This window comes from Gordionus sp. m RMFG-2023, chromosome 1 (genome assembly GCF_954871325.1).
Source record: "Gordionus sp. m RMFG-2023 chromosome 1, tfGorSpeb1-WG-v2, whole genome shotgun sequence".
Taxonomy (NCBI): domain Eukaryota; kingdom Metazoa; phylum Nematomorpha; class Gordioida; order Chordodea; family Parachordodidae; genus Gordionus; species Gordionus sp. m RMFG-2023.
The window spans coordinates 17,006,805-17,120,659 of NC_088775.1; the positions used below are offsets into that span (position 1 = coordinate 17,006,805).

Consider the following 113,855-nt stretch of genomic DNA (forward strand, 5'->3'; position numbering starts at 1 on the left):
TGATTTTCCAGCCAAATCAACTGAGAGCTCAGATTCTTTAATAATACATAATTTTTCTAATTATAAAAAATTAAGAGAACTAATAAATGATAATTTAGAATTATACCATTATCATTTGATGATTTTATTTTAGCTAACTCATTTGTTTTCCCTGAGTATGTTGGTTGTATTTCTAATTGCAAAGATTTAAATAAAAGATATTATAAAAGTGAATACTATTACCATCGTCATTTGAGGATTTTGTTATTTCTAAATCAAATTACATATATTTCCTAAATCAATTTAAATATACCTTTATTTAGTAATAATTTTCTTATATCCATGTGGGAATTAAATAAAAATTTTAAAAACTATCTAAATTTAGTTTAACAATTTAAATTTTATTTTTAAATTTAAAATATCTAATTAAACAATAAAGATATATTTACAATATATAGTTATTTAATATTTTATTAGTTCATAAAAATATATTATATTTTAATATCGTATATATTATATATTTTATTTCTAAATTGAAACAGTTTTTTAAATAAAATAAAAAAAAATTTTTTTTGAGGGGTGATGGGGGGGTTTCAACCCCAAAACCCCCCCATGTCTACGCCACTGCTTGTCTTACTTTGATGATGCCCTCTAATGGGAAGTTCTAAACTTACCATATATATTATAATAATCCACAAAAAACGTCAATCAAATTTAATCATTAGTGGTCTTTTAAAAAATATTTGTCCAATGATAATCATCATAGCAATTTTAAGCCAGTAATTCCCATGTGATTTATAATATGGCGTATATACTCATCTCAATATTCATATCATATTTGTCACTGCAGGTAAAATATTCTTTTTTCAACAAATTTTATTTAGAAAATATTTTTAAAATATTTGTTGCTGAACACCAAATTAAACACTTTATTTCAGTGTATCCAGAATAGGCAAGTTTAAATTCTTCAATTATTTTATTTTTGATGTGTAAACTTTCATTAGAGTCTATGACATTTGGGCTGAATCAAGGAGAGTTGGCTTCAAAGTTAAACTTTAATTATTTTATTTTTGATTAAATCACAAATACCAAGGTAAAAATCATATATTTTAGTTAAAAATATATTGCATTTTTTTTTCTTCTAATGATAATAAATTTCAGTATTGCAAACAAAGTAATTGCCTAAATACACTTAAATATTGTTTATTTTCATTTAAGGCAATAAAATTAAACTTTTTATGGGCTTAAATTTTGAAACTTATGATGGGCTTGGGTTTGAATTTTTTTATTAAATATGGAATGGGACTGCAAATTATTTTTACTGCTGACCTAGGCTGGAGGCTGATGAATAAATTAAGGCCAGGTCTTTATTTCAATAACTGAATTATTTCATTTCCCATCTAACTTTATTTGAACTTAAAGGAATGGGCAAACCATAGATATGCCTTATTTAAATCATTTGCAAAAAAATTTATGATAATTGCTGGATCCAAGAATTGGACACAAGGAAATAAAAAAAGCCATTGTGAATATGAAGGAAATATTAATCCATTTTTTTTAGCATAAATAACAAAGAAAAATCATGCCTCTTTTGCCTTAAATTTACATATATTTTAGGAATTTTCCCGTTATCAAAAATCTGATAGCCCGTTAAGAATGACGGGGAATCAGAAGTGTTTTCTTTAGTCAATGAAGGATGAATAATAAATTTTACCTTTATTTGATAATGAATGAATCAGAAATTTTCCTATCTTATTAGATGTGATTCAGAAATTTATATTTATTTAGATGAGGGGTTATTCTAAATTTTTCATTCATAGTAATTTTAATTTATGTGCACAATAAAACATCTTTTAAACTAAATTTTTATTCATTATTTGTAATTTATAATATAAAAAATATATTTCTGCTAGAACCTCATAAGATAAGGAAATTTCTGATTTATTCATCATCAAATAAAGGTAAAATTTATTATTCATCCATCATTGAATAAAGAAAAAAATTCTTATTCCCCGTCATTATTGACGGGCTTAAAAAATCTGTAAAAATTATATTTATGTGCTTAATCTATTTATTATAATTATCCTCAATACCCTTATGACAACAATTCTTTAATCTGCCATCTGAGGGTTTTTCCAAAAAAAAATCATTGAATAAAGAAGAAAATTCTAATGTCATTCTTGACGGGTTATCATCTAGTAGTACTATAATTTTGAATAATCGTTTCAAATATTCTCTTCTTTCAAGAATTGTTAAATTAGTTAGAGCTATAAAAATTTTTTTAATGGTCCCTTCTATCAAAGATTGTTTAAAATGGTTCCAGAGAATTATATTCTTTTCATGACCATTTGTTGCTCCGTGATTTGTTAAACATTCTTTTACCTTACGAAATTTTTGATAAACTTTATCAAAAAGGTATTCTTTTTGAGGTTGTGTGGGAAAATTACGACAAGGAAAACAAAAAATAGAGTTTCTAGTAACGCTATATTCAATCCAAGGAAAGAATTTGTACCACTGAGATTGAAAACCTTTTCTATCTTTCCCCAATCCAGTATATGGATATGCACCTAATATAGGTTGCATATGTCCAGTTGTTTTAGTACCCAGATCAAGCTTTTCTAAAAAAGTGACAAATATTAATATATAAATTAAAGTATTGTTACTTTTATGGAAATTATGGCAGATATTATATATTTGAAGATGGTAAAATGAAAAAAAATATTTGTATTGTGGTCACATTTAGATTGAGCCACCCGTATAGCTTCTATTATTTAGATTGAGCCACACATATAGCTTTTATTACACACGTTCTATTATTTTATAAATAAAATTCATCAAATGTAATTTGTTCCAATACAACTTCTTTATCCAATAATACCTTTATATGGATTATTGCTACCAACAATCTGGCTTGTTGCAGCATCCTTGTCATATTCCATGCTTATTTCAAATTTTATATTTAAAAAAATTAATACATTATGAGATTTCTATATATTGGATCTCACATATATCTTCAGATTATGCCACATGTATAGATTCTATTAGAATATCTTATATATAAATTAATTTACCTATTTTCTTTCCTTCTGTCCCTACCCTCTCATTCACAATTGAGCCTTCATTAATTAAAAAATCTAAATAAGATTAATTTTAAAATGTATTTCATCAAATGTATTTGTTCTAATAAATCTTCTTTATCCAATATATATGGATTATTGCTACCAACAATCTGGCTTGCTGTAGCATCCTTTTCAGATTCCATGCCTATATCAAATTTTATCTTTATATTTAAAAAATTCATATATTCCGATATATCTATGGACTGGATCTCACATACATCTTCATATTGAGATGACACACGTATAGGTTCTATTATTTTATATATTAATTAATTAACCTATTTTCTTTCTTTTAACTTTTTTGTTTTCAATATTAATATCTCTTAGAACTACAATTAATCGTCTTTCAATATCTAAAGCATAGTTTGAAATTAAAAAACTGTATTTTAAATACACTTTGCTCACCACCAACTTTATTAAATATCAAAATTGTCATTTTTGCAAGTATTTAGAGCAGTCATCTCAAAATCATTGCTACTTTTTTCTTCAGTTTTTCTTTTAAATTATTTTTATAGACACGTTTTTAAGAAGAGGCTAATTAAGTTTAAATGGTGATTTTGAATTCGGCTAATATAAATTTGTCGATTATCAATTAATAAATGATTATATATTATATATTATATTTATTGAATTAGGGTTTTAAAATAATTTAAATAATAAAAATCAATTAAACTTCATTTGTTAATGCTAAATTGAAATTTAGACATTAAGCCTGGTATTGATATTCCATTTTTAACACAGAATTTGATTGCAAGCTGACATAGGGAATATATAATCTATATGTATTAATCTAATCTAATAATTAAAATAGTATTATTTAATAAAAATTTAGATAGTCTTAAATAATAAAATTAAATCTATATATTACTATTTATAATTATAAATAAATCGTCCAGGAGGCAATCAAAAAAAATTTAATTTTAGTTCAAGGGGATATTAAGGAGCCATTAAAAATAAAAATTTCTGCTTCAGTGGGCTATTCAATAAAAAACAAAGTATATAAAATATTAAATTGGAACTAAGTATTATTAAAGATTGTCTTTACAAGAACAACAAAATCATAATTCTATCAAGTACCAGAAAAAACGTGCTGCAAACATTACATGCAGGACATTTGGGAACAGGAAAAATCAAATCCTTAGCCAAAGATTATATGTGGTAATTCGGTCTGAATAACGACATAGAGGTGGAAGTAAAAAGTTGTGACGATTATAATACATTTTCTGACAATCCTAAGAATATATAAAAACCATGGGTTGCACCTAAACCATTTGTGGATACATATAGATTATGCGGGTCTGTTTTTCACAAAAAATTGGTTGATAATAGTCGATGCCTATATTAAATTTTCAATTACTGTTCCTGTCAAAAACATTACAACAGAAATCATATTAAAAGAGATTTTTAAAACCATCTCGCTTGGAATACCAAAATCTATAGTCACTGATAATGGTACTAACTTCATAAGTAATCTCCTCGAGAAATTTTGCAAGGATTATGGCATAAAACATATACTGACTTTCGTATACCACCAGCAGTCTAATGGCCAGGTGAAACGTATAGTGAGAACATTCAAGATGCATATGAAGAGGAACTAAAAGAATGTTCTTAATTTTTAGAGGAAAAGGAAGATAAAACTAACATAATACTATCACAAGATAGAACTATGAATATAAGATATTTTATTTGATATTAAATACAAGGAGATAATAAATGTGATAAAGGCATGATCACGCATGATATGATGTTTCAAGTTAAGATAGATAAAGGTATCGTAAGGAGACACTTAGATCAAATAAGAAAAAGAATATGTAATGATAAGATATCGTATAAGTTGACTCGGACCAATGATACCTATACTAAGATTTGTTTTAAGGGAAGAATAATTGGTACAGATTATTGTAAATAAAAACATATTAACACCAATTTCCAGACCTATAAGAACATAACAAAAACCTGTTTACTTAAAAGATTAATTATGTAACTTAACTTAATATAAAACGCTGAATTAGTATAATTAATTAAACGCTAAAACAAAATACTAAATTAAAATAAACCGCTAAAAATTTGTATAATAATCTTATTGATTTATCACTCCAACATATTCGATATTTATTCGACTCAATTAAATTCTATTTCTTATATTATTCCGATAATTCATTTATTCTAATATCCAATTCGATCAATTCTTATTATTCCTAATTATTCATAACTGATTAATGATGATAACAATTTTGAAAATTGGTACAACCGAATATGACAAGCAAGTTAAACAACTTACGATATGGATAACAAGCTAACTGTAGTAATGTTTGGCGAATTTGTATTTGTTTTTTTGTTATTATATTCAAATTGTTTTTTTTGTTTAGGAAGATTAATCGTTTTGTAAAGAAAAATAAAAAGTACAGACGATTTAAATGAGAAGTTAATTTTTTTATTTTCAATATTCATTATATTTTTTTAAACAGACGATTGATAAGTTAATTTAATTGTTTTATTTTCAACATTCATTATATTTTTTTAATCAGACGATTTTGTTAATATGAAGAATAGCATTTGAAAAATTTGGATAATAATTCTATAAAAAAAAAATTGATAGTTTTTTCTCTTTTTAATTGTAAAACTAAATTAAACTTTTTATTTTTCGCTTATAATTTCTTAATTTTTAATCTTTTTCTTTTTTTATGATTCTTTTTATTTTTTGTTACCTTTTACTTTTATGTTAATTTATAATTTATTAATTTATAATTAATAGAATTTAATAAAGGAATTAGAATTTATATTATGTATTTTCTTTCTATCTTATTTCTAGACTCTAATACTCAAATTAACACATTAACAATTTGGACAAACCAACGTACTAACTCAAAAACGATTTGGACAAACCAACATATAAGCTCAATAACGATTTGGACAAACCAACATACAAACTTAAAAACGATTTGGACAAACCAACGTATAAGATCAAATACTATATAGATAACTCAATAATAAAGAGTATGACTTATGCAACAAATAGAACAGAGAAAACGATAAACAACTTGGACAACAAGCTCTCAACGATAGCTTACATTATATTATGCGGAAGAAAGCCCTTTATAAGAGGGAGAATGTTATATAATAGGAAAATTCATATTTAAATTGTATTTATAAATTTAATCTTATTTTATACGATTTGAACATTCAATTCAATTTAATTTTTATTATTTCTTACTTATTTTTATTTTATATTTTTGATATAACCTTCGTATATTTAACGGAGCTATTCAAATCTCATGAGATATATTTTATTATATATACTTTAAAAATAATATATTTTTGTGTGTATATTTTTGATCTTTGTAAATACATTTAGTCTAAATAAATAAGATAATTTTTTTAACACCATGCCTGACTAACAAATTTAAATCCGCTCATATCCAGCGGTGCCATTCAAAAAAGGAAAATCGTTATTTTTCAAATTTTTTTTCTTGTCAATTTTTCTTAAATTTTCATTTATTTTTATTATTCCTTCTTATTTTATTCTAACTTTTAGCGATTTTACTTTATTTTGCTTGCTATATCTTTTCTCAATTTATTTTTCTTCTCATTTAAAAATAATTTATAAATTTTCTGTTATTTTTTTTCATCTCTCTGCTTCATTTTTTTAAACAATTCATTACTTTTTTTTTCATCATACATAACAATATTTTGACTTATTGTAATCTTTTACATACATTTCTAACCTTTTCAATCTTAAGTCATTTTTAATCATTATGTTTTTGATCTTTTTTCAATTTGTTTTTTTTCTCATTTTTGATAATTCTTTTTAGGAATTTTTTTTTTCCGATCATGGGTTACTTTATTTGAAATTGCCTGCCAAAAATTTAGCGAAAATTTAATATAATTCCTAAAAAAAATTATCAAAAATGAGAAAAAAAAACAAATTGAGAAAAGATTAAAAAAATAAAGATAAGGTTAGAAATATATGTTAAAGAAGAAAAAATCATAAAAAGTCAAAATAAGGTTATATATGATGAAAAAAAAAGAATTGTTAAAAAATGGTGCATAAGTGAAGAAAAATAATGGAAAATATATAAATTATTTTAATAAGACAAAAGAATTTTCAAAAATGGAAGAAAAATAAATTGAGAAATGATATATTAAGAAAAATAAAGTAAAGAAATCGCTAATTAGAAATAAAATAAGAATGAATGATAAAAATTTAAGAAAAATTAACAATAAAAAAAATTTAATACAATTTTCCTTTTTTGATTGACACTTTTCCTTTTTTGATTGAACCTTTTCCTTTTTTGTTTGTCACTTTTACTTTTTTGGTCGGACTTTTCCCTGAACCTTTGGGACTTTTCCTTTTTTGAATGAGAAACCTTGTATCTATAAATTTTATTGATTTAGAATACATCTGAATTCAATTCTTTAAGAATACATCTGACATTTTTTTATAAAACAAAATACATTTCAGCATGAATCTCACATACACTCAATTGTAAACTTTAATTCAGTAAAATTAAATTTAACACCCATGCCAAAAAGAAGCCTGTATGGGCATTTTTCACTAACCTTTACTGCCCATATGCGTTTAAACATAGAGATAGTTTCTATGTGCCTACAGGTAACTGCATCCTGCCCAAAAATTGGTGGAAGATTCTTCTCATTCTAAATTAACCCCATATATCTCTTTTTACTCAGTTTGGGTGTGAGAAGTATCAAGCCCAGCTGTTATTTTCAAAAACACAAAAGGGCAAAGTGTTTAAAGAATGAATATTGATAATCAGATTTCATACCTTATTTAACACATCTTGTACAAATTATATTTTATTAAGATGAATTTTATTTCTTATTTTAAACTATCATTCAAATTATTATTTTATAAAATATGTAAATGCTTTAAATTTCATATCAAATTTTCGTTAAAATTGTAGTTGCAAATTAAAGTTATAATTTAATATAATATAATATAAATTTAAAAATTAAAAAAGATTATGATTTTAAATGAATATAAAATTATTATAAATATTTTTAATAATTTTATGTTTTATATAAAATTGGTAGCGCGCTACTTCTACTTTCTAAATTAGTAGCGCTACTTCTACTTTCTAAATTAGTAGCGAGCTACCGTTATCGCTATTAAAAAAATATAGCGCGCTTTAGTCGCGAGATACCAGATAAATCCTAACAGTCGAAAAAATTTGATAAGCCTTGAGCATGAGTATATTTTACCAAGATTTAGGTATGTCTTAAGTTTAAACCTCAATCAAGGCTAAGATTGTCGCTTAAAAATTGGGTTGCCTTTTTAGAGTTGACTCAAAACCTGTTTAAAGTGGAACTATTTATCACCACTTGGGTGGAACCTACTCTATACTTTAAATACACAAATTTCAATAAATATATTGTTAAATTAAACTTTTTGCTTCCCTATCTTATATGTGGCTATAAAATATATGAAAAGATTTTTTGACTATAAAATAATTTTTATTCAAATTTAACACTTTAAAATAATTTTTTGGCTAGGGCATAACCCCCTATTAAAATTTGGAAAGGAATTGAAATTAAAAAAATTGGGGGGGGGGGATAAGCCTCCTGCTGATATTATTATTGCATAACAAGTTAGATATATTTTTATTATTTATGCTTCGTATTTACATATAATTTAAATCTATATCGGATTTGTGTTATTTATACTTTGCTGCGTATATTTTTAATGGAAAAATATTTAGGCTCTGTGTACATTATGGGAATTCATTATTATTAAGTATATGTATCTTTAATATGGGTTTTTTGTAACCCGTATCTGTCCACTCGTTTTACAATTAACTAGTATTTGAGAATTAATTTACAATTGATATTAATTTTACATTGAGAAGGTCATTGTAAAAAAATATTACACTCATATTAGATATAATTATAGAGTGGCAATTTTTATAATCGTTTTTTTTTGCAAATTTTGTGAGAAAATGATGAAACCTAAATCCTTATCATTATTGGTTACTTTTTCATAAGACTGGATTTTAAAAACCGGGAAGAGCATTTGGAACGGCCTTGGCCAGATGAAAACAAAATCCTAATCAGGTCGAATCTAAAAAATATCGCCATTGAAGACCTTAAAACAGCATATCACATTAATTGTTATAATTGCAAATATTTTTAATAAAATATCATTTAATATATGCCTTTTAATTAAATTTTCAAAGCGAATAATCTTTCTATCGGAGTAGAATAGAATTATATTTAAAAAAATTAAGATTATTTATCATATCATATGTCATTATTAAAATTTCATAGAATTTTCAAAACTAAAATAATGGTCTTTTTCAACATAAGAGAATGGAATATTTGCCTCGTCCATTATCTCATTATTTTGAGTTAAGAGGGCTTCATTTAAAAGCACATGTTGCACATATTTTTTCTCATTACATGCTACCCATCAATTTTAAAATAAGGCCCTAAAACCTTTCAATTAAAATTGTAAAATGGCATGAGTATGTGGACGTTGTTAGTTTTAGATTGTCTACTAAGAATAACTTATAAACTTAATAGCATTTTTAAAAAACTCAGCAAAAGTGGAAGCATATTCTTCTAGTTCAATATCATTATCTTCTTCAAAAATATTTATATCTTTTTCACTTTCATAAATACTTATTTTAAAATAAAAAATGGGAATAAACGGATAAGTTAATTTTTTTCGCTAAATCGGACAAATTTAATATTTAAATAAATTGTTGATTTAACTTTTAAAAAGTATTTGTACTCGTCTAATATTGTAATTAAAACAAAATACTTTTTATTTTTTTAGTAATTAAAAAATAAATACTTTCGAAATAATTTAAATAAATACTAAATACAAGAATTCGCATTGTAACAAACCTGCTTGGACATATCGTCGTCTGAGAATTAGGTTATTCTTTATCCACTATTTGTCAAAAATGAGTTCTTTTTACATAAATTAATTTTTTATGATTATACAAAAATTTTTTAAATATATATAAAATAAGTTAAATTATAGCCAGTATAGGGTTATATAAACAATAGAAACTTAATTTTTTTTATTGCTTTCCTTGTAAAATTTCAAAAAGTGGAGATGGAATAATCTAATTCTCAGGTGACGATATATATAACATTAATGACTAAATTCGCGACTAATTTAGTCGAGCTAGGAGGCATTAAAAAAAAGAATTAGTTTATTTATTTTATAATATACAATTTTAAGATCTTTAAAAAAGCATTTATACAAGGAAATAATTGAAGTTATAAAAACTAAAAAGTTATAATCACTGATGTTGCCAACAATTATACATTCAAGGGAAGAATAAATTAGGAATAATACACTATACATGCGTTATAGTAAAAGAGTTTCGATTTCATTCATGGGTATTCAAATCATCGATAAGTCATAAAGGAATCTTTGACCGGTGCCGAAGCAATATTTTGGTTCCCAAAAGTGGGTTGTTGCATTTGTGGGCTACCGAACCCGGATATTGCTCCAAAGCCAAAAGTATTGGTAGAGAGTGGAGACTGAGAAGAAGAAAAGAAAAAGCTTTGGGCGCCGACGTTGAAACCAGAGTCAGAAGGACCGGAAGCGAGCTGTGCTAGGGCTGCAAAGCCTGTACCAACCTCATTTGAATTTGAGCTAAAGTCAGGAGATCCAAAGATGGTCGAAGGTGTAGATGATCCGAATATGTGCTGCGGAGGCGAAACGGAGCCAAAGGCGTAAGAAGATAAGGAAGGTTTAAAACTAGTAAATGTTCCAAGACTAGATTCGCTGCTTGGGCCATTGAAAGCATCTGGATTTAACACCGACCCAATAGGGCTCAGAGAATTAAGACCGGATCCAAAAGTGGCTCCACCACCGAATATAGGCGCTGACTGATTAAACAGGTTAGAAAACATGGGAGGTTGAGTTTTAGTGACTGCTAAAGTTAGAGTAGCACTATTAGTTAAGTAATTAGTCGTCACACTTAAAAAAGAGGCGGGGAAAAGTGATGGACGGGAAAACCCTGGAGCGGCACCGAAAATAGAATTAATGGTATCATTAAAAGTGAATGGGTTGGCAGCTGAGAGCTCAGTTAAACCCAAAGTGGGTAATTTGGGCTGTTCATCCTTTGCCGTCGTAATAGGAGTGCAGCTCATATCTAGAGGCGACTGGCTAGATTCGGTGGAGGACTTGTGAGGAGGATGGCTTAATGTCAGTGGTAATTCGGTTTCTTGCATATGAAACAAATATTTTGATTGATCATCTGAATTATTGCTTATATTTTCGGTGTTAAGAGACAAATTAAATAGTAATCTTGGTTCGCATTTGGAGGTATTTTCGATTTTTTTAGTAGTATTTGTAATTGCAGTCGTTTGTGAATTTGTAAATGTGAAAGGTTGGGTTAGAGAGGAAAGAGTAGGAATGATGAGCTCGTTTGAACCTTTCACCTTAAGACTTTCATCAATGGTGTTAGTTAATTTTGGGGGGAATACTAGTTCCTTGGTCGCAGATATTATAGAAGATAAATTAGATTGGTCCTCAATATTAAATAAATTAGAGACATCATGAGATTGTTGGATGAGTGGAGCTGTATCAGGGCTAAATTTTTTAAGTGTAAATTTTTCCAATGGAGCAATATAAGACTCGGAAGGGGATGGGGCTATAGATGCACATTTGACAACTAAAATTTCCTCTTGTGGTTTAAAAAACAGAGATGGATCACTTAATGCAGGTTGCAAAAAAGAAGAGACTGATAATTTATTGTCGTTAAGTATCTTGTCTCCACTTTTGACTAATTCACTATTTTTTCCTTGTTCTTCTTTAAGGATCATTGATTGTATATTTGATATAGTGGAACCAGCCATTACCTTGGCCCATTGAGTCCCATATTTACTATTTTCCTTTTTGGCCTTCTTTAATGACCTAAATACAACCTGTGATTTGTAGGAATTTGAGGATTTTATGTCTGCTGATTCAGTAAAAACACGCCCTAAAATTTTGTCCATACAGCTAAGACCTAATGGCTGGAGATGCTGGGTGAAATGAGGTTTAGCAGATGGTCGTACAGATTTAATCTGAAATAAAAATGGGGAAGTTGAGATCAACTGTTCCAAAATTTCCAACGCTAAAGAGGCATTTCGTATAAGTCTGTCGTGGTTTAAGAGGCATTTATAAGTTGCAGATTGCTGAGATATTTTGAGGCGACACATAAGTTCGTTATTTTCAAAATCAGTCTCTCTGAGTTTCATTGTTATTTTGTTACGTATTTGTACAGCTTTGTCCAGTATAGCAGCATATCGTTGTTCTAAATTTGAAATGTAGGACTTTGCCAAATTTATGCATTGGCAATCAGATTTAGTGTAAAAAACATTAGCAGTATCAGACTGGTTTTTAACTTTCTCAGCTTTAGCTACCGTCTCAAAAACTTTCCCTAACTCCTCTAGTTGGGCAAGCAAGTCTAGCAGTCTACATCTGCCATATTCATCAATATGTTGATTAAATTTCTTTATCTCAAAATTGAATTCCATCAATATGTGCCTCCATTCAGCTTCCCAGACATTATTGTTTCCTAAATATTCTTTCATTCCTAGTGTTGAAAATCTTATAATAGTGCCATCTACATTGTTTAATTTGTTTGAGGATATAGACTCTAATTTTTCTTTCAAGGTGTTAAGCTGATCATGTAATTGGCATTTTTCTATTTGTAGTTCTGCAGGTGATGAAGAATCATTATGGTGATAAATAGCAGACTTAAAATTATTAATGGCATGGTCATGAGGCTGATCTGTCAATGGTTGAATTATGTTTTTAGATTTGTGAGATATCAAATCAAATGTTGTATCATGTAAAGTCTCAGAAGGTGGGGACAAAGATAAAGAAAACAATTCCTCATTAAGATTGCTTTTGATATCCGGTTTATCTTGATTACCATGAGAAGGTTCAGAAATATTTTTTAGCATGATATCTTGTGGAGTAGATTGCTTTATATTATAATTATCTAGCAACTTACCATCTTCAAAAAAAATATCTTTCCTGAAGTCTAATGTTGTCAAGTCTTGTAAAGATTTGTGGTCATCTAGCTTGGGTATGTTGTTTTTTAGGATTTCCTGAGGAATATTGATACTAGTTAATCCTTCCCATATGGCTACAATACTAAAAGGGACTAAGTAGCCAGCGTCAGTCATTACAAAAAGGATAGGACCAGGAGGGTAACTAATAGAATGAGGAAACAAAATATCACAATGGATGGTGAGGGCTAAAGCAATACCTGTGGCATATACATCCACATTATGGGAACCACCAATGTCACACACAGGCAGGACAGCATTGAAGATATCTTCCACTTCTAATAAAGTTAGTCCTTCACATTGTACATCTTTGATAAAGGTCAATATTGTGTTATCAGTGTTAGAAACAGCTAATATCATGTCATTCCATGATGGAATTCTTATAAACCATAATAATCTTTGAAATTTGATGTTAGTTTCAGATTTTGTGTCAAAAAATGGATCTTGATACAATTTTATTTGATCTTGGGAAAGATTGTTTTTACTGATTTGAATATTGGCAAAAATATATTCTTTATTATCACTTGTTGATTCTTTTTGGTAGCAAGATAATATATTGTATGTTGAGAGCCATAATAATTTGATAGCGGAAAGGTTTGGAGAAGGTGATGTTATGAATCTAATAACTTGAAAATTTAGTCCACAATTTTCTTTAACCAATTTCATTTGAAGGATAGATCCATCCTTAGACCCAACAATAAACTGTTTACCTTTAGGACTCCAGCAAATAGATGTGCAATTATTAGAATTGTTGCAAGTAAAATTTTCTACTATATGGTTAGACTTATTTTCAAATACTATAATATTATTGTATATCAAATTCCCATCTGATGTCACAAATATCAAATAAAATGGATCTACAGGATTCCATAAGAGGTCTAATAAATAAATATTATTACCTTGAATGTCAAATTTTTTAATGGCTTTAATGATCTGGTATACAGTATTATTTTGGTTAAGGAATTTGCAACATATTTCTTTGAGATCATAATAAAGTATGTGCAAATTAATAGAAGTTTGAATTTTTCGGATAACACTAATAGCCAAAATTGTATTATTGCTATTGATCGTTATGTGAACAGCTTCAGTAGTAGATTCTGGAATAATATCAAAACTTAGATCAATAAGAATGTGCAATGAATTCGAAATTTTTAATTCTTCTTTGGGAATACCAGGTTGCATGAGGACTAAATCATTTGTCTCATAAACTATTAATTCATTCAAATTTATTATAAATGTGCAACCATATGTATCGGAGATTGCTAATGATTGAATTATATTGAATTGTGAGACATTTGGTTTAACGATCTTTGATATAGGGAGGTGCTTAAATTTAAGATTTTCTGTATATTCTGACGGATAACTATCCATATTTTATTATATTATTATGATAAACATTTTGTAATATGATAAGACATCAATCAAATTAACGCTAATAATTTTTTAAAATATTAATGTAAAAGCTTTAGAGAGAGATCTACAAAACCTACAGGCTGGTATCGGCTCAATCATATTTTTTTCGTAAATGATCTTCCGTAAAGTACTAAAAGTCAGGCCCCGTTCGTCAAATTAAAATTTTAGGGAAAAAAAGGCCGAGAAAGTTAATGTAAAATCAAATAAGTATTAACTAAAATATTGAATGAAAAGTAAATTGGCATTAATAAATCCATTATATCTCATTTTAACCCTTATACATATTTTTTAAAGCACCATAAGTGTGAATTGTTATATAATAGTTAAAAATCTTGATATTTCTAAAATTATGAATAGTCAAATTGGATACGCCTATGACTCAAAAAAACTTGTTTTTATAATCGTAGTATCAGTGGTGTCACTAAGAAGGGGTGCGCAGGGGCTCGAGCCCCCGGAAAATTTTGAATAGCCCCTGTTTTTTTTAATGGCTCCTTAATATCCCTTTGAACTAAGAATAAATGTTTTTGATTGCCCCCTAACCGATTTCTTTTATAATTTTATTAAGTAATATATAGATTTAATTTAATTTTTTAAAAATTAATAAAACTATCTCAATTTTTATTAAATGAAAACTTAGATTAGATTAATACATATAAAATAAATTATATTTTCACTATGTCTTCCAATCAAATTCTGTATTAAAAATAGAATTTCAATATGACTCACTAAATATTAATTTAGCAATAACAGTTGAAGCTTATTTAACTTATACTATTTAAATTATTATATAACCCTAATTAAATCTATATTATAATTTTCCGATGTCCTCACTACGTCATCGTGACGTCATGTCATCGCTACGTATTATTTTTTATATTTTTTATTTGTTGATTTTATTTATTTATTTTATACAAACAGATGAACCTACCAACAGTCTTAATTTATTTTTAAATAGATTATATTTTTTATTATTTTTAGCGATTATTACTTTTAGCGATTTATCACATTTGATTTTGCAAAAATAGATAGATATTTATAAATAATACTGCTTGGATGATGGTTCAACAAGTTAATCATTTTCCTTGAATTCCTGAAATAGGAGTGCCATTAATTTAAAAAAATTCTCTAAATAAGTGCACTTTAGGATTTTCATGTGAAACAGGCTGAAGGCTACAGATCATACAAGTATTTTGTAAATCTTCAGGCAACTAATCCTTATAACTTATTCACTTATATCTGTTTATTTTCTGAAGTTTAAATATTTAAATAAGAATATTAAATTAAGTTAATTATACTAAATGTTTTATCTACTTTATAAATTTAGAATAATAATCTTTAATTAGGTTAAAGTGTTGTGTAAATTTAATCAAGAAAGTGTTAATTAAAAAATAGGAAATTTGAATGCATGTTGATCTTATGTGGTTCAAAAACATCATGACCAATGTAAACTGGGTTACTCTTTAACTCTTACTTTCACCAAGTATCATTAAATATCACAAAATTTCAAGCAACTACTTGATATAAATTGCCTTATTCAATCAAATTCCCCTGTTTTGAAAATTTTAAATATTTGAATAAGTCTATTAAATTGTGTTAAACTCAGAGTTGTACATTTGCTCAAAATAAAAAGATCTTCAAAGATCTAGATCTTTGAAGATCGTAAAATTTGAAGATCTTTTATTTTTTAAAAATTTTGTGTAACGATCTTCAAAGATCTTCATGATATTTATTTTTTTACCCTTTTATTAAAAGCCCAGATGTTTTTCAATTTTATTAATATAATATTTCTTTTATGTTTTATACCTCTCCTCCTGCCTTGATGAAATTTGAAAAACATCTGGGCTTTTAATAAAGGGGTAAAAAAATAAATATCATGAAGATTTTTGAAGATCGTTCGTTACACAAAATTTTTAAAAAATAAAAGATCTTCAAATTTTACGATCTTCAAAGATCTTGCTCAAACAAAAATCTTCAAAGAAGATCTTTTGTACAACTCTGGTTAAACTAGACTGAATGTCTCATCTATCTCATAAATTAGATTATGAATTATTAAAATTAAGCCAAACTGTTGTGTAACTAAAATTTATAATGATACAATCTAGGATGCTGTATGGTTTAATTAACACAATGGATTCATTTTAATATAACGGCTACATAGACTTTTATACTACCTGAGGAGTTTAAATAATAAATGTTGCTTTGCTCAACCTTATCTTCCAATATAATCTCCGGAGGAAATGAATAACGAGTGCACTCTTATCTTAAAATAGTATATTCTAAACTTAATAAGGAAATACTTATCTAGGTTAAAATATTATGAAAAATTTTTATAAAATTATTATGAGTTGGACTGGGCTTGGAAAATATTTTTATAAATTATATTGGGCTGAGCTTGGGGAAAATTATGAGCTTGGACTTTTGATAATTTTTTTATTATTAACTATGGGTCAGACATTGGCCTAAAACAAGTTATTTTTCAGGCCTGGACTCGACCTGATCAAAAAACCAAGGCCCATGAAAATCTGATTTTTATTGTATCATTATGATTATTTAAATGTTTTATTTCAGTTCTCAGCTACCAAAATTATTATGATCTTTCATTCAGCTTGGATAAATTTTTCAAAATTATTGACTTTGTACTTTACCTGGGAATTATTTTTAATATTAAATATTATGTATAAATGATCAGTAAATTTGACATATTGGTATTATCAAGTAAAAGCTTTAAATTTATTCTTACTCAAACCATAGTATTTTGTCTTAGTTTTAATGGATTGAACCTGGCCTGAAGGGGGGAGGGGGTAAAAAGAATAAAATTGGATATAATTTCAAATAACAGGTAACATCTAGCATAAATATAAGAAGAAAATTCTCATTCCTCGTCATTTTTGACGGGCTATCTACCAGTGGCGTCACTAGGGGGGGGGGGGCGCAGAGGCTCAAGCCCCCTAAAAAATTTGAATAGCCCCCTGAAGCAAAAAAAAATTTTTTTTTAATGGTTCCTTAATATCCCCTTAAACTAAAAAGAACTTTTTTTGATTGTCCCCTGTTTATTATAATTCTATTAAGTAATATATAGATTTAATTTTATTATTTAAAAATTATTAAGACTATCTAAATTTTATTAAATTAGATTAATACATATAAATTATATTTTCACTATGTCAGCTTGCAATCAAATTCTTTGTTAAAAATAAAATATCAATACCATGCATAATGTTTAAATATCAATTTAGCATTAACAGTTGAAGTTTAATTGATTTTTATTAATTAAATTATTATATAACCCTAATTAAACAAATATAAAGGTTCCCGTTCTAAATCGCTAAAGTAATAATCGCTAAAAATTAAAATACCACTAAAAAAATAAAAATTAAAGACAACAAATAGTTATATAAAATACTTAATACAAATATAAATCTAAGGGTGAGAATATAATATATTTTAATATATATAATTGATAATAATATTATTAAACATGTGTTTTACAAATTTAATAATTGTTTTAAATAGCATTAAAAAATTTTATCAATAGTTAAAATACTTAATACAAATATATATCTTAAGGGAGAAATTATAATAAATTTTAGTATATAATTACAAATTATATTATTAACAAGGCGTTTTACAAAAATATTTTAAATGGCAATAAAAGATTTTATCAATAGTTATATTCAATACTTAATAACAAATATATATTTTAAGGGGGATATTATAATAAATTTTAATATATATATATAATAATATTAAGTATGCGTTTTATAAATTTTTAATTATTTTAAAAAGCATTAAAAAATTTTATCAATAGTTAAAATACTTAATACAAATATATATCTTAAGGGAGAAATTATAATAAATTTTAGTATATAATTACAAATTATATTATTAACAAGGCGTTTTACAAAAATATTTTAAATGGCAATAAAAGATTTTATCAATAGTTATATTCAATACTTAATAACAAATATATATTTTAAGGGGGATATTATAATAAATTTTAATATATATATATAATATTATTAAGTATGCGTTTTATAAATTTTTAATTATTTTAAAAAGCATTAAAAAATTTTATCAATAGTTAAAATACTTAATACGAATATATATCTTAAGGGAGAAATTATAATAAATTTTAGTATATAATTACAAATTATATTATTAACAAGGCGTTTTACAAAAATATTTTAAATGGCAATAAAAGATTTTATCAATAGTTATATTCAATACTTAATAACAAATATATATTTTAAGGGGGATATTATAATAAATTTTAATATATATATATAATATTATTAAGTATGCGTTCTTTTTATTATTATTTTTACCTATTTAATTTATTGATACTCTTTTCAAAGAATTTATAAAGGATAACTTAAATTAATCTATCTCTACTACCATCTATCGATATTTTGTGAATATAAAGAATTTATTTTTTAGATAATAAATTCAATTAAAACTCCCATTATTTACAATGAATTAATTATTATGGCATTATGAGCTTGCTGAAATATCTAAACCTTAAATTACATTTAAAAGGATAGTTTATTTGGAAAACAATGTGTATGATTGTTTGCAATATATAGATTTGGTCGATGAATTGTATTATAATAATTCCATAATAAAAGTATTAATTTTTACAGCAATAAATTTTGTCTTATTTCATCTCAAGATTTAATAGATAACCCCAAAATATTTTTATCCTACCCCCATTAAGGCAGCCTACCACCCACCCCTTCAAAAAATAGGATGCAAACTGTTCCTACCTCTCCCGCTCATGTAGACGCTGTATATAGATTTATGATAGATATCTACATCCAGTGAAAATCTTGTCATGTAAACAAAAAAAAAATAAAGTATCATTTCAAACACCAAGTATATTGGTCTTTTTTATCAATTTTATATTAAATTTTTTATTAACAATATATCTACAACTATTTTAAATTTAATAATATATATTTAATATGATTTTATTAAATCAGACACTTTATCAATAAAAAAAAATAAATTAGAAGTAATATCATATAATGCTGTTAAGTTTACAATTTTTTTATTAATTATCACATATTTTTTATTTTTCTCCGTAACTATTTCCCCGTTATTGATTTGTATAACTTTAAGTTCTGTCAGGCGTTGGTTATCTTTTAAAACGCGAATTAATGAATATATGTCCGGATGAGCATTTTTTGCCATTCGCTTGAGGGAATGGTGATATCCTTCAAGATGATTATTACTGCGAGGACCTTGAATCTTATACCTAACACCAAACAATGTATTAAATGTTAAAAATATTATAAACTTTTATATAAATTGTGAGGAATTAATAAAAATGAAATAATTACCTGGTCCAAATTTGATGGAAAGATTGCATCAGGATTTATCTAGGTAGTATCCATATATATTAAGAAACTTAATATTAACGGGTCATTGGCTGCTAGATCTACACAAGAATCACGGACCACTTGAATGTCCTCTCTCTTGCATAAAGGTAATACACTCATCCTTCGAACAATAGTGTATACAGCAGTCTCTTCTTTATACTGCTTGACTAAACCTAAATGCTGAACTTTACGCCAAATGGCCTGCGTAAAGTGGAAGAAGCAGCCTAAAAATAAATTATACAACTATATATAATTTAAACTTTACCCTTTACTAAAATATTGGGAAATACAAATTGTAGAGCAGATATCGCTCCTGCTTCATAGTCGGTTTGTGCCATTTCTGGTGAAAACTGGATACCATTCAATGTCCCATATTCCACGATTATTTGAAATAGCTCAATATAGGACTCCTTCCTTTTATCTGGAAGAAGTGCATATATGATAGGGATCATTGTTTGATTATACATGATATGTATAGTATATAATTGGCTAAAAAAACGTGGACATGTGTAAAAAGTCCCATCCATATAAATAAATTTTGTATAGGAAGATAAACTGACTAACATGACAGACCCAAATACAATAAGTTTGTTATTATTATTTTTTATTAAGAAGCTATCACCACTGAATGTTGTTATCAATTCAGTGGTCAATACAATTGTGTCATTGCTAATGGGAATATTTGGCCTGGTTTGTTTTAAAATACGGTTAATCGTATTTTTAACGGAAATAAAAGGTGGTAAGGCTCCTGGATAATTGATTATATCTGGATCTTCAGAGCATTGTTGGTTTAATGCCTTTAGATATATATTCATCCTTGTATCTAAAGGATTTTGTTGTACCGTTGCTTTTACTGTTTGCAAAGTTTTTAATTTGTGAAAAAGTATAGCATGATTTTGATGTTCATGCATTTTGGATATTGTGTATCCCTGAATATATTTACACGTCACTTTACAATCAGCTTTTAGACAACGGTAGTAAATTGTATTCCTGTATGTACCGTTATAACGGTAAAGAAAATTTTGAAAAAAGAGCAATGATTTGCCCTTTTGGCTATCGATAAATGTTGGTTCCTCTAAAATATAAGAAAATTTTTAGATGTTTATATAGAAATTTACCAAAAATATGTATATTTTCATTAAAATCTATTAGAGATTCTGCAAATCCATAATTATCCATATTTTCTAAAAAATAATTGCCTATATATATAGTGATATATATATTTTCATTAAGAATTATTACTTTCTATTTCTGAATTAAGAGGAGATGTATAGAAATCATTTGATATGTTGGGAGCATCTATATTTTATAGATTAAATTGATTTGTTATAAAAATGTTACTTTGAAAATCAGGAATATATGAGGAGATATATGAGCAAAGAGGGGATGTGTAAGCTGAATGACTTTGAGTATAACCTATTTTAAAATTTGTGTTTAGATAATGGTTATATAATATGTTGTAACTAAAATTATAATATTTATTTAAGATTATTTATAATTTTTAACTTGGATTTGAGAGGGTCAAGGATTCTCCATGAGATTGAGAAGATATTTGAGATACATCTATTTAATTTATAATTAATTAATATGATTTATAATTTTTAACTTGGATTTGAGAGGGTCAAGGATTCTCCATGAGATTGAGAAGATATTTGAGATACATCTATATGATTTTGAGTTTATTGTTTTATAATTATGTAATAAAATATTTTTACCTTGAAAATTTGATCTCAGTTGTTCTAAGATAATGTTTGATGATAAAGGTGAAACATCTAAAATATAATAATATATAATTACAATTAAGTTTTACTTTGAATTGGTTTACAAGTGTCTAAATGACATTTAGTTATACTAAAGTCACAATTAATGGTGAGTTTTGCTCTCCCACCACATCTTTTGCGACAATAGTAATATATTGCACTTTTACCAGATTTGTGCTGTAAATACTGATATCCCAAATATTCTATGTAGTCTTTATTTTTTATTGTTTTCTAAAAAAAAATTTAAATGTAAATAAAATTTTCATATCTATAAATTATACATACTTTAATATCTAATTTCCTAAGCTTAAGTAAATTAATTAAATAGATGTATCTCAAATATCTTCTCAATCTCATGGATAATCCTTGATCCTCTCAAATCCAAGTTAAAAATTATAAATCATATTAATTAACTATAAATTAAATAGATGTATCTCAAATATCTTCTCAATCTCATGGAGAATCCTTGACCCTCTCAAATCCAAGTTAAAAATTATAAATCATATTAATTAACTATAAATTAAATAGATGTATCTCAAATATCTTCTCAATCTCATGGAGAATCCTTGACCCTCTCAAATCCAAGTTAAAAATTATAAATCATATTAATTAACTATAAATTAAATAGATGTATCTCAAATATCTTCTCAATCTCATGGAGAATCCTTGACCCTCTCAAATCCAAGTTAAAAATTATAAATCATATTAATTAACTATAAATTAAATAGATGTATCTCAAATATCTTCTCAATCTCATGGAGAATCCTTGACCCTCTCAAATCCAAGTTAAAAATTATAAATCATATTAATTAACTATAAATATAATAGATGTATCTCAAATATCTTCTCAATCTCATGGAGAATCCTTGACCCTCTCAAATCCAAGTTAAAAATTATAAATCATATTAATTAATTATAAATTAAATAGATGTATCTCAAATATCTTCTCAATCTCATGGAGAATCCTTGACCCTCTCAAATCCAAGTTAAAAATTATAAATCATATTAATTAACTATAAATTAAATAGATGTATCTCAAATATCTTCTCAATCTCATGGAGAATCCTTGACCCTCTCAAATCCAAGTTAAAAATTATAAATCATATTAATTAACTATAAATTAAATAGATGTATCTCAAATATCTTCTCAATCTCATGGAGAATCCTTGACCCTCTCAAATCCAAGTTAAAAATTATAAATCATATTAATTAACTATAAATTAAATAGATGTATCTCAAATATCTTCTCAATCTCATGGAGAATCCTTGACCCTCTCAAATCCAAGTTAAAAATTATAAATCATATTAATTAACTATAAATTAAATAGATGTATCTCAAATATCTTCTCAATCTCATGGAGAATCCTTGACCCTCTCAAATCCAAGTTAAAAATTATAAATCATATTAATTAACTATAAATTAAATAGATGTATCTCAAATATCTTCTCAATCTCATGGAGAATCCTTGACCCTCTCAAATCCAAGTTAAAAATTATAAATCATATTAATTAATTATAAATTAAATAGATGTATCTCAAATATCTTCTCAATCTCATGGAGAATCCTTGACCCTCTCAAATCCAAGTTAAAAATTATAAATCATATTAATTAACTATAAATTAAATAGATGTATCTCAAATATCTTCTCAATCTCATGGAGAATCCTTGACCCTCTCAAATCCAAGTTAAAAATTATAAATCATATTAATTAATTATAAATTAAATAGATGTATCTCAAATATCTTCTCAATCTCATGGAGAATCCTTGACCCTCTCAAATCCAAGTTAAAAATTATAAATCATATTAATTAACTATAAATTAAATAGATGTATCTCAAATATCTTCTCAATCTCATGGAGAATCCTTGACCCTCTCAAATCCAAGTTAAAAATTATAAATCATATGAATTAACTATAAATTAAATAGATGTATCTCAAATATCTTCTTAATCTCATGGAGAATCCTTGACCCTCTCAAATCCAAGTTAAAAATTATAAATCATATTAAATAACTATAAATTAAATAGATGTATCTCAAATTAATATATAATTACAATTAAGTTTTACTTTGAATTGGTTTACAAGTAAAAAAATTTAAATGTAAATAAAATTTTCATATCTATAAATTATACATACTTTAATATCTAATTTCCGAAGCTTAAGTAAATTATTTATGTTTTCTGCTACGGTTTGAATCTTCATTTTTTAAATAAAACACTAGTAGCCATATTTGGGATTTTCACTGGTAACAAAATTTAAAATTTTCATATCTATAAATTATACATACTTTAATATCTAATTTCCTAAGCTTAAGTAAATTATTTATGTTTTCTGCTACGGTTTGAATCTTCATTTTTTAAATAAAACACTAGTAGCCATCTTTGGGATTTTCACTGGTAACAAAATTGGGAACATCCCATTTTTTAGCGATTTTTCGTTTAGCGATTTAGAACCGATCCCAATATAAAGATTTATTAATTGAAAATTAACAAATTTAATATTGTAAGCCGAGTTTAAAATCTGCGATTTAAAAATTTAAGCATTAAAGACTTTATGAAAAAAACTAAAGATAAAAGTAGCAATAATCTTGAGGACCAAAGAAGAGGATTCAATAATAAAGCTGGTGATGAACAAAGTATATTTTATACAGTTTTTTAGTTGAAAGACGATTAATTGTAGTTTTAAAAGATATAAATATTGAAAACAAAAATGTTAAAAGAAAGAAAATATATATATAAGTCTGTGTCCAAAATGTTTTGAAAAAATCCTTAAAATTTTCACAAATTAATAACAAAACACTTTGGACATTTAAGTTTTAAAAAATAAAAATTTATTAGTTAATTATCTATTTTAATGGAAGGTTTCTTTTTCACTTGATCATAATTGAAGTTATATGTTTTTCCTATTTCCTTCCAAATTTGCCTAATTTCTATAGAATTTCTATTTAAGTCATTTTTCACCAGAGTATTAAACAATATTGATTTCTTTAGTTTTCAAGTTAAGCAAAAATTGCTTTACAATATATTTTCACCTTTCAGGAGCAGGACACTAGAAATGGAAATTTTTTTAAATTTTTCTATTATAATCACATAAAGTGATGTCAAAATATTAGCTAAATAAAACATAGTAAATATTTTTTATATAAATAGTCAATATCTTAAAAAATCATACACTATTATTCTTTTTACATTAATAAAGATAATATTGGCTAAATTGTTTACTCAATCATTCTTTCATATTGATAATTATATTTTATTTGTTTATCCTAACTTAATAAAAAACTATATTTTAATAAAAATGCTAAATAAATTTAGAATAGTTTGCTTATTTATATATATTTTTGAAAAATGGACACTATAATATGGAATATTACTTTTTATATATTATATTTACAAAAATAAATACACTGAAAAGAAATACATTTTAAAATTAATCTTATTTAGATTCATTGAATAATGAAGAAAGTATTGTGAATGACATGATTGTAAATAATGTAAGTACAGAAGGAAAGAAAATAGGTAAAAAATTAATTTATATATAAGATATTTTATTTATAAAATAATAGAAGCACTATGTGTGGCTCAATCTGAAGATATATGTGAGATCCAATGTACAGATATCTCTGAATGTATTAATTTTTTAAATATAATTAAATTAAATATAAAATTTTATATAGACATAGAATCTGAAGAGGATACTACAACAAGCCAGATTATTGGTAGCAGTAAATATAAAGGTATATTGGATAAAGAAGTTTTATTGTAACAAATTACATTTGATGAAATACATTTTAAAATTAATCTTATTTAGATTTATTAAATAATGAAGAAAGTATTATGAATGACATGATTATAAATAATGTAGATACAGAAGGAAAGAAAATAAGTAAATTAATTTGTTTATAAGATATTTTATATTTATTTATAAAATAATAGAAGCTATACGTTTGGCCCAATCTAAAAATAACAACTATTCAAGTATTTTTTTCATTTTAACAATATTTTTCTTCAAATATATAATATTTGTCATAATTTTCATAAAAGCAATAATATTTTAATTTTTATATTAATATTTGTCACTTTTTTAGAAGAGCTTATACAAGTATTATTTTTATTTTAACAATGTTTTTCTTCAAATATATAATATTTGTCATAATTTTCTAAAACCAATAATATTTTAATTCATTTATTAATTTTTATCACTTTTTTCAGAAGAATTAGATCTGGGTACTAAAACAACTGGTCCTATGCAACCTATATTAGGTGCCTATCCATATATTGGAATGGGTAAAGATAAACGATGCTTTCAAACTCAGTGGTACAAATCCTTTCCCTGGATTGAATATAGGATAACCAGAAACTCTATTTTTTGTTTTCCTTGTAGTAATTTTCCCACTCAACCTCAAAAAGGATACCTTTTTAATCAAGGTTATCAAAAATTTCGTAAGGTAAAAGAATACTTAACAACTCACGGAGCAACAAATGGTCATGCAACGAATGTAATTCTCTGGAACCATTTTAAACAATCTTTGATAGAAGGCACCATTAAAGAAAAATTTATAGCTCTAACTAAATCAACAATACTTGAAAGAAGAGAATATTTGAAACGATTATTCAAAATTATAATACTATGTGGTAAGTTGGAACTTCCCCTTAGAGGTCATTATGAAAGTAAGACAAGCAATAATCAAGGAGATTATTGTGAAATATTAAACTGTTTGAAAGAGTATGATCCATTTTTAATAGCATATAAACCACCAGGCAATGCTCATTAATGCTCACCTCAATCACAAAATCAAATGCTATCTGTAGCTGGAAACTTGATCGTAAAGTACATAGCATCAGAAATAAGGGAGGCAGGCTATTTTGCTGTCATGGCTGATGACACTCGTGATGTTAGCTCATATGAGCAATTTAGTATATGTGTTAGATATGTTGATAAAACAAAAACACCAAAGGAATCTTTTATATCTTTTCATAAAGTTGAAGACTTAGATGCAGAGTCATTAACGAAGACATTAATAACAATCTTAAACAACAATTCCATAAATGCAATTTGCGTTGCTCAAGCATATGATGGTGCAAGTGTTATGAAAGGGCATCTTTCAAGAGTCCAGGAAAGATATCGCCAAAATCACAAAATGGCTATATATGTGCACTGCTATGCGCATAAACTCAACTACTGATCTCTGCCTGCAAATCAGTACCTCAATCTAGAAATTTTCTTAATGTATTAGAAGGTATTCATGCTTTTTTCTCAATATCTGTTATCCATCACAATAAATTTCTTGATTTGCAATTAAGATTAGGGTTAGAATCCAAAAATATTGATGCCTTGAGTTCTACACGTTGGGGATCCCATATTAGAACTATAGAGGCAGTAAAAATGACTTTCCCTGCAATTATTTCTTATCTAGAAAATATAGACCATGGCGATGTGGTGAAAGCAAAGGGAATTTTATATATTCTTTTACAATATGATACAATTATGTGTATGTTTATATTCCAAAAATTATTATCTATGTGTTCCAATATTTCTATTTTTTTGCAAAAATCAGATTCGGACATATCAACAGCATTGGCTCTTATTGAGTCTCTTATCAGTTCTTTGTCAAATTTAAGAAATAATTCGTATTTTTCTTCATTATTTACCGAAGTAAATAAATTTTGCAATTTATATAATATAAAACAAATAAAAGAGCAAATATACCTTCTACCATTTTGAATAATTATATTCAAATAGATGATATTGTTTCTTCTAATCATTCTGATCAAACAGAAACTTTTTATAAGTGTCATGTCTTTTATCCAATTTTGGATATTGTGATAAATGAATTAAAAAAGAGATTTTGTCAAGAAAACACAGATATTTTAATAGCTATAAATGCTTTACATCCCTCCTCCCCCCTTTTTTAAAATAATGATATCATTAAACCATTTATCTTACATTATAATCTTCCTGATCCAATGGAAGAATACATAATATTAAAGGCTTATATTTTAACCTATAATAAAAAACACGAATCTACGTGTAAATCAATAATAGATTTGATAAAAATCTTACCCATAGATATATTCCCTCGTATATTTAATTGCCTTAAAATTGCGTTAACTATACCTTTTAATTCCTGCTCATGTGAAAGATCGTTTTCAGCATTAAAACGGGTGAAAACATATCTTCGATCGACAATGAGTCAGGAACGATTAAATTCGTTGGCTCTATTGAGCATAGAAAAAAATATTATTAATACCATTCCTATAGATCATATTATAGATGAATATGCAATAATGACTAGCCGGCGTAGAGAACTTATTTAATAAATAATTTAACCTTATAATTTTTGAAACGCAATTTTAGGCGTTAGTATCTGCGAGTAAATATATCTTTAATATTTATTTTATAAATTTTTTTTTCATATCCAAAATTAGCTAAAAGACATGGTGCTTTTAAAAATTTCTTTTTGAGATAGGAAAAAATCAGAAAAAAACAGTAAATGCTTTCTTTTGATATGACCAAAGTTTCTGAAAAATTTAATTAAAAATATTTGATTACATTGACAATACAATAATATATAAGATCTTAATTGCTTTCATCATATCACTATGGTACTTATTTTCTTGCTCCCAAATTATTTATTTCTAATTTGGCACACTTAAATTGTAAATAACTCAAGGCTTCAATATATTTGCATAATTTCTTCCAAACATAATTTCTTCCAAGATTTTAGGTGTTTTTGCTTTATCAATATATCTAACATACTAGATTTTGATATAATTTAACATCGTGTATGTCATGGCTATGACTGCAAATTAACCAGAATCTATTATTTGTGTGGCTATGTAATTTAAGATTATTACTACAGCTGCTGAGAGCATATGATTGCATAATTAAGATGAGCAACAATGATCAACTGTCCAATAGTTTATATAGGATTAAAAATGGAAGATAATCTTTTAGAAATTTAATATCTCACAATGATTTTCTCGATTACTTATCTAGCTTCCATCATGTCATTTAAGAGGAAGCTCTAACCACCATATAGTTTTATGATTTAGATTGGTCGTTTATATTCTCTTCTTCAAGAATTGTTTATTTGGTTAGGCCTATAAATTTTTCCTTATTAGTCCATTCTATAAAACTTTGTCTAAAATGGTAAGAGAGAGTTATTACATGACCTTTTGTTAATGTTAGTTGCTTAGAATTATATTGCCTTATGGGGTTTTTAAAAACATTAACAATTGAGGCATATGTATGAATTAATTAATCGGTTTTATCACTTGTAATTCTTTAGACGCGAAATTTTTTATATCAGCAATTTAAAATACTTTATACTGTAGTAAATCGATTTTGTATTGAAAAATTTTTAGAAATGTATTGTTTTAATTATTTATATTCTAGTTTTAATTATTTATATTCTAGTCTTAATTATTTATATTCTAGTCTTAATGATATTTATATTCTAGTCTTAATGATCAATATTCTAGTCTTAATTATTTATATTCTAGTCTTAATTATTTATATTCTAGTTTATTTTGTACGTATAATATAATAAAAAACAAGATATGAAAATAAGAATAATCCTTCAAGAGTTTAGTAATTTTTAAAAATATATTAATATATAACCCGGCCGAAGGCATGGCAAAAGCGGGCCGAAGGCCCGCAAATTAGGGGGTATGGGGGCTAAGCCCCCATAAAATTTTTTTAGTTGAGCCCCCTGAGATTGTAAAGGCTAGCGACGCCCCTGTAATAGGGACCCCGCTAGTAGTATGGATCCTGATATCGTGGCTTCCACATGGGTCTTAGGAAGCCAAAGATGAAAATATAAACATGAAGTTTTAGGAAAGCTACGATAATAAGAGCTATTATCCCTGAACTTCAACCTCTTAAATTGTCAGATACCCTTAATTCTGATCATGATGATAAGGTTACGGTTCAGGGATAATAAAAGTAAATGCAATGGCGTTCTTGTGAGGATATCTAGAACGGAATAAAAACCCTAAAATTTTATTGATATGAGGAATTTGATGTATCACTATAGTTATATCCAAAAGAATTTTTATAATTATAAATTTAAATATTTCAGATTCTAGAGATAAAGTAAAAATAAATACAATAATATAAATGTTAATAAATATTAACGTAAATAAAATATTTAAATAATCCAAGTTTATTTTAATGTTAGATAATTCATATTTGATAAAATTTCAAAGTTTCTTGACAGGGTTGTTACTAATAATTTTAAAACAGGTAAGTGGGATATAAACTCCAAAAATGGGGTAATTAAGAGGAGGGTTACTTACATTTTATAGCATCCTCATCCTTTCTATAAAAGGCCGTTAAAATACCTATAATTGATAGTATTTCTATAAATAAAAGTATTTTAATTACCAAAGGGAAATTATATAAAATTTAAATTATAAATCCGGAGAGTACCAGGATTATGTAAATGGTAAATTATTGTATAGAATAATATAGAAAGTCTTCTGTGGATATAAATTAACTATAAGATAATTGTTCATTAGACTATCTTTTAGGAAGTGAGTTTATACCTTAGGTAACAATTAAGTATTCTAAATGTAAAAGTACCTTTAAAAGTGTTGAAATCTTGAATCTTAGAATTTACTGGAATATTAGGCCTAGGACAATACATGTAAAATATTATTATAAAATCATTCTATAGTAATCCCAACAGTTAACACCAAAAGTATTAACAAGGAAAAATTGATCTCATTAAAAGATTTTATAAGGCGGAGCTAGACAATAATGGGAATTTCCAAATCAAAGATAATAAACAGAATTGTAATCAGGGCCGTAGCTACGAGGGGAGAGGGGGGGGGGCAGTCACCCCCAAAGAATCTTTGACCCCCAAAAATGGCCCCCATAATATTCTCCGGGCCCTCAATTAAAAAAAATTTTTTACTATATTATTTTTATATTTTTAAAACATGTCTAGTTTGTAAATTTCTTTTTATCCTGTTTTATTTTTACCCATTAATAAATCATCATTCATTCATATTTTATAATTTTCATATGTGTTTGTGTATGACATAATATAGGCCCTTAATCACGTTTAAATTGTATTTATTTCAATGATAACTATTTTTTTATTTATGGTTCAATCACAATAATTATTAGTTATTTAAAACAGAAGTGAATATTTTAGAATTATGAAGAAAATACTGAGATAACAACAATTTTAGTAAGCCAATAGATTAACCGTATTAAGGTTACGTTTAATCACAGGTGAACCAAAAGTAGGCTTTTACCCTCGACAAAGAATATCCATTGAAATTTTTCGATCCAACCATATCCATACCATGGGTCATTAAGCCCCACCGACCATAACTAAATATATTATTTTAATTTTTTTTTTAATTTCTCTTCTTTTATTTATATATTTTAATATAGAATATAGATATAGAATGTCAATTATAATTTTAATATTCTTTTAAATAATATTTTCATCATTGTTTGTTTTATTTTTATAACTGTGCATTGAAGTTTTTTAAAAATAAAAGTGATTATAATCTTTACTATCTTAAATTAATATTTGATTTGATATTATTTCTTAGCATACAGGAGCTACCTTTTCGTGGGATTGGTTCAACAAAAATTACGGATGCTGCAAAAGATGAAAACATAATTTATTCTTCTGGACTATATATATCAATGTTTCATACACCACCCAAAAAGCTCCTTTAAATAAAATTATGAAATACCCCAAAATGCCCAATATGCATCATCCCAGATTCAAAAAGAAATAATATCTATTATGAAAGATATAGTGCTTGAAATATCTCAGATAAATATAACTATCGGTGGCTTTTTTAAGGAATCTAGTCAGCTGTGCTCCGCCTTTTAGCCACCGTCAACATAGGTGGCTTAGTGTATTTTATTTGTTTAAGGCTGATGAGGCAAAAGATGCATCAGATTGAGAAAGCCTGAGCATAATTATTCGCTATATTTTTTCTGGAGAAATTCATGAAAATTTAATAGGAATTATTAATTTACAGTGTCTTTCTACTGAAAGAATTATTGATTGCATTTTAAAGCAACTTAACGAGTTTAATATTAATTTAGCGAGCGAATATAATAAGCCAGGTATATGATGGTGCAAGCGTCATGTTTGATCGAAATGAAGGAATGCAAACCCTACTTCAAAAAAATTAATAAATAAGTTTCTTTTATACATTGCTACAACCACATGTTGCATCTTGTGGTTCAAAATTGGTATAATATTGCTATCATTTCTAATTTTTTTAATTTATTTAATACATTGTAAAATTTTCTAGACATTTTAAAGTATCCTGTAAATATACAGATCATATCTTAAGAGACTTTTAGACCAGAGGTAGATTGGGCATTTAAAAACATCTCGCATCATTTATGAGAATTTTGATGCTATTGGTGAAGTATTATTTTACTTTTCAAATAGAACTCTTAATTCAGAGGTTTCCACTCATGATTCAGTAAAAGCCTCTGGTCTACTCAATGCGTCAATATAAATTAAGTTATATTAGCTTATAATTTATGAGATATAATAAAAATAGATCCACTAAATAAGTATCTACAGTCAATAGGTATTAATATAGTGGATGCTAAAAATTGTATTGATTCCACTATCAATATATTAAAAAATAAAAGAAGATATAATTCTTTTAATTTGATTAGAATTAAGGCTTAAAAACATTTAGCAAAATTTAATCTTACTCCACAGAAATCACGTAAAACGCCTTTAAATTTTCAAGATTTTTTTTAGTCGTTTGATTGTGAAAAAGACTCCAATTGGAGTTGTTTAAAAAGGAATTATTATAAAATTATTGATTAATTTGTGTTATCGTTTTTTAGTTAGATTTACACAAGATGACTATAAAATCTTCTATCATGTTTTAATACATTCTCCCTTTGACCCTGATTATTTTATATCGGATAAAATGGTCCGATTAGAATCATTATTAATCTTAAATATGGAAGCGTTACATTATGAAATGAAAATAGCTAAAGGATTCTTAGCTACAGAAGTTAAAGAAACACATAATTTTAAAAATATCTTAAATATTATGTATAAAAAAAATATCATCATTTAAAGAATTGTATAAATGCTATTCAGCAGCCATCATCATTAGGGTACCAACGACTTCTTGTGTGGCCTCTTTCTCTACATTAAAGAGAGTTCTATCAAACACTAAAGAGTCGATGAAAGATCAACGTAAGCAAAATTTACTACTGATGGCTTATGAAAAAAAAATAACACAAAATTTATTCTTTAATTTATTTATGTTAAAATTAAAAATAAAAATCGCCGTATTATATTATAGTATTATTTTGTATATTAATATTATAGTATTATTTTGTATTCATATTATATTAATAAATTTTTAATAAAAATAGCAAAAAATTTCTATGAATGCTTAATTGTTTTATTTTAAAAAAATAGTGACCCCTCAAGTAAGCAGCTGGCCCCCTAGCTAAAAATTCGTGGCTACGGCCCTGATTGTAATCTATATTATAATTTTCCAATGTCCTCACTACGTCATTGTGACGTCATGTGATCGCTACGTCATATCATCGCTATGTCATGTCATCGCTACGTCATGTCATCGCTACGTCATGTCATCGCTACGTATTTATATTGATTTTTTTTATTTGTTGATTTTATTTATTTATTTTATACAAACAGATTAATGGAATTTCGAGAATTGATGGTGTACACATACCTAACATGGATTGAGAGATTTGAAGAATCGTCTTTGAATTGATAAAAACAATATTCCCTCAACCTTGTAAATATGAATGAAACTTTTTATTTCACTTAATCCTTTCTTTATTTTTTAGATTACCTTATCAATTTTCATCTCATATTATCAATTACACATTAATGAAATCTTTACAAAATACTCAACTTGTATATTTATTTTGAGCATAAAATATTTAAATATTCTTATCCTAACCTATTTATAATCTCCAATCCTTATAAATAACTCTTTCTTTATTTTTTCCCCTCCCTTAATGAATTTATTTATCACTAAATTTTACTCATTCTTTTCTTTCTATCTCTATTATCTATTAACCACTATTTCTCAATCAATTCCTTTAATTTAATTTTTATTATTTTTATAATATAATAATTTATACCTTCTTTCCCCCCCCCCCACCTTTTTAATCTTATTTTTTAATTACCTTACAATTAATTAATCTTAATCTTAATAACATTACATTCATAATGTTATTTTTTAACTTTTAGAATATCATAATAGGCTTGATAAGTCTCCCAAAAAATTTTTTTGATGATATCTCTCCAACTACTAGAAATATGCATCTAATATTGACCCATCTACCGGTTTTACATTATTTTAATGTTTGTTTAATTTCAAGAATAGTTTATTTATATTTTTGCCTGATTTCTTTATTTGTCTAGGCTAACCCTAATCCCTCACATTGCTACAAAACATGATGAATCTATTATTAAAGATAAGCAAAGAAAATAATAAAGATTAAAAAAACGCCTTACCCGTTCTAGAGTTACTGGTAGACAAAATAATAAAGAACTACGCTTGAAATGAACTCATCTGGAGGTTTATTTTGTTTTTTTTTCATCTTATGTTTTAATTAAAATGAAAGTAACGTATATATATTTTTTTTTAACCTTTTTCCTCTTTTAAGTATTAATTATAAATCTTTTACCTCTTAACCTTTTAAATATTAATTATAGATCTTTTCTTCCTTTCTTCTTTAATTATTAATTAATGAATCTTTTCTTCTCAAATACATTATTCATAAATTTCCATAAAAATAATAAGTGATAGTATATACATAAATTTTTCTTTTTCCACAAAAATAAACAAAATACATGGCTAACAACAGGTTCGTAAATATATATATAAATTAATTATAATTCTTTAAAATATAATGAATTTTTATCATCAAATACAACAATATCTATGTTTATTTTATTTTCACCCAGTTCTCCAAATTATACTATCACCACTACCACAATCCCTATGCCTCTGCCTATTTTTTAACAAATATAAACATTTAATTCTGTACTATCATTCACTTCACTAGGAGTTAATACAAATATTACTTTATCCGATTCTCTGAGAAACTTTTATGAATATTTAGAGGAATGTTCAAACTTGAATGTACAGTACGGCCAATTTCATCAACTTTATTAATGGAAAAATATGAAGTAGTTCTATCGTGGCCTTTAAAACAATACTTACGACCGTTTTATGGTTGAGTTAACATTGTCGTTCATGATTCTATTTTAGAAGGGGATACCAATGCTGACATTGACAGAAATATCGCTTTGCGTGTTCAAACTTGAATGTACAGTACGGCCAATTTCATCAACTTTATTAATGGAAATATATGCAGTAGTTCTGTCGTGGCATTTATAACAATACATACGACCGTTTTATGGTTGAGATAACATTAACGTTCATGATTCTATTTTAGAGGGTGATACCAATGCTGACATTGACAGAAATATCGCTTTGCGTTCTTCTTTTAACAGTATCCCAAGGCATAGGCATATCATCTTTATCAGGACGTAATGTGTTTTGTACACTGCTTTGTTAATCCGTCATCACTTTCATCTACAACCCTAAATGATAAAAAATTATACATTAATTATTTCCTCTCCAGACGACCGCCCAGATTTATTTTGTCTCTTTTTCAATCAAAAATTAAAATGTCAACAAAGATTTGCTCTTAATTTTATCAAATACATAATAAATAATCCTCATTATTTTAAAAAAAAATTATCCTAAATTTATATGTCAATAAAAAAAAAATATCTTAAAAAATATATAAATAATTTGCATATAAGTTTCATTAGTGTTTAATGGCATTTTTGTAATTTAAATAGACAGCATTTTTATTTACTTAACATAAAAAAATATATATCCCTTATCAAATTCTTTGACAAATAATTTCAGAAATGCAAGACATACATTAAATTTATCTGAAAAACAACAATAACCCTATATAATAAACAACATATTTTTTAGATATCTATATTATAATTTTCCGATGTCCTCACTACGTCATCGTGACGTCATGTCATCGCTACGTCATGTCATCGGTACGTACTTATTTTTATTTTTTTGTTGATGTTATTTTATTTTTTTTATAGAAAATATTTTTAGACATAATGCAAAATAAAGTTATTCATCTATATATACTAAAAAGGTTTATACTTTTCATTTTAGAATACTTAGCTTATGATGGATGATATTCCCACTATTTCTAGAGAGGTTAACCTAATATTGACTCCTCTTCAGGTTTAATACATTAATATATTTTTTATTTATTCTTTTGTATTTTAGATAACAAGGCATGTCCCAACCTCACTTAATGATTGTACAGGTGGTATATTGACTCCTCATCAGGTTCAATGCATTTATTTTTTTTATTTATTTTGTTTTTATTTTAGTTAACAAGCCATGTCCTAACCTCAGTTAATGATTGTACAGGTGGTGATTTATCCATCATTAATAAAAGAAAAAGAAAAAGAAAAAGATGGCAGATCAATCAAAAAAAGAAACGCACTAGGGATAGCGAGGACCTACAAAATAGAACATTCTCTTATTTATCAAGTATAATTTTTCTCAAAATTATATTGGGATTTTTTAATGTTAAATGTTAGTCTTATGTTATTATTTTTATAAAGTAATATATTTTACCTGTAGAATAATTGGTAAATTAGAGATTTCCTCTTCATTAATTATAAATTTTGGGCTTGGTTTCAAAATTAGGGAAGGTGGGTTAGAGAAATTCTTTTTAAATATTAAGATCTTGGATGCTTTTTTCTTGAACCTATATTGGGATTTTTTAATGTTAAATGTTAGTCTTGGATGCTTGAATATTTTTTCCATGTTAAATTTAGTCTTATGTTATTCTTTTTATAAAGTAATATATTTTACCTGTTGACTAAATGGTAAATCAGATATTTCCTCTTCATTAATTGTAAATTTAATATCTCTGGGCTTGATTTTAAAATTATTAGGGAAGGTGGGCTTGAGAAAATCTTTTTAAATATTAAGATCTTGGATGCTTGGATATTTTATCCAGTTTAACCTATATTGGGATTTTTATTATTATATGTTCGTCTTGGATGCTTGGATATTTTTTCCAGATATTGTAGGGTAGAACCTATATTAGGATTTTTTAATGTTAAATGTTAGTCTTATGTTATAAATTTAATATCTCTGGGCTAGATTTCAAAATTATTAGGGAAGGTGGGCTTGAGATATTCTTTTTAAATATTAATATCTTGGATGCTTGGATATTTTATGCAGATATTGAAGGCTTGAACCTATATTGGGATTTTTTAATGTTAAAGGTTAGTCTTGGATGCTTGGATATTTTTTCCAGATATTGTAGGCTTGAACCTATATTGGGATTTTTTATTGTTAAATGTTAGCCTTATTTAATATCTCTGGGCTTGGTTTCAAAATTATTAGGGAAGGTGGGTTAGAGAAATTCTTTTTAAATATTAAGATCTTGGATGCTTTTTTCTTGAACCTATATTGGGATTTTTTAATGTTAAATGTTAGTCTTGGATGCTTGGATATTTTTTCCATGTTAAATGTTAGTCTTATGTTATTCTTTTTATAAAGTAATATATTTTACCTGTTGACTAATTGGTAAATAAGATATTTCCTCTTCATTAATTATAAATTTAATATCTCTGGGCTTGATTGCAAATTTATTAGGGAAGGTGGGCTGAGAAAATCTTTTTAAATATTAAGATCTTGGATGCTTGAATCATTACATTTATCATGTTATTTTTTAACTTTTAGAATATCATAATAGACTTGATTAATCCCCAAAAATTTTATTTGATGATAGCCCTCCAACTTATTAGAAATATGCATCTAATATTGACCCTTCTACCGTTACATTATTTTAATGTTTGTTTAATTTCAACAATAGTATATTTATATTTTTGCCTGATTTCTTTATTTGTCTAGGCTAACCCTAATCCCTCACATTGCTACCAAACATGATGAATCTTTTATTAAAGATAAGCAAAGAAAAAAATGGCGATTCAACAACCGCCTTACCCGTTCTAGAGTTACTGGTGGCCAAGATAATAAGGCACTGTGAACTCCTCTGGAGGTTTATTTTGTTTTTTATCTAATGTTTTATATCTATATGTTTATTTTATACACCCAGTTGCCTCCAAATGATATTTCTATCACCACTACCACAATCCCTATGCCACCTCTGCCTAATTTTTAACAAATAAAAGCATTTAATTCCACTATCATTTACCTCATTAGGAGTTATTATAAATAATACTTTATCCGATTCCCTGAGGAACTTTCATGAATATTTAGAGAGATGTTCAAACGTGAATGTGTAGTGCGGCCAATTTCATTAACATTATTAATGGGAAAATGCGGTAGTTTTGTCATGGCCTTTAACAATACTTACGACCGTTTTATGGTTGAGTTGACAATGTCGTTCATGATTCTATTTTAGAGGGGGATACCAAAACTGACACTTTGGAAGAAATATCATTTTGCGTTCTTCTTTTACCAGTAGCCCAGGGCCTCAGCTTTATCAGGACGCAATGGGTGTTGTACATTGCTTTGGTAATCCGTCATTATTCATTACTTTCACCTACAACCCTAAATGGGATGATATTATACATTAATTTTTTCTTCTGCAGACGACTGAAAGGATTTGCTCTTAATTTTACCAGACACACAGAGTAATAATTATTTTTAAAAAAATTACCTAAATTTATATGGCATGAAAAACAAATTTCTTAAAAAATATATAAATAAATTGCATATAAGTTTCATTAATATTGAATGGCATTTTTGTAATTTAAATAAATAGATTTTTTTGTACTTAACAAAAGATATAGATAGCCCTTATCAAATTTTTTGATAAAAGGAGTTAACCCACTAATTGGTAAATCCGAGATTTCCCCTTCATGTGTTGATAAATTATTTAGAAATTTAACTATCTCCGGGTTTGGGAAATAGTTTTGAAACTTAATATGGGATGAACTGGGCTTGAAAAATACTCCTCAAGATTAATATTTGCTTGCACCTGACTTGGGAATATCTTATACAAATTATTATGGGCCGAGCTAGGAAAAAATTTTCAAAATTATTATGGGTTGAGCTAGGCTTGAGAAATTTTTTTATAAATTATAAGGTCACGCGTGGAAATTTTTTCCAAATATTATGAGCTTGGACCTGGCTTGAAATTTTTAAATGTTAAATGTTAGTCTTATGTAACCAGTAATATATTTACAAAGAATTTTGGCATTGGGTACAAGCTCATTTAAATAGATTTGACTCAAATAATAGTTTCCACTCTTATTCCTAATGGGTTGGACTCAATGACATTGCTTGGACTTGACCTAAATGGGGAGGGGGGGGGTTTAAAAATTATATAAATTGTATATGATTTTTAAATAAAAGGTAACATCTTTCTTAAAAAAACGAATAAAATTCTCATTCTCCGTCATTTTTGACGGGCTATCTACTAGTATATTTAATTGATCATATTAAAAAAAGTATAAGAGTCGTTTATTTTTATTTTATTTGTCATGATTCTCTAATAAGTGGTTGCCCAGGCCTTCCCAGTTTCCCTTAATACGGAATTTACATGTTTTTCCATATTAGACTGACTGGTAAATCAGATATTTCTCGTTCATGTGATGATATTAAAAATTTAACTATCTCCGAGGTGGAAAAAATTTTCAAAATTATAATGGGCAGGACTGGGCTTGGAACCTCAAAATTAATAGTAACAAATTATTAAGAGTTGAGCTGGGCTTGATAAACTTTTTTAAAATTATAAGATCTTGGATGCTTCCTAATATTGTGAGCTTAACCTGGCATGACATCTATCGTAAAAAATGAATAAAAATCTCATTCCCCGTCATTTTTGACGGGCTTTCTACTAGTATATATAAATTTTAAAGAGTAATATATTCGGGACATACCAATAGCGTCAATACCTAGTGCTGTAAACGTTACTACAAAAAGAGAAACGCGTTACCGTTACTCGTTACATCTGAAAAATGGAACGCGTTCCGTTACTCGTTACTATTTTACAAAAGGAACGCGCGTTACCGACTTTTCAAAAAAGTAACGGGCTACTCGTTACTTAAAAAAATTAAATGTTATATATAATGCAAAAAAATATTTATTTTTTTACCGACAATATATAATAAAATAAAACTATACAAAAAGAACATATAAGATAAGATCTTTTTATAATAAAATTTTCATATATAATTATAATATGAATAAAATTATACAAAAATAATATATTATAAGATAACATCTTTATGTAACAATTTTTTATTTATTTTTAACAACAATTGATTTTCAAAATTTTGATAAGATAAACATGAGCGCTTAGTCCTCAACACAGCTTTCGCCGTGCTAAACACGTTCAATTGGCGCAGAGGATGGGAGAGTGGTATTATATTTAATAAACAAAAATTTCAATTCGGGGAATTTATTAAAAATATTTAAGGAAATATCTTTATTTTGAAAAAAGCTTGAAAGATCATCTTCACAGAGATCTTCATTCATTTCCTCATCAAAATTTTTTTTATCATTATCTGAAAATATTCTAGTGTGTGTGTGTTGGATAAAGGAATCAAGCCTGATCTTCTTTATCAATATCTTATCTCAAACTGGAAATAAGTTCCAATATTCTTCCCTTATTGACCTCTAATTTATCCAGGGCCAATCCAATTTAAATAGTGGGTGAATTATTGCCGATAGTATATAATCATCATCATAGATGTGTTTAAATCTATTGAAAATATGATAGTCAAAATATAAATTATAAGCAATATCTATGGCTTCCAGGATTGAATCAATAAGCGGCTTACAAAACTTAAAATTATTTAAAGCCAATTTTTTTAAGTTTTGATATTATAATGGTTATAATGGGAGTGAGATATCCCAAATGCATATTTTCTTCGCTCTCTAAAATTGAAAGAGCCGTAGCTATCGGTTTCATAACCTATAAAATCATATATATACATATCATATTTTAATTAACACTAACCATACAATATTTATCTATGAACGACTTGTTGTTATCTGAAAATCTCTGTAATCCAGATTTGTCGCAAGATTCATCAAATTTTTGGTAATTCACCTTAATAAGACTATTTATTAATTTTACAGAGTTATAGAAAGATTTCCATCGTTATAACAGGTTTAATCAAATATCTTCCCATATTTTTCTTAAAAATGGCTGCACAGTTCGAAGATTGCCCATGTTTATTCCACAAAAGCTTACATTTAGAAAATGTAATTTTTTAAATGGTTTTATAATGGACATCGTTGAGTGCCTTTTCAGTGTCAATACATAAGATTTAAAGTGTGTGCTGAACAGGAATGATGCTTAGATAAGTATAAAATATTAACATTAATATTTTGATCTGGCGTCTCATTGTTTAAAAAATTAGATATTTCATTAGAGAAATTTTTTCTAAATTACCAGCAAAATATTTTTAATAGTATTTTTCAAATGTAGTAAAATACTATTTTTTTAGCATAAACAAAAAAGGAAAAAATGATATAAAATATAAAAAGAATGATATTTTTATTTAAAAAAATTTCAGAAAAAATATATGCAAATAAGGAATTTAATTTTCTTATAATTAATAGATAAAGTTTATTAAAATCATACTATTATTCAATATGGATATTTAAGACACGAAATTGAAGGGGTTTATTCTTTGCTTCACTTAAGGAAAGGATATAATATCTATGACATGTTGCACAATTAAATAATATTATATCTTAAGAAAAAATTGGAAATTAGGAGGGGAGGGTAATTTTGATTTGAAAACTTAAATTTATATATAAATATAAAATGATTAATGAAAATTGGTGGGGGGGGGGTGTAAACTAAATTAATGATTATATTATATATGATAATATTAAATCAAAACCCGATCCATGTTAATATACTAATACATATATGATTAAAATAAAAAAACGAACCTAAAATTTAATATGATTAAAATTAATAAATCAAACTATAAAAAAGGGACGATTATAAATAAATATTATATAATAAAGTAATTAATTGATAATCATATAATTATTCAATTCAAATTAAACATTAATATAAATATCGATCAGATGTTTTAATTCTGCTTTCCTAAATAACTTAAAGATAACCCTTAGCAGGGCGTGCAACTTTTGGGAAATTAGAATTAATGGCAAGGCATTATAATTTTGGAGATCCAATTACATGCCATGCATGGAATGAACAATGTGATCAAATAGCCTTAAGTCTTAATAATAATTTTGTAAACATATACGCCTATACTGGTAGAAATTGGCAGCTCATTGATACCCTTGAAGAACATGAGTTGAGAGTTACAGCAATTGATTGGTGTCCCAAAACAAACCAACTAGCTACTTGTGGCGAAGATAGGAATGCCTATGTTTGGACTTGCTTTGAAGAAGGATGGAAACCAACTCTTGTTTTGTTAAGAATTAATCGTGCAGCAATGTGTGTGAAATGGTCACCTAATGGTAAAATTATTCCTATATCAATAATAATTTACCTGTTTCAAGGCAACAAATTTGCCGTGGGTAGTAGTGCAAAGCTAGTTGCGGTTTGCCATTTTGATGAAGAGAATGATTGGTGGGTCAGCAAACATATTAAAAAATCAATAAAATCTACAGTTACATGTATAGATTGGCATCCTGACAATGTATTGCTGGCTGTTGGCTCAACTGACTTTAAAACTAGGTTAAATAATTTAATCAATACAATATTAATATAACTTTTTCAGGATTTATTCAGCTATATTACCAGAACTTGATAAAAATTATGTTCCATCACTATGGGGAAATGCTGAAAAATTTGGTAGTTTATTAGCAGAATTTACTAATGAATATAGTAAGTTAAATTTTAATATAATATTTATCAATTATTGTGGGATATCCAACCTGAAGTTGGTATTAACTGTTATTATTTACTAAACCTGAATTGAACTTTAGATTCTTTATAAACAGGTTTGAACCTTTTGATTCTTAACGTAACAATTATTATCAATTAGCTTTTTTTAGATATATTTATAAATTGCTTGCTATTTGATAGCCAACTACCCAGTTTAGCCAAAGAAGTTATAATAATATTCTTAATCAAATAATACTATTTTATTATATTGCTTGACTGTTATACATATAATATACTATGTATTATTTTTATAGAAATATAAATTCTAATTATTTATAAATTGCTTGCTATTTGATGGCCAACTACCTAATTTAGCCAAAGAAGTTGTATTATTATTCTTAATCAAATTATGATATTTTATTATATTGCTTGACTGTTATACATATAATATAGTATGTAATTTTAATTATTTATGATTGATTATTAGTTTTGAAATTCAATAATATATGACAAATTAATAGATTAGATACACAATATTTGACAATGATCAGAGATTATTATAGTAGAAGAGTTGAAAATATTTTAATCACATCAAATTGGAAATGTATGAAATAAATTCTCATATTATTTATTATTTTAAATGTTAGTGAAGTTTTTAAAAAAATTATTCTAACAGACATGTATTAAAAAATTTATTATCAAAAAATAAGCTCATCCACACAGACTTGACAATTTCACATTTATGAAATTAAAATAATATGCAAGAAAACCTATAAAACTTCATTAAGTGTTTTTACCTATGGACTTTATTCAACTTAAAAGTGTGGGACGAGAGCCTTTCATGGAATTTGTTAATAAACTGACTTCTGAGGCCCAATGTAATTATGGTAAAGATATGTGGACATGAGATTCAGGGATCATTTTTTATATAGTATGGATTTACCTAATCTCAAAAAGCGATCTTTGGCACAATATCTGCTGGATGTAGACAAAGAAGGGAAATACATTTATTTCGTATACTAAATCTTGTGTATCAGATCAAGTATAAAAAGAAATGATAAGGAATGATAAGGAATTTCGATACAAATATTGCTAAAGTATCAAAATAATACTTTGCATCAATAAAGAGTATGATAAAAAGTAATAATAATGATTCTAGTAAGAAATATAATAATGATGACAATTTTACAAAGATATTACAACAATAATTGTTTTAAGAAGAAAATTATATACAATAAAGGGGGGAAATAAATATCTATGCTATGGCCAAATTTATGACCTGACTAATGGTGTCCTGTCTTTGAGTATTATTTTAAGGGGAACAAACTAGGTAATTATGTCAGATGTTGTAAGGTCAGATCTTTAAATTATGATAAGGAGGCATCTGATTCCACGATTTGATTAGTAACATAGCAACTGAGAAGAAACAACTAGCTAAACTAATAGTGAAAGTTAATTAAATGTTGATTTTGATATCGATACTGGTGCTCAGTTATCCTTAATTGGAAAAGATATTTGGAAGAAAATAGGGCAACCAAATATCAAACCGACCAATCCACTAATAGCGTTTGGAAATCAGCTACTGTACATAAAAGAGACAAAGTTTCTTGTAAAAATTGGAGCAAGAAGATACTACGGATGATAACAACAAACATAAACTTCTTTATTTGGATGCCTTGAATATTAGCTTTCAACAAGGAAATGAATGCCACTCCAAGTTTTGATTAAATTTGTAGAAAATATAATTGATAACTTAAAAACACCAATGACAATAACTGTGAATAAAAATTTGGAGGTAAAAATAAAGAAGTTAATTAACAAGCATAAACAAACAAATATTTGATAATATACCTATGTATATACTATTTGCAATGAAGATTCTTTGTAGGATTCTGCTGTTCTCAGGGCTTTTGATTCAAGACGAATACCGTTTCCTCTTCATAACCCAATTGAAGTTAAGTTAAATTTAGAGGTGTACCGATACCACTTTTTGGAGGCCGATCCGATATTATATCTATTTTTGTATTCTGTAAAGATACTAATGGTTTTAATTTTTAATATACTTTTTATTAGTATAACATCTATAATTTAACTATACCATAACTTATGTCATTTAAATATATTATAATGATCAATTATATTTTAAATTCAATTAAATTGCAATTCTAAAAGTATATAAAATATTTTTATTGTTAAATCACTTATAACATTAATCTATATACTTAATAAGTAATAAACAAATACATTATGAAATTTGAAATTAATATTTAAAATAATATTTAACATTAATATATCGAAGATTTCTTTTTAGAAATACCAAAATTTCCAATTTACCAGAGGTCGGTCTGCGACGATGGTAATTATCAGTATCACCAGCTTCACTAAAAACAGATTCTGAAGAGATTATTACACACTTTTATAAACAGAATGCGCAAAAAATTAACAATATGGCAGAATATTTATTAATTAATAATTATTATTAAAAAAATATACATAAAAATGGATTAAGATTTTATTTATTAAAATAAATGATTTTAGATATAATTTTTTTTTAAAAATTTATAACATTTTATTTTTGTTAAAGACGCCATTTTATATCGGATCGGAAAATTTTATAATATTGACCGATAACCGATATTTAAAATGGGTGAAATATCGGCCCGATCCGATAAAAATATCAATACATCCCTAGTTAAATCGATTATTGTGTGCCGGAATCTTGAACCTACCAATCCCACTACAACTATAGTTCAATAATGCGTTTGTTTGGTGAAAATATCCAATAATCGTCTAACAAGTTGAGTTTGGATTTGGAATGAAAATGAATTATAGGGTATCGCCATCAGTGGCGATACTCTTAAATTGGAATAAAGATATTTGGTATTTTTAATATTTAAATTAAGTAAAAATTCCATAATTATACCTGGAGAATTCATGCTCCATCTTGGTTTCCACGAATTTAATAATGGAGTATTGTTTATTCTTTTAACTCAATTTTAACAAAATTTCAAAATTATGTAAAAAGGAAACAACTCTTGTAGAATTCATCGGAGGAACGAGATATATTTTATTCTACCCTTAGGAGTATCGCCGTTGATGTATAATAATAATAATATGAAAACTTAAAAAATTCACAAATAATAAAAAATGATCTTTACAATTAATTTTTTCACTGTAACAATATAATCAATTGGCTCTTTCGAAAATATTACATCTGTTAAAGGAAATTATGAATATATAAAAAAAAATACAACATGCCCACCATTAACAGATCCAATATCCTTATAATTATGAAATGTTACAACATAATATAAAAAATGCATTGTATAGTATACAAATTTATCTTTTAAAAAAATGCTGAGCTTTATTTTGCGCCAAGGTTTGTTGGCAATCCCATAAATGTTCGGACAATAGTTTCTTCCCAGGGTTAAACATCATTGTTTTATCCTATAGCGTGAGGCATTAACTTGTTTCCCAGCGGCTTTGTTTAACATCATTGCCCAAACATATACCAAATATATAAGCAGTAACCCATACGGTAATTAATGAAGTCTACCTTGGGTCGTTCATCTCTTCGGATAGGAAATTCCGCTCGTGTAACCATAAATGGGGGAAAATCTTGAGGCGAAAGAAACTATTGTTTCAAGTGTTCAACATTAGCATTTTCAAATATTGTACGATGTTCATTACGTAATCGCAAGGCACTAAATAGACTTATTGAAGAGGATTTAATTATATTTCGGGGAAATATAATATAGTATATATTATTATTATTTATAATTAAATATTAATTTTGTAATTCCATATTATGTGACAAATAAAAATTATTAATTGGGTACACAATAATACACAAAAATCAATGATGCCCATTTTGTTATATCTCAAATTATAATATTACTTAATTAATATAATATTAATCTTAATCATCACTATATTTTTTGACTTCTCATATTCATACACAATTAATTATGTCTTTTGATAGCCCTCACTTATTTGTCGTTATAATATCATCATTATTTATTCCTACCAAATTATAATATACTAAAATATAGATATATTTTCTAACATATATTATATTTATATTTAACTCATTTTTTGATAATTGAATATATAATATGATTTTTACTTTCGCTGGCATTATTATATCCAACTTATATACAAATCATTTAAATTTTTACTTTAATAAAAGAAATATCTTATTTTATTCGACATTATAATATATAATATTATTTGAAGAATTTCAAATATTATTGACTTGTAGATTATGCGAATATATTTTAACCATATGCTAAACACCTCTCACAAAAAAGGTGTTTTTAACTATAAAATTATTCTATCCCCTTGTGGATTTTATTCATCAGAAGATATCTGGAATTTTAATTATATAGGCCTCAATCAATAGTATATAGAAGGAAAAAATTTTTTAATTAATATATTTATATTTACTTTAAACATGAATCTTAGCGATAAAATTATTTAAAAAAAGATTGCATCTCTAATACACATGATTCTATTAAGTTTGTATGTGAAAAGGTTTGAACCAGTTGTTCAAACTGAACTGATTATATAATTTTTCTAACTAAACCTGAATGAATCGTTATTTTTATCAAAAACTAACCAATATCCGTTTTGGATCCGATTCTTGAATTTTATTTATATTCATATATTAAAAAAAAAATTATTAAAGGTGGTTGGGTCCTTGGGGTAAGCTTTTCCTCTACTGGTAACAAATTAGCATGGTGTTCTCATGACAGTACTATAAGTCTGATTGATATCTCATCAAATCCTGCAATCTCACCTTTTCAAACCTCATCCCAAATTACCAATTACAAAACCACCTCAAATAATATTTTGAATGATTACGATACCCTTTTGAATAATACCTCTAACCTTTCCCCAACTCAGATCGCAACATTATCAAACTCATTAATTACTTCTGGATCTGGGTTAATGATTGTTGAAAAAACGCCTCATTTGCCTTTTAAATCATTACAATGGGTCAATGAAAATACGATCATATTAGCGGTTAGTAGTTTTTTTGGTTACTTTTTTAAAAAATTTTAATATTGAGATTTATAAATAATATTTTTTATTATTCTTTTAATTAATCTACTATAAGGGATATGATTGCTGTCCTATGATATACTCCCAACAGAATAGTAATAAATCTTTAACCTTTGGGGGTAAATTAGACAAGGCCTCATATGACAACGATAAAATTTCCGAAAAATTGAGTTCCAATGTCAGGTATAGGATTATGATATTTAAACAAAATTATTTATTTTTTAAATTTGGTAATATTATATATGATAAAAAAATGGCACGGTAACATTTTCTGCATCAGACAGACCTATTTTATAAGGTTATATTTAATCCAAGAATAGTTAAACTTTCAGTCTGATCTTTTCCGAGTTCGATCTAAACTGAACTCTTATTATCCGATAAGAGAAAAAAATTAAGGAAAAATATTGGGCTGACAGGGTTTAAATTTTTTTTCCAATAGGCTAAATTTTGAGCAAAAATATCTGAAGATCATATTTTGAAAAAAGATATTTTGCACGTAACAAAAGCACACACGGAAATTTTTTTGAGAAACAATAAAAAATTTAGAAATTTTTATTGATCTTTCAAAGATTTTTGATAAGATAAATCTCTAAGATACCTAAAATTATAATAACAAATTTATATTAATCCGTTACGATGTTCCACTCCAAACATCATTTATTAAGTCTTAAAATACTAAAACTAAGGTCATATCCAAATAGATGATAAATATAGAAAACCAATAAGTTTAAGAAAAACGAGGACTACATAGATATTAAGCTATTTTTTCAATGTTATAAATAAACATTTGAAAACATGTTGGAGGAAGCTTTAAAAAAATTAATGGATTTGATTCTCTTATTTAGTGAGACCAAAAATTTTGATTTAAAATCATTTATTTAAAAGAATAAATAAAATCATTTGATTTAATTTCCAATTTAAATTAATTTTTTTACACTGTTTTAAATTTTTCGCTTACCAAGCAATCGCAGATCTTACTATATAAAATTACCAACTTTATAGGCAAGATTCTTTAATATTTTATTATTATTATAAAGTGCCATGAGCAAATTTCAAAGTATGGATAAACACGCGACGTCAGCTAAGATCGAAACAATCGTCCACACCCTACATCAAAACACCATAAAGTATATCGCGAAAATCAAATGATGTATTAATTAAATAATAGAACTGGGGAGATTTTTTTTTTGAATTTCAAAATCTATTTTTGTTTGCTTTTAAATGTGAAGATTTGAATTATTCTAGATATCTTTAAAAAATTTATAACTAAAATCCATATTTATTTTTGGCTTGTTTGAAACTCAATATATTTCATTTTTTTATACCCTTGGTAAAAATTAAAAATGAGTAAGATACTTATAATGATCAACGATGGGCTTGATAATATTTCCTCAATTAATTGATCATTGTTAAATTCAAGAAAATATTAATTTTTTTGCTAGAGCACAGTACAATCGTGTAATATAATGTGGATAGGTAAGAGAAGATGTGTTCATTTATTAATTAAGGCGCCCGTTTCTTTTGTTTTACTATAATTTATTTCAAACAATGAGATATTTTTCTAATTTAACAAATCGGCACATTGCTGAAACATAACAAGACTTATAAATTTTGGGAAAGTTTCAGTCAAGATTTTACTTTTTTTTAAAAAATGGCTGAACCAGTCGAAACAGATATGCTCGTTGAATTATTTTTTGCACGAATTAAAAATGAATACCTTTTGTAATTTCATATTATCTACTTGAATATATGAAGCGCCTGATGAACATATCAATAACATTTAGAGGTCAACTTTAAAAACTATTCTCGAAACTTCAGCCCAGCCTGGCCGTAAAAATATTTTAAACTTTGTCTTAACTAGCTCACAAGTCAGGGTGTGTTGACCTTTAATTAACGTTTCTTATTAGTTAGTAATAAATTATTTTTTAAAACAAACACCACCTATTCTTCTTTTTCCTTTATTTTTATTGCTAAAACATTTACTAGATGGCTGAAAATATCCTTAGTTGAATTATAATTATCTATTTAAAATACTCTTAATTAAACCAAATTTTTATTAGTTTGATTTTAGCCATTTTTTCCCCCAAACTGTTCCCTCCTTTCATTAGGTTCATATAGAATTTAATAAAAAAAATATTTTGTTACAAAACCAAAGGTGATGCCTTATGCCCTATATCGAAATTCGGTTTTGTTTTAAATACCCAATATATATAATAACTATAATCTTAATAAAAAAGTATTAAATTAAGATAAACTATTTTATATTCAACAATTTTATAGCGAAATAAAACTCGTAGTAGGCGGTAAAGCTAATGCGGAGGTTTTCTCAACTGTTGGAATAGATGGATTGATGGTCATGTGGGACGTATCGGTAACTATTTTTAACACCCTTACATTTACAAATATTTTTCCTCGTTTTTAAATTAGAAAAATGATTCTATTTTTTTTGGCTCTATTAGTTTTTTTTATATTCAAGGGATCTGATATAGGTAATTTTTGCGTTACGTTTGAATTCTCGAGAAAATAAAAAGCATTTTATTTATCTTTATTTCAAAATAATATTACACCAGAGTTAACGAGATGCACCCATACTTAGTATCTAGATAATTTTGATGCTTTATTGAATTATACTTTTTCAGCATGTATTCATTAATATTAATCCTTTTTATCTTCTCGCGTCTATTATGTGTTTGGTTGGCCCCTTTCTGAATCCTGGAGAGAATGGAATACAAACATTGATTGTTCACCCAGAAAATTTTTTTATTGATCACAATGGATTTTTTAAAAAATCTATTTTTGATTTCTTTATAAAAATAATATTGCCTTGCCTGCCTCCTACTCTTCCGCAAAAAAATAAAAATTATATATGTGGCCTATTCATAATTTGAAATTTGGTTTGGACGCTCCCGTGCAATGAAGGTATCTGTTATGCCTTGTACATATTTTGGAAAGTAGGATTTGTATTTGGGCTAAGTTGGAATGTATAAGTATCGTTACTAGATGTTGGTCCAAAAGACAGGCCCGCTTCAGGCTTGATAAATTTTTACAGGCTGGGCCTTTTGAAAATGTTTTCATAGTTTAAATGAATTTTTTTTTCCATAAAAAATTAATACTAATTAGGCCAGACTAACTATTTAAACAGTTAATAAATACTATCCTTTAAATATTAATGCATAAAATGAAATTATATGTTAAATATGGTATTCCATATTTTATTTTGGCTATCTCTCTTTTGTTTAGCCATTTAAAAATAGTTTTTTATACCCCTCTTTTGTTTTGTAGTACATAAAATTAAATAAAGTTTTTTAAGGCCTCTCTTTTGTTTTGAGTTAAGTATATTAAAGGTAAAACATATGACTTTTGTGTTTTCTTTTACTTATTGAGGTCCAGGAGATCACCCTGCATCCAGAGGTATAATTAGAGTTCCGGAAATATGGGGGTAGGTTTTATCCCAAATTATGTAAGATAAAACTTAAACAACTCCTTTTCACATATACGTTCATTTTTTTCACCTTGCGCCAATTTTATTTTAATTTATACTTGCGCTTTTTATTTTCCCTATAAAAGGGACTAATTTGTATATTTTTGAGATACTTTTTTTAGTTGTAAAATAATATTTTCAAGAATATATTTTTGTTTTACTTTTGAAATTACCATAATTTTGATTTATAAATTAAAATTAATTATTTTTTAATAAAATTTAAAATATAAGTGTTGTATTTTCTTTTAATAGTCTAAAATGACGCTTACCCTATCACACGGCGAGGTGCCACCTTCTTCAATATGAAAAATAATTTATAATTCACCCATTCTATAATATTTGATATATTTTAGCTTATTTATGAAAACCAAGAAGATGGGAAATTAAATACACTCGTTTTAAATGGCCTAATTAATCAAGTAAGTTATAATTTATTTATATTATCACATTTGTAATCATATCATCATTTTATTATTATAGAGGTCACTTTTATAATGAGCGTTTTTAAAAAAAACACTAAATTTTATTATATATAAAATGAATTATAGGAATTTTTGATCGTAAATCAATTTCTGTTAAGACTGTGATTAAATTTTATCTATTTAAATCAAAATATATTAGGTTCAAATTATTAATGATTTGATAACCTCTTCGATTATATTTGTAGTGAAATTAATAATATATTAGAAGATGGAATAATTTATAACTTTAGTAATACTTAAAGATTTATGTCTAAACCTAAAGTAGAATTTAATTTTTATACATTATTTTTGTACAAGTATTTTATTAAATTTTAATTACAAGAGGTAAATTAGCTTATGAACTTTATAAAAGATCTGGACATCTGGTATCTGGGGATATTGATCGCTCTTTTTATTTAACATAAATTAATTATTCTTTTATTTTAAAAATGGAAAAGCACTCCGATAACATTTTTATCTAAATTTGGATATGGAAATAATAAATTAATTTGACTTAGCCAATTATATTTAACAACATATATTTTTTAAATCGATAATTTAAACATGAACCCCTACCGCCCACTCCCAGCTTAATCAAACGCTGTATATAATAATTAATCGACGATATCAGTTTGAAAAAAAATCTTATGTTAAAAATTGCAAAAGATTTGAAATTTTAGAAAAAATTTGATCTGACAGAAAAAAAAATTCAGAAATTTTTTTTAATATTTATTTTCAAGATAATTTCCAAACTCTGAACGACGATATCTTGACTAACAATAGTTTTTTTAATCTAATATTTTAAACTCAACTATTCAAAGTTGAAATTACTTCATTTTTCTTACACATAAATTAGTTACAGGTAACATGATAAACTATGATTGATGAATGCGACGGAATTCTCAGAAGTTATTATAATTCAATCCGTAATCTTTTTTGGTTCAATTGTCTTTCATATGAAGGGATAACGAAAATCGTTATATTATATTTTATATATAAGAAGAAAATTTTTTATATAAAAATTATTAATTGATAATAACAAAACCTCTGAAATATTTTTTATACCTTGTATTTATTTTTTTTAAAATATATAATCTCTTATACAATAAATCTTAAAATGACATATTTAGTAAGACATCTGATAGTTTACTTTTTTCCATTTTAAAAGAAGCAAACTCCTTATACCCTAAAAAAGGGTGTTTGCACGAAATTATCCATTAATTTTATTAAGGTAGGTCATAAATAAAATAGCAGGGTAATTTAATAAATACGCAAATATATATTCATTTATTTTTTTTAATGATCAATATCCAAATATTTTAATACAACAATGATCAAGAATATTGTAAATATTATCGATATTTTTGTTAATAATGATTTCTGCAAATGTACCGGGAAAAGAACCTTTTATAAATCTTCCGGGATTGATGGCTACACAATCTTCTATATTCTGCATTATATAAAAAATACATTTTAAATTATCTTTTCAAATATTTCAAGCTCAGTAAAGGCTGTGAACCAAAAATCTAAAATTATTGTTGTTTATACAGTTATTAGAATTCGAAATCTAATTTATTGAATGTTAGATGTAACACTTTGTTGTCTAGATGGAAAAAAACAAGGAGAATCCCGAATTGATTTATGTTTACATATCTTTTTAAAGATTATATTAAAAATACTTCCAATATAAAAATATTTATTAAAAGGTAAATTATTATGATTATATTTCAAAAGTAACTAGTTATTTAACCGCACTAAAAAAAGGGTATAAAATTTGATGAAAAGTTCTAAATACAGTAAAACTTATATAATTTGAGCTCTTGATAATTTGGGAAACTCCTTAAGTTGACCAAAATGTTGAGTCTAAATCAAATTTTAACTACTTTTAGAAAGTAAAAAGTTTTGACAAATTGGATAACTGTCAAAGTTGTACAAAAATCTTGGTCTCAACGATGCCCAAATATACAGGTTTTATTGTAGATCTAAAAATTATAGAATTTAGACTTAAACGTTTCACTCAAATGTATTTTTTTATAATAATAAAATTTAGATATTTTAAAATTCGATTTTAAAGTAATTTTAATATTTACCTTGACGAAATATTTAAGGTCGGAGGGTAAAATGATTAAATGTGGTGTTTTGGGTAACAAGGCATACTTTTGAAGCAATTCATAATCAATATTGATATCCAATGATGGTGGTTGTAACGGATAGAAGCTGATGTGAAAAGAATTATTTTAATTGCTTGGTTTTTTCTTTAATATCAAAGAAAAGTAGTTTACAAATATTAAAATGAATTTCGAAAAAATAGTACGTTTATAAGGATCTGGCAATTTTTTCAATATCAGATCGGCCTCTATTTTTTAAATTGGTCAATCAAGATATATTAAAATAATAGTGAATAAAAAAATTTTAGATAAATATTGAAAGCATTTTATATAATAAATTCTTTTAATCATATATTGATTTTTTTCCATAAATATTACTGAAAACAGGTTTATTTACTAATTGATACCTTCGTTCCCATAGTAGTTTCAATAGTATACTGGAGATTTGCTATAGTTATTGATTATCTTTATAATGCTAAAAAATAAATTTGTTAAGCAATTCTAATTAAAACTTGAGATATTTTTTCACAACATAATTATCAGATTTGCGGAGGTATCATTTGCATAGTTTGGATTTGAAAAAATATATTTCCGGCTCAGTTATAATTTAATTTTAAAAATTTAGAACCGGTTCATCTTATTTTTTCAGCCCGAGTTTTATATTTCAAAGCCGGCCCTGATTTTTTTCCACCCGGATTTCGTTATACAAAATTCGGTCAGGGTATGTAAATTTTTTCTATGGTCTTGATTTAAAAAAAAATTAAAATTCACTTATTCGGCTTTTACTGATCATCTTCCAGCGAATATGAAATCCATATTAATAACTTTTCATATTATCTTAACTCATCCAGGTGAATATAACGCAAACCTGAAGATTTTGCTCATAGATGGCCCGAAGTTCTAAACATCTAATTGTGAAATCTCGAGGTTTAGGCAATATTTTTCTAGCGAAAATATTGAGTTAGCCGTTTTTAAAAATTGGCTCAAAACGAGCCGTTTAACAACACTATTTAGGATTAGAAGAGAGATAAAGTTACACTTAAAATAAATTTTTCCTTTAAAAAGTATATTATTTATTTAATTTGTATATAAATATTATTTGAATATAAAAATTAAAAAAAAATTAATTAATAAGATATGATATAATTAAAATTTATTATGCAGTTCAAATGCTTGCGATAATTTCTTAAATATATAATCACATTAAATTTTTTTATGTTATTTAATTTTTAATTGGCGTATAATAAGCCCATTTATAAATAGTGTGAATAATTATATTTGCCTGAAGCATAGTTGTCATTGAAACTAGTTCCACTTCTGTTCTGTAAGTTGCGTTATGGGATATCAAAAAAAAGTATCCCAAATTTAAAAATGGCATTGGTGAAAATTTTTCCACCGAAATGATAATTGGCCATGGTAATTGCCTCTTCAGGTATGGATATTTACAATAAATTATATTGTTAATCATTATTATACATGTATAAGTATAGAAATTTGTCATTTTCTTTACGAGGAGCAAAGATATGCTAGAGTAGATGGAGGGGTTTCTGGGAGAATTCATTGACCTTTACTTGGAGAGAACAGGAATGATATAAAATGCAGCTTACGGAACAAAGTGGAGATAGTTGCAATGACATCTATGCTTCAGACAAATATAATTATTTACTTTATTATAAAAGGGAATCAATTAAAAAATCAAATAATTTAATGATAAATTATTGCGAGTATTTTGACTGCATAATAAATTTTAATTAATCTTATTTATAACGGATACAGAATTTTTGATGAAATTTTTCAAAATATTTCTTACTTTATAATAGCTGATAAATTATTTTAGCATAACTCCAGTACAGCCGTTGAATCTATTAAACCAAAAATATATCAATAATTTTTTCTTATTACATTTTATTAGATAAAAGGCTTAGAATATTTATAGAAATTTAAATTTTTTTATTTATTAATTATTTTGATATATCTAATTAATTTTTAAAAAATAAAAATTTTTTATGCCGATAACCGAATATTTTTAATAAAACAAATGGCCGACATGATATTAAAAAAATTATGAATTGTTAATCTCGTCTGATTTTAGTGTAGATTTATTATATTGAGTTTCAACATTATGTTCATTCGGCAAAGAAGCTAATATTCTCTTAAAAATTATTAGGCAAAAGATCCTCAAATCACAAATTTGAGTAGTGTTAACTTATTAGAAATTAGTGATCATTAACTTCGGAGGATGATTGCTAAATTTTATTTATTACATTTTTTTTCATTATAATTCTAAACTATTTTCATTTTTAAGATAGTCATTTATAACAATATAAAAATTTACCGAGCATTTTGGTAAATTTTATACTTTTTATAAAAACAGACGAGTTTTCTAAAAGCTTAATATATTACAATAATGCTTTAAACAGACAACCTCGCCATTATTTTGAAAATTATTAATCGTTAAATTACGATTAAATTCTATACCGAGGCTAATTATAGTTTTTTCAGAATAATAAATTTGAAGGTGAATACCTTTTATGCGATATTATATGTTTAACAAGTCTCCCCATTCTATCCGTTGTGGTTTCCGGGTAACTAAAAATAAATAAAAGTTCGAAATACTTATTTATAAGGCAACAGCTTGGTCGGGCATACATTTTTCAAGCTGCTAATTAAAAGGGTTAAAAAAATTGTCACGTTAAAAGATAAGCAGCCAAAACTTGTTCCTTTAATATAATTTTATTTTATCGAATAACAGCTGATACATTTTTATACAATTATTAATATATAAATCTAAATCATAACGTCAAAACTTTTATAGAATATGCATTCAAAAAATATAGAATGGATTTTTAAAACGCAAAGAAACAACTTTCTTAGATTATTATTGTCGACTGATAATTTAAAAAATATATATAAATGATGCTGCGTTTATAGTAATCGCGATTCGCTCAAGCGATATTAATCGCTAGCCAAATCATAGCTGATTCGTCACAGTGATAATATTTTTTTAAAATATATGTAAACATTTGTTGCTATTTAATTGCTTCGCTTATATTATACATTTTATTGGCTTGATTATGTAAATTACCTGGTGAAAAATTTGGCATCGCTTGAGAGAATCGGGCTTACTATAAACGTAACATGAAAGAAAATTTACAAGGAAATTTCTTCGCAACTAAGGTGGAATAAAGTGTCAGTCGAAGAGAGAGCTATGATTATGCCATTTATGTTTAGAATACATGGATCTGGTAAAAACATTACCTTAATGAATAAATATAATTATTTGTCAACTAAATTATTAATGAATATCATAGTTATTAAAAAATGACGTATCTGCATCTATATACTATTTTAGAGTTGTCTATTTATTTTTAGATATTTTTAAGATTTTGATATACTTTTATTTATGGCGTTTTTTATATTAAAATAAAAAATTTGAATGCAAAACCTATTTTATTTCATATGAGCATATATTTTAAATAAATTATGACGCTCATTAATTATTAAAAACAATACCTTGATGCACAAAATTATTAAGCAAATAAATTTATTTAGATTTATAAAATAATTTCAGATATTCCGCCGGCTTAATGAATAAGCGATAAATTTACTGTAAAAAATATTTTTTTAAAAAATCCTCGTTTAAAAATTTGTTCGAAATGACGATAAAAATAGGGGTATTTACATTATTATTTTTATATGATGTTCGAATTGAATAAAACAAAATATAAAAATGTTGTTTACATATTTTCTACTCTCATAATAAGAGTTTCTATTCAAAAACAACGAGAAACTCTGTATATAAGTATAATAAATATTGTGTCGGTATACAGACACATTATCTAGATTCGTTTTTAGACAACATATTTGCATCTAAATTCCTTTTTAGACAATGTATCTGTGTCTAGATCCATTTGAAAAGTGTCTTTCAATAACTCTGGTGAATATCCCCAAAATGATGGGGGAAAAGAGTCGTCTATTTTAACTTTAAAGTTAATAATACATAATACTTGACTAGTTCATTTTTAAATAAAATATCTGCATATACCCATAGGTATCTAATAGTGAAGGTCAACGGTCCTGTCCTATCGGTCTTAGACCGGGATCGGACCGATCTTTTTCTTGAGGAAAGTGGTCCGGACCGGTCTTTTTATTTTAAATGGTCCAGACCGCGGTCCGGACCGGTCTTTTATTATTGTTTAAGTTTGCTTTACTTTATAATTTTTTAAGCAATAAATTAATCAAAATAAGCAATAATATTATTAAAATATTTTAGTTATTATATAGTTCTATTATTTTTAAAGAAACTGTCTGTATAATTTATTGTAAAAATTACTTAACCTTATTCTTAATAAAATAATTAGGTACCTTAAGCAGACATCTGATAAAACATAAAATATATACTTCTAATGATGAAAATATCTCAAAAAACACAATCTACTCTTAATTTTAATATGCCCTCTACAAGCACAAAATCATTTTTTTCAATACCATTGGATAAATTTTATTGTTTATATAATACTCTCATATTTAATAAAATGATAAAACAAACAAATAAAAAGACCGGTCCAGGACCGGTCTTTTTATTTAGGACCACGGTCTGGATCGATCTTTTTCTTAAGGACCGTGGGCCGGTCCGAGGGTATCGGTCCAGTCCGGACTAAAGACCGGACCGTGACCTTCACTAGTATCTAATTAGAGATAAAATGGGTCATGATAAATCAACCACGATTTGGCCCCCCTTTAATTTTTTTAAAATTTGGTAAGGAAAGAAAAGCAAAATTTAGCCTTCAAATGTATTTTTTGGGGATATTAGGGTTCAAAGTGGCAAAAATGATGTATTTTTACCATTATTTGCCTTCATTCAATTAAGCATATCTTAAAAACTACAATAATGGAATTCCATTAGCATGGGACTATACCTGCATCGACCGATTTGCTCCCTCCTTTAATAAGAACTCATTCATGCGAGCTGAAAACTCGAAAATTAATAAATACACTTCCCTAACAAATTGCAATCTCATACCAATCGTATCCGACACAACCGGGTCTTTTGGCAATCATGCCCTAACCTTCTTCAAAACCCTCGGTAAAAAAATCCGCGCCATCACTGGTGATCCTCAGGAAGGCTTCTATCTCAGACAGCGCATATCTATTGATATATGCAGATCTAACTGCATTGCCATCCATGGCTCTCTTTCTTGACCTCCTGCCACCCAACATACAATTTACTATTCTAATTATTTATTTTTTTATTATACAGTTTTTTATATAGATTTTATAGTTTACATGACATTTTTAATATATATATATTTTTAAATTACGTAATATGTTTTACTTTTAACGTTCAATGTATTAAATATTTTTATTAATAAAGTATATATCACTTAAAAAAAATAAGAAATTTAATATCAAAATTATGTCCAAAGATTATACATTTAGATAAAAAAAAATTTTTTTGATTTTTCCCTTTCCGGCCATTTTATTAATACATAATAACTGTTGAGAGTTCCTTGGCTATAGTTTTTTAAAAATATATTTTAAAATGTTTTTATAATTTAAATTTGAATACTTTATAATTTCTTTGAATAAAAATAAGATATTCATGAATTGATGTTTAATTATATATGATGTAATGAGAAAATTATAATTCTTTGTAGAAAAATCAGACGATATAAATTAATGATGATGTCTAATTATGATTATGTAAGGAGAAAATTGTATTTTTGTAAAAAGCCAGACATGGAAAATTGTTATATGTGATCATTGCAATAAGAAATTATAAATATATATAGCGATGAAACATATTCTTAAATTTTAACAAAGCAATCCATTCGATATAGTTAATTATTTTTGTAACTTAATTTCTTAACTTAATTAATATCTCAATTTGATACTAAGAATTTAAAAAATAATTAAAAACGAATTTTTATAAAAAATTTAGTAAAATCTTCCTTTATATTAATAAAAAAAATTGGTGAGATGCAAGCTTCATTCTCAAAATAGATAAAAATAAATAAAAAGTGTAAAAATTATATATTAATCAGTTTTTAATAGTTTTTTTGAACTATTTGATATAATTTAAATAATTCTTCATCTTGTAAGTGAAAATTACAATAAATGGGGATTTCAATCAATTATAGAAATTGTCTATCGATAAAAGATTCAATTTATTACATTATTTATAATTTATTATAAAATTAATTGCTCATATAACATATATTTAATGAATATTAATAAAACATGTTCAACCAAGTTTAGATTTCTAGAATATATGAATCAGAATCTTTTGCATTTCATATGGCGCCTATAATTTAAATTTAAAAATATAATATATAACTCACAAAGATTCTAATTTTTCGATAGCGCATTTACTTTTTTGTGATGACAATGTATAACCATGGCCAGTAGCAGTTAACGGTGAATGTTAGGATATGATATTTTAGCAGTAAAGAGCGTCATCTATACTTAGAAATGTAAATGAATTAGAAGGTCCGGATGAGTGTAAAAACTTTATATATATTTCCTCCTGCTTTTGATTTTTCCTAAAATAAGGGCTAGCCACCAATTATCATAGACACACTTATGTATCCTGATATTTCTCCCAAGATTATACTTTCATCATTATATGATAAATATTATTTAGTGCATTTTATTGAATTCATATTTTACTTCTAAATTGATGTAGACCAGTCGGAATCATGGTGTGAATTTTCTGTGTTGCAGGTATCGGTCTAGTTTTTGAAAATCTTTCTCTGAGTAATAGTTCTTCATCATCATAATTTTGGGTCATATTATAAGCCATTAATATTATATTTAGCGAATTCGTATGATGATGTTATTTGCTCTGAGTAAGGTATTTGTAAACTTGCTCTAGAGTCAAATCTTTTAACAGTGCAACAACCTCATCACACTTTTCCAGTGTGCTGTAGCAAAAAATATCATATTTCCTGTACCCCGAAATCCATCGGCAAATATAATAAATTTTTTTATTTGGAATACAAAATTTATTACCAATGTTTTTTGGAAATAATATACTGCTACTGTCTTATGTTGCAAAGATTCGGATATCATTACGTAATTTAGGCAACAAATATTGGCAAAATTATCTTCAATAAATAACAAAAATTGTACTTCATCCTGAAGTATAAAGCTATAAAATTCTAAAAAATCATATAAAATTAAATATTGGCCTTCGTAGTAATGCTACTAAATTTTTACAAAAATTGAAGGTCATATTAAATTTCTTTTACAATTATGAGTTTTTTGATGAAGGCAAATAATAGTAAAAATACGTCATTTTGCCACTTTGAACCCTAAATAAATGTTATGAGGTTAACTAACCTTTGCTTACCAAATTTTTAAAAATCGAAGGGAGTCGGAATAAAATCTCCTTTTTTGCTCATTTGATATGGAATGACCCAAAAAAGAGTTGAATAATCCTAAATGACATATAGTATAATAATATATAAATAAACATTATTTTCGATATCCGAGAGCTGATGTTGATGCAGATCAATATTATAGGACGGGGTAGGATAAACATCGAATCTTTGAAATACGTCCCTGTAAGATGAAACCAATAAGAACTTTATGGTATTGTTCTTTGATTTTAAGACGTAGCTATATATGAAGGCTAAAATTTTTTGTACAAATATTTCTTCGAACGTCATATCGGCGGTATTATCGTTATTTTGAAATTTGTAATTCTAACAAGTTAATTATTGTCAAAAAATATATACTATATATAATAAAAGGAGGAAATCCACCGATCGCAAATTTGTCTGTTTTCGTAAATACCATTTTAAGCCAATAAAAATTTCCCCCTACACACCTCTACCCCAAAAATATATACAATATATCACTCTAAAAGAATAATTTGTAAAAATTTAGTTTTTAAAATAACGAAGATAATTAAATATTTTATAAAACAAGTGAGAGCCCAAAATTATTTTTATAAAAATCAGGTATTGGCAAAGGTCTATAATAAGTGAACCTAAAGACCTCCAATATATGTAGAAAAAACATACCTAATAACCCCCCCCCCCCCTTGTATAGGAAAATCCTGGATACGCCTATGAGATAACATATTACATCTAAATTCAATTGTATCGTATTATAAACAAAATAGAATGATATTCGATTAATTAAAAGTCAAGAGAGTTTTCTGATCCTTAGCAAGATTCTAAGAGTGCAAGGGGAGATTATTATAGGTGGGGGGAGATTGGATCAAATAAGATCTCCCTTATTTATCAGGAAAACTGCTTCAAATTTAGCAAAACCCATTTTTCAAAATTTTAGGAACTGCAACAAACTTTTATTTCCTAGCTTTAGACCGCGTAAAATATAACAAATAATATGTGTTGGGCATTCAAAATATAATTTTCTAGATCTTAAGGGGATAAGTTATAAATTGCTAATTCGGAATAATGATATTTTTTCCTGCATTTTTGGCGATTTTTATAAAAAACTGAATTTAAATAGACGTGTTTACTTCCCTAGCATCTATTAATCTTATTTGTATTAAGGCTAAAATAAGTAAGTGAAAATTGTAATCAACATAAATCATATCGTAATGACTGTATAATTATTCTTTAAGGGCTATAATCTAAAACATTATTTCTATATATCTTATAAATTCAAACCTTTCTACAAATTTAAAGTATATTTTAAAAATTTTAAAGCTTTTAGATTTTTTTATAAATATTCTAAAACGCCTTTATAAAAAAATTCATACGCCAATTTTTATTATTCCATTATCTTAAATTATATAAAATAATGGCATAAAAATGTATATATCGGTATAGGTGTCGTTTGAAATAAATATCGGATACGATCGGTGAAAAAATTGTGGATCGGTTTAGCCCTATAATTGAAATGATCTATAAGTATAATAAAATATTGATTAATTTTTATACACTAGACTTTAAAGAATACAAGTCTAGAATAAACCATATATGCTTAAAGCATTTTTTTAATTACTAATATTATTTTATTCAGAGTTTGAAAAAAAATCATTTTTTTAAAGAAAGGTTTATCGAATTTTACTTAAAAATGTCAATCTTTTTAAGTAAATATTTTGTTATTTTTATGCATAAAAATCTTTCAAGATCAAAATATGTGTTTTTGTTTTTCATAAATTTATCAATAATTTTACCTCAACTATAGGATGCTTGTTATCAATGAAAGGACCAATCTAAAAATAATGTTGACAATCAGTAAACCATAAATTATAGATGATTTATTATCAATAAAAAATATAATTAATTAGGCTTAAAACAGTGCAACTAGAAGAGGTCTGTAATGGTAAAATTTTCAGACCTAGCCTAGTGAGAATTTGGTTAATGCTGTCATATCATTATTTAAAATTATTTTGTTTAATATTTATCAAATTTATAAATAGTCGACTGATTTTATATATCACGTGTAGAACTCGTGATCTCTTTGCCCAAAAAAGTATAAAAGGGATTAGATTTTATAATTATTATAACTTTTTGTTTTTTAAAATATATTTAATCAATAAAATTTGGAGTTGAAAATTTATTAATTTTAGTTTTAGAATTGTGTTGGTTAACTATGTGAGTTATAAAATGGCGTTGTACTACTAATATAGTTTTTATAGTATATTCACAATAACGGTTAGAGTTTTTTTATAGTGTATAATTATAATAAATGCCCGGCCTAAATTTTTTTTTACCAAGGTTGCCCAGTCTGGTTTTTATTTTTTTTCAAAAATACAAGGCCTAAACCAAAATATATGTTGTTGAACACCAAAATAAACAACTATTTATAATCTAACTATAGGTTATGGATTATCACTTCTATGAAATATCAGAATCCATTAAAATATACAAGAGAAATTTTTGCGGGGCCTGGCCCAAATAAAATTTTCAGACGCTAAGGCAATACGGATCGCTGGAAAGCAGAATATTGATTCAAGGTATGATAAGACTTAATATTTAAAAAACAAAATGTCCATATTAGTGTTTATTAAATTTAATTTATTATCGATACCATTCTGAGAAATATTAACTGTTGCAGTAAGTTTTAAAAAAATAGTAACTTTGGCCTATAACTAGTTTAATTTCACGGACATTTAATCAATTAAATTTTTAAAGTAAACGTTTAACATTACATATTTCTTTGTGTCCTTATTACCTACCTATGAAGGATTTTTTTATGAAGGAAAGATTCATAAATTTGCATAATTTTAAGCCTTTTGATAAACTCAAGCCAGGCTCATTAAAATACTTTGCATAGGTTGCCTGGCCGGGCTCGAATCGAAATCATTTTTGCTCTGGAAACTTATAGAAAAATCTCAGTTAATAATAACTAAAAGCTATATATTTATATGTGAAAGCTGTCTTATTCTGAATAAGGTATGAAGACCATATATCTCCTTTTTTTAAAAATTCGGAGGGAGGCATGCTAAATCTTTTCTTTAAAATCAAATAAGCTAATGAAATCGGTTATTCATAAATTCCGAATCAATTGGAATAATTTTTGAAAAAGCCTTACGAGATAAGCCGATATCAGCTGTTTTCCACCGATATCAATATCAAAAAGGTATAAATTATTATGTAGGATTTATTGGGAAAAAGGAAGCTAAGATATCATATGTAATATTATTATTTTATCATCTATCTAAATCTATAAAAAAAATAAAAGCACTATCATTCTTCTTTACTTTATAATCGAAATTAGGATAAAATCACTTTTTCATTTAGATAATTATTTTTTAAAGTATCTTGTAGTGGTTAAAATTGAAAGTATTAGCTAATACTTTTACTAACCACTACCTAAATTACGGTTTCTGTTATATATCATATAAAACGAATATTAAAACATGTTACCATTATGCATATATCCGGCCTTTTATCTGACAATATCAAGGCAAGTGAATCGTGGAGTGGCTCAAAATCTAGGTTTTGAGTCGGGTGAGTAAAAGGTGAACCGAAAACTAAGATGTTCAAATTCTTGGATAAACCATCCATTTCCGGAATGATGTCAGGTTTAGGAATGGACGGATAATATATATCTTGTACCATGAATCGACTCCTCCCATTCGCAGTATTGCCCTTCAAAGCCATTATCTATAATAGTTAATAACAATAGTAAAAAATATTTGAATGAATTTTAAAACAATTTTTTTTAGGGTTCTATTTGATCCGAGCGTCTTTATCAAAATGCAAATTAACCGTTTTCCATCAAATCCAACATCTTAAAACCGGTTCAAAATAGTTGTGTGAATATTTTTAAAATAAAATAGACCTGCAATGGTGTCCTTATTTATAGGCATGTCAGCGGGTTTTAAAAATATTTTTATTATTCTAATTGGCCGAATCCTCAGACATTTCATTTTAATTTAAGACAACGGCTAAAAATAGTCCCACAGACAATATTAACTTAAAAGGGGTGTAAACTAGATTTCAGTTAACTAGGACCGATGGATAGGTTCCCAACCTAAAACTCCAGCAAAGCAGGGAATATTTCTTATGTATTCTCGAAGATAATATTGGTAGATTGTATATGTAAGAAATACACTTATATTCCAATTTAGAGCTTTTTTTTTAAAAAAAGTTTAAAATGGAGGAGATTTCTTCAATATCCCTGATAAGCATCCTCAAATTAAGAATTTCGAACCTTCCCCAATTTTCAATAATATATAAGAATAATACCATGTTTTTTTCTATTTTGCATTTCATGTCTTTGACCTTATAAGCAATTGATTCTCAAAATTTTTAAAATCTTTTACAAATTATATAACCAAATAAAAACAATATTTTGTTCTGAAAAATTTGGTTTAATATTATAAAATTTGTTTCTTGTTAAGGAATTCGTAATCAACCCAAAATGTTATTGTTACATTTTTCTTTTAAACAATATGATTAGAAAATTTTTAAAAATGTTTCCAAAAATGTTGTAAACATGCATCCACAATGGTGTCTTACAAGGTAAATTAGATTATGATTTACGAAAAATAAGAATAACCTTTTGGCTAAAATTGAATTTAAAATAAAACACAATATTTAAACGAATTGGACATCTTTTTTTCAAAATAGTAACAAACGCATTAGACGTCTCGCTGCTAGTCTTTATTTATATAATTTATTTGACCGGCCAATTTTTAAAAAATATTTTGATTGGTTAGTTTGTCTCTTTATTTATTTAAATATATATATATTTATTTATTTTAAATTAAATTTATTTTTTTAAATATAAGCCAGTCATGCTTCTGCTTATTCAGCTAGTAAAATATTTATAATTCTCCCGCCCGACTCTGAAATTTTTTTTAATTTAACCCTGTTTCTTGGGATATTGTTACATACTGAGCTTTGCTTTGTAAGAGACGGAGGCGATAATTAACTGAAAAATCACAAATTTATTCTTTTTGTTATGCAAAGAGGTAGATTTGTTGTATCAGATAATGATAAGTCTCAGCAATTTTATCCCAGAGGATTTATAACAAAAATCGATTCAAGATTTGTTTAAGCGTTTTTCTAACCTAGTTCTTATCCACTGGAAAACATTCATTTCATATTTTTATATATTTTAAAATCCAGGACATTCACCACAATCTTTTAATGAGAAGAAATTTGGTATAATATCATTGTCTCCATGAATATTTTTTTAAAGGTTCGAGGCATCTAATGATATTAAATACATAGGTCTTTAGTTTTACTATTTTTAAATTTTTTTGCGTTTCACAAAGTTAAAAATGATCACAATTCTAAGCTTTGAAAGCCTCATATCTCAGATATTAATAGTTAAAGCAATACAGATTGCAAACTTCTCACAACATTCTACAAGTAAGCATGATATCCTTTTATTTGAATTGACCCGCAACCAGGAATTTATATTATTATGAGCGGATAAAAAAATATAATGTTTTAAAAAAACCTGGCCTGGAAAAATGGAATATTCCTTTAATCGCGATGTAACGTCGAGCTTAATACAGGATCCATTGCACAATTCCCTACTCCCCCTTAATATGATTCCACTTGTTGCCATTTTAACCGTATTCGTATTTAGATTATTGTTATGAGTTATCGAGTCTTTGGTGTTCTTGGATTTTGCATGGGCGTCGAAAAAAACAAGATTGTCGCCTATATTGTTATTAGTATTAGTGATCTGCATCGGGCCTAATTTTTCAAGCCCGGCCTGGCCCAAAATTTTTTTTAAAAAAGTTTTGCCGGCCCGGCCCTAACCAGATTTTTTTTTAAAAAAATTTACCGACCCAGCCCGAATTTATTTAAATATAGAAATTAATTTTTATAATTACTCAAAATAAAAGACATTATATATGTCTTAGTTACAATGAATAAAATCAAATATTTTAATTTAACATAAAAAATTCAATATATAATTGATAAATTTAGATATATTTAAAAAAAATTCCAAAAACCGACCCAACCCGGCCCGAATTTTTTTTAAAAATATAAGGCCCGGCCCGAAGCCCCTTCAGGCCGGGCTTAACTTTGCATATATCTAATTAGTATAACCCGGGTGTTCGTGTTCACAGTTGGCGTTCAAAATTTGACCGTATGTCAATATATCCTCGGCACAATTCGTCGTGAAAGAGTTAAAGTAATTTTGAGTTTTATTGAGGATGTCTTTTCCCTTATTTATATCATTTTCGATGTCGTTATATGACTCATTTTCTAATTCTACAAGCGCGACATTTTCTTCGTTTGTTTTTTCCGTCTTTGCGATATTTGTCAGTTGGAGGTCGTCGCTGCTAAGAGAAGCTAAAATGTCGTTGGCGGTATCCACCATAAAACCTTCGATAACTTAAATGTTAAGGTCAAACCAAGAAAAAAATAATAATAAAAGGTTTACATAATTTTAGCACTGCTTCAATAAACAGATGTTAAAAATGTGCAAATTTTTTTTGATATTTAATAATTTTAAAAACTAATATTTCTTTATCCGTGAAGTTTCATTTTTTAAACTTGTTAAACGCATTTAAGACATGGTTTAGAATGAATCGTTATGTATGATGATTCGGTTCTATTCCTGTCCTGAGTTTATAATTAAATGGGTTCTGTTAAATTCCCCCTATTTTTGACAATATATAGGTTGTTTTGGAGATTTTGATTTTTTTTAAATTGCCCCAAAATTATCTAATAATATTTTTTAAGTGTTTAAAACAGGGATGTGAATCCTTCGACAAAAAAAGGGTCCGGGTTCAGTAATAAATTTAAAAAGGACCCGGGTCCAGAGGAAACATAAAAATAATGACTCAAATTAATACTTTTTTCATTCATTTTTTATTATACTTCAATATATACACATTTATAATTCGAAATGAGATAATTTATATTTTAAATATTTTATTCAATTGCACAATCATGATATCTTCTAAAATATCATCCTTCAGATTTCCATGTAAATTAGTCAACGATGAAAATCCACGTTGATATTTTTTGCTCCTTTCTATCAGATGATAATTTTTTTTTTTATCTAATAGTAAAATTTCCAGATCATCAATATCGTTATCATTATCATTGTTATCGCTACAACCCGTAGATATTGTTGTAACCACCAATGTATTGTAAATAATAGTTTTGGGTATGCCATAAATCTTCAAGATGGTCTATAGCCATTTGTTTTTGCTCACTACTTAATAAAACCTGATATCGCGGGTCTAAATATATAGAAGCATATACAACACTATTTTGTAAATATTGTTGCTCTCTTATTTTCGTATTTTCTAATACTTCATTTGAAAAAGAACTTGTTAATCTCCCTAACTCTAATCGACATCTTAACCATATGCCATAAAAATCCGATAAACATAATTGTTCTGCTTGCACTCTTAATGTTGTTATTTTTAAAGGAACCAGCACACTAGTAAGCTCTTTTACTTGATTCCAATCATCTTCTGACAAAATGATTTCACATGCTCCTATGATAAAATCATTACAGAAATCTTTCAAACTTAATAATCGCTCTAGCATCATACATATAGAGGACCAACGTGTTGTGCAATCTAAAATTGCCATTTACCTTTTCATGGATTTTAATATTAACAATTGTGGGAGTTCTTAAATATTTTACAACATCCCTTGCTTTATCAATTATAGTTTTAAAGTGACTATTTTTTAGGGAGATTCCACGAAAAAAATTAATAAAATTATAAAAATTTTACATTATTTTTTAAAAATAAATAAAATTATAAAAATTTTACATTATTTTTTAAAAATAAATAAAATTACAAAAATTTTATATTATTTTTTAAAAATTATATTTTTACATTAATTTAAAAAAAAAATTTTAAGTTAAAAATTTTTAACACCCTGAACCCTTGGACCCTTCACTTTTTAAAAGGGTCCGGGTTCAGCCAAAATACGAGGGTCCAGGGTCCGGGTTCACATCCCTGGTTTAAAACAAACAAAAAAAGAAAATATAGTTGAATTTCTTTATTTTTTATAAAGCATGAATAAGAAATTACAAATTAAGTAACATAACCATAATCATAAATTTATTACTATTTTTTTAAGGTTTTTATTAAATTAAAATAAATATAATTTTAAAAACCGTTATGAGGTTCAAAAATAACTATAACGGTTTGATTCTCTCCTTTTGAGATTTAATTATAGCGCTTAGGTTATGGTTTCGTGGATGATATACCTTAAGTTCTAAATGATATATTATGAGATAACTACTAAAGTATACCCTCGTTATTGGTAAATAAACTCGCCGAGGGTAGGAAATTAAAATAAATGGAAGTTGTAATTGCAAAAAATCGACAACAAAATAATCGGAAATATTGAAAAATTATAAGTTTAACAGTTAAAGAGAATTAGGAAAAAAAGTAACGCTTTAGAATATAAATTAATTTGAAATTTTTTAAATCTGGTATAAATAGAAGATTTTCGCAATATGCTATAATAACAAGATAAATAATATATTAACTTTGGCAGTTGGTATTGAGATTTTGATACATATATCTTATAGGTGAGTTCCTGGTTGAAATGAAATGGTTTAATATCTTGATTTGTAACAAATTATTGAGCAGCTGTTCGTTTTCTTCGCCAAAATGATGGCCATTATTTAGCGTTAGATCGTCGCGCCCGTATTTTAAAATCTCCCTCAATTTTAAATTAATAGTTGGAGGCTTTTCGAAAGATTTATCATCTTGTTCGTTATAATCATTCAATTCGATTTTTCTTTTTATGCCACCGATTTTAGGTCTAAATTTATAAATATATTTAGGAAGTAAAATAAAGATAAATTATTATCCAAATAACTTTTATCGCGATACAAAATCAAAGGTAGGTATTAATTAATAAAAATGAAAGGAAAAACTTATACACACGGATTCGTATTTAGATTTTTTTGTGGAGGTTGCTCTTGCGCAACTCATTATAAAGAGCATCCATTTTTCTTTTTATAGCCATACCCATTTGTGGTTTAGCCATGTTTTCATCAGAAAATCTTAAATTGCTTAAATATCGAGCCAATGTTATTAGGATAACAACTTGAACAAGTTATTTTTAAGTTGGCTAAAATTAGGTGATTTGACTATATACTGATATCAAAAAATTGTTGGCAGCATATTTTATAATTATTTCATAATTATAAATCTAAATTTTGTTATATATATGTACTCACATCGGAGACGCTATCGATGGGTGATTGGTTTCCCTATTTCCTTTGTGGGCAGCTTTAGGTATGTTAGGAGTCGAAGATGCCTGATATGCCTATATTATTTTCAATTTAACAAATTGCAATACTTTATTTGGTTAGGAGGGAGGTCTTAATTTGTTACGTATTGGTTTAAGATCCGTAGCCCTCCGTCCAAAATATCCGATAATTTTAAAACCTCAGGTCCGCACTAGTGAAAGTCGCAAAGCGCATTTAGTACCGGACCTATACGCATAGACCGGGATTAAATAAAAGATCGGTCCAGATGTGGTCCTAAATAAGAAGACTAGTCCAGGACCGGTTTTTAATTTTTTTTTGTTATTTTAAAAATATTCCAGTTTTCCCCTAATTTAATTCCTATTTTATGATTTTATTAAATATAAAAGTATTTTATGTTAACAATATCAAATAAAATAATAATATATTAAATATTACAATTATTTAATTAAAAAATAAAATGCGTTTTTGACAAACATTTCGTTTTCATAATATATTGCAAAATAAAAAAGAATCACAAAAACAAAAGTAACCCCTCTATAAAAGTATTACAAAATAATATATATACAGAAATTATACTATTAAAATTATATGAATTGAATAATAAGGCAAAATTAAATATTAATAAAAAATTCGGTCCAGACTGGAGAAAAATTTAAAGACAGGGCCGGACTGTGGTCCTCGAAAAAAGATCGGTCTAATCTGGTTTAAGGCAGATGGGACCGGACCTTTCACTAGTCTGTACAGGGCTCTAGTTAAGATGGAGTCAACATTATTTTATAGCCCGTATAAAATTATCCAACAAATTGAGGAACAATGCCTGTAGCAAAATTAAAATGGTCTACAACTTAACTAAGTGGTTGAAATTTTTTACTGTCAAATTTAATAATGAATGCATATATCTATCACAATCAACAATATCCAAATCGGTATTTAAGGCTTGAAACTTATTCTGATCCGCCAGTAAATTCACAAAAAAATTAAAACGTAATAATACCATAAAAATCACTTCAGAAATACAAACTATTTAATTATTACAAGGAATATGGTTATATTATTTCTTTTTAGTTTTTAAACAAGATGATTTTTAAGCTAGCAAAAGTTTAGTATATAAGACCTCAAAATCAAATTTTTTGGCCTGAGCCCGTGGCTTGATAATTTTTTATTTAGATCTAGGCTCAGCACAGCTTGGATGCCTTGTAGCCCAAATTTTTTAAAAAAGCTCATAAGTGTTGTAATTAGTTAAAAATAATGTTCTATATATATTTTATATTAAATGTCAATCATTATATATATTGTTTATAAAAAAAATTCTTACACAGTTTTTTATATTTTTCTTGACTTTTAACTTTTTGTATTAATTTGAAACCAATAAAGAAATAAATATCTTATGTAAATTCTTAACTTAACAATTTGAATGTCAGACCAATAAAAAAATGGGTTAATGTGTGGGAAGGTTAAATAAGAAAATGATATTGTAAATAAACACAACGAAAGATAATTTTCTTTAAACAAATGAAACTTTTAATTTATAAATTAAGGGATAAAAAAATATAATTAGATATTGATAAAAGTAAATGACAAGAATAGAGACCCTTAAATATTGTTAAATGTATAATACCCTTATTCAAGTTTAATGAGAAGTTAATGAGTCTATAAATATATGTGAAATAATGTAATTAAAAAGACATGGATTTCTGATTTTTTAACTAGAATAAAAGTTGAAGGGCTGGATATTTTTATTGTCATTTTAATGAAATAAAAATAAAATTTGTTTAAATTTAAGTCAGGATTTCATATGTATATAGAGAGTTGTTTTAACTAAGGGGAGGGTTATTTAATAAATTTAAGTTTTTTTAAAGGGTTATTAATTTAAAATTTATTTAAATAAAATATAAAATTCAGAAAAAGGGGAATTTATTGGAATTATGAAGGTTCGGAAGTAGAGAATTTATATTGAGTATTGTGGTAAAAGTGGAAAATCTGTTATAAGAATATATACAAAATAAAAGTTTGAATGTAAAATTAATGATTATAAATTAAATATGGTAAAGATATAAATTTGTCTAATGGGTATTTTATAAAAAAATATATAAAATTAGATTTTTGTTTTAAAATTATTTTTTTATATATAATATATAACAATTGGAGCCTTTAAAAAGATGGACATGTGTTGGTTCATTTTTAATTAATATGGATTTATAGTGAATATAATCCAATTTTAATTAATGTGATATACAGTATTAATATGATTTGTTGTAACACATTTTCATAATGTGAAAAAACATTCTTGTATAGTTAAATAACTTTCCATAATTATTGTAAAAACATTTTGATAAAATTTTTAATATAATTTTTTAATAATAAGAGTTTTTAAACTTTATTGAAGATTTACGTCAAAGTTATATATCGAATATATTTTTTTATGTTTGGGACTAGTGTTGTTAATCGGCTTAGCCGAGTCGGCTCGAACAGAGCTCACCCAAATTTTGGGTGGTTTTTTTCGACTCCAACTCAAAGTTTTGGTCGTTTTTTACGACTTCGACCCGAGTTCAAGCCAAAAAAAACGACTTCGACCCAAAATATGGGTCGTTTTTTTCGACTCCGACCCAAGTCCAAGCCGAAAAAAACGACCTCGACCCAAAATATGGGTCGTTTTTTACGACTCCGACTCAAAATTTGGGTTGTATTTTTCGACTCAAACTTGAAATTTGGGTCGTATTTTTCGACTCCAACTTGAAGTTTGGGTCGTATTTTTCGACTCAAACTTGAAGTTTAGATCGTATTTTTCGACTCCAACTCAAAGTTTGGGTCGTTTTTCTGACTCAGACTCAAACATCGGGTCGTTTCCGACCCAAAATATGGATCGTTTTTTTAAAGACGTCTTAAAGTTAGGGTTGCTTTTTTTCACCTAACCAAATATCTAGATCATTTTTTTCGACCAAAAGTCAAATAACATTTAGTAGATATTAATATTATAGGCGGGAAAGTTTCTTAAAGCTTCTTTAAATTATAACGCTCTGATTTAACTATTCCATCATAGTTATTTTTTAAAATTTTTAAGTAAAGATGTACCATAGAAAAGAGCCATTTGTTATGATGGTTATTTTTGAACTTTTTTAAATGAAATAGATAAAAATATATATTGTAGACATGTCAAATAAAAATTTCAGTGAAGATGTACCATAGATAAGTGACAATTGTCATAATCGACATTTTTGAACTTTTTTTATAGCAAATTGCTAAAAATATATATTCTGAACATGTTAAATTAAAAATTCAGTGAGGATGTATCATAGATAGGTGACAATTGTCATAATCGTTATTTTTGAACTTTTTTCAATTTTTTTAAAGGAAATAGCTAAAAATATATATTCTAAACATGTTAAATTTAAAATTCAGTGAGGATATATCATATATAGGTGACAATTGTCATAATCGCTATTTTTGAACTTTTTCAAATTTTTTTAAAGGAAATAGCTAAAAATATATATTCTAAACATGTTAAATTTAAAATTCAGTGAAGATGTATCATAGATAGGTGACAATTGTCATAATCTTTATTTTTGAACTTTTTTCAATTTTTTTAAAGGAAATCGCTAAAAATATATATTCTAAACATGTTAAATTAAAAATTCAGTGAGGATGTATCATAGATAGGTGACATTGTCATAATCGCTATTTTTGAACTTTTTCAAATTTTTATAAAGGAAATAGCTAAAAATATATATTCTAAACATGTTAAATTAAAAATTCAGTGAGGATGTATCATAGATAAGTGACAATTGTCATAATCGTTATTTTTGAACTTTTTTAAATTTTTTTAAAGGAAATAGCTAAAAATATATATTCTAAACATGTTAAATTTAAAATTCAGTGAGGATGTATCATAGATAGGTGACAATTGTCATAATCTTTATTTTTGAACTTTTTTCAATTTTTTTAAAGGAAATAGCTAAAAATATATATTCTAAACATGTTAAATTAAAAATTCAGTGAGGATGTATCAAAGATAGGTGACAATTGTCATAATCGTTATTTTTGAACTTTTTTCACTTTTTTTAAAGGAAATAGCTAAAAATATATATTCTAAACATGTTAAATTTAAAATTCAATGAGGATGTATCATAGATAGGTGACAATTGTCATAATCGCTATTTTTGAACTTTTTCAAATTTTTCTAAAGGAAATAGCTAAAAATATATATTCTAGAATTTTAAATTTAACATGTTTAGAATATATATTTTTAGCTATTTCCTTTAAAAAAATTTAAAAAAGTTCAAAAATAACAAATATGACAATTGTCACCTATCTATGATACATCCTCACTGAATTTTAAATTTAACATGTTTAGAATATATATTTTTAGCTATTTCCTTTAAAAAAATTTAAAAAAGTTCAAAAATAACGATTATGACAATTGTCACCTATCTATGATACATCCTCACTGAATTTTTAATTTAACATGTTTAGAATATATATTTTTAGCTATTTCCTTTAAAAAAATTTGAAAAAGTTCAAAAATAGCGATTATGACAATTGTCACCTATCTATGATACATCCTCACTGAATTTTAAATTTAACATGTTTAGAATATATATTTTTAGCTATTTCCTTTAAAAAAATTGAAAAAAGTTCAAAAATAAAGATTGACAATTGTCACCTATCTATGATACATCCTCACTGAATTTTTAATTTAACATGTTTAGAATATATATTTTTAGCTATTTCCTTTGAAAAAATTAAAAAAGGTTGAAAATTAACGAATATGACAATATGATACATACTCACTGAATTTTTAATTTAACATGTTTAGAATATATATTTTTAGCTATTTCCTTTAAAAAAATTGAAAAAAGTTCAAAAATAAAGATTATGACAATTGTCACCTATCTATGATACATCCTCACTGAATTTTTAATTTAACATGTTTAGAATATATATTTTTAGCTAATTCCTTTAAAAAAATTGAAAAAAGTTCAAAAATAACGATTGTGACAATTGTCACCTATCTATGATACATCCTCACTGAATTTTAAATTTAACATGTTTAGAATATATATTTTTAGCTATTTCCTTTAAAAAAATTTGAAAAAGTTCAAAAATAGCGATTATGACAATTGTCACCTATCTATGGTACATCTTTACTTAAAAATTTTAAAAAATAACTATGATGGAATAGTTAATCCAGAGCGTTATAATTTAAAGAAGCTTTAAGAAACTTTCCCGCCTATAATATTAATATCTACTAAATGTTATTTGACTTTTGGTCGAAAAAAATGATCAAGATATTTGGTTAGATGAAAAAAAGCAACCCTAACTTTAAGGCGTCTTTAAAAAAAACGATCCATATTTTGGGTCGGATTGAAAACGACCCGATGTTTGAGTCTGAGTCAGAAAAACGACCCAAACTTTGAGTTGGAGTCGAAAAATACGATCTAAACTTCAAGTTGGAGTCGAAAAATACGACCCAAACTTCAAGTTGGAGTTGAAAAATACGACCCTAACTTCAAATTTGAGTCGAAAAATACGACCCAAACTTCAAGTTTGAGTCGAAAAATACGACCCAAATTTTGAGTCGGAGTCGTAAAAAACGACCCATATTTTGGGTCGAGGTCGTTTTTTTCGGCTTGGACTTGGGTCGAAGTCGAAAAAAACGACCCATATTTTGGGTCGAAGTCGTTTTTTACGGCTTGAACTCGGGTCGAAGTCAAAAAAACGACCCAAACATTAAGTCGGAGTCGAATAAAACGACCCGAGCTTTGGGTCGGGGTCGCGACGTTTTAACAACACTATTTGGGACCCAAGTTTAAGTGGGAAAATGAGAATAAAAATTTTATAAGATTTTTAGAATAATTTTTTTTAAATGCATTATAAATTTTTTTAAATTTAAAGTATTATTACAATATATTAATGTTACTTTTAGTTATCTAAAGAATGGAAATCAGGATAAGAAATTTGATAATTTCTTAATAAACATAAGTGAAAGAAAATTCGAATTTAGGGTTTTCAGCAAGGGTTCGAACCGAACCGCAAAACCGGAATGAACCGTTATGATTTTCTGAACCGTAACCTTAACCGAACCGTTATGAAGAAAATATTAAAAGAGCGAACCGAACCGTTATAAATATTTTGAACCGGTTTAAACCGGTTCAAAACGGTTTTAAAAATAATTAATTTTAAATTATTAATCTAAATTTAAAATTTTAATTTTCCTTGGGGGCATTTTTTAAATTGGTGATTCAAATTAAATATTTCTATATTATCAACAACATTATATATTAAATTAAATATTTTTATATTATCAACATTATATATCAAGTAATACCAGGTTTGTTGTTTTTTCTTTAAATACTTCAATTTATCTGTTAATTAGATAAGATATCTTAAAATCAGACATAATTATTCTTGGCTAAATTAACAAATTTATATATAAGATATTAATAAGCTTTTAGAATAATACCTGCTAATAATTAGGAAAAAATTATATAATTCTATTATTAATAAATAACATCTAATAGAAATCAAGTACCTTTTACATTCATTTTTATATTATATGGTTTATTTTTTATCTCTTTATAAAAACTTGGATCATAGAATTTAAATGACAATAAATAAAATAGTCAGCAATATTTTAATGATATAATAATTTTTTATTTATAATCATTGTTTTTTTAAATTCAGAATTCTAATATTATAAATTATTTATTATTATAATATGTTAGTTAGCATTTACCATTATCATATATGCAAAATAAAAAAATATGATTAAAGAATGGCATTTGTAATAAATATTTTTCTAAATCTGTATTTTTAAATAATAAAAATCTTACTATAAATCTTCTGTTTAAATAAGTTAATTAACATTGCATTAAATTATTTTTATACTTTTATTTATTAATGTGTTTTATATTTAAATAAACTTACAGTGAATTAAAAATAGGAATTACATTTTGATGTTAAACTGAATATAAATACTATAGTTTAACTTAAATTACCTATTCTGTCATATTATATTAACATCTAACAGAAATAAAGTACTGACCAATTTTTATATAATATTGTTTTACAATAATTTCTTATTAATTGATATATTCAAAAAAAGTTTTTCTTAGTTTATATAGAATATATCAGAGTGGGTAATTTGAATTAAACTATACTAGTTATATTTAGTTTAACATCAAAATGTAATTCCTATTTTTAAATGTAAGTCTATTTAATATAAAACACAAATAAATAAAAGTATAAAATAATTTAATGCAATGTTTTAACTTATTTAAACTGAAGATTTATAAGTAAGATTTTTATTATTTAAAAATACAGATTTAGAAAAATATTCATTACAAATGCCATTCTTTAATCATATTTTTTTTTATTTTGCATATATGATAATGGTAAATGCTAACTAACATATTATTTTAATAATAAATATTAGAATTCTGAATTTAAAAAAAAATATGATTTTTATAAATAAAAAATTATTATATCATTAAAATATTTATTGCTGACCATTTTATTTATTGTCATTTAAATTCTATAATCCAAGTTATTTAAAAAAATAAAAATGAAGGTAAAATTGTTTCTATTAAGCTTTTTTATTTATTCTATTTATATAATAAAAGATTTTCATCTATCATCATATAGCTTTTTAGTTATCTATTAAATGGTTCAGGAAAAGTCAAATCCTGTGCGTTCCTATTTTAAATTAGATATCATAAAAAATCAATCTATTTGTAAAATAGAAGATTGTGGTAAGATCTTAACTGGAGACCCTGCTGAAAATCTTGAACGACATATAGAAAGATTCCACAATAGGGAATTCAAATTATTAAGAAAAAAGAAAGAAAATTTGACTATTAAAAAAATTCAAATAACGAAAACTGCAAACAAGTATAATACAATCCAAGATGCTTTTAAGTCCAACACTATTACAATACAAATCAATATAAATAAAGAAACTTTAATCCGCTCCTGCACCGAGCTAATAACAGTTCACGGTAGGCCAATAAAATCAATTGACGACAAAGCATTTCGAAATTTTATAGATCCAATAATTATAGGATTGGGTGGAAATTTAACTATCAATTCGGAAAATATACGCAATAATATTAAAAAATGGCGTTAGATTTTTCGGAAAATATAAAAAAGGAAGTATATCAAAAACTTATTTCGTTAAAATTAGATATAGCAACTAGATATGATATATTGGGGATCAATATTCAATTTATAAATAACGGAAAAATAAAATTAAGGACTCTATGCATGAAAGTGATTAAAGAACGACACACATCAGAATATCTTTAAAAAATTATTCTAGATGTTTTAAAAGAATATGAAATAAAAATTGAGCAGATTTACACAATAATCACCGATAATGCAGCAAATATGATTAAGTTAATTAAGCTATTAATACTACACGATGAAGAAGATGATGACCTTAACGATTATTTAATTAATAATGATTTAAATAATAATGATATAGATAATGATAATTTAAATAATAATGATATAATTCATGATGAAAATAAAGAACCTTTTAATATTAAAAATATTAATCTTGCATCAAATGCCAGATCCATATTAATAGGTGTTAGATGTGCTTCACATACATTTCAATTAGCAATTAATGATTGCATTAAAAATTCAAATGAAATTGTCATTATAAATAAAGCAAGAAACATCTGCAAAAAAATAAGAAATCAGACAACAATGGCTATTCTCTCAAAATTAAATTTGAAAAAACCACTAATAGATTGTTGCACAAGATGGAACTCTATCTATTTAATGTTGGAGAGATTACTAGAGTTAAAAAGCTTTTGCCAAGAAATATCGCCCCAAAGCGATCGCGAAAAATGTTTACCAGAGAATGAATGGAAAATAATTAGTGACATATTAAAAGCTTTATATCCAGCTTATGTTTTGACAAAATATTTACAAAGTGAACAATTGACAATGGGCGATTTTTATGCTGCGTGGATCAAATGTCTCATGCAAACGAGTAAAGTAGACACTCCATTTGCCAGACTTTTAGTTTCTACGATGAAAGCACGAGAAATAAATTTCAAAAATGAAGTTTTTTGCTCTGCTATTTATCTCGACCCTAGATATAATGTATTTTTAACTTTTGAAGAAAGAGAGATCGCCAGAAAACATCTTTGTAAAACTTGGAACTTGATACAAAATCTAAATAATCAGAATATTGAAATTCTAAATACTATGCCTACGTGTTCGTATTCGAAGAATAATTTAGATGATGATTTTGAAGATTTATTAAAGTCGCATGAAAGTCTTAATAAGAATAATTCTCATAGCATCGAAAATTATAATAAATGTATAGAAATAGAATATATAATTCGGTCATTTGATAATATAGAGATTAGAAAAAGATACTAATCTTTTGAATTATTGGGAAAATGTAAAGAATAGTAAGCCAGAACTTTATAAGTTAGCTATAACTGTGCTAGCAGTTCCAGCTACGCAGGTCTCCGTAGAAAGAGCATTTTCAAGCCTTAAGTTTTTACTCTCTGCCCAGAGAACTAAATTAAATCCTGAAATATTAGAAAATATTTTAGTTATCCGTTCGAATTCTCTTTTTAAACCTAAATAGTATAGTATACATATTATTTTATTCATTATTGTATTTATGCATGTTTGTTTTTATCTTATTTATATGAAATAAAAAAAACTAATTTGTCTAATTTATATTTCCTAAATTTAATAAAAATATCTATTAGATTATCATGGATAAATTAAATAAGAAATTATAAACTAAAAAGATTTTTCTCCAAAATTAATATATACATGGTTAATGATTAATTTTTTTTAAAATTAAATTTATAAAAACCGGAACAAACCGAAAAGAACCGTTATAAATTATAAACCGAACCGATATGATTTTTTTTTAAAAAACCGAAATGGAACAAAACCTTTATAAAATTTTAAACTAAAAACCGGAACGAACCGAACCGTTATACTAAACGATTCGAAACCCTGGTTTTCAGATAATTCTTATTTTTTTGGTTTTAAAATTAAATAAAATTTAAAATTTCCTAAAATGACGCATACCAAAAATCATCGAGATGTGCCACCAACCATTCTACCCATAACGGAAGCCCCGACACTTCAATTTAACTTTCCGTAATTATTGTAAAAACTTGTTGAGAAAAATACATCCTTTTTTAAAAAAACTTTTAAAAACTTGAAAGAAAATTTTGAGAAACACATTATATTTTTAAAAACATCCGGTAATTAACTTAAATTAAAACCTATAATAATTCTTTCTTAAATTTGCGACAATTTTAATTTTAAACTTCTATATTTTATAATTTATAATAAATTCGCGACAATGGCTTCGCCAAATTGTCTTTTCTATAAATGTTTCGTGGGATAAATTAGCAGATACCTTCGCTATAAAACTTTCCGCTGTAAACGACATTCGCGATAAAAGTTTCGCTGAATTGACCTGATACGAATAATAAATATATTACCCTAAATTCATAGTGAGAGCGATTGCGATCGCGATTTAAGCCGCGATTTTGCAGCGACTGATCAGCTGGATCGATCGCAGCGATTTACATTCATAGTGCTAAGCGATTATATTAATTCACAAAATGAGAGCCGCCATATTATTTCTCTTATACAAAATAATATTGAAGAGGAGATTAAACAATCTTAATATTAATAAAAGAAAAGAGGGCGAATTTTACATTCTCTTTCCTAAACTCTTAAAAAATGAGGTTAAATTTTTCAATTATATGAGGATGACCAAAGTAATTTTATTCTATTTTATCTATAAATCATTTTAATTTAGGAAACCTTTTATTACATACTTGAGCATGTAAAACCAATATTGCTTACAACATCCACAAATTTTATAAAATATCCAATAAGTGTTGAAGAAAAGCTAATGGTTTGTTTAAGGTAAAAATAAAGCAATTTATATTTAAATATATTTTTTATTTAGATATTTAGCTACAGGCTGTAGATATCCTACCTTAGCTTATTCCTTCAAAATGGGAATATCTACAATCCAAAAAATTGTTAGGACCACTTGCAAAGCTATATGGCAAACTTTGGTGACCCAACATATGCCACCACCTACTCTCACTGAGTTTGAGAGGATAGCAAAGGTATAATATAGTTTATATTATATTTATGTAAATTATTATTTTAAAAGGAGTTTCAAATAATGTGGAATTTACCTAACTGTATAGGTAGCTTTGATGGAAAACACTGCAGAATTAGGAAACCACCCCATTCTGGCAGTGGGTTCTACAATTATAAACACTTTTTCTCTGTGGTTTTACAAGGTTTGTGAATTTGTTTTTTATTTATGCTAATTAAATATTTCCATATTAATTAAACATTGTAATGAAAACTTGATAATTACAAAAATATAATTTTATAAAGAATAAATTTTTAATAAATTGTAAAAACAAGGAATTGTGGACGCTAAAGGGAAATTCATAACTGTTGATGTTGGAAGTTATGGGAGTGAATCTGATGGAGGTGTTTTTGCCAATTCAAAAATATATAAAATGATAGAAAATGAAGAGATACAATTACCTCCTTCTAAAAAATTGCCAAATTCCAGCCACTTTTTCCCACATTTTTTTGTGGCTGATGATGCATATCCTTTGAAGTCTTATATTTTAAAGCCTTATAAAGGTAGTTATAGTATATATTGACTTAATTATATCATATTTATATAATATATTAAAGCAATTATTTAGGCATTATTAATGGCCAATATTTTAATAATTAGGAATTTAAAATTTTATTAGTAATTTTAATATTTATATGTTAAAATTTGTTTCCATTATTATTTCAAGGTATCCTTACCCCTCAACAAGAAGCCTATAATTATCGGATATCACGTGCACGGATACAAGTGAAGTGTGCATTTGGTATCTTAAGAGCTAAATGGATGATCTTTGATCGTCCTATGGATACAAAAATACAGCTAACAGAAAATATAATACAAACATGTACTTTACTCCATAACATTATAATTGATAAGGAAAAATATATTCCTATCAACCCTAAAAAAAAATTATCCCCTTTAATTCACTTATTTAATCAACAATCTATTAAATCAGCAACAAATATTGCAAAGTTTAATAGAAATTTATTATGTTTATATTTGTATAAAAATCCCATATTATAGATATTTATAAATTTAATCAAATCTTATATATTATAATAAAAATAAATGTTTAATTATTATCCTTCCATTAAAGAAATTTTTTATAAATATAATATTGCAATACCTCCATCAGCTCCAATTGAAAGGTTATTTAGTTTTGGCACAATGTTAATTATGCCAAAAATCTAATTATAAATATTTTAAAAATTTGATTATCTTATAAAATATGAATTTATTTTAAATACTCTTTTGCAAATTAATATTTCAACTCCAATACTAGTCTCCCTTCCCTATCTATGCTAAGAATGGACTAATACTAATATTAAAATGCCTGATTATTATAATCAACTCATCATTAAATATTTTATTAATTCTTGCAAATATTCATTCTTATTATGGTAATGTTATGTTCTTCACAAATAAATAATAAAAACTGTATTTTACAAACTATTCTAACTTAATTGGTTATATTTAAGATACTCTAAATAGGCTAAAGATACAAGTATCTTTTATCTTGTATCTTTTTGATATTTTGAAAAAGATACTAGTATCTGTATCTAAGATTCATTTTTTCACAAAGAATCTGTATCTAGATTCTTTTTCCAGAGGACCTGCCCAACTCTGTTCAATAGTATATAATTTTATTTAAAATAATATGAATGTATACAAAATATCTATTTAAAATAATATAAATATACACAAAATATCTATTTCATAATAAAAATATATACAAAATAATTTTATTTAATTAAAGTTGCGTATGAGATCATACATTTGATCAGAAAGATCTTTCTTCTCTTGAATACTGCATCCGTCTAATTTCTCTCTCATTACATGACATATTGCATATTCATTATATCTATTTTTAGTCATCTCTAATTCCAATTTCGTTTTTTCATGTTCTAATTTTAGTAAAGTTTTTATTTCATCTATTTTAAAATTTTCTAATAATAAATATAGATTACCTATATCATTATTCCTTCTCTTAGGATATTTACAAGATGAAATAATAGAGTCAGAAAAAATAGATTCTTAAATATAAATAATGTATATTTTTTAAATTTATAATTACCACACTCATTACTAAGTTGTAATGGAGGTCCTTTAGGAATAATAGTATCTATTATAAGATCACTATCAATACAATCAACTAAATAAAAAATATATTACCAATTCAAATGTTATATTTTACATTCATTTGTCTCCCCAATAATTTCATTAAAGATATTATTTACATGGAATAGATCCTTCCCCCATATCTAAAGAGGATAACTGTAACCTTGGTGTTACAGTTTCTACCAGGAATAGCATATCCTGATAGTATGGCCATGAAATATGATGGTCTGCCTGTGACCCACTCTTAAGTTTGGTCATTTTTAGTCTTTCTCTCATGAAGCAATCTCTCAAATTTTTCCATAGAGTTCTAAGAGAGAGCCCTAAAATGGTATATAAATATAATTACCAGGCATACCATACTCTTGAGCTAATACACTCCATATTTTATTTTTATATATTATATTTTTGTATAAATTATTTTGCTTATTATACAAGCAATCGTATTCCTTAACACTAAATAAAAGCAACTTTATCTATTTTCTATAAAAAGATTTTAATTTAAATCATAATTTTAACTTGATTCTTTGGTTTTATATCATCAAAAAAGGTTGTCATTGATTTCGAATACATTTTTAAAATTGGTGGTAAATCTTAAATATTTTGTGCTATATTCACCAAAATCTGTATTTAACGAAGCACTATTTCAAAATCTCGCTATAAATACAAAATGATTTGTGTTTTGAAAAAATCGCGGCGACTAGCTTTTGCGACTCAATCGCGCGATCGGTAACTATGAATGCGATATGATATTTACTATATTTTGTATTTGTCGCGGCTAAATCGCAATCGCGCCACTATGAATTCAGGGTTAACCGCGAATTTATTAGAGCGAATACATTTTAGCGAAATATTTTGCGCGAACACTTTATAGCGAATTTTTTATCGCGAATATGTTAGCGCAAAATTATCGCGAGCGCATTACCGCGAAACAATAAATATATTGCGAATGCATTTATTTAAAAGAAAACAACATATTATTTATTATTTGATGTTTTTTAATAAAAAATGATATGCTACTATTGTAATATTATTTTTGTTACAATTTATTAGTGATTTTCACACGCCCAAAATTTTAAGCAAAAAAAATTTTTTGAACTTAATATGATAAAAATTTAAAATCTTCTTTGTAAAAATATCTTTTTTAAGGAATTCTTTTGTGAAATTAAATATACAATGGTGATTTTATAGTTTTTTTTAGCATTTTTGTAAAATTATTGATTTCTTAAATATATTAAAACAGGTGGGTTTTCTAAATAATTTTTTTTTAAATATTTATATTCAACTAATTTATGTTATTTTATATGATCTTTTTAAGGAAAATAATTTAATGTGACAATTGTCATATTCGTTATTTCTAAAGATTTTTGAAATTTATTGACTCAAAAGGGTAAAAATATCATTTATATTGTAAAGATGTTAAATTATAAATTCAATGAAGATGTTCCTTGGAAATATGGCAATTATCATAATCGGTATTTTTAAACATATTAGATCTTTTTAACGCTAATGGGCAAAAATATGTATTTTTAACATGTAAAATTATAATTTCAATTAGGAAGTACCATATAAAAGCGACAATTGTCATAATCATTATTTTTAAAGTTTTTTTACAATTTTTTGACGTAAATGGGCAAAAATATAAGTTGTTACATGTTAAAATAAAATTTCAGTGAAAATGTACCATAGATATAAGTTACAATTGTAATAATCGTTGTTTATAAAGTTTTTTGAATTTTTTTGTTGCAAATGGGTAAAAATATAGATTGTAAACATTAAAATTTCATGAAGATCTACCATTGAAAAGTGACAATTGTCATAATCTTTGTTTATAAAGTTTTTTGAATTTTTATGTTGCAAATGGGTAAAAATATAGATTGTAAACATGGTAAATTAAAATTTCACGAAGATCTACCATTGAAAAGTGATAATTGTCATATTCGTTATTTTTAAAGTTTTTTGATCAAATTGCGTTAAAATAAGTATTGCTAGTATGTTTAAATAAAACTTCAGTGAAGATGTACCCTAGATAAGTGACAATTATCATAATCATTATTTTTAAATTTATTTAACGTAAATGGGTAAAAATATAGATTGTAAATATGTTAAATTAAAATTTCATGAAGATGTACCATGGAAAAGTGACAATTGTCATAATCGTTATTTTATAACTTTTTTTGACGTAAATGGACTAAAGTAAGTATTGCTAACATGTTTAAATAAAATTTCAGTGAAGATGTATCATAGATAAGTTACAATTGTCATAATCGTTGTTTATTTTGAAAATGGGTAAAAATATAAATTGTAAACATGCTGAATTAAAATTTTATGAAGAAGTACCATTGAAAAGTGTGTAGTAATACCGACTACTAATTTATAAACAATACGACTACTAATTTATATTTCAATTTATTTCAAACATCAAATTTATATTTGTATTTATTATTCTCTTTATCAAATGTATTATTATACTTGACTTTATTATAGCCTTTATCAAATGTAGTCGTCGTTTTAATTGAATGTTTATAATTATTATCATTTCTTTTGTTATTATCATTTATCTTATTAATAGGCATATTTTTATTTGCCATTTCTTTATCTGCTCGCTCAGAAGCTAATGCCAGATCAAGAATAAATTGAAAAGTCAGTACATTATTATCTCTATCAAGACCGTCGGGGTATAGAGCTCTAAGATTTCTTTTCAATCCCGGTATTTCCATGCCAACCATAAACTGATCACGTAAACGCTCGTCAATATCATTAAGATAATGACAACGCTTGTCAATTGTTCTAATTTTATCTGCAAATTCAGTTATGGTTTCAGTTGTTCTTCGTAATCTAACGAAATCAAATCTAGAAGCAAAAGCTGTTGACGTCGGTTTAAATAGTTTAAAACATATTGACTTAATTTCCTTAAAAGATAAAGTTTCGATCGAATCAGGATAACAAAAACGGTGCACCAACTCAATATTCTTATTGTCAAAAAATGTTAAAAATATATCTTAATATTGACATTCAGATGGGCTTACGTTTTTTAACCGAAAACTGGCTTCCCATTGAGAAAAGTATATATAGATTGAAGTGTCCAACTCGAATTTATCAAATTTAATCGTAGATAAATCCGCTATTTTTTTTGAATCTCCATTTAAGGAATTATTTTCTCCATTTATCGTCGCCATTTATAGTAAAACCGACTACTAATTTATAAACAATAGCGAGCAGATAAAGAAATGGCAAATAAAAATATGCCTGTTGTTAATAAGATAAATGATAATAACAAAAGAAATGATAATAATTATAAACATCCAATTAAAACGACTACTACATTTAATAAAGGCTATAATAAATACATTTGATTAAGAGAATAATAAATACAAATATAATAATGATAAAGATTATAATAAATCTAAATGTTATAAATGTGGTTTTATTCATAACTGAGAAGTGAGATGTCCAGCTACAAATGCGGCATGTAATAAATGTAAAAAAATTGGTCATTTTATAAGTTTGCTGTAAATCAAAGAATTTAAATTATATAAGAGTGTCATCAAGTGATTCTATTCATAATATTTGGAAGATTCAACCAAATCGAGATAATCGAGCAAAACTAACTGCAGAGATAAATGGGTTAGATGTTGAATTTGATTTTGACACTGGTGCATAAGCGTCATTGATAGGAATTGATATATGGACAAGTATTGGGCGACCAAAAATTAGGCCAACCAGTCCATTGACTGCATATGGTGATCATCCGTTAGACGCTAAGGGCGAGTATGGTGATCATCCGTTAGACGCTAAGGGCGAGACCCAAGTCAATGTTAGGATTGGATCACAGACAAGGACCCTATCAGTGGTAATAATGAATACAACTGGGGTGCCTCTTTTCGGATTACCATGGATTATAGCATTCAATTTAGAAATGCCTCGTCAGGTTTTGATTAAACAAGTACGCAATTTGGTCAACAATATTGAAAAAGAAAAATGTTGCATAACACTTGATTCCAGAATTCGAGATTTGATTAATAAACATCAAGAAATTTTTGATGATAAGATGGGACATATACGTGATTTTGCAGTGCGAATACATTTAAAGGATACCGCTGTACCAAGATCATTTCCAGCCCGTGGTACCATTTCCACTTCGCAAAGCAATTGAAATGGAATTAGACCGATTAGAGGCTGCAGGAATTATCGAAAAGATTGATTCGACTATAACCAGGGTACAGTGGTCAACGCCAACCGTAAATGTACGCAAGAGTAATGGCGATATTAGAATTTGTGCTGATTTCAAAGTTACACTCAATCCGTGTTTATTGTATGACCATCCTGTTATTCCTACCTCAGACGATTTGTAAGAGAAAATCCAAGGTGGTGATAAATTTACCGTGATAGATCTGAAAGATGCGTATTTACAGATGGAAGTAGAATCGGAATCTCAGTAATTAATAACGATAGTGACTCATAAGGGCTATTTCCGTTACCGATGATTGCCTTTTGGATTGGCAAGTGCACCAACTATATTTCAAAGATATATGGATGGGTTACTAAAAGATTGCCAAATGACTGGTGTCTATTTAGATGACGTAATTATTTCTGGTCGAAATGATGAGGAGCACTTAAAAAATTTGCGAATAGTGTTAGACAAATTACATACAGCAGATCTTAAGGCGAAATTGACAAAAGTGAGATTTTTACAAAAATCGGTTTCATTTTTAGGGGTGATAATTGATAAATTCGGTATACATCCTAACCCGGAAAAGGTGAAGGCTATCCGAAATGCACCAAAACCTAAAAATATACAACAACTTAGATCTTTTCTAGGACTAGTTAATTATAATGAACGTTTTATTCGCAATCTACATTGTAAAGCGGCTCTATTACATAGATCAACGAGCGTGAAAGGACCTTGGCGGTGATCGAAAGATGAACAAAATTCCTTCGATGAGGTTAAGAAATTATTGTCATCCGAGGAAACGTTAATTCCTTATAACGCGCAGTTACCTATAATTTTGGAATGCGACGCATCTGATTCAGGATTAAGGGCTGTGTTCTTACATCAATTAGTATACGGAAGGACAAAACCTATTTCGTTCGCGTCACGTACTTTATTAGAATCAGAGAAACACTAAGCTCTGATTGATAAAGAAGCTCGAGCACTTTTTTTGGTATAGAAAAATTTCATTCATTTATTTATGGTAGAAAATTTTTTACTTCGAACTGATCATAAACCATTAGAGCGATTATTTGGGGAGAAACGCGATTTACCTAAAATTTCTAATTATCGTTTGACACGTTGGGCCTGGAAGATGGCTTCTTATGATTTTATAATAGAATATAGACCTGGTAATAAAAATGTAATCGCCGACGCATTATCAAGGCTTCCGATATTAGACACGGAAGAGAATCAAGATTCTAAACATATTAATTTGGATGATATGCAATTGTCAGAAAATATTCTACAAAAAGAGTCGAAGCAAGATTTAATATTAAAAAAAGTAGCAATACATATTCAGCAAAGTTGGAGAAACTTTGATCGTCATAAAGATAAAGAAATACTTAATTTTTATAATCGACGGGAAGAGCTTTATGTCGATCGTGTTATCTAGGGTACATCTTCACTGATGTTTTATTTAAACATGTTAGCAATTTATTTTTTGCACATTTGCTTCAAAAAAATTCAAAAAACTTTAAAAATGATTATGACAATTGTCATTATCTTGTGAACATCTTCCCTGAATTTTATTTAAACATGTTATCAATACTTATTTTGGCCCATATAAAGGTTTAAAAATAACGATTATTACAATTGTTACTTTTCTGTGGTACATCTTCATGAAATTTTAATTTAACAAGTTTACAATCTATATTTTTACCAGTGTTGTTAAATGCTATTATTCAAAGTAGCGCGCTACCGCTATCGTTTTCAAATGAGTAGCGCACTATTAGCTACTTTTTACGCTATTTTGATTTTTTTTTAAATATTTTTTACGTAACTTTATTTCCACAAATAAAATATTGGTATAAAAACATGACTATAATTTGTTACATATATATATATATAATTTATTTATTATTGCACTTTAATAATAATAACATTTCGGTACTGTCATCCTCAAATCTAGAGCGATGATCAGAAAGTATAAGTTTTGCCATACTAAATAATCGTTTAGCACTAGCACTTGAGCGCAACGCAGTATTAAATTTAATAAACACAATTTTTATATGAAAAAATCATAAAAATATTTAAATGAGTATTTTAGATTTAAAAAAAGCATCTAGAGATTAAATAATATTATTATTATTATTTATTTCAAAAAAATCATCTATGGAAGGCCGAGGTTTCGATCTTGCTATAGTATTAGTATCGTGGTTAGGCATGGCATTTTTTAATGTTACCATCAGCCTATCAAATTGCCCTTTAGATTCAGTTAAATTATTGTACGGCCAATTTAACTTGAAACTAGGATGAACGATAGCAGCTTTTACATCATCATCATACAGATCTGGAAATCTAATTTATATAAAGCGATTGTATTTATAAAAAAAGAAGAATACCTTTTTAATTTTCAAAATTTAAATTTATCTGACATTTAGATTCATTTATAAAAAAATATTAAAATAGAATTAAATTATGGTAAATAAAAATTTTAAAAATATAATTATTATACACAAGGTGATTAACCTTAATGGTTAATGATGCTTACTACCTTAAGGTACTACCTATCAAATTTGAATTTTATAATAATACTATATATTAATATTCAGGGTTGGGCAGTATCGCGGATATTTGTATCTAAGATACAAGATACTTTTATATCTTGAATCTTTTTTAAAATTTTGGAAAGAATCTTGTATCCAGTATCTAAGATACATATTATTCAAAAGTATTTGAATCTTAACCAACTTTGTATTCAAAAAGATACAGATACTTTAAAAAAATTTATATTGGTTAATTTAAATAGTATTAAAAGTTAAAATGATATTGTTTTAAGATTTAAATGAAAATTTTAATCAAAATTTAGATATTTTAAGATAATTTTTGATATATGACATTGGTCGTCATATAGCAATTTGCTAACAATTAGAACTACCATATTTGAATCATTTTATATCTGTCTATTTTAAAATTATGGAAGAAGAAAATAAAATAATATGTTTATCTTCACCTTCAGATGATTCTTCAACCGAAAATTATAACAATAAATTTAAACTAAGCATACTTAATGGCAAATTTTTTGAAGTATTTCAAGATGATCATAATAAAATTCATCGTGACTTTGGTATTGACGAAAAAGTTATAGCAACTGTTACAGATAACGGCTCTAACTTTAAGAAAGCTTTCAAAGAGTTTGGATATTCTATGGAAGCTGTAGAGAATGACTTTGACATCAATGATGATGAATGTATAGAATTCGAAATCATTGAAAGTATTATTTAATACTTCTTTTAAATTTATTATGATATTGTAAATTTAGTAAAAAATTTTATTCAAAATAAAATTATTTATTTGTTTATTTAAGGGTCTAAAGAAGCCTCAATAACATTGCCTCAACACATTCGTTGTTTGTGCCATATGATAAGTCTAATTGCCATAAAAGATGTCGAGAGAGCTATTAAGGATTCTCCTAACATTTCTAAAATTCATCATCCTGCAGTAGCTAAATGTACTAAAATGCAAATAATAGGCCTAAAACTGCAGAACCTATCAAAGCAGTTTTAGGAAAACAATTAGTTACACCTTGTTGCACTAGATGGAATAGTTTGTATGATAGTCTTCATAGTTTATTAAAATTTAAAGGCGAACTTCCTAAATTATGTCAAAAATTAGAATTTCCTAAATTTGAAATTCAATATTTAGAAGAATATTGCAATATAATGGCCCCATTGGCTATAACGATTGACGAAATACAGAGTGAAATCAACTGCTATTATAAAGAATCAGCTCCAATTTTAAATGTCGTTAAAAAAATTACAAATTTAATTCAAACCAATCTACAATTTTGCAAACCATTAGCTATTGCCATAGAAAATTATTTAAATTAAAGATTTAAAAATATATATGATTTTGATAACAATTTTAAAAGTGTATTTTTGGCAACTATTTCTCATGCCTATTTTAAAAATCGTTGGATTGATGGTGAAAAAGAAAAAAAATACCTTCAGGATTTGTTATTACATGAAGTTTTAATTGTTTTTAAAAATAATATTGAAATTAATACTTCAACAAAATCTTCATTTGATGAAGATGATGATTACTTTTTCCTTAAAAGTACCACATCCAATTCTAATAATTCAATAAATGATATTGAAATAGAGGTCCTAAATTATATGAAAGATGACAGGCGGAGTATAAATATGTTAAATAGTTATAAATATATAAAAGAAATATTTATTAAATATAAAATAATATTATCCTCCTCAACCCCCGTTGAATTATTTCTTTGCTAATATGGTTAATAGACCAAATCGTCAAAGATTGAACGATAAATCATTTAAAAAATTAATAATATTAAAAAATAATGCTGATTTATGATGCTGATTTATTATTATTTACTAATTATATAATTATTAAATGGAATATTGCATGATCTTTTATAATAAATTTGTTATTTTCTACAATTTATTTTAAATATTTATAAATTTATATTATAGATAAGAAAATAAAGCTTTATACATTTTGATTTTGACTATTTAAAGTTTTTTTAAAAAGTATCTTGTATCTTAGATACTTTTTTTTAAAAAAATACAAGTATCTTGTATCTTATAACTTATTGAAATTTTTCTAAAGTATCTAGTATCTTAAATACAAAATTTTATAAAGTATCTGTTTCTGTATCCGAATACAATTTTCTGAAAATTTGCCCAACCCTGTTAATATTATAGAAAGGATATATTTTTCTCATTTTCCAAAGAAATTTCGCTATCTTCAACAATCTCACACATTTTTAATAACTAGATTTATAATGCTAACTACATGCTATTTTCTAAATTAGTAGCGAGCTACAGCTATCGCTATTTTCTAAAAAAAGTAGCTAGCTAAAGCTACCGCTACTGAAAAAAGTAGCGCGCTATTTTAAAAACACTGATTTTTACCCATTTGCATCAAAATAATTCAAAAAACTTTAAAAATAAGGATTATGACAATTGTCACTTATCTAGGGTGCACTTCACTGAAGTTTTATTAATACATGTTAACAATACTTATTTTAACCGATTTACGTCAAAAAAATTTAAAAATAAGGATTATGATAATTGTCACTTTTATATGGTGCATCTTAATTAAAATTTTAATTTAACATGTTAAAAATACATATTACCGTAAAAAATCTAATACGTTTAAAAATACCGATTATGATAATTGTCATTTTTCCAAGGAACATCTTCAATGACGAATATAAAAATTGTCAGATTAAATTATTTTCCTAAAAAAGATCATATACATAAAGTTAAATAAGAATATTTTTAATAAATATTATATAGAAAATCCACCTCTTTTAATATACTTAAAAAATAGATAATTTTACAAAAATGATAAAAAAATCTATAAAAGATTTCATCTAAAAGATTGTTTATTTATAATAAAATTCACAAAAGAATTCCTCAAAAAAGATTTAAAATTTTTATCAAAAAATGTTTAAAAATCTTTTTGAACTTAATATTTTTTGCTTAAAATTTTGGGCGTGAAAATCACTAATAAATTGTAACAAAAATAATATTACAATAGTAGAATATCATTTTTTTTATTAAATATCAAATAAAAGAAATCTATTTTTCATTTCATAATATAATAATATAAATAAAAAATATATATCATATAATATGTTTATTTGTTGATAAATAAAATATTAACATTAAATATAAATAAAATAAATTATTTTAATAAAAATAAAAAAATAATAATAGGCCGCGTTATATTTCGCTATATTGTCTTCGCGATATTGACTTCGCTATAAAATTTTGGCGATAAAAATTTCGCTCTAATATATTCGCATTAAAGGTTTCGCTATAAAAAATTAGCGATATTTGTTTCGCTATATTGTTTTCGCGGAAAAGTATTCGATAATGTGGATTCGCGATAAAAGTTTCGCTGAATTGACATGGAACCTTTATTATTAACTTTTTAATATGTAGAAATATGTCATTATTTCAATACAAAAGATTTACCAGATAGAACAACACTATGCGGAGTGGATTAGATGATGTGTATTTATCAATTAAAGCATACATATGTCAACAAATTAATTGGACCGACAAATATAGACGGCGAAATTATATTACCTTACATTTCACGATATGGATAATAATTTTAATATTGTATTTTATACATTGGCGACACATCATGTCACTCAAAAACATACCGCTGAAACTATTCTTTCCGAGATAGAAAAAGTTGAAAATGAATTTGATTTAGGGTCCAAGAAAATTCAAATGGTTACGGATGCAGGACTTAATGTAAAGAAAAGTGTTCGTCTAGGAGAATATGACCATCATTTATGTTTGGAGCATGGATTACATAATCTAGTAACAGTCGATGAAATAAAAAAAAGTTAATAAAATAGAAATCTCATTAAAAAAGTGGGATAAATCATATTTGCCTTAAGATTCAACACAACGGATTTTGAAAATATAAAATGTTTTGAATCGATATCATTTACATCGGATATTTTAGATTTGGATGATAATGATTTTTTTATGAAGATCTTTTGGGGTTTGATGATGATAATGAATATCAAAAATCATAGGAGAAAAAACCTTAAAATTAAATATGCCAACATGTTGGCATAGTTTTAATAATGCTGGAAAGTGTGACTGGCAATAATAAAAATCCTATAAATATTCTATTAAATAGAATGGAGAAACGTCTCAAATTGTTTAACTCCGATTGGGACTTGGTGCATGAACTTTTAAATTTTCTTAGAACCTTCAAAAAAACTGTTGAATTTTTATAAGTCCAAAAAGGAGTTACTATAAATTTATACTTATTATTTCGTAGTGAAATTAAATATCATTTAATTGTAAAAGAATATGATAATCCTCCTATGTATCCCTTAAACAAAATATGCTTACTAAATTTGATCATAGATTTCCAATAACCGATCTTCAGGTAGTAATTTAAAATACATAAATTATTTTTTTTATGTTATTTCTCTTTGTTTTACTTAAGTGTTAGGAGCACTTTTGGATCCTCGTCTTCAATCTATAAACATAGTAAATGAATATTTAAAGAAACAATATTCCTCCGGTGCAATTTTTATGTCAACACGATACCTCGCTATGGCCTTACACGAACTAATTAACCGAATGTGAAAAGACGGAAGTTGCTTAAAAATTCGATTATCTTACATTGGCTACGAAACATTCATCTATTCACAACAATAATCTGAAACAAGAAGACTATTTAACAAGTTTAGAAAAAGAGTGTTATTCATTATTTTCGCCTTATAATTTAAAGATAAAAGATTTCTTAGATTTTTGAAAGATAATAGTGTTGTAGCCGTTGAAAAAAAGAAGAAATAAATTTAATATAATATACTAAATGTCAGTCATTTTCTGACATAGAATTAATTTTTTCTTGGGGATGGGAGTTGAAAGGAGGGATCACATGGGGTTTTGGTGAAGAACAATGGAGTTTTCTTTGTGTGCCTTTTGGGGTGGAGAAGATATGGAAGCTGTTTATGATCTTAATTAGATATTTTTATGAATAAAATGGACGTTTACAATTGAAATATTAAATATGGACTTCAACAATGTTGCCGATGACCTAAGGATTTACTTAGGGATTAATGAGAACACAATGCAATGTAAAGGATAAGAAAGGTAAGACCAGTAAATATTTCATGTTAAAGATATAAATTAATTTATAAAAATGATAGCTATGTTTGTACATTTTTAGGCTAGGTTAAGGAATAAGAAATATTATGATGAATAATTCAATTCTATTAATGTTTATATATTATTAATTTGGTGGGTAAGGTAGTTTCATAAATTGAACTAAATTTGAAATAAAGGTTGATATATATTATTAATTTGGTGGGTAAGGTAGTTTCATAATTTGAACTACATTTGAAATAAAGGTTTATATATTATTAATGTGGTGGGTGAGGTAGTTTCATAAATTGAACTACATTTGAAATAAAGGTTTATATATTGTTAATGTGGTGGGTAAGGTAGTTTCATAAATTGAACTGCATTTGAAATAAAGGTTTATATATTATTACTTTGGTGGGTAAGTTAGTTTCATAAATTGAACTACATTTGAAATAAAGTTTAAAGGCGAGTGGGATATATAATATGTGATATATTTGTGGTTTAATTGGAATTAAATGGATAAAGTATTTGGTGAATGATAAGTATATATGTGATTGTGATATAATTTGAATGTAAAATAAATGTTATCATAATACTAAAAGTGATGCATGTACAATTTAAGTATTTAATTGTAATGAATAAATATATATGATATATTGGTATAAGTCTGATATTTTTGATATATATATAAATTTGGCATGGATTTATATGATATATGGGTATAAGTTTGATATTTTTGGTATATATATAAATTTTGTATGGATTTATATTATATATTGGTAGAAATTATGGTACTTAATTTTTTTTTTAAATTATAAAATCTATATATTTAATATATATATTTTTTTTAATTATAAATTTTATAAAAATTTTTATTTGCATGTATTATACTTAAAAAAAAATATTTTTAAGAAGGTCAGCCATGTGTTGATGGGTATGCCTAAAGATGGAAATATTGTTTAGTTTAAATACTTAAGAAAGTTTTTTTTTTAAAAAAAAATTTTTGTAAATTTATTTTGTGTATTACATTTTTTTTATCTTTGTGATAATTTTATAGCACATCACATTTTACTATGTATATTATGAACATAATTTTTTTTTTTTAAAAAAACTCAGATTATTTTATATTGTGAATGTTATATTAAAAATTCTCTACATGTATACCATATATCCCATTATATTCTCAATTTTTGTTAATGTGCATTCTACATTTCTGTGAATTTATACTAATTGTGATGGCAGGGTTAGATAGAAATGGTATATTTTCCTAGGATACTGAGTAGTTCTTAGATGAAAAGTATTTTATTGTCTACGTATTATATATTTTTCCTCCCTAAAAATATTAAATTTATTTCTATATAAATTCCTTGTAATTTTGTTAAAATACTTGATTTTTTTAGAATGAATCTTAAAGGTACTAATTAAACGGTTTATATCGTGTCAGGGTTCAATATATTGGGTCATTTTTTTTATGTTGTTCAATTTATACAAGTTTTTGTGGTCAATTTCGGTCCAATTTTATGTTTCAATTCAGAGAGGTTAATTAAAAAGTTTTTCACCATTTTAATGATATTGGAAAAGAATAAGGATTGGGGGATTCGCTTGATTGATTTATAGATAATTTTTGTTGGCAAGAAAAGTTTTTCTTTTTGGTTGTCAAAGAATTTTCTTTGTCTAACTAGAGGCCAGGGTAGATGGTCATTTGAAAAGAAAAATTTGAAAATTACCGTTATGTATATGAGTAAATTAGGGAAGAAAAGAATAAGGATTGGGGGATTGGCCTGATTGAGCTAATGTTTGTATAGATACTTTTGTTTGGTTTTGTTTTACTTGTCGCTTACACCAATGGATATTTGTGATAATAACATGGAAATATTTGAGGCACATGTGGGAAATAAGAAGGGATTATGAATAAAATATGTTATGCACCTCATCCAGTTTGTAATATCCGATGAGGCGGAGCGAGGATAAAAATGTTTTGAAATTGTTATTTTTTTTGGTAGTAATTATTTTTTTATTACACAAATTTATACCCTATATATATGTCTTTTTTTGTAAGTATTCATTAAAGTTTGTTTTTTTTTAAAATTCCCTTAAATTTTTTTTTGTTGTGTATAAAAGTTTATTAATTTTTTATATACTTATAACCAAAATTTGGAGAATAAATATTAGCAAAAATGGAAGATTACCATAATGCAAACTAACAGCCAACTGTTGGATTTCGGGACATGCTATCTCCAAGTGACACTCATTTCTAAAAATACCGGAATGGACATCCAAGCTCCCATTTCTCAAGAGAATACCACAAACTCTGCTGGACCCCGGAAACGACGTTGCTACAATTGCCATAGTGACCGTCACATCCGAAGTGCGACGCTCTCGTCATGGGCTCTCGAGACCCCCTAGTCCAGATAGAGGCCAACATTAAGTGGGTCTGGCAAGCGAAGGATGAATAATTCCACGTCTGCTCAAATACCGCTATCGACCTATCAACCGATTCTTTCTGCCAATGGGAAGAGTTGACGATGGTGACAACCAGCGCGCGATCGAGTCTGTCGTCCACCCTGCCAGCGGAGGATCTCTTGAAAAGAACCATGAACGCCATCGATGGGACCGCTCCCAGTACGTCAGGGTACCAAATGCTCAACCAAAATAACGAAGCCATGGATTTGTGGGAGAATCAATTGTTACTACCATGATGTCTCCCGCAAAATTCCGCAAGATTTACAGCTTATTCCATAAAAAATTTTTTTTTATTAGTATGTTATTATTTTCCATTTTTTTATATACGCATGCCACTGGCCCATAAAGTGGTGGCATGTTGTAGTTTGTAGTGTTGTTAAACAGTCGAGTTTTTACGACTCTGAACTCAAGTCGGAGTCGCAAAACTCATTTCATTTAAATAGTCGAGTTTTTACGACTTTGAACTCAAGTTGGAGTCGCAAAACTCATTTCAAATTGAGCGGCTCAATGAGCCTCATAAGTCGACTCGATGAGTCGGCTTCAGAGTCCCTCTATATATTATACTCATTAAAGTTGTTTACTTAAAGCCGACTCATGCGGCTCATTGAGCCGCTCAAATTGAAATGAGTTTTGCGACTCAAAACTTGACTAGATTTTAGGCTAAGTCGACTCGACTTAGCCGTTTAACAACACTAGTAGTTTGCAATGTTTTTTTTTTATTTTTAGTAGAAATGTCAATCATTTTTAATAGTAACTTTGATTTTTTTTTATTATCATTTTTTTAGTGAATTTTCATCATTAATTTTTTTATGCTCAAATTTTTAAAACTATAATTGATTTTTTTTTGTGTGTTTAAAATTGATATAAAAATTTATTCGTCATTTTTATTAAAGATTATATTTTTGACAATTTATTTGAATAAAAAGTGTACAATATAAAAGTTCAAAATTATTTGAAATTATCACATTTTTTAGCGTTGAGTAAGATTTAGTATTATTGACGTTTTCGGGTTCTTTCGATTTTTGAACTTTTATATTGTAAACTTTTTATTCAAATAAATTGTCAAAAATATAATCTTTAATAAAAATGACGAATAAATTTTTATATCAATTTTAAACACACAAAAAAAATAAATTATGGTTTTAAAAATTTGAGCATAAAAAAATTAATGATGAAAAATCATTAAAAAAACGATAAAAAAAATCAAAACTACTATTAAAAATGATTGCCATTTCTACTAAAAATATTAAAAAAACATTGCGAACTACAACATACCATCCCTTTATGGGCCAGTGGCATGCGTATATAAAAAATGGAAAATAATTACATACTAATAAATTTTTTTTATGGAATAAGCTGTAAATCTTGCGGGATTTTGCGGGAGACATCATGGTACTAACAATTGATTCTCCCACAAATCCATGGCTTGGTTATTTTGGTTGAGCATTTGGGACCCTGACGTACTGGGAGCGGTCCCATCGATGGCGTTCATGGCTCTTCTCAGAAGATCCTCCGCTGGCGGTGTGGACGACAGACTCGATCGCGCGCTGGTTGTCACCATCGTCAACTTCTTCCCATTGGCAGAAGGAATCGGCTGATAGGTCGATAGCGGTATTTGAGAGGATGTGGAATTATCCAACCTTCGCTTGCCAGACACACTTAGAATGTTGGCCTCTATCTGGACTAGGGGGTCTCGAGAGCCCCTGACAAGAGCGTCGCACTGACTTCGGGTGTGACGGTCACTATGGCAATTGTAGCAACGTCGTTTCCGGGGTCCAGCAGAGTTTGTGGTATTCTCTTGAGAAATGGGAGCTTGGATGACTTTTCCGGTATTTTTAGGAATCAGTGTCACTTGGAGATAGCATGTCCCGAAATCCAACAGTTGGCTGTTAGTTTGGATTATGGTAATCTTCCACTATTTTTGTGATATTTATTCTCCAAATTTTGGTTATAAGTATATAAAAAATTAATATACTTTTATACACAACAAAAAAAAAATTTAAGGGAATTTTTAAAAAAATATTTTTTTAAAAAAAAAACTTTAATGAATACTTACAAAAAAAAAGGCATATATATTTGTGTAATAAAAAAATAATTACTACAAAAAAAATAACAATTTCATAACATTTTTACTCTCGCTCCGCCTCGTGGGATATTACAAACTGGATGAGGTACATAACATATTTTATTCATAATCCCTTCTTATTTCCCACATGTGCCTCAAATATTTCCATATTATTATCACAAATATCCATTGGTGTAAGCGACAAGTAAAACAAAACCAAACAAAAGTATCTATACAAACATTATCTCAATCAAGCGAATCCCCCAACCCCTATTCTTTTCTTCCCTAATTTACTCATATACATAACGGTAATTTTTAAATTTTTCTTTTCAAATGACCATCTACCCTGGCCTCTAGTTAGACAAAGAAAATTCTTTGACAACCAAAAAGAAAAACTTTTCTTGCCAAACAAAAATTATCTATACAAATATTAAATCAATCAAGCGAATACCCCAATCCTTATTCTTTTCCAATATCATTAAAATGGTGAAAAACTTTTTAATTAACCTGTCTGAATTGAACCATAAAATTGGACCAAAATTGACCATATAAACTTGTATAAATTGAACAACATAAAAAATGACCCAATATATTAAACCCTGACACGATATAAACCGTTTAATTAGTACCTTTATGATTCATTCGAAAAAAAAATCGAGTATATGTTCTCATAATATTTACCCCTTCTTATTTTCTCCAAATTTCATGTGATCGTGATGACGGATCTCAGTAACCCCGGTTATTAACAAAATTTCAACTTAATTTTGAACCCCGGTTTACTACTACCCGACCCCTTTCCCACTTCCTTCCCCGATTATTAAACAATCTGGCCCAAACTTTCTGGCCCACTAAAAATTTTACCCCTGATTTTACTCCCACTGAGGTAATATTTTTCCCTTTTGGTTTCAATAAATCTAAAGGACCCCATGTTCGCCTACATAAAAATAACTCTACAGGCGTAACCCCCTCTCGATTGCGAGAATTAAGGTAATATAATTTTTCTAATCCAATTTTTAACAATTGCTACCATTTTCTCAGCTTGTCCATTAGCTGGGATGATACGGCGGCGTATGCTGGGTCTGTGACTCAGCACAAAACTGTTTGACTCCTCACTTACGAAGGTGGGACCCCTATCAGACACTATCGTGTCGGGAAAACCGAATCGGGCATATAATTCCCTTAATTTTTTGATAACTACTTAAGTGGTATAAAACCATGCACTTCTGCATATTCTATCCACTTGGAAAATGAATCTACCACTATAAAATATGATTTTTTGGCAAGGTCAATGAAATCAATGTGGATACGTTCCCAAGGTTTCTTTGATCTAGGCCAAACTTGTCCTACTTCTTTACCGGGCATAAGGGCACAGGTATTACAAGGAACGCATTTCCTGATAATCCGTTCAATATCATTGCCCATACCAGGCCACCATACATATTCACGAGCCCAAGATATCATCTTGTCCCGACCTTGATGTCCGGCATGCAATAAATTCATAATTTTACTCCGTAATTTATAAGGAATTACGGCCCTGTTTCCCCTCATAATACAATCATCAACAATAGACAATTCTTTTTGTATTTTTTTTATATGAATCATGTTTGTTTTTCAAGGTTTTTCTCCCGTTAAACTCGATTTTATCTGACTTAAATCTTTGTCGTTCATAGTATTTGTTTTTAGATCCTCCCAATTGGTAGGAACTCCTTTTAAAATATATGACAGAGTAGGCACTAAGGCCTTCTCCCTATCAATACTTATCTTATCACTTATTTTAGGATCTGCACAGCCAGAACCTAACCTAGACAAAATATCAGGCAAACAATTCTCTTTGCCTCGAGGATATCTAATCTTTATGTTAAAACTGCCCACTAATAATACCCAACGCTGCAACCGGGGAGATAACATTAACTCCCTCTTATCCTTTCTGAATAAGTGGATTAACGGTTTGTGGTCGGTAAAAATTACAAATTTTTTACCAATCAAATATTCACGGCATTTTGTCAAACCGAAAATCACGGCCAAGGCCTCCTGTTCAATCACAGAATATCTCGTTTCTACATCCCGAAAAACAAGATGGGTCTTTCCACACCATCAATTAAATGTAATAAGGCTCCTCCAACACCTTTGTTAGATGCATCAACAGCTAATATGATTTCTAAATCATTGTTGATACATACTAAAATTAGCTCTTCCCCAATCTTTCCCTTTAAAATTTCAAACGCCTCTTCTTGTTCAAATTTCCACTCAAAATGAACACCTTTTTTTAACTCATACAACGGTGCAGCTACCTTCGCAAAATCCTCAATAAAACGATGGTAGTAATTTACCATACCCAAAAAGGACTGCACCTCAGCCTTACTATTGGGTTGCTTTAAATTTAATATATTCTTCAAAAAAATTTTTAATGGCTTCACCTCAATCCCATTTATTTGATGGCCTATATATTCTACCTCCGTTACGCCCAAAATGCTCAATTCTCTTAAAAACTCCTCCAAACGTTGGTTATGCTGTTCAGGCGTCACCCCTGTAATCAGCACATCATCCATATAATAAAATACTCCCTCTAGTCCTTGGAAAACCAACGCCATGGTACGTTGAAAAATAGGGACGGACACGCTCAACCAAGGTAATCTACAAAAAAAAGACTAACTCTTTAGCAGTCGTTATCGTCAATAATTTACGAATTTCCTCCCTCAAATGTAATTGTAAATAGGCTGACGAAAAATCAACCTTTGAAAAATATTTCGCCCCCTTTAACTGAGCCAAAATTTCCTCAATTCGAGGCAACAGATATTCAACCTCTGCTACCCACCGATTTAATGTTACTCTGAAATCAGCAGAGCATCAATTTACCATATGATCTCTTAACCGGTACCAAAGGGGTTGCCCTTGTACTATATTCCACCGGAACAATAATACCATCCTTTACCCATTGATCCAACTCTTCGTCAATTTCCTTTTTCCATTCAGAAGTAACTCGTCGACATGCAAGAAAAATAGGCGAGAATCCCTCTTTTAATTTTACTTCCACTTGATAATCATTAAGACAACCTAACTTGTCTTCGAAAATTATTTCATATTTCTTCATTAAAAGAGATATATCCTCACGCATTTTATGTAATTCATTACTATTAATAGCAACCATTTGGTTTCCATTAATGCTAATATTGTCCTCAACCATTAATTCCGTGGAATTTACATACCTCTCAGAATTAAGGGTTGAATTCTCATCTTTTACGGTTAAATCCGTCACTTCTATTTCATAAATTTTTTTTCGAGCAATATTAGCAATATTTTTGTTTTTAGTCTCATTTAGGGCCGAACCCTTATGTATGGCAAAAATATTCCAATAATTATTGAAAGGACCTAACTGAACCATCCAATCCCACCCCATGGTCTCCATCTCTTTCTTCACTACCCATAAATCTAGGAAAAATGTGGTATCATGGAGAATTACTCCCTATTTAGTTTTTCTTAAAACTACAATTTCCGACCCGTCAAATTGCCTGACGCACATAGATTCTTTTCAAGTATGCCCCCAGGCCAATACTTAGTAATTTTTCCTAGACATTATTGAAATGCTAGCTCCTGTGTCGAACAACATGTGGATTTCCCTCGAGTCAACTCTTACAGTAACTCTCGGACAAGGTTCGACTAATCGCTCAGTCATTAAAATCATATATTTTAACTGACTGATCAATATTTATCTCACTTGAAACATCAGTTTCATGAGAATTCACATTTGAACATAAATTCAACTCGAATTAGCGGTTCTTTAATATTCATTTTTTTTAAACATTAACACGGGGATATTTTTCCCATTCGAACGTATTAACATCCCTCTTATGTGAATATTAAACAATACCCTTAGGATATTTCCCCCATCTAAAATTATTAGAATCTTCATTATTTTTATCATCAGGATAAAAAAAAAATTCTGTTAAAACCACGGCTTTTATGAGAATCATATCTCATTTCAGCATGGTTATTTAATTTATTACTATTTCTACCTCCCGATCTCCTACTTACTATATGATTACACTTGCAATCATATAGTCAATTTTCGGTACAATTTATGGCTAAACACAAACGGGATTTACCATAATTCGATTGTGGAACCTCCAATTAATTCGCGTTGGTACCAGAAATTTTTCTAACATTAGAATTTTCTAGTGTCGATGTTATTGTCTACGTATTATATATTCTTCTTCCCTATAAAATATTAAATTTATTTCTATACATATTCCTTGTAATTTTGTTAAAATCTTTGTTCGGCAAATTTTCGCAATTATTCTTAATACCTAAAAATGGATTTTTCTACAGTATTACATGTAAAATCATTATTTCCTAATTCCCATTAATCAGACCCCGAATAATGTATACTATAACTCATATTTCCAAATGTATTTAAATGAATGAGTTATTAAGTTTTGCATGTATATTATATTTTCAATATTACTGTTCCATAGATTATAAATATGGATACCACGATGTAAATGTCATTATGGTGATTTTTTTTAGCGATTATATATTGAAATATATCGAAGATATTATACTCTAAATCATCATAAAAGGAGACGATTCGATAAATTCCCTGAACGTTTTCAAGGCGTACCGAAAGTTGATACAACTCAAATGGACGATTCGATATAATACTACCAGGGAGAGAGGGATGCTGGGCTTGTGAAGGTGGGCGTGTTGTAGCAGTTGAAAAAAAGAAGAAATAAATTTAATATAATATACTAAATGTCAGTCATTTTCTGACATGAGAATTAATTTTTCCTTGGGGATGGGAGTTGAAAGGAGGGATCACATTGGTGAAGAACAATGGAGTTTTCTTTGTGTGCATTTTGGGGTGGAGAAGATATGGAAGCTATTTATGATCTTAATTAGATATTTTTATGAATAAAATGGACGTTTACAATTTAGAATTTTACAATTGAAATATTAAATATGGACTTCAACAAATAGCATTGGATCTTCCTAAACTTTCAATATAAACTAGAAAGGTCCTGTGCGTTCCAGCTACGAGCACACCCAGCGAGCGTGTATTTTCCATATCTGGGCTCACTCCGAACTCTAAAAGATCATTATTATGACCTATAAATCTAAATATTATACATGATAATTTTAACTTAATAAAATCATTAAATTAGTTATAAACATAAAGCATAAATTTTATTTTATAAGTGTTTCCAATGAATTTATAATTTTAATTAAAAAAATTTGAGTTAAAAAAATATTTGACGCTGCCGCCGTCGATTTTTGTGGCGGCGTCTAAATCGAATCGCCGCCGCCAGCTGATCATTTTAAAAAAATGATTGCCGCCGCCGATAATGCTGTCGGCGCAAATGTTTAGATATATTATGAATGTAATCCATTTTTAATTTGTGTTGATATATTATTAATGTGATTTATTGTGACCATTTTTGATGTGTTGATATTGATTTAATTTGAATTAAACATATAGAATATCTAATTTTAATTGATAAATATATATGTGATATATTTAAATTTTTTTTATCATTGTTGAAACATATATGATTATTTATTGCAAATTCTAGAAGTGATACATTTAAATAAATCATATCATTATAATTAGTGTTAATGATAGATGCAAAATATGTGATTTTAAAGAGGTTAAAGTTTTTTTTATGTGTTTGAAATAATAAAACTTCAATTGATTTTTCAATATTTCCTGTCCAACAACAATGTAACATTATTATTTTCCCTATCTTATTTTTTTTGGAAGAAAATATTATCTTAAAATTGTATTTACAATTAATCTACATATTTTTCATTGTGATTATGTCAAAAAATCATTTGTTTTTATGTTTCACATTGTTCAATGATTATGTTAAAAATTACTTTCCTTAATCTTATTTTTTTTGAAAATAAAAATTTTATTTGAAACAAAATATCCTTTGATTAACTATAAATAATGAAATTGTATTTACATGTAATATATATTTTGATTATTAGTCTTTTATAAAAAAAAATATATATCATATATGTCTCATTAAAACCCTGATGTGTTGGCAGATAAGAAAATGGTTGACATACAGGAGTAATGGTAGCAAGGAGCTCTGACTCAGAACGTTTTTGATTAATAAGTGTCAGTCATAATTTTTATAAACTTTAGTATATTGCCATTTTACAACATTTTAAAATATTTGAAGCTTATAAATTATAATGTCTATAGAAAAATTAAATCCAATATATAAATTATTTACATATATTATAAATGACACATCAAATCTGATATATTGGCAGTGCCGGCTACCCAAGTTAGTGTGGAAAGATGTTTTTCTACAATTAAATTTATATTATCTCCTTATAGATGTAATTTAAGTGAGACGAATTTTGAAAATATATTATGAGGCTTAATAAAAAAAATTCGAAATAATTGATCAATTAAAATTAATCATTGATATTATTTGTTATATTTTTAAATTAAATATTATTTTTGTGCAATTAATAAAAATTAGTGCTGTAAACGTTACCTCAAAAAAGAAACGCGTTACCGTTACTCGTTACATTGGAAAAAAGAACGCGTTACCCTTACTCGTTACCTTTTTAAAAAAGGAACGCGCGTTATTTTTAAAAAAGTAACGTATTACTCGTTACTTAAAAAAATTAAATATTATATACAAAAATATATTTATTTTTTCTTACAATATATAATATAGACAAAACTATAAAAAATAATACATAAAATGATGAGATCTTATTATAAAAAATTTTTAATAACATTTTTTTGTAATAATTTTTTATTTATTTTTAGCAATAATTGATTTTCAAAATTTTCATCAGACAAACAAGAGCGCTTAGTGCTCAACACAGCCTTCGCCGTGCTAAACACACGTTCAATTGGAGCAGAGGATGGGAGGGTGGTATTATATTTAATAAATAAAAATTTTAACTCGGGGAATTCATTAAAAATATTTAAAGAAGTATCTTTATTTTGAAAAAAATTTAATAAAACATCTTCACAAGGATTTTCATTACCTCATCAAAAAATTTTTTATCTTTATCAGAAAATATTTTGGTATTTGTTTTGGATAAGGGAATCAGGTCTGCTCTTTCTCTATCAAGATCTTTTCTCAAAATGGAAATAAGATCTTGCATTCTTTGTTTATTCATCTCTGATTTTATCCAGGGCCAATCTAATTTAAAGAGTGGGTGAATCATTGCTGATAGTATATAGGGTTAAATTTTCTTCATCAGAAGAATCAACTATTATAGAGTTTGGCATATATTCTTAAAATAAATTATAATATAGAATAATAATATTAATATATACTTTGAATTTTGATTGAATATTAGTTAGATTAAAATTTGATTGAAAATAACGAGCGAAAATTTAAATAAGAATGAAAGGAATGGTGGTTGATATGAATTAAAAACTCGGTTTATTATTTATATTAAAAATAAATAAAAGTAATTTTATAGCACAATAAAATATGTTTTATTTATTAATATTTTTTTAAGAAAAAATTTAAAGTAACGAGTAACGTTTTGCGTTACCGTTACCCAAAAAAATGAAACGCGTTACCGTTACTCGTTACTTCTAGAAAAATGTAACGTATGACGTTCCTTTTCGACGTTAGTAACGTCGTTACTTTTTTGACTAATAAAAATGAAGGTTTTATATGTATGTGTTTTTTATTTCAATTATGAAATAAAAAAATATTCTTCCCTATACAATTCGAATATAGGCTTGAATAGAAAAGTGTTCAAACCTAACCGATATTTTTTTTTACGAACCGAACTTAACCGTTATTTTTATCCGAAAGTGATACGAACCGATATTAGTTTCCGTTTGGATCCCTGGTAATAAATATAAAATCTTATCGCGCAATTTATATGGTATTACAGCACGATTATAATCATTATACAATCGTCCAAATTGATAATTCTTTTTGTATTCTTTTATTCATGTCTGCTTTTCCAATGTTTTTCACCCGTTAAATCTTACTTAAATCCTTGTCTCTCAAAGTATTTAATTTAAGATTCTAACAAGTTGAGGGCCTCCCTTTAATATATATTAAAGGGAAATCACTAATACATCCTCTCTATCTATAATTATATTGTCAATTGTTTCAGGATTCATAAAGTCTTATCCTAATCTAGATAAAATATCTGGCAAATAATTTTCTTTCCCTCGCCGATATTTTATTTCCACATTACACTTCCCACAAGTAACAACCAACGTTGTAATCTCGGGGATATCATTAATTCTTTTTTATCTTTTTTAAACAAATGAATCAATGGTTTATGATCAGTATAAATCACAAATTTTTTCGCAATTAAATACTCACGACACTTGGTTAATCCAAAAATAACCGCGATGGCTTCCTGTTCAATAATAGAATACCTAGTTTCCATTTCATGAAAAATTCTTTAAAAAAATTGGTCGCTCTAAACCATCAATTAAATGTAATAACGCGCCTCCGACACCTTATTAGATGCATCTACGGATAAGATTATTTCTAAATTATTATTAAAACACACTAAAATCAGTTCTTCACCAATTTTCTTTTTCAAAATTTTAAAAGTATTTTGTTCAATTTTCCACTCAAAATGAACTCCTTTCTTTAATAATCGTATAATGGAGATGCCACTTTTGCAAAATTCTCCACAAAAAGATGATAATAATTTACCATGCCCAAAAAGACTGCACCTCAACTTTACTACTAGGCTGATACATATTAAATATGTTTTAGATGTTATTCTCTTCAACATCTGATGATGCACCTTCGTATGCGTTAAATCCACAACAGTCAATTGGTCAGATTCCAAAGGAAAAGTTGAGATCAATGAATTATAATTATGACCGGAATAAAAAAATTATGAATCCCGAAATACAAGCATAGCGCAATATAATAGTCGAAGAGTGTGTCAAATGAATTATCCAAGACATGAAGAAATGAAAGATAATATTAATGGAATGAATGATTTTAGATAGTATCAATATATTTTTTTTTATTTTAACAATATATATCCTTGACCCGTTAGGGGTGGACATGTTGTAATTAGTTAAAAATAATGATATACATATATTTTAAATTAAATATCAATCATTTTTATTAGGTAGATAAAAATATATATATTGTTTATAAAAATGATACAAACTTTTTATATTTGACTTTTACTTTTTTAATTTTTTTATTAATTTGAACCAATAAGGAAATAAATATCTTATCGTAAATTCTTAACTTAATCAATAAGGAAAAAAACTAGCTTAAAATATTTATTTTATCCTTTTAATGTTATGCAATAAAGATAATTTAATGATGATTTATCTATTTTGTTCCATTATTACTAGAGATGTATCGATATCTTTTATCGGATCGGATTGGGCCGATATTTCACCCATATTAAAATATCGGCGATCGGCCTATTATAAAATTTCCGATCCGATATATAATAGTGTCTTTAACAAAAATAAAATGTTTTAAATTTTTAAAAAAAGTTATATCTAAAATCATTTATTTTTATAAATAAAATAGAAATCCATTTTTTGTATATTTTTTAATAATAATAATTAATTAATAAACATTCTGCCATATTGTTTTTTTGCACATTCTGTTTATAAAAGTGTGCGATAATCTGTTCAGAATATGTTTTTAGTGAAGCTGGTGATATTGACAGTCACCATCGCTGCAAGCTGACCTCTGATATTGGAAATTTTGGTATTTCTAAAAAGAAATCATCGATATTTTAATTTTAAATATTATTTTAAATATTTATTTCAAATTTAATAATATATTTGTTTATTACTTATTATATAAAAGTGATTTAACAATAAAAATATTATATATACTTTTAGAATTGCAATTGAATTGAATATAATAACTGATCATTATAATATATTTAAATGACATAAGTTATGGTATAGTTAAATTATAGATGTTACAGTAATAAAAAGTATATTAAAAATTAAAACCATTGGTATCTTTAAAGAATACAAAATTAGATCTGATATCGGATCGGTAATTGGCCGATATCAATTTAATATCGGGAATATCGGATCGGCCTCCAAAAAGTGGTATTGGTACACCTCTAATTATTACAAAATAGTATATGTTAAATGAATAGCAAATAATAAATATTTTTTCATTTACACCTAATTTTTTTTAGAAATTTTTTATTATTCATTTTATAATTTATGATATTAAAATTAGAAAAAAATGGAAAATAGGAAGGAAAAATAACATTAATATTTTTAGGGCCATGGCTGTTATATTATATTTAGGATATAAGTGCTCATACCTACAAAAATACAAATAGAATAACTATTCATATTCGACTTGTCAAATCGAATAATTCTTGTATTTGTACAAATAATAAAAACATTATTAGATTCGATTTGTCGAATATTCAATTTGATTCAAAAATTAAATTTTTATAAAAAAATTGTGATTTCATCTTGAAAGACTTGCATGAAAATTATTTAAAGATTTACTTGTAAAGATTTTTTTACTAAACACTAGTGATGTTAAGGTAACTAGTTACATTTTGGCTAAAAAATAACTGTAACTAGTTATATTTTTAAAATTGAAACTAATAAGTGTAACTAGTTATTTTGAAATATAACTGCCAAAAGTAACTAGTTAATTTTAAAGATATATTCAAATAATTAATTTTATTTTTAATATATTGTGATAAATTAATTTTAAATTAAATTTATTTTTTAAATTAAATTTATTAATTTAAAATTTTGTGAAAATGTCTGATTGTTATAATTTCCCGTTCAAATTTACCTTAATACCTCAAAGTGAATCCCAGACGAATGAATCATGCTCAAAACCAACATCACTTGATGTAGTTGAATTTTTTGACCTAAAGCGCCAAAATATTCTGGATAATGAACTTATAGAAAACTTTATCAAATCTAATAACAACACTTTTTCTTTATATAACGATTTTCCAAAGTTAAAATTACTCTTTATTAAATATAATGTTGTTCTAACATCAAGTGCTCCCGTAGAGCGCTTGTTCAGTCTAGGTAAGCTCATTTTTGGAGATAAACGAGCGCGACTCCTAGATAATAACTTTGAAATTAATTTGTTGTTAAAAGCAAATAAACATTTATTAAATTCTAATTTTTATGAAAAATAAATGTTTTTTTTTCAATGCAAATATATATTTTTATATTCGATGTAAATATTCAATTTTGCGATATTTTTTTATATAAATAAATTGTATATTATTTTAAATATCTGATTATACTTTGTTTATCCTAATTTTTTTTATATTAAATAAATGATTTCAATAAATAAATAATGCGCATATGAATGATAAAGTAAGTAACTAATTACTTTTGAAAATAACTGTAACTAATAACTAGTTACTTTTGTAAAAATGTAACTAATAACTAGTTACTTTTGTAAAAATGTAACTAGTAACTGTAACTAGTTATGTTTTTGCCAATGTAACTAGTAACTGTAACTAGTTATGTTTCAAAAGTAACTTTTAACATCACTACTAAACACATATGGAATTTTAGGTAAAATTTAATAAACAACTTTATTCTTTTTTTAAATTCTGAGATTATTAAAATTTAAAAAGTGATTTAAAATGTGGAAATAAATATATAAAATAAAACATTCCATAAGGAACATGTTTAATTTAAAGTATTTATGAATTTTTTTAATATTTACAAATAGTTTTGAATATTTGGAAATAATGTAGAATATTTTAAAATAAAATTTGAGTAATACAAAACTTCAAATAATTCAACGAATAATATTTTTCCCTTATTCATTCATATTCATTCGAAATAATTTTGCTATTCATATTCTGAAAATATTAATTGGATCAAATAACGAAGAATTCGTTTTACGTATTTTATTGCTAGCTTGGCCCTGCAAAACTCTATTATAAATTATTAAACTGGGCAAAAAAAATTATATTTTATGTTACAAATATCAGAAACCTGGAGACCCAGCCCAGATCACTGGCCGGGTTATTTATTTTTTTAAATAGCCAGGTTGGGTCTAAACAATTTTTTTTAGATACCAGGGCCAGGCCAGGCCTAAATTTTTTTTCAAAAAACCTGGATAAGCTTAATATTTTAAATCACTATCATTAGCTATAAAATTAAAAATAATATTTTAAAAAATTCCTAGCCAGGCCTTAAAATATAAAACCTAAGCTAGGTTAAAAAAAACATAGCCCATGCATATGGTACCCCTGCAGGTCTGACAAATATGTTTTGCATAAAATCAAATTTAAATAAATAATAAATGACAAGTTATAAAAAAATTTTAACATTGCAAAAATAATATAAATATTTATAAATTTATTATTATGAAATTATATATAATATATTTATTTATTATATGTATACAATCATAAAATAACCAAAACCAATCAAAATATATAACTAACAGCTTGATAGCCAAGTTTCAATAATGGGTAACTCAAGCTGTTTGACCAAAAGTAAATTACCCAATATTATTGATTTATTCATATATGGTAGAAAAATATCGACATACATTAGCTTGAAGCTAGGTAATAATATTCTGACTAAAATCTTGTTAATAAATAAATCAATCAAATTGAGCTTTGAATACTAAATTTAATTATAAACATTGCATGATTAATTTTCGAGAAAAAAAATGAAATACATTTAATCATTTATAAGGTTTAGTTTTTTTAAATAAATGATATTATTTATGACATTGGTTCAAGTAAATGGTATAAAAAATAATCAATATATTGGATTGGTTATAGGATAGGTTTTTTAATAATGCAGCAAATATCAAATCAGATCAGTAAAATATTTGGGGATTAGCTAAGCCTTAAAAATTTCTATAAAAACAAAACTAGTTAAAATAGTATTTTTTTAAATGTATAGAAATTTAAATTAAATTATTAATAATATTCATTAAGTAATATTGGATTACTGTCAATTTAATAAAAAATATATTATGTATTTACTTGAGAGGTATTTTTGTAATTTGAACCACTATATAATTTCAATATTTCATTTACTGGACTTTCACATAGACTACAATTAAGCTAATATTTTAAAAAATGTATATTAATAAATTACCTATGGTAAGATAAATATGATTTATTTGGTGTCAATTTTTCAGTCTTGGCAATTTTTTTCATCAATAAAATCTAAATTAAAATTGCAAATCAAAAAAATTAATATTTTATACATCAGATTCAAATTTATCCAACAATTTATCATCTATATATTCGTTTATATCATTGTTCAATGAATAGGCCATCCATTCGCTAACAAAATTTTCTTCATTATATGCGTACAGATGACACAATAATAAAACTATCATAGAATTTTAAGTTTATATAAGCACTTTAATTATACTTCTATTAATAATGTTCTCCGACTTCAATTTAATATTAAAGGTTTCAAATTCATTTTTTAAATTTTCCTCAGATATCATATTTTAAAATTAAGCGCTTTAAAATGAATTGATGAAAATAGGTACATCTAACGAGTTTCGAAAATCTTGTGAGTTCTTTTTACGTCAATCATAATAAAAAGTAGAACAAGCTTTAAGTATTTTGATTAGTATTGTTCAAAGTTGTTAAAGTATCTATCAAGGTACAAGTATCAATGTGATAACTGTATTTAGGTAGATTTTTCCTTAAAGTATCTGTATCGAGATTTTATTTTCTAGGTATTTATCTGTTCTTAAATACTTTTTAAGATACATGATGTACTTTTTAACGCTTTTTTATATAATAAATAAAAATACTTGAATGCAAATTTATTTTATTTCATATGAAAATTTAATTTTAATATATATATATATTAAAAAATATTAAGACTACTATAATAAATAATATAAAAAATATATTTGTTTATTTTATTATTTTTTTCATCATATAATATCAAAATTTAAATCTGTTTATATA

The 113,855-nt window shown here is 26.5% G+C and overlaps 4 protein-coding genes and 1 long non-coding RNA gene across 5 annotated transcripts; 2 read left to right on the forward strand and 3 right to left on the reverse strand.

The window, feature by feature from the left end:
* Window positions 1-10,475: 10,475 nt before the first annotated feature.
* LOC135922196 (nuclear pore complex protein Nup214-like) lies at window positions 10,476-14,507 on the reverse strand. Its single transcript, XM_065456621.1, has one exon. It carries the CDS (start codon window positions 14,505-14,507, stop codon window positions 10,476-10,478), a length of 4,032 nt encoding a protein of 1,343 aa, XP_065312693.1.
* A 6,409-nt stretch (window positions 14,508-20,916) lies between these two features.
* LOC135922182 (uncharacterized) lies at window positions 20,917-21,226 on the reverse strand. Its single transcript, XR_010570769.1, has 3 exons — window positions 21,170-21,226; window positions 21,046-21,126; window positions 20,917-21,002 (listed from the first exon to the last, which is right to left on the reverse strand). It is a non-coding gene; the product is annotated as an uncharacterized LOC135922182 (long non-coding RNA).
* A 20,616-nt stretch (window positions 21,227-41,842) lies between these two features.
* LOC135931361 (actin-related protein 2/3 complex subunit 1A-B-like) lies at window positions 41,843-52,651 on the forward strand. The gene is made up of 9 exons (XM_065468419.1): window positions 41,843-42,231; window positions 42,274-42,451; window positions 42,495-42,601; window positions 47,289-47,626; window positions 47,721-47,848; window positions 48,703-48,792; window positions 49,946-50,036; window positions 51,500-51,565; window positions 52,464-52,651. Exons 1-9 carry the CDS (start codon window positions 41,910-41,912, stop codon window positions 52,476-52,478), a joined length of 1,335 nt encoding a protein of 444 aa, XP_065324491.1. The 5' UTR covers window positions 41,843-41,909; the 3' UTR covers window positions 52,479-52,651.
* A 259-nt stretch (window positions 52,652-52,910) lies between these two features.
* On the reverse strand, window positions 52,911-113,381 carry LOC135922208 (uncharacterized). Its single transcript, XM_065456629.1, has 14 exons — window positions 113,302-113,381; window positions 113,132-113,259; window positions 113,020-113,090; window positions 112,905-112,974; window positions 70,330-70,418; window positions 69,631-69,908; window positions 67,215-67,502; window positions 66,613-66,818; window positions 64,566-64,805; window positions 61,191-61,421; window positions 56,870-56,973; window positions 56,242-56,304; window positions 53,698-53,824; window positions 52,911-53,057 (listed from the first exon to the last, which is right to left on the reverse strand). Exons 1-14 carry the CDS (start codon window positions 113,378-113,380, stop codon window positions 52,911-52,913), a joined length of 2,121 nt encoding a protein of 706 aa, XP_065312701.1. The 5' UTR covers window position 113,381.
* LOC135922293 (uncharacterized) lies at window positions 80,760-82,525 on the forward strand. Its single transcript, XM_065456695.1, has 6 exons — window positions 80,760-81,128; window positions 81,170-81,279; window positions 81,323-81,488; window positions 81,536-81,668; window positions 81,799-82,026; window positions 82,191-82,525. The coding sequence occupies exons 1-6, from the start codon at window positions 80,970-80,972 to the stop codon at window positions 82,523-82,525; spliced, it is 1,131 nt and encodes a 376-aa protein (XP_065312767.1). The 5' UTR covers window positions 80,760-80,969.
* Window positions 113,382-113,855: the final 474 nt, after the last annotated feature.

Bases quoted from the DNA above. Each gene is read 5' to 3' on its own strand.
- LOC135922196 (XM_065456621.1), bottom strand. From the start codon at position 14,507: ATGGATAGTTATCCGTCAGAATATACAGAAAATCTTAAATTTAAGCAC.
- LOC135931361 (XM_065468419.1), top strand. From the start codon at position 41,910: ATGGCAAGGCATTATAATTTTGGAGATCCAATTACATGCCATGCATGG. The intron at 47,627-47,720 runs GTTAGTAGTTTT...ATCTACTATAAG, and splicing joins AAAATACGATCATATTAGCG to GGATATGATTGCTGTCCTAT. The intron at 47,849-48,702 runs GTATAGGATTAT...ATTATTATAAAG, and splicing joins AAATTGAGTTCCAATGTCAG to TGCCATGAGCAAATTTCAAA.
- LOC135922293 (XM_065456695.1), top strand. From the start codon at position 80,970: ATGAGAGCCGCCATATTATTTCTCTTATACAAAATAATATTGAAGAGG. The intron at 81,129-81,169 runs GTAATTTTATTC...ATTTTAATTTAG, and splicing joins ATTATATGAGGATGACCAAA to GAAACCTTTTATTACATACT. The intron at 81,280-81,322 runs GTAAAAATAAAG...TTTTTTATTTAG, and splicing joins AAGCTAATGGTTTGTTTAAG to ATATTTAGCTACAGGCTGTA.
- LOC135922208 (XM_065456629.1), bottom strand. From the start codon at position 113,380: ATGATATCTGAGGAAAATTTAAAAAATGAATTTGAAACCTTTAATATT. The intron at 69,909-70,329 runs GTGAGTACATAT...TTATAAATTTAG, and splicing joins CCATCGATAGCGTCTCCGAT to ACCTAAAATCGGTGGCATAA. The intron at 53,058-53,697 runs GTAAATATTAAA...TATATAATGCAG, and splicing joins ACCTTAAATATTTCGTCAAG to AATATAGAAGATTGTGTAGC.